The 110,619-nt window shown below is 38.3% G+C and overlaps 2 long non-coding RNA genes across 2 annotated transcripts; both read left to right on the top strand.

Annotated features, from left to right (window-relative positions):
• The first annotated feature begins 12,848 nt into the window (after positions 1-12,848).
• On the top strand, positions 12,849-70,637 carry LOC121344627. Its single transcript, XR_005953854.1, has 4 exons — positions 12,849-13,135; positions 43,020-43,132; positions 48,947-49,051; positions 70,271-70,637. It is a non-coding gene; the product is annotated as an uncharacterized LOC121344627 (long non-coding RNA).
• A 91-nt stretch (positions 70,638-70,728) lies between these two features.
• LOC121344628 lies at positions 70,729-74,674 on the top strand. The gene is made up of 4 exons (XR_005953855.1): positions 70,729-72,914; positions 73,573-73,646; positions 73,729-73,800; positions 73,885-74,674. It is a non-coding gene; the product is annotated as an uncharacterized LOC121344628 (long non-coding RNA).
• Positions 74,675-110,619: the final 35,945 nt, after the last annotated feature.

The following is a 110,619-nucleotide window of genomic DNA, read 5'->3' on the forward strand; positions in this document are numbered from 1 at the left end:
TGAGATACATGATCCGTTTCTGAATTAACTTCCTACTTGCCTGAAATAAGAAGAGTTAAATTAGTGCCTATTTATACATTCATTATTTAGGCAACCAATCGCTTGCATCATATACAGTCAGATATGATTACAGACCATTATGCTAATTTCCTCTTAAGTTTGGATCTTTTTATTTTTAACTATTAACACAGAAAGTTTGAAGCTGAATCAGTTTCAAAAATCAGGGAATTAACTGGTCAATATAATATATTTTGGCAAACCTATGCACTCACAGGAGGTTCCAGTTTATTCACTAGTTGAACAGGTGAGTGACACAAACCAAACATACAAAGAGAACATGTCCTAGTCAGCATCAGAGTATAATTAAGAGTGAAAAATCCCTTTGGAGATACAGAATCTACCACAAGTATTAGGAGATCAAATTCACAACAGAGAGAAGGCCTTTGTGCTTCAATTGTGCCTCTGTTAAGAAATGAGTTTAAAAGTTGCACAGCTTCCTGTTTATGATCTTTCAGAAACTTCCAGGTCTGATTCACTCAAGCTATTTGAAACCTATTTTTCTCAGTTGTGAGACTGACCTTAAGTACAAGTCAAAGCATGGGCTCCTTGTCATGCCTTAAATTTTAGCTGTTATATTTTTCAGATCAGTACTGCTTTAGGGTATAACTTTAAAACTCCATGGCCTGTCAGCTACTGCTCTCCCATTTTACTCAGACAAAACAATTTTTCTCTAGGCCTGAAACTCAAGGACACCTTACTATCTCAGGCCCCAAAAAATGTGAACTCGAGAAAAACGTGAACTGGGGGGAGCAAACTGGGGGAATGTGATTGCACTACCTGAAGCTGTAATTGGACAATTAACCTCTGATATGCAAATAGACCAAACTTTTATCTGTCTGAACAACTTGTGACTGTAATCCATGTTGGGTGTAGTCTCTGTGAGACTCCTGCACTGCCCAAGGTGTACCCTATGAAGGCCTTTCAATAAAAAACTGCCTTTATCCTTTAACTCTGTCTTCCCTCCCTTCTGGGTAGTCTCTCTAGGCATCCCTTGTGATGAGTGCAGCTATGAACACACCAGTAAAAATGGCAGGTGGAATCATCATTACTGCTTCTCCTGCTACAATTCACTCCATAACCTGTCCATCATGAAGCCTTAAATATGCCAAATCCATAATGTGGAAAGAACAAAAGAAAAGGGACTTGAATAGGATGAAACTAGACATGGGTGAGACAAACACAACCAGCAAAAGTTGTCTAACAGCATTTATCATCCCATAAAAGCCAAAATACACATTTTGCTAAAAGAAGTTACAAAAGTACTCTCTTTAGGTTACAAAGAAAGAGATACATTTTCACAACAAAACTAATCTGCAGAACTCGCTACCCCCAAGTGATTAGATAAACCAAGAGTTTCATTTGTTTAGTGACCCAGATATTTGTCTGGATATTGAAATTAGACAGGGTCTTTATGATAAGAGGGAGGTGCTTATCCAGCCCACTGCTTCCTGCTGTAAATCACAAGCTTGCATGGGGGCAGGGCTGTGCATAAATTTCCCCAATGGACAGCTGACTTGCAGAAGTTTCCGATGCTGGCAATTCTAAGAGGAGCGAGAGCCAAACAATTCTTGGCTAAATTTACAGGATTTCAGCTTCCTCACACGCGCCACTGGCTTGAGGTGCGCGCTTCACCGCTGCAGGGGCTGTGGTGCAGAGCAGCCCGGCAGGGACAGAGCCATCCCCCTGCAGCCTGTTGGTGACCTGCACACTGGCACAGCCCCAGCACCCTCGAGGCCTCGGGGGCTCCACTCAGACCAGCAGTTAAAAACCTGTTACAGAAGTAAATTATGAAGTATTGGTGCATCTTGAAAGGAAGTCAGCTCTATTTTGCTGCAGGTGCATTCACAATATTAGCCATATCTTCGGGATTAAGTAACCAACTTTTAGAGAGAAGCTTTTGCTTTTAGAAAAAGTTCTGGCTTTGTTCACTTGTTCTACAGTACTCATCCTAGGTCGTGGCTTTATGTAGACTACTGAATAACTTGATGTCCACAATTTATAATAGGAATTAAAATTTCTAAAGCCCTTTTGAAAAATTAATTAAAAAAAATGTGTCAACATTTTTCTCTAATAACTCTGCTTTAAATCGTTAAGAACACAAAATTGAGAAATGAATGCAATAGAAATAATTTTTCTGTATAAAATTCTGTATAAAAATCTATTTTACGTCTTCTTCCCCAAATATTTTACTTTCTAAGGTATCAATAATATGTTCAAAATTGTGAACTGGACAGTGTAGCGACCCTTTCAGATTCCACTTTCATAATCCAGAGAATTTTTGTGCTAAATCTTTTGTTAGAAGACCCCAAAGTTCTTTGATGCATGCACATTATTTTCTAGTGATTGCCACCACATGAATAGGGTGTTAATCCTCTGCTAACTAACAACTTGCTGAGGTCAAAGGGGGTCAGTACTTTACATTTTTGGATTTGATTAATTTTTTGTTCATTGGAACTTCTTGTTCTCATCAGTTCAGGTATTCTGTAATTTTGTTCCATGCCAGTGATAGCATGCTCTGGCCCTCTTAGGCCAATAAAGAACACACTAAAAGCCAGTCTGGCATGAGATTCAGTTTGCATGCATTTTTCTACTCTACAAGTCCTTTTATTACACACACTGTTGCTTCATGCAGTTTAGGCCATTCATCTAGACAGGTCATGGAGTTCCACTGCTTTTGATAGTCATACTTCATGTTAATAAGCTAAAAGATTATAAAAGGTATTAAACTAATCCTTACTGGTGGAAACAATTGAAGATGATCTTGCGACTTTTATTTATTCAGTATTTATATATATACATATACACATATTTATATAAGTAGTTCTTCATTGCCTTATTATTTTGAAAAGTATCTTCATTAACTCCAGAAAATTTTAACTTCTCTTACTGAAATACAGCCATGCTGCCTGATCTGTGTATGTTCCTAAAAAGGTTCTGCATTTTGAAGAAGAGCAGCAGCAAGACAGTAGATGTTTTGTTTTGCATTTAGTTCCCACAAACTGGAAAAGGTGCATGAGAAAAGGCATTGTAGAAACAGATAAACAAGACTCGATGGGATAGGCAGAAACTATGAAGAAAAAAATGCAAGGGCATCAAACCATTCAATATTCATACAGTAATTAAGACAGGTCTAACCTTGGTAATCCTGAGAGTGAATTCCACAATTTTATGACACATTGTATGAAAAGGCGCTTCCTCTCATAATTAATGAATCTGCTCTATCTTTTTCTAATCTCTCCAAATGAAGCTGAATCATCCCTTTTGAGAGATAAGGAATGCAGACATTCCCAAACTCTCTACTACAAGCTTCAGTACTTATAATTTCTTTAAAAATCTACCATAATCTTTGCACTTTCCTGCACCCAAATAAATGCCCTGCATTTATTTAACAGTTTTCACCACCATATAAACAACGAATATTTTTAAAATATTCTTAAAAGGATGAGTAAATTCTCTTTGCTAGCACTGTTTCTTAGCCTAGTATAAAATTAAATGAAACTGCTTGGAAAGAAAAAAGAAAACCACAACCACAGTATAATTTTTATTATAATTTCATAAAAAGTACTTTTAAAAAGTAAAAAAAAACCATCTAAACTGAAGTGCAGACTTAGCCAGGTCTCTGTAGACCCTGACATTCTCCCCCTTTATATAAACACTATCTCACAGACAGCACTGTACAGATGAGAGACCATTAGCACAGTTTACAAAGGGAAGGGAGTGATCTTATCCTTTTGAACCTTGATTAAGGGAAAAAAATTACTGGATGGGTTGCTTGGTCTCAAACGATTTTGTTATCTGGAGCTCAGTAGAACCTCAGCACAACAGCGGTGATCCACGATCCAGGATGTGCCTATTATTTTTATTTTTTTTTCTGACAAACGAAATCCCTGCAGGGTGCTGAAGTTGTGCAGCTCTTCCTCAGCCGTGTGAGGGCTGAGGGTTTCCCTGAGGTGCCCTCACCGAGTGCATACCTTCAGCTCCTGTTACAACAAGGCACTGCTTATCTCCAGAATCATTTCTGAATGGTTTTGACTGTTGAAATGAAGCAACTTCTGACACTTCATTTATGCATATGTTATGTTAAAGTGAGAATAGCTGAAGAAAGAACACTTGTCTTTCTTTTAATGAGTCTCTTTTCAGAACTTGATTAAAGAATTTTCCCTTTTTATTAAATTATTAAGACCACTTTTTATTTGTTCTGATATTAATTTGTAGTAATAGATTTCCACGCAGATAAAGTAGTAATTCACTTGAAATTCTATTCTTTCCTTAACCTATTAACCAAGTAAGGAATGTGAGTGCAAATATTGGCGTTAAAACAGTTCTAGTTTCAGCATTTGAAGCAGTTTCATTACTTGAGGAATTGGAGTATTTAGATGAAGTTAAATTAGGCCACAAGAAAATATATTTTTTTAAAAAGATGATGACCTAAATGGTGAATTGTGACAGCAGCCAAGTAAATAACTTAACAAGAAAAAGCTTTGCAGAATATTGATTTAATGCATCACTTAAGCAACAGAATATCTCAAACCCGCATTATCCATGCTCTATTTCCCTGTACCTTGGACAGTTTATCTATTCACCTCTCTCAAAGGAACAAGCACATATTTCTACATGGTTTGTTTGCCTATGATGTACAGTTTTTAACACTATGATAAAATTCATCTTTGGAATAATTCTACTTTTGTAAAAGATACTAGTTGGTAGAAATTTTAGAAATTTACTGGAATTAAAGTTACAGAAATTTAACCAAGATACATTAATTATCATATTTACTCTGGGAAAATCCATCACTGCAAAAAAAAAGGTTTTCACGGTTTTAAAAACTGCAAACTGCTTCTCAGATTCATTGGAGAGTTTCTAAAAGAACATAAAAAAAAAACTGATACAAAATTACACTGATTTTAAATTATGGTTTGAGATGTTACATTTAGGACAAAGACTATAAAGGTAGTGCTTTCTCTGAGGAGGGAGAAAAGGCAAGCAAAAATAATGGGGTTTTGGTTTTAGTGTTTTTTTTTTTCCTGTCCTTTGAAGAAATGAGTGAAAGAATCTATTTTTTTTATAACATTCTGTTTTATTACCCAAAGTAAAATCTGGTGTTGCAAGGACTATTTCAGCTAAAATTAGACTTTATCAGTGTTATGCCATTTAATATGCATGAATGACATCTTGATGGATAGAGAGGCATTGGATGTGAATTCTCTGATTTCCTCTCTGAGGCTGCAGAGCTGGAGCTGCTGCCTGACTCCATGTGCCCCAGCTGCCACGGCAGGTTCTGCACGTAGCCCGCCCTGTTCCTGCAGCACACGCTCAAACTGCTCTCCCAGGGTCCTACAAGAATTATGAATATTATGAATGAGGCCCTTCCCTACATGCCTGTCCTCAGGAAACGCTAAAGCCACTTTTTCTCCATTACTTTTGATTTTTCCTCATTAAGAACTCAATTTTATGGGAGATGGGCTGAGTACCTATGCCACTCACCAGCGTAAAAGTTTAAAAACAAAATTATGATTTTCATTGCATTTTTTAATAATATGGACAGTCAGAATACTGTCCCCAGCATATGGTTTCAATCATTTTTTGTTCATATCTTCACTATATCCATCACTGTTACTTAGTCTCAGAGATATCTCACCACAGCAAGAAGATATGGAGGTAAATTCAATATTGGGGAAATGAACCAGAGTTAAACTCCTTTTTAACAACACCTACTTCACCAGACAAAAAGAACTGGTTTTAATTTTTGGGTCTCTTTTCAGACTTGGAGGGGCTGGCCACAAGCTTTCCCTGATTTCCCTGCCTCCCTCCATGCTCTGGAAAGAGGTCCCAAGCTATTTGCATTCTACATTTTGTAATATCTGCAAAGCATATTTAAGGAATTACAGAAGTTACCTCCTGGCCAGTTTTATTTATCTTTTACAGCTAGAGGAGGTTATAAGAGCATTGTTGGAGCTTATTTGACCACCCCCTTTGTAATTTCTCCAGCTGGGAAAAAGACTCATGTGTTCACCTCATGTTGATTTGTCATTTGACATCTGTGTCAGAGCAACACCCTGTAAGAGCAGACACTTTGATGCCACTGCAGCTTCATCTCTGTCAGGACTAGAGCTGGGTGCACTACTTACTGAGAACAATTTATTCAGCAGTTTTCACCCCTTCTTCAGTTTAAGAGTTCCCTATACATGTTCTAATTAGACGAGATAATTGGCTTAATACTCAAGCACTTCATTCTTACTTGTTCCCTTTGTGCAGAGGTGTCCTGAATAAAGTCAGGGTGAAATCCTGGTGCCACTTAAGACATTGAAACCCACTCTTCTACTTGATTTCACTAAGGTCAGGATCTCAGTCAAGGTCCCTCAAGCAAGAAATTTCCAGTTTAGATTGTGATCATACCATAAATGAGGTCCATAATTAAACAATGGGAAGGAACAAACCATACAGATAGAGGGACAGAGTAGCAGGATGTTTAGATATCATCATGATGGCTCTATGAAAAAAAAAAAGGGTAAAAAACATAATAGAGATTATTTTAAGTATGATGACAGGTAGGAGGGCTCAGGGTAGGATTTTATTCCCCTACAAGGATCAGACAAATATGCAAACATACTTTTGCAACTGGAAATATTTGAACAAATGCAGTTTGCATTGACTTGCTCCCTCTGCCCTGCCACTTTCGTCCCCTCTGTCTACACCTTATTCATTAACCAGATCAAAACCTTCCTGGTAAATTTTGCTCTGTAGAGTATAAGAAATTCATTAATCAATATCAAATATGTAATTAAAGATAAAATGTCATTCCTGGAGTAGCAGTTCTGTTCAACTATACAATAATCTTTTTCTGAAAGCATCTGTACCCTGCATGCACCTAGTAAGGATCTGTGCCTGAAGGCAGTATTGAACTATATTCTCTGAAATGCCTTGTGTTTTGCTAGCAATTTCAAACTCCTCTGTTCTTCAACACTCAGTCACTAGACTATGCTGCTTAAATTATTAAATCCTTTTAATTTAAATTTTCATAAGCTACCAGAGGAAAAATGCACTTTCTTAAAGTAACAGGTCTGGCTTCTTGTAAGGAAAACTATGGTATTGCTTTTCTGCAGTATTAACATCCTTTAAACAAACAACAAAATAAATTATTTCATTAAGGAGTAAAACGTGGAAGGCAGATGGTTTAAAGAAACAAATCCTTTTGAAATTGTCCTGGTAAAAGACCACCCAAAACTGGAACAGAAATGGGGAAAATTATCTACTACCTTAATCTGTAGGCTGAGATACCAGACAAGAACTATGAATTAAAAATGGGAAGTCTTATTACATCAAAATTATTGACAAAGAAGAAAAATAATCTCCATGATTTATTATACTGGTCCACAAACACTATATTAGCTTGAAAAATTGGTAATATCTATTTTACTTTAAATATATTTTTACTGAAAAAGATGTTGCAACTGCTATGGGCTTGTGTCCTAGTGATGCTTTCATCTCAACCAGAACACTGCAGTACTGTGCAGCCAGTGCTGTAGGTGTGGGACAGTGCAGGGAATACATTATTTAATTTAGTGAATTCATATAGTTTGAAATACTTAAACATTCATCTATTTTCTCTGTGAAGAGTGAGATGATTTATACCAGGGAATAATAGATTCAATAAAAAATATTCAAAATTAGACCATGTAGGACTTTTTCAATGAAAAGGCTTCTACATTTGAAACATGAACTGCTAAATACTATCATTCTTCAACAAATACTGGATTGCACATAATTTGATAAATTCTAGATTTTGAAACCAATCTTAGTTTACAAGAAAAGTAAAATATGAAATGCCAGTTGCAGACATCTATAAGGAAATGACCTATTGATAAATAATTTATAAAATATACATGTAGATATATTAGTGTGGGTTAATTAGGGATTAAACAAATTGCATCTGAAACCAGAAAAAGCTGCATAACCCTGTAAGAGTAGTCTGAGGGAAAAATTCCTGTTGTGGTCACCAAGTCTGACTGTCCCTATAAAGCCTTCATTTTTTAGGATGAAAACTGAGCCAGCTGAGTATCAGGCAAGTCTTTTAGGGAAAATAAATTGTTTATTCTGAAAGGACTTGAGAGAACAAATGACTAAAGAAAAGGGACAGAAATAAAAGAATTTTTAAAAATTAAGGAAATTAACCAGGAAAGAAAAAAATCATCATTCAAAAGAAATGACCAGACTTTCTGTAATACACAGATGTGATATAGAAACTGTTTACCTAAGTTTCATTTTAAGGTTTATGTTAGCAAAAGCATGGCTGGTTCCAGGTTTATCGATCAAGTCGCTCTGGATAGCTCAGTTCTATGGTGATCTCATTTGCAGCCAAGCTTTAAAAGACTCATGTCTTTAAAAGACTCATGTCAGTCAATTTGATCTGAGGTATACTGCAGTTACCAACTTACTGTTTAAATAACATTTCGTTTTATCTAGAATTTTACTTTTACAAATACAATTCTAAACACATTAATTTAATTTTCACTTGAATAAATTAGTAACAATTTTAGGATCAATTAGTTAATAATCCTGGATTTTTTCCCTGTTGTATTAAGTTCACTTGAATGGTATCTGAATTCCTCACTAACAGTCCTGTAACCAAAATCAGGTTTATAAATATACAACAACTACAAGCTCAAAATATGCATGAATTCCAGTGCATAGATCAAGATATAAAGATCACTTTTTTATAGTGGTTAAATTACAGCCATATTATCTAAGCTACCCACCAAAAAATGTCCATAAGCAGACAGAAGACCTGCAGAGGAAAGAGGAGTAAGTCATTCTGGCTTTCACTAGTGAGGGGATACCAACTTCCTCTCTGACTGTTGAAAAACCTTCCCAGTATCTCCTGTGGTTTCATTCACTTCTTCAATAGAAATAGAGACCAAGGAATAAGACTCAGTTGGAAAAAAACAAAAGCAAAACATACACCCCCAACCCCCCTCAAAGCCTCACAAAATCCATTATGATATTAACAGCTAAACTGATTTTTCTTTGTGGCAATAGTAGATATTGCAGCCTGCCCAACTAGGTCATATACAGCAAAGATTATTTGCTCAGACAACATTTAAACTGTTTTCACCCTTCCTGGTGCAGGAGATGAAAACAAATCTTTACTCACAACCCTCTTGTACCAGACACATGAGAAATAACTCCTCATGTTACCTTTGGGCTGTTCTTAACTAAGGTGTAGAACCATCTCCAGAATATGTGCACACACTGCATGTGCATATTTCTGGGCTCTGGTAATTTCTCTCCATGAAATGGCTTTTGGTTGCCCTTCCTCAAAGATTTTCAATGACTTTTTCTTCTTCTCTGCCTTTTACTGGCTTCCCCAGTATCTCCTGAGATTTTTTTTTTGTCTGATTTCTTCTTTGCTTATGAACTACCAACCTCAAGGGATTTTACTAGCAGTGACTAATATAAGCTTGAAACTTTAGCAAATACCACCTACTGCTGAATTATAAAAAGCAAAGGTGTATAGAACAACAAAAATTCTCTGGCAAAGTTGTAAGCAAATACACAGTCTATGAAGTTCAATTACTTTCCACTTAAAAAAAAAAATTGGAAAGGCTTAAAAATGCTGGACAACATGAAATCTACATCATACACATAAGAGGACTGCATTTGATTGTCTAAAGGAACAGTTAAAATACATATTTTCAGAAGTATCCATGCAACACATCAACATGCAAACTGCATAAGTGCCTTTATTGCTTCTGAAAGAAATTTATCTCAGTTTTTGATTTTAGTCTTTCTAAATACCTTACTAAGAAGCAGCCAAGGGGCAAATCTGCTCCTTCTCCCAAGTAGACACTGAGTTTATATTTTACATGAAAAAAAATCAATAGCTGTTTTTAAAAGTTATTTGCGAATGTACAAGATGTTCAAGGCCATCCTACTTTTCCTCACCCTCACACCAACCATCTGCTCCCTAATGCTTCCAAATATTGAAAATGCTCCTTTAGTAACTATAATTTCTAACTTCAGTCATGTCTTGTCTTTCCTAGTGTTCCTGGCCAGGGAAGCGTAAAAATTCTTCGGAACAGGATCCTTATTAGACAGGAGGATCTGTCTACCAATCTTTGCTAGACAGGGGGGGAAAAGCTGCACAACCACAAAACCCAAACCCAGAAACAGAGACCTGTGGTGTTAAAGGATGGAGTAACAGAGGCCCACAGAGCAGTATGATCTCCAGACTCTGACCATGATCACGAGCCCAGATCATCCAGCATCTTATCTCATGTCTTAAACTTCATCACAATGACAGAATCAGCAAAGCAACACTATTTTCCACACAGTGATAATTTCATGATGCTCTTATCCTTTGACTGTTACAATTATGAATTAATCTTTACCAACAATAGTGGCAAAAGAAGCAGTTTGTTACTCAAGGAGAGTGAATACGATGTAGCTTAAGTCTTTATTTTGTTTTCTTTTCAATGGACATAACAGGGAGAATAAAATGTCCATTTAGATGCACAAATACATACAAAGATACACTTCTCTCTCTAGAGGCAACAATGATGCGAAGTATTAATTTGGTCTCCAAAATACTGTGAGTCACAAACATGACTGTATCATCTAGGTCTTTCATTCATGGCTCAAGAAATGCAGGTAAATAATCACTGCTCCAGAGCCCCTAGATTTTCCTGAAATCCACTCTTGAGTTATTTGAGGAAAAAGCTAAACAATAATAAATGAACCCAGATGTTTATACCCTCTCTGTAAAGAGCTTTTCAGCATTTTAAAATCAGAAACTGACATTCATGAAAAAGATGTATTTAAGACAAGACCATGTATTGCTCTTAAAACCAAAGAGTTTACTGCTCTCTAGAGTAATTTTTCTTTTATTAGTATTTCTTCTCTCTTTAATTGAATTAAACAACAACAACAAAAAAAGCAACCAAAATTATGAAGACCACCAGCACAGTGAAAAAAAGAAAATGTCTCCCAGGGTTTTCAGTTCTCTTCCCTCAGTGTTCTGGAGTCCAGATGTGGAAAGCCTAGTAGAGCTGAAAACATTTTTGGAGGTTGGAAAGAAAGTTTTGATGCTACTGCTGTAACCTTATTTTATCCAAACCAGACAACTATCTTTCTTCATGAAGATTAAAAAAGCCAAACACCAACACCCACCAAACCACACCTTTTATATATCGTTACTAAACAGTATTTATAACTGAGCCTGCTGGAAAAAAACCCACTCTGCATCTTCTTAGCACTTGGAAGCAAAGAAGGTCTTTACAAGGCCTTCATAACTCAGAGTAGAATATTTACTGTCTTCATCTTCTTTAAAATCCTGTTTGTCAGGTGTGTCAGTTTATTTTTAAGAGATGTATTTTTCCTGCTCACATATCAAGTAAACACATATTGATTTGCTGCAGCCATACCAGGTCACAGGATATGGAGGAATGTTCCCATATCTTACACAGCTACACCTGGAATATGGTGTTCAGCTAAGTGATGACAAGGGTGGTCAGTGAGGTGATGATAAAAGTCTATAAATAGCTTAAGAGGGTGAACTCTGAGGAGGGGGAAGCATTGGTTTAAGGTGGACTGAACAAGCCTGACTGGAAGAAACAGAAAGATGCCCTGACAGCCAGGGCCAGACATAAGCTGCTAAATAGGATCTCATGCACAGTACGATTGCCAGCAGAGCGGTCTGGGCTTGGCCTTGCGTGCACCACAGACATATAATGAATTTACTATCCCAGATTAATTATTCTGGGAAATTTCCAAGCATATTTAAGCACTTCAACTGCTAAATTGGGCCCCAAGTTCAACAGTCCACCAAGAGGAGTCACACGATGGGTGTATTTAGTAGAGCTACACTCAACACAGCACTGGAAACATGTAAAAGGAAATAAATCTACCCAGAGAGGAAGATGGACACAAACCCTGTAAATCTGTCATACCTCTGTTTTCTGTAGTTCTAGGAAAACATGCATATGGGATTTGGGAAAGGTCTTTTTAATAAGGGTTAATTGGAGAAGTATGTCACACATGACTGAGTACCGTTTCAAATTACTGCTCATGCTGGCATAACTAAATTAGACAAATGACAGAATACCAAAATAGGGAATAGTCAATCTTCTTCCCTCCTACTTAATCTTTATATCTTCATTAGTCTCAGATATCAGCAATTACAGGTTTTCTGAAATTTGTTGCTTCTTTCAAAATATTATTATGACCATATCATAATATTCCCCAGAGATCCAATAGTTCTGTAAAATCTTTCTTCTGTTGTCAAATTATCAGTCTAGGCTTTCAAACTGCTGGATTCATTTATCTGGCTTATGAGATGTAAAAGTTAAGGATAAATAATATTGATATAGCCTTTTCTGAGCTTAAAAAAAAAATCTGAAAAGGGAAAAATAATCAGTTAGTAAACCAGATTAGTTATTCCCATGAAAATCATTGTACTGTCTGTAACACTGTGTTACTCTAAAAGTCAGGTCCCTAACCCCAGACCTGAAAAAGTCACTTCAATTTCTCTCTGCTGCCCAAGTTAACTGCAAGCATTTCCTGACGCTGAGAATGCAGGCAGAAAAAGGAAAAACGTCGACTTGAGAAAAGCACAGCTTCCAATCCCCACCCACCAGCTTCAGTCAAAGGGATGACTTCAGTCCCTTTCTTAACTAATCCTGTCACTGTAAAATCCTACAGTCATTCTTCCAACATAAAGGGAAAACGGACTCACTAGGAGGACCTAGACTCTTTCAGCTTGAACTGTTAACCAATGGTGGAAATGCAAGAATGCTGAAGTTGTGCCTTCAGAGCCAATAGAGTGGATTTGTGTGTCCCACATGACTGTGTTTCCCCTGTCTTTCACATGGGCAGTATTTAGTTCAATTCAGAACTGCAGATAGTATAGCGTGCAGAGCAGCAATGGGATGTCTGAGCACAAGTAGCTGACTTCCAGGCGACTTCAGGAAGCACATTTGCACATTTCTCCTGAATTATCTGGGATTCTGCACCCTTGACATTCTCCGACCCTCCCTGTCGCTGCAGAAGGAGACAGCGACCTGCACAGCACAACAAAACTGTGAGTACAGGCTCTATTTATTTTTATTTTCACCCAGAAAAGCAAATCTCTTAAAAATGTCAAAAATGCTATGTGCCCTAAATCAGTGACTGCTTTTCTTAGAAGATGAACAAGTATGTAAAGTGTTATTCAAATTCAGAAATATTTCTTGCATGCTTCAATAAAAGAAAGAGTAAAAAAACAAAAAGCAAAAGCGAGTTATCCTCCAGGGCAGTGCCTGCATGCACGCTGCATGACACACTGCTTCCTGACATAGCCAGCGTGCTGCTTTGTTCATAAAGAAAAACAAAGACAAAAAGCCCTACACACGTATGTTGTTCACTTTTATTTGTACTCTGTGTCTAATCAGGCCTGATCTGTCCCCAAGGGGAAAACATAAAGGCAAACTTTAACTCCGCCAGCAAGGGCAGCCCAGACTTTGCAGACATCTGACAGTTATTATAATTAGCTATGAAAGACAGCGAAGACACTTTGGGGCAAATAGCTCTTACATTTGGAACAATGAAGTCGAGCAAGGTTCCCATCCCACCCCTTCCACGGGGGGAGGGGGAGAGGGAAGGCAACGGGGGGAGTGTTAGGAAAGGGTTATGGCTGGACTGAAAACACACAACTAGTGTATAATATCTGGACTCGCTCAGCGTGAGGAGAGGCTTTTTGATAAGCAACTTTACCTCTAGATTGCAGTTTGCATTCACTCAGATTCCTGATGGGGTGGGAAAGGGTGTGGGTCTCTTTACGGTATAACGTCAGAAGGTCGGGGTGGAGGGGGACGATGGGGGCAGAAAGAAGAGAATATCCATAGCAGGAGACATTGAAATTGTTTCCCAGAGCTTTACTGGCCAGATCTCCTCAAGCCCAAGTTGCTTTCTGGGCAAGATTTATGAGAGTTCTCAAACAGAAGCAACAGACAAAGCAGCGCTTTTTTTCTTCTTCCTCGGAAAAGAAATTCAACCCAAACGAATAACCGTATAATAAACAGCACTGATTTGTATTTTTGCTCTTTTTTTTCCCCCCACATGCTTGTAAGATCTTTAAAAAGGTCTTTCCCCCCTGCCTGCACGATCCTTCCCACCCCCCTTCCCTACCAAAAGTTAGATTCTGAAAACTACGATCAGAAGGGAAAAACCAAAGACAATAGAAATCTGACTCGGTCCTGGCTGGGTTGGATCTCTAATAATGCATGAAGTGAAAACAGTTTCTAAGTGAAAGATAAGCAGACTTCTTTTAAAAAAAAAATAAAAAAATTAAGTGCAATAAGGAGAAATTGTTGAAAGACTCCAGACGCTACTAATTATGGCTTAAATAAATCTTCCTGGACAGATGTTTGCTTGCTCCCACTGCAGGGAAAGGAACGTTAAAAGAAGCATTTTTTAAAAAAGGATTTGACGTGAATCTCCTACATATGTTTTTTTGGGTTTTTTTTTTTTTTTTTAAAAAAAGATTTGACATGAATCTCCTACATATGTTTTTTTTGGTTTTTTTTTTTTTTTTTTGGTAAATACACTGTTTTATTCTTTGTCTGCCCTCCTGTTATCTCCCCCTCCCCCAACCGCCGCCCACTGTGAGCTGAGACACCTGAAGGCTAGACACAATGATCAACAGAGCACTGCGCTCGCCTGTCTGGATTCCAGCCAGATTTTTTTTTTTTCCCCTTCCACAATCAAGGAGCCTGCACGCAATGCACGGCAAGCCCCTTGCTCTGCTATGTGCAGATCAGACAGAAGTCTGAACCGTGCTGCAGAAAAGATTAAAGACAAACACAAGCCTTTCCTCCTTATGTCGGCCAGGCTCAGTTTCAACTTTGTTGTGATTTGCAAAAAAAAAAAAACATTAAAAAATAAGAAACTTTGTAAACATATATGCACATTATTGTACAAAACATATGCACACGCACACACACTTTCCAACACAGTGTAACTAGGGACATCCAGCGTTTCCCGTTTTCCTGTGATTTCTACTCTAGGTTTACAGTCAATGCAGTATTTTTTGTTAAGTTCATGCATCACTTACATAATTGCTGTGTAGCTCTCAAATATACGTAAAGATTCTGTATGCGCATATGATATATTACATAAAGGCAAGTAGCTACTGTACAGATACCCGTTCCTGAATGCCCATCAAGCTGAAACCTTACAAAATATTTGTGCTTAGAGAGATTAGCAAGAGCTCCGAGACAGTTTTATGATAGTTTTAAATGAGGCAGTAGCAAAATGCTTTGTGACTAGGTTGTCTTCAAAGCGAGCAAGGGGAGCATGGCAGGGCACTGCGCTGGCCCTGCAAGCCCTGGCCTTCCTGCTGCCACAGCCCGGAGAAACGCCGAGTGGCCCAGTGCCATCGTGCCACAAAGTTGGGCTTGAGAATGCAGTACTCCCCAAAATAGTTGCTCTCCATTTGGTGTGGCTATGGGTGGGGTTAGCAGAGACATACAGGGGAAAGGCAGATTCAAAGCCTGTAGTCTATTTAATTTTTAAACGTATGCTGTGCAGAGCGACCTATTTTCTAAATTCTTTGGAATTTCATTGTCTTGCAGTACAAATTATAGTGTGATAAACACAATGACTAATATTTGCTTTTCAATGTGAACTTTTAATGAAAAAGACCTAAAAGAAAATATATTTTAAAACACATAACCACATGCACAACATGTACAGTGTTGTTAATTTACTCCCTGAAAATGCTTAAACTATATTTTAATCACTCTAACAGGTATCCTAATGGAAATATAAAAAATTTTTTTGCTTTTTTTTTCTCTAATATTGCTTAGAAACACTATGAGAAAAGGAACCCAGCATAAGTATCCCATAAATTCAATTTTAAAAAAACTTCCTTTCCAAATAGCAGCGGAGACATGCAAACAAAAGATTGCATGTAGTGACAGCAATATCCACTGCAAAGTAAAAATTCCTGAATTGAGATGTCAGAAAAATTAAGTGAATGAATCAAGAGCTCTGGTCAAATTTGTATTTGTATTCCTACCTTTTTTTTTTTTTTAATAAATAAGGGATTTAATACTTTTGTAAAGGAACAATTTACACTGCTTATATGAAATATTCAAGAAAACACTACACAATGGTCATACATGAGGAGAATACATTTGTAAATTATATGTATGTACACATATTCAGTAATATTAAGGTGATAATTTCCTTTCTACTTTTCCTGGCATATTATATTTAAAAAAAAAATTGTCACTTACTTCAAAAAATGTGTTTTGAAATAATGCCTGCAGCTAAATTATGAAGTGCTCACTTTCATTTTCTTAAGGTAATGACAAGGCAGTCATATTTTTATCCTTTCCTAAAGGCTGAAATCCTATGCAAATCAATTTCTCTAAACTTCAGAAGTGATTTACACAGTATCTTGTCTTAGCAGGGTATTTCAACTAGCAATTTATGCAATGTTTGTCAGTGTAAAAGTAATGTCTAATAATACAGGAGATAAGCATTAAGCTGGAGAATATGAACACAGAGTCCTTGCCTCCATGTTTAGTTCAACACTCTCCCCTTCTCCCAGTAAGGTCCCTTGGGTTTTGTGAGTCTTGGGCACAAAAGCTCTGCCTAGAGTAGGGAGGAGATACCTGACCAGTGCTGCTTTAAAAATGGCATTATCCTCTCCTGCTGTTGTCCACATACCTGAAATTTGGAGCTGTGTGTTTTAGTTTTTTACAAGAAGAATTTATTTACCTTGTGTGAAAATCACTGAACTCTGTTTTTTTACTAACTTCTTTAAACTTTTTAATAGTTGATGCTGAAATAATGCAGTCATGGAAGCTCATGCATATTTATGACTCCATTCCTTAAAAATTTGATATCTATTACAGCATGTCTCTTAGCCTGTGGCCTACATTTGGTTGTGCAAATTCCACGGTGCTACTCACACAAGCTTCAAGTTCTGATTTCCTTTTTTAAACTCTCCTCTCCCCTCTTCCCCCCATGCTTCCTGTTGCATTAGCTTGTTTGAGCCTTTCCTAGCTGAACCAGAGGTGTGACTTTTGGTCCTAGGAATAAAGTGCTGAGAATTATGTCCAAAACTTCCAAAAGATTTGTATTTCACTTACATCTTTACAGAGCTGAAGTAACTTGAGAACCTACCAGAAACATAGACAGTTTCAATAAGGTAACAGGGTCAAAGGAGCTCATGCATTACAGATAGGAAGAGAACTGCACATTGCATTTTTATAGATAAAAAGCACAGACTGATTTAATGCATACATATTTCTGTTCGATACTTTAGCAAACTGTTGCAAAGCTCAAACTAGAGCAAAGTCAAAACTACTTTCAGCATGGTACAGTTAGACCAGATGGCCACGTGTTCTTTTCTTATTTAGATGAGACTTTTCCTTTCAATAACATCTTTCTTCCTGACCTGCTTAAAAATTCCAGCGAATGAAATCAGCACAGGATTTTCAATTCTAATTGACCATGTGCAGAGGAAAGGCCAGTAGAGAAATCAGTAGGACCATTGTAAGGCACACTGCATCAATCTCTCCTTTGTCCTGAATCTTTTCTAGTATGAGCTAAAATAATTAAGTATATTTAATTTCTATTATTTGTACAGCAGCAAACCTATTAGCATTCAGGCAAAATTCATAGTGAGTTCCTCTTTTAGAAATGCACGTAACAAGGAAGATGTATGTCTGACACCAGACAAGCAAGTACTTGACATCATTTGATGGCCAAATATTAAAACAAAACAAAACAAAAACCCATAAAACTGGAAACAAACCTACCAAAAGAAACTCAAGGAAAGAATGACCAGAAAGACTGAAAGGTGTGGCTGAATTAAAGCATGAACTGCTTTACTTTTGCTAATGAAGGAAGATTTGAAGGATATGGTACTTAAAGAAATTTTTGAAAAGCACATTTTAGAAGAAAGAAATGTATTTTTCCACTGTCCAAAATATTGACTCTTAAAACATCTGTAATCTTCTAATGCTTCAAATTTACCAACGTAGATTTTACCCACACGCATCCCACCCACACTGCGTTGGTTGTGATCGGCCTCAATTGTGTCTGCGTGATCTACATGTGAGGTACAGACTGTAGAAACTGTGTGTATCACACACAAACATTATCTTCAGAAATGCACACCCAGAGGACATCACTGCAGCGTTAACTACTATTTTATTTGCATTTAGTGAGATGTGTGTGAAGCACTATAACAATATTTGCAATTTAAAAAGTAGAGTGTGCAAAGGATGCACAAAGTCCTACCTATGTGTTTACGTAGCCCATGGATAAGGTAAGTGGGTAAAAGAATCCTTCAGAAGAAAAGGGGGTGGGGAAAAAGACTAATTGAGAGCAATATAGAGCAACTTTGGTTGGTTAAACAAAGTAGCAACAGACTTATGGCTGTACGATTTTGTACAAATTCACTCTACTCACAGTTTAGTTTAACATTATGCGTGAATGGTTGGTAGTTTTGTATTGTCACTGTAAGCTTAAATCAATAAGCAACACCTGTAGAACATAAATTCTGAAGAAGAGTAATGAAAATTATTTCATTAGGATAGCCTAAAGAAAAGAACGGTTTCATTAAAATTCATATAATTTTTAAACATAAGGTGAGAAACAATCCAGGAGAAAATTCAGTGGGCAGCATGGCCTTTGCTATTTGTCAAGCATGCAGTACAAATAACATTTGCATGAAGAAACATGCCTGAGAACATAAAACAAAGCACAGACCTTGGGTCTGGCCAGGCAGACATGGTAAAAGGTCTGATTTCAGCTCTCCAGCTAGATATTTCATAGCCTTGGGCAAGTCATTTAACTGCCTGGCTTCTCATCTATGTCACATTATCAGAATTTAAGTTTTGAATGTGTGATTATAATTACGAGGTCAGCAGTGAGATACCACAGAAGAGGATTCAGGAGAGACCTCAGACACTTGAAAACAACAAAAAATACTAGACTGAACAATGGTCTTTTGTTTTTGTTATTGAGATCGTTTTTCGTGTGGTATTGCTACAACAAGAAAGATACAAAAAGACAAGATACAAAGCGTCTTTCTCAAGAGATCAATGTCATTCAGTTCTAGTTGAATTTTCTGAAAGTTCTTCATGGGCTTGAACATTCATTTCTTATTTTTTACTAACTTGCAACAAAATATCAGAATATAGGATAAAGGGAAGATACTGCTCCATCTGTAAAGATGCTCTAGACTCTACACTCATGCAAGGCCCGCCATGAAAACTCTGACTCCAGTAATGGCTTATTTAACAGACTGTCCCAAGGCACCAGTGAGACAGAGCAGGTTAAATGCTGCACTGCATGACCAGAGTTCAATCCTGGGCCCTCGACACGCACTGCCTCTGGTGCTCTGCACCAGGGAGCCAATCCTGAAGGGAGTCGAGTGTGTTCTCACCTATAAAGCCTGAAGGCCACCTAGAGAACCACCTCGAGGTTCAGCATGTGCTCATAGCATCATGCTGAAACAGGTCTTACATTTCTACAGAGCACACTGCCCTGAAAAGTAAATACCTCTGCTGGGTTCTGCTCCTGTTAAACTGTGCTCCCACATTCACCTTTCTATTGATGGTGCTTTGATTCCCACCACTGAACAGACCAAGTTAGAAACCCTTCAGCAGCAATGCTAAAAATCACTGTGCAGGAACAGAAATCAGTGAGCCTGCACTGGCCAAGAGACTTGACAGGAGACCTTTTGAGGCCACCATTTTGTGGCTGAGTAATGACCATGTCACACACATGGAACTGGAAACTTTGCTTTCTCTCCCTGAGGAAATATGAGGGATCTCAGCGCAAAGCAAAAAAAACCTGAAACACTTTCTTATTAATGTTGTTACTAACCAATATTCATATATGGTACAAAAGAAATACTCAGACTTTCAGCTATCTTGCATCAGTGCTGCTCACAAGATGCAAAAATTAATGAAAAAGACAATGTGACAGAGCTGCTGAACATCTCAGCAGGTTTACAGAACGGGTAGGGAAGTGAAAAGCAAGTGAGAGGAAAATACCCTGCATGGAAGTACAGCCTCGTGCAGTGCTCAGAACAAGGAGAGGAAGTGAGCAAAATGTGCACAGTTACATGCAACTGATGGGCTATATTTCACCAGCCTATTTTTACTGTAGAGGCTCCAGACTATGTTAGGAGTCTATCCAGTCTCTTAAGCCATGGGATGTGGATAATGGGATCAGATAAAATGATTAAAATCAGTTTGGTCTCATGCTTTCATTTACTAAGTGTAATAGATGCAGAACTGAAAGACTTAATTGTATAATAAAATTACAAACACCTCTTTGTTTTACCTCTGCATTTTTCCAGTTTAGAGAAATTGATGAGGTTCCTCTCTGTTTGATTGAAAAAAACAACAATGGCAAACAAGATGATTCTTCTCTTGCAGCATCCCAGCTGAAACTAGTTTCATCTATCCAAACAAATAAGCTCAGAAGTAGTTGCAGAAAAAAAATTTTATACCACATCCCATGAGATATTTTACATAGAGTGTCTGGTTAATAAGCTTCAGAAACAAATACTGGTTTTAAGTGTTTACAGAGTTGAATAACTGCCTTTTTTAGAAACAGAAATCTGATAATTTCACAGAATCTCTTATCCATACACTGAGTTTGTACTGCAGTTTTCAAGCATTGTTTTTTCAGCTTATTTGAAATCATTTTTCTAAGAGAAAAATTTGCAAAGAAAAGGATTTTAAAAGTCTAGCAAATGCCAACAGTGAAGCAAAGCAGTTCCCAAGGTTGATTAAAGACTTGGAAAGGGTTAAAAATTCAGATCTTTATGTAAGAATTATAAATGAAAGGAGAGTTAAAAAGGGGGAGAAGCGGGGGAAGAGCTAAGCTGCTGGTGACTTGAGTGTATTTATGGATTACTATGTCCTGAAAAGAAGAAAACCAGAGTTGTAAGATGACACTGCAGGGGTTGTCTGGACTTTTCACCGAGTGTAAAGTCTGTTTAGTCAGTGTCTTAATGCCTAATGCTGACCTTTGCCCTCTTCACTCCTCCCTGCTCCAGGTGCAACATTTTTGCAAGTGCTTTAACATTACTGGAAGTTTTTGCAGGTTTCACACACTGCAAAGTGCACAGAGCACTTTACACATCCATTACACCCACCCAATATCAAGAGTTAGCACATTTTTTTATCCTAAGTACACACAATGATTTGTTTTACACGTTTCCCCTTATTAGTATTACTGCATTAAATTAATAAAAACAAAAGCTTCTTTGTAAGGGTATTTGATTTACATAATTCTATACAACAAGACACAAAATTACATATAAACTCATCTCATGCTCCCCAGCATTGTGAATTATACCAGGAGTGTGCAACATATGCCGGCAATGCTATTGATCTCTCTTAAATTAATTCTCTTTGCTATGGAAATGGAAGACAAAACCAAAACCCATTGCTACAAAATAGTCAAGGCAATACAGCTCATTTTCCTCAGGACAAAAAAATTGATTTCTTGTAGAGTTATTAATTAGCTTTGGAGCGATATAAATTTTAAAGAAAAACAACAGTTTTAGAAACTAATAATAAAAAGAGCTAAACTACATAAGGCCTGTACAATTTCAGTTTTGATTTGCAAAAATAAAGAGTGCTTTAAATCTATAGATTCTGCAGTTTCCAGTAATGAAGATAATATAAACGTACACACATAATTATTTCTCTATGCTTTATATTTAGTAGATGGCTGCTAAGATTTTTGAGGTCAAAAATTTAACTTTCCTGAGGAGAAAGTATAATCTGGGTACCATCATCTCCAAGACTACTAGAGATGTTTTGTTGTTTCTGGAAAGGGTACTGTGGGCATTTCTTGCCACTGTGGGCAAGGAACCCTTTTTCCCCATGCACCCAAGGCTGCCAGACTTCGGGCTCCTTTGGGTCTCACATGGCATTGGAGATGATTTTCACTGTGCAATACCAGGTACTAAAACTCACCCTTCTCCAGTGGCATAAAGCTTACAGCAAATCCAAGATCGTCCAGGCATGGTTCCTGCACTTTGTGATCCACACTAGCTAACTACGCCCCCCAAAAATTAAAAACTATGATTTAGAAATTTAAAACTTTTAAATAGCTGAATGACTTCCACACATTCCTTCCTCACTGAGCCATGCTGACAAATGTTCATTACATTGAGGGAAAAGAAAGGAGGAAAAGGACTGGTTTAAAAGAGGTGAATAGCAGCAGGTAGGCTTTATGGAAAACCCTACTGGTCTAGCCAGAATAACCCAGGATAACACATCTTCTATGCACAGAATTACTTCAAGATGAGACTTACATAAAAAAGAGTTCAGATGAGGGTTTATATTTAGGGAATTGCTATGACAGAGATGTGTTTGCGTTTTGACTAAATATTTATTTTACTGGATTACCTTTCAGATATGCTAAGCAGCTATACTGCTTACAGGACACTGCGCCTCTCTAAAAGAATATTTTGGTGTTTTCCTATGACATCGCTAAATAAAAATTAGCTTAGGTCATCTTCATTACCTAGATAGTTTTACAGGTCTGATTTTGGGGGAGATTTTTCTTTAAACAAAATATGGATCTTAATATAGTAGTTTATTAAAGGAGTAGGCACAGGTCAAGGGGTCAAAATATTCTGGAAGTGTGTCCTGAAACAATGTTCTTATGTTTTTCAAATTAATTTGTAATACTGCAACTACAAGAGAATAATGGAAAAAAAAAAGAAAAAAAAGGTTGTTTATTGAATGACAGACTATTTCTAGAGCTGGGCAGCTTTATCTCAGCACAAAGAGTGCTCGTGTTCACAGTGCAGCTGCTAACAACTCATCAGCACTCCTTGTTTAAGAGTAGGGTGCAATTAAAAGTCAAAACTCTAAAAACCTGAAAAGTTATTGCTGCAGTAAGTCATGCAACTGGATTTGATTTCTAGCCAGACTGTATCCCTTTGCTCCTGACACTGTTTACAAGACATATTTAGTGCAGGTGGTACTCTCCTTAATTTCACTGAAGGTCAAGTGTACTTGTCATAATTGTATTTTTTGCACAGCTGAGAATTCAACTACTTCTGCAGACTGAAAACAGACATTGTTTCTGTAAAGGAAACACAGAGCACTGAAGAGCTGGACTTGAAATAAACAGAATGAAGTAAATTCTCACAGTTTTCACCTACTATCTCGTCAGGATCATCACTTTTGAGTCTGCTGTCTATCAGTGCAAGCAGCCATTTGGGTCCTTCACTCCCAGAACATCAGAATCTTCTGTCTGGAAAAGTGGCTTCATTTATCTTGCTTTAGGGGGCTATTTTCAATTTTTTTTCGGGACTACAAACTAAGATTAAGGTTTTGCAATATTTGGAAATAACTGACATTACAATGATTTACAAGTATAAAAATTAATAGAACTGAAATTAATCAAGATTCTAATTTAAGTAAACAAAAACTACATAAATTCATTTTCTGCTATTTTGGAACATCAAAATCATGGCTTTCATAAGAGACTCAGTCTTTTTCTCTGTAAATTCTAAACTGATTTATTACAATTGTCAGATAGAAAACTAAATCTGCTTAAAAAATAGCATGGCAGAAACAGGATACTATTCTTGTGCATTGATTCATTTACTCTTGTGAATTATCAGTCTCTCCTACGTGCAATACGTGCACCTAAAATACAAAACATTGTCCACTGAATCTTCTTTTTCCTGTGAATACGTTTCCGTCATCCTCTAACTTACAATCATTCCTAGTGCCTTCACTACACATTTTACCTGAAGAAAGGAAATTAAAGCAAAACATCTCGGAATTGTGCTTCATTATAATTTTTTTTCATGTCAGTTGAAAAAAGCCATAACAAAAAACTGCCAAACAACCAGGTGTCTCCTTCTGCAATTCTTATGTAATAGTTCAGTCTTGCATAATACTTTAAAAATCCTCCAGTTTTCCTCAAGCAAATGATTTCCTAATATATCAGAGACAAGGAAGAGAATCATCCTTCTTTCCAGATTCTCTTTATGTCAGGACCAGAGCTCAGGTTTGCTTCAGAGCATCAGTTCACAAAATTCTAAAACTAGAGACTGATTCCTCTTGTGAAATCCATTTGCTGATCTTTTCTACCCCCATCCAATCTGCTTCCCTAAACTACTCTGCCCTGAATCTCTGCACTCCTCTGCAAACAGCAAAATGTAAAGATGTACAAATTGGAACTAGTTACATAAATACACAATGTTACTCTACATACGATGAGAGTTTTAAAAAATTTTACTTGAAAGCATAAATGCAAGTAAAATAGTGCCTTTCAATGGAGCAGTGTGAAGATACAGAAATACTTTTGTTAAATTGATGCAAGAAAGATCAGGACTTCAAACCTACATTTTCATTATTGTGGAAACCTCAAAAAACTGGGTTGCAATCTGATTAATTTTTGTTATTTCCTCAAAACACAAAATAAGTACAGTAAAGCAAGCAGCAGAATTTCATGAAATTTTGCTAAGTCAACTTATGGGACATTGGTATTTCAATCTTTGGGATTCATCTGACATTTTGTTTGTAAATCCAAGCTTCCTCTTTCCTCACCTCATTGGCAAACTTATTTTTTAGTTGTATTGTAATTATCAAGTTTTACTGCTTTATTTTATAGTCAAATCCACAAAACACATGATTTTTTTTGGTTGTTTTTTGGTTTTTTTTCTAAAGAGGAGAAAATATCCCTCTAACCACTATCCTATGCCAGTTTTGTAGTTATATTCAGGGAATAAATGTTACACATCTTCATTTAGGGAATCATTAATCAGGACTATTCTTTCAGTATCCGTATTCTAGCTGAGTTTCTCAGGCTCAGTATTAAATTTGGGGTAACTTAAGGTCTTTTCCAGGAAAAAAAAATTAAAATCTAGTGTCCTGCTAATGAAGGAAGTGAAACCTAAGTTACTTAAAAAGCTGATGAAGTTCCTGTCCTTTCTGAGGAGGAATCAAGATGTTTTTTGCTGAGATACTGGTTTAAATTTATACCACAGAAAAAAATCCTGAACTTTAAGAAATAGTTCAAAGGGAACAGGGACTAGCACTGAATGTGCATCAAGTTCATGAATCGACTTATTAGATGCACAACTGCATTTTTTTCTCTGAGGAGATGGCAACACATTTGTACCTTTGTAATAACCAGCACAGGGAATCACCTCTAGCCTCATCCCAGCAGGCTGCTGTGGGGTAGGCCTCCATCGTGTTCCCAACACGCTCCTGGCGAAAGCAGAATGATGCCTTGCCTGCACAGGTTGTGAGAACATCAAGGCTATTGAAAGGACCAATGGGACTTGGCTGAATTCCCAATCCTTTTTATTGTATTAAGAAAAGGTCTCTCCTCCTGCAGTGCTTCTCTGATGACTAACTCACTATGTAGTGCCTATATCCTGTCCTTTTCGTTCCTTCCTTGGGATTTACACAGAACAGACAGCACTGACTTCCTGCTGGATGCCCTCAGGATTCATTGCGTGTTTTGGATGTTGCAAGGGAAGAGGAGACAGTCAAGAAAATTTGAGACTTTTATGGGAGAGGGGTTTGTGGCCTTTGGCTACAAGATCTTAATGAGCTTCCTGCTCCTTTTTTCCTTAGTTCTCTACAACAGGAGGCGGCAAGCATAACGAAGACTAGAATTGTGCACCCTCCTTGCCAAAGACTTGTCATCCAGTAGCTTTAAATTTAGAAACTTAAATTGGCTGTCATTTCTTTTACTGCACAAATGTAAAATAAGTGATGTTAAGATAGCATTAAAGAGAAACGTGGGGGAGACTGCTTCTCAATTGTTCTGTTTGAAAACTTGTACTTTATTTCATGACAAGCAGCGAGATTCACTGGAAAAGGCATTCTGCACTGCAAGACACTGGGCATACTTCATTATATGAGAATATTTCCAAATGAAGACCTTCTGTATTGTTTTCCATCTCCTTAAAGAAGGCCTCAGACTGTACCACCTGTCTAAACATATTTACAGTCTCTCCACATGGCTGCAAGCTCACTGTAGTGGAATTTTTCTAAGGGTCAAAGGTAGCACAACTGAAGAGGTTTTGTTTTGGTTTGTTTTTTAAGACACAAGGAGATATCCATTAATTTTCTGCAAATCTAGCTACAGATATAACTGGCTCATAATAGAAACATTTGTTAATCTAATCTAGAGACACAAACTCTCTTGAGTGGCTGCTAACCATTCAATAATATTTTTAAAAATTTAGTACTACATTCTGCAGTTTGCTTTTGACTTACCTACTTTGTTTTCTGCTGCCCCCTTGTTCCACTTTTTTTGTTTGTAAGATGTTAGTTGAGTCACAAAAGCAAACCCTGTATCTCCCAGCTTACTTGCCAAGTTATTTTACTTTTATTTTCTCATTTAAGGGGAAAAGCAGGGCTAGGGGCAAATAAACATTATGAGTCAGGTGATGCATCCACATCTGAAGACAGGAGCAAAGATGAGAGATCAAACTTGCCTAAGAAAAGATAAGAAATTACTGAATCACAAATATAACATATTTATCACTTGAATAAATTGCTCAAGATTTGACAGTTGCTATCTTTTCTGAAATGTCTATTTGGAGCATCCCTCCCCCATTCTCCTGGAAAGACATCTGGCTACCACTAAATGGAGTTTAATGTTTGAACATCCCATCTGGTTTCATCATGTTAACACATGATTCCAAGTCATTCAAGAAGTATGAACAATGGATATTGTATTCCATATAGTGCCATGTGGATTTAATCTTTGAAAGATGGTGGCACTGTAGAACTCAATCTTTTAGTTAAAAGTCAAAACACTTCATGTACACAAAAGTAATTTCCCACAGCCTCAAAAGCCTCACATTTTATCCTGCTCTAATAACAAGGAGACAATGTCTCCCTCATATAGTGCCATTCCTATTGTTACCTACCAGAATACCTATCTTGATAAATCAAGAACACTTTTCCTTAACATGACAGTTAAAAGCAGCATTAAAACAGATTTTTCATGAGAATAGTGATTATTTTCATACTCAAATTACTTCCAGATTGACTAAAAACAAAAGCAGAAGTTTGCTGAGGCAAATGGGAGTAGGGCACTTTTGCCTTCCAGAGCTGGTAACTCTACCTTTCACTGACATTAGCAAAATCCAAAAAAGTCTCTCCAAAACAAAGTGCTTTAAGTGTAAGTGCTTTCCTCAACAGCACTACTTTATCTCAGTGATGCAGAAAGAACATCTCATTTCTCTATATACTCTCAAATTAAAAGCCAGGTTTCAGTTAATAACGTTCCTTATTCAAACAGTTCTTTCACGTTATTTCTTCATAAGGATAATTGACTCAGTGTCCTGTAACACTGATCCTAATTTTTTTTGTATTTCTTAAAGGATGCCTAGTAGGAAAGAATGTTCTATAAATGGCTTATTACAAAAACTTATTTCAGACTAAAAGAAAATGATATAAACTTCAAGTGTAAGCAGGAATTTAAATATTTTCTAGCTGTCCTTTAAGCCACCTAATAAAATGATATTGCTTCATTAGAGCACCTAGGAAAGTGACTGGTTTCACCTGCAAGGGTAAGAAGATGAGGAAAATATAGATATTTTGGAGGAAAACACCTTTTTAGTGGAATGAAGCAGTGCTTTATATCTCTGGAACTGGATCACGAAAAGTGACTAGTTTATCCTCAAAACTGTGAGGCCAGAGTCAGAGTTGTGTAACAAGACATTATAGATGTGCTGATGAGAGAAGACAATTCTGTAAAGATTGGTAAGGGCAATTACACCCAACTTTTTCCGAACTCTGTTGTTGTCCATGTTTTATTTAGTATCACCATTTTACCAGCCAGCTCAAAAGTTAGTTAGATTAGATGTGTGGATCTAATCTAAAAGTTGAAGTTAGTTAGATGTGTGGATCACATGATATCAGGATTTTCACAGAAACACGAAACCAAAAGTATTTAAGAGGGTGCTGTTGGTGATTAAATGATCACTTTGCGTTGTCTGGAAAATTTCTTTACCTGTTTTTCCTGCTGTGTTTCAGCTGACAAAACCTGTCTAGAGGATAGGGGCTACTATATTTAATAAACAGAAAGGACAAAGAAAGAACCGATGTGCTCAGATTTATGGAAGTGAATGAAACTGGATAAGCTCCCAGCAAAGCTGGGTTGAAGGCTAGCTCCATCAGTTGGAAATTCTTTTAAAATCTGTGTAGATCATACAGACTGTTAAGACAGTGGATTATATGCATTGAACAGAGTCACTTCTAGCTGATTACATCAGGGAAGCTACTGAATTCTCTAAATTCAGGATGAGAACTATACAATGCAAGACTGGAATAGAGATGGAAAACTTTGGTGATTTTAACTGTGTTCCACTGTTCTATCACCTCTAATAACTAAATCCTTAATACAGTAGTGGCTATGTTCATTGATGGCCACCTCAGTTTTACAGAATTAAGAGAATTGTTTGCTTCATTTGGCAGTACTTCTATCAATTCTTTTCAAGTAATTCTGGTTGAGTATTCATTCAGCACAGATTTATGCAAGCTATAGCAGACAGCCTGCGTCATAATGTCTTCAGAGTCTGTTTGTCTAATTCAAGTACTCTGTCTAGAAAGGCATTGCTTTTGAGTACTCACAACCTATTCATTCAGTTCCTTAGGTTGGCAGGCACAAAACACACAATACTTTTCAGTTTGTAATCCATCTGCAACACCTGAATTACTACAAGCACCTGTCATACACTGAAGAGAAAAAGGGATGCTGACAAAAGGAATTTAAGGAAACCGAAGTCCTAAACTGAGTCTTTCTGAAAGCATTTTAAAAATTTATTTTATTTCTGTGCCCATAAGCTGTGAATGTCTTAAAACATGCAAGATCCATGTTTGTAAACAACTAAAATTCTGTCTTCTAGAATTTAGGTAGTCACTTAAAACTTGTTGGTTCTATGTAAGTATTTTGTAGTAGTGGAAAGTTTGACTTCTCAGACAGGATCCAGAATTACAGTTGGTTCTGCTCAAGATCAATTTCACTTAAGATGTAGCTAGAGAAATTTGAAGACATAGCAAGACTTTCCCAGGGAGATAAAATTGATTTTAATGCTTTACTTCAAGATAGACTGTGCTGGCCTAGCTAGACCATATGAAATTGGTGCCAAGTGATACTCAATTAGATTAGCAATATATCCATTTAAAAGGGCAGTGATACAGCACCTGATAGAGCTCTTGTTGTTACATCAATTCTCTAATTTACAAAAATATGTGGAATATTAATGCTAATTTTTAGTTCTTGTATGGCATGAGGAGCATTTATTTCCTAGAACATTGTATTCCATCCTCTTGTTCCTACCTGTGATGTTTAACTTCAAAAACTAAAACAGAATGCCTTCACAATCCCATCCTTCATTAGGGGAGAATAGCATCTTAGCAGTTTGACATAAGTTTCAGTATTAAGAGAAAACTCGACTGGGTTTATTGAATCTATCCATTCTTTTTGGATATCACATAGATTCCACATTAAATTAAATTCACAGGTGGTCCTAAAGTGAAATCTCACAGTGACAGTCTGAGTTCTAATTTGGACTTTGGTTATTTGTAACTCATGTTTAGCCTCACAGAAGATCTAAGTGCACTGCGGTCCAAATAACTAAATTCAAACTTAAGTTTCCTCTCCTTTCAGTAATCTAACTCAGAAATTTGTGCACTGCAGACATTTGATATCTCTCTCTCCCTCTTGCTAACTCAATCTTGTTTTCCACATATAAATGGCAAGCTGCCAATTAGGGAAGTACACATGCTGCAATGCAAAGGAAAATAAGTAGATATGTCTGTATGTATTAACTACAAGTCAGAGTATTGTCTAGTGCAGCTGGAGTGAGAAACACTCCAAAAAAGCTAATTACAACTCCAGTCTTTATTATTATAAGCAAAAGCTTTTGTGAGATAGGGTTACAGTCCTCACTGCAGTTTATTTCTTGTTTTTAAGTCTGTGTTATTCTTTTTCCACTGATTCAAACTCTTGAAAATAAAATAGTCTCAAAGCTATTAAAACAACAAAAATCTTAAACCAAGGCAATTTATCAAACTATGGCAAAGAATAAAATTCTCTTGATTCATTCCATCACCTCTATAGCCTTATAGTTGCTTTTATCCATATGTAGAACACAATTCCAACATAAACGCCAGAATGACACTTACACAAAACCTATTAGTGTAGATTGAAACATTTTTATAAACTTTCTTAAGGGAAAATCAAGCTACTGGTGAAGCCAGCAGGACACCCAAGTTCTGGGCTCCTGTTCCAGATTCAGTATGATGTAATATGAGAAACTCTTCTTTGTTTATTCCCTGATTCCCAAGCTGTGAGAAGCTGTGTTAGGATTATTCCCTTTATTCATCCTACTATAAACAAAAGCAGACCATCTTTTGGACACTGCCATACAGTAACAGAGAAATGTAGGTAGTTCTGTATGGTATATGATACACAGAGTTACAGATCACCCTCAAACACAAGCAGCAGTAATTTAGATCAGGATGCTGAAGTTAACAATCTAAAATCCCCCATATTATCTCTTTCCTCTCTGTACATACTGTACAAGTTCTGCAAGTATATTGAACATCTACAAGCCTGATTTAAAAAAAAAAACCTAATTATATTTTATTCATTCTCCTCTCTATTTAAGAAAAAGAGACTTAGCATAACTAAATTTTGTGGGCTCTGTAATCTCCATGTGACTGTGCTGCATTTTCTCCTCATGAAATGCCTGGCATCTTCTTGTGCCACACTACTCAGCATAAGCTGCTTTTCTGTAATTCATAGGCTACTTCTGTACAGGGCTGTTGCCATTTTTCATTTCCAAAAGCAACTATATGAAGTGATAGAACTCTCAGAAATGGAAAAAACGTGTCCTACTTTTAACTTAACAGAAAATGGCATTTCATCTTATAGCCCTGCCAGTGCACTTGCTCGCAATGTGATGTGTCATGTAGGTTGAAGTGAATTTCTTTGCCTCAAGGATCAAGTGCCACTTCTCACCAAAAACATAAGAAGATTTCACTTCATGTTTGACTCCTTATTCACAAGTACTGCAGTCTTTGAATATCAGCTTTTCTGTCAAGCTGGAGGATGGTGATTCATAAAGTTAAACTTCATGTGGAGTGGTACCATTTTAAAAGAAAACTCCTTCAGAAAACATTTCCAGGGATTAAAAGGGAATTTATAGTCAAAAAAACAGACACACTGACTCCAAAATAGCTGTTTTGCATTTAGCAGTAAATCGACTATTTCAGACAGATCTCTTCATTCTTCCTAAATTTCACTGAAATTCAAAGTAGAACAGGACTAGTTTTGAACTCAAAGTTTTGTGGGCTGGAAAAAGTGAGTTTTCTGCTTACCTGTGGTCATGAAATATTTATCAGTTTCCCAGTTAAAAAAAATAGCAATGAATGCTATACAGTGATTCATTTCTTAATGTGAAGGACTTCGTATAAATGAGCAATCTAGCATTCAGTGGTCACATGTATTCAACATACTGAGCAATGCTACTTTATCTCACCCTCATACAAGCACAACAACGTGGCCTCCCACTGAGTTATTTAGTGCTTAATGTAGTGGGCCAGAAGCACCTCAAAGTTGTTTGGCATAATTAACAGCTAAAGATACAACTAAATACAACTAAATTTTTGTGAGGAAATCTGCAAGCAATCTTATGTGCAATTGTACCAACCTAAATAATTTCTAATGAAAAGTTTTTAGTCCATTTTGGACAAGTGCATCTACTTATATCAACTTTTCCAATTAAATATTGAGTAAAACCATCTAATAAAACATAACAATGCCCTAAGATCAATTCCCCAGATAAAGTATATTCATCACAATCCCAGATCCAAAACTACTTTTCAGGTGTTTTAATAGAGAATTGCAATAGCTACGAGTAATGCAAATTTATTCAGGGAAGGGGAAAGATGGCTTTTGGACTTTGAGTAGCGCAGCTTGAGGGGGAAGAGGAAAATAAATGAGATTCAGCTCTGTTTTAAAAATAATTCTGCTACCAGAAGATCCCACCACCACGAAATAGGTGATACCTATAACAAGCCAGAGAAGATAAAGACCTTTTCAGCCTCTGCTCATGACCGCAGCTAAGCAAATGTGCAGCTGACACATTTGTACCCAAGACCCTTCTGCTGGGCCTTCAAAACCTTCACCATGGTATTGTAGATGAGAATGTTAAAGAGATGCTTCTCTTTCTGAGAAACAACTTCGGCCTTTATCAAAGTTACTGCAGGCTTCCATTTTCCAAGCCATACTAGTGTGGTATTTAGTCCTAATTGCAGAGGACTTCTCATGGAGAAAACTCCATGTTTCACAGGAATTCAGCAGAAGAGCCTTTTACTACAGCCTTCATCTTCCATTTTAAAGCTATGAAGAGGGCAAGGTATACACTTAAAAAAAAAGAAAATTAAAAAGGAGGGGGAATGTTTCAGAGGGTCTTCAAAGATTTGTCTCAGTTGTGGAATTAATAAAAAATACAAGTTCAAAACCTTTAAGTATTTTGAGCTATCATTAAATTTAGGGCAAATCCCTTAAGAGAAATTTCTCACTGTGAGTCATGTGCTGGACTTGCTTTTTTTGGTTTCTAACAAGGAAGTTGTCTCCCAAGTTCAAATGCTGGTTTGTTTATTGCAGTATCATTAAAAAAAATACTATCCATCAAAAGATGTAGTTCTTCCTTTACAAAAACACAATACCATTCAATTAGAAAGGTTTATATGATTAAAAGAGAGACACACAAATATTTAACTAATATGTATCTTCCTTTATCAAGTGGAAGTCAAGTACAGAGCAGCATGCTTGGGATTAGAAGGTGGAGGATGGCTACAATTTCTTCTTTCAATGGAGTCTAATTAAGGTTAGAGACCTCCAGATTAAAAAAAAACCCAACAACCCCCACAAAAGCCTCTCCAAAAAACAAACACCAGTAAAACCTTAATGCACGCTGCTTTACATACTTCAGATCATCCTGGTACTTTAGGCTATTGATTTTTTCCTTACATGAATTCTTACAAAAGGTTCTCCACACAATTTAAGGCAGAAGTTCGGTGTAACACTTCATTTTTAGAGAAACGAATATGCAATTCTGCATCATTTAGTGATTAAAAGGAAAACTGGTTTTAACAGTCAATCAAAAAGAGTAACAAAAGGAGCACAAAGGACATCTCAGTTCACCAAGTGAACTGCTTGTCTTTGCAGAGAGAAATTTTGTCTAGAAGTATTCAAAATGCAGCGTCAAAGCACTCTTCTGCAATGTTAGAACTCAGTGTCATGAGGCAAAATGTTTTTGCTGGATAGAGAGCAATTTAAAAGCTTTCCCCCTAGTTGAAAAGATGTAAAATGTACTGTTGAAACCTCTTCAGTGAACCACCACCACTGGCCAGGCGGTAGTATCTGCACAGCAGCAGCACTGCCCAGGCCACGCACTGCTCTGCTGCCTTTACCAGTGCAGCTTGTGGTGGAGGAGCAAATGAAAGGCCAAACTCTTCCAGCCAGCCAGAACCACCCCCAGAGCGTCCCAACCATGGCCTTACAGCAGGTGAGAAGCAGATCGAAACTTTGAAACTGAAACAAGATGGAGAAGAAACTTTGACAAGTAAAACGTGCTCTAACTTGAAGGCAAGAAGCATTTAAATGTTAATGTCTATAGATGCTAATTTAATTAGTAAAATGAGGTATTGTATACCATACTACTTAAAAAATAAAATACTGCATACACCAAAATATTATTTGGCATATTATACACTTATGAAACAAGTTTACCATCTCTGTCCCACTTCCTCTAATGACTTCAGGGAGGAAGTCCTGTACAGAGCCTGGCAATAAAAGGGTACAAGTTGTTTAACAGAATTCCCTTCCTGTACCATAAATGAAGGCTTCTACTACACCTGGGTCAATAATACAGTCTAGTAAAAAATGAGAACTTTAAAAAAGTAAAAAAGAAAAAGCACTGGATACTTACAGAAGAGAATAGTACTTATTCTTCATGAGAATAGAAAATTACCTCCTTTCAGGGGAAAAGCAGTGGAAGAGGAAAGTAAGCAGTGGAAGAGGAAAGTATCACTCTCTTTTTTTCTACATCCCTACATGCTTTACTATAAAAAAGCCAAAAATACATTTATTTAACTGATCACATTATATTTAGGTCACCTGGGAGAAATAATGCTTCTGGAAAGGTGCCAGTTCAAGGTAGCTACAAAATCCTTTATGTAGCTACCTTGAACTGGCACCTTCTGGAAAGGTGCCAGTTCAAGGTAGCTACAAAATCCTTTATGAGAACATTTAAGTAAACAAAAATCCTGTTTCATCCTCTCATATTCCTATCTCCTAGTTTTTCAAAAAATACAGCTAGCTGTGTTTACAGGAGTAAGAACATGAGGCACATTGATTTAGTGAGTCTGAACTTAAACTAGGACATCAAGAAATAATAGCTGCAGGTATTCCCTTACTTCTCTGCTGCCAAGAAAAGGTGCAATTCTACTATTCCTTCCTCTGATTACAGTGGTGCATTCGAGTTTCTAATGGTTAAAGAGGGCATTACAGGAATTATCTTTTCCCAGTTACTGTTCTGTGTAAAGCAAAAGTTTTAACTTCCAGAATCTGCACATGAAGTTTTGGAATTTCTCTCCATTTCTGACTCCCAATACTGACTGTCACAATAGTGAGAGCACAGTGAAGACTCTCAGGGCATTGCCCCTCCTTCTGAACCCCTTGTAGGATGCATGACAGAAAGGCTTGGGAGAGCCAGGAGGCTTCTCACTATATAGCATCACTGAAATAAATGCAGCAGCAAGTGCCTGCCCCTTTCAAAGACCTTTTCTAATGTTAGCAGGTATCTTCTGGTCCCTTTTTTACAAAGAAGAAACTGCAAGTCTAAACTTCTTTTTTAATTGAATCTCTAAAGTGAACACCTCTGAAAACTGAATGCCTGAACTCACATATCCTGTTGGCTATCCATGGATTTTATTACCTGATGGCAATTGAGAACAGTTTTTCTGTTTCACTTCTGTTCTCTGCTCCCTGACAGCCTGGAGAGCTTTTGCACACAGTAGGCCAAACTTTCCGAGAGGCAGCCAATAGCAGCCATGCTAAAAGCATGGCTTTTAGCATGGAGCAAATTCTTTAGGTCTTAAAGTAGAAGCAAGCAGATGGGTTAACACTTCACAGTAATTTACAGTATTTTCATCCATACAATCATTATTTAATTTAAAAGGAGGATGAATAGGAATATCTTCTTTAAATTGTATGCCAAAGTAAAACTATTGCTCAAAAGAAATAAGCAGAGCTTCCCAACTTCTGTGAATTAAAGGGATTTTCAAAGACTTCCTACAGTAAATGTGAAGCACCATAAAAATACATTCTTAACATATTTTAAAAATGGTATGGAATGTAATTAAAAGCTTTTATATTTGAAGTTTAATGAAAATTCGTTTTCCTGTACTTTCTTCTAGTTAGGTTTCTTAGAAGGAGCCTTCTGTTGAATCAGAAATAAATCTTTACCTGTAAAGTAGAAAATATGGAGAAGGGATCAACCAGGTCCAATCATAAGCACACACAGAAAGGAAAGTACGCTAAAAGTAATTAAAAATCCTAGAGGACAAAAAAATTATTGTATTAAAAGGTGAGATAAAATCAGGGTACCTGCAGTTACTTTGAACCTTGTGACATAACAGAGTAGGGTTTAGATAATGCCCTATTAAAAAGAGTCTTCATTCTTTTGGGAAAAGGCACAAGCTGATCCTTACAATACCACATAAAGTGAACAGGCAATCTAGAATAACCTGGAAACTTCTAGTTATCAAGAGTTCCACTTGGAAACTGTGTACTATAAGACTAAAGATAGCAAAATGTTGCCACTAATACCTAATCCTGTTAGAACTGTAGCTTTTCATATCAGCACCTTTTAGATTAAACTGAGGTTATATCAGGAATCTTACTCTACATTAGTCTAGTATTTGCTATAGTCATTAATCTCTCTGAAATATGCATTTAAACAACCTACATGTACCAGTGCACACAGTACTGGTAATATATAATCTGACAATTCAAAGAATTCAAGCTGTTCACTGATGGATCACCTTTCTTTCTAAAAGAAGCACCCTAAACATGGAAATTTCCACCTTTTCTAATGCAATACCACACCAAAAACTGAACACAAAGATCACGCTCAATATAAGAATATTTTTTGGGACATGACATTGAAGATACTCAAGTTTGGTATTAAAGAGACTTGCATACTTTTTCCTTTTTAATTAGGAAAATTTCTAACCCTATATGCTGCACATAATAGATCTAGAAATATGATTGTTAAAGGTCCAAAATAAATGAAAAAGTAATGCAATTTTATTCACAGCTTTGCTGTGTAGGGTAACGTCTTCTGTGGCAAAGAAAATGCCATTTTCACAATAAACTTCATTGGGAGCTCATGAGTTATTACATCTCTGAACTAGGGAAAAAAAACTTGATAAAATACCTTATAGGTACCCTGAAAGTGCACCTTCAACAGTTGTCTCTGACTTTTCCCCGTTACAACAGGCATTTGCAGTGACATTTGAGCTATTTATTTTCAGTAAGAAGCCAAGCACTTGTGTCAAGTAGCACCACATTCCACAGGTTGTCTCATTTAAAAGCTGTAAGTCTAGCTAGATATTGGCATGCATGATTCAAGTGGACAGAACTCAGTACTTAGCAGAGGAGGAAAAGGCATTTAGAAGATAACAGAAGTCCAATTATGAACTGTGGAAATATAGAAACTCATTGAGGAAAATGGGAGAAGCATATGCTTAAGGTTAGATGCATGTGCTCAAATATCTCAATCAGTCAACAAAAAAAGAATAACTGCTAGGAAACATTTTAACCTGACAAGGTATTGTAAACAGCGTGGTCCTCTTTTGGGATATAGTTTTGCTTTCATAGTAGAAGCTACAGTCAGTGGAAAAAGTTATGGAATACAATGTTGGGGTGTCTGAATTTACTGAATTCCTTCCAAATTGCCTTATGGTGGACTATTTAGTATTCATCACCATGCTTCTGTGGAGCAACGGCTGTTAATCTTCTAAAATATACAGAAAAGGAAAAAAAATCAGCTCTTATTTTGTCCTATCTTGTCATTTTTAGCTGAAAGCCCAACAGCTCACCTACAGGGGGAAATTAAATAGCTAAAGCAGGAATTTACTGTCCAGTGTATCTAAGAATCAGTGAAACAAATTCACTTTTCTTCTCTTTTCAAGGTCAGCACCAAGATGACAAACAGTCTGTATTACACAGTTGTATCATATAGTCAGCATGCCAGACGATGAACCCATAATTCAACAAGCCCAGACTTAAGGTCCAGCACAAACACAGAGTTAAATGTGCTTCCCAGTACTTCTGAATATTGCATTCAGTCACTGCTGCTCCCTAGGAAAACAACCAATCCCCCAGCCACACAGACAGAAACCTCCTCCTTTTCCTGCAACTCCAACCTCCCCCTCCAGGGTAACCCAAAAAACCAAAGAAATCAGAAGTATGGCAGGCAAGGGCAAGGCTGAATTTTTGTCTGTGCAATGTGGAGTTACTGAAATGTGCTTAACAGCTCAGTGAGATAAGTAGCACTGCTCTGGTTTTACACTGGTGCAGAAGAGATGAGGGTCTAACTCCCCTTTTGTTGTTTAACTGATTTTAACCAGAGGAATTGGGAGGGGGAGAGAAGGGTTTCCAACTACTTTCTTTGAAGGGAAAATGCAGTCTTCAAAAAAGAAGAAAATGGAAAGCTTTTCCTCAGTTTCCTTTCATTTCTTATCTTCCTAAAATATATATATACAGTTTGTTCCAGGAAATGTCTGAAATGCCTTCTGGTAGCTTTTACATAAACATGAAAATCTCCTTTTGAGTTCAAAGAATTTCAAATAATGACAGGGGAAGAGTTCTTGGACTGTAACACAGATGTAAACAAAGGTCACTAATCACTATCAATAATTACAATGCATTATCATTGCTTTTTGACTTTTAGTCTGCTATCACATAACTGAATTAGACATGAGCAAAGCTCTTCTGTGCTTCCACAGTGATCTTTTCCTGTACACTAAAATCAACAGACCTCAGCTACATTTCTCAGCCAGGAGCTAATGTTTCTGGGTACATGTTACTGTTGCTGTTTCATTTGTCAGTAAAGTCTTATTTACTTGCTTCCTGGTATTAATTATGGGAAACAGGATCTCTTCAAACTGTAGGAGAGGCTCTTTTAACTCCTGTCTAGACTTTTCAAGACAAAATATTGATGAGCCCTTTAATGTTTGTGCAGTGACACAATCTGAGCAAAAAAACCCCCATCGTTACCTCAAACAGCTTAAGGCTCCTTATCACACGTTCACAAAAAAAAAAAAATCCTTTAAATCACTCGGGCTCACATCCTTATTGTTAGTCACTGAAGTAAGGTTTCCTTTCATAGTTGGATACTTTCTTCATCTGTCACACTGATTAATTAACAGCTCACAGTATGAGCCCTGAGCTTAAATAGCCTACTGAAACGAGGAGAGATCAACTTTAATATTCCATAAAAAGCTGAAGAGGAAAAATGCTTTCCTTAGTATGAAGGGATCTGTCTTCTAATAATAAAAAAATTAACTAATTTCTGTTCAGTTACATTACATGAGGAGATGAAAGCACACAGCTTGTGAAGGGAGATTGCAGGAAAGGATTAGAACAAAAGTTGGAGAAGACTTAAGCATTTTAAATTAAACTGTTGGTTGGAAACAATCAAGTCTTGACCACCAGTGAAATTATTTTCACCATCATTAAGAAAAGCCAGTTTATCAACTCATAATGAGCAAATCTATAAAAACACAGTATCGTTGCCTGTAAAGATCTATGGGGAAAAGGCATGCAATTACATGAAATGGAGAGTTGCTAAAACCTTAAAGATAAAGCTGGTTTTAGCCAAAGCATTTGTTGTTCTCTCACATGCACCTCTTTCCCAAACTGTTACAGTCTGGCAATTATTTCAGGAGTTTGACTTTCAACAACTGCAAGTTCTCCCCCTTTTTTAAGCCCCTCCAGTACTGCTGAGTGGGCAAAAATTACAGATGCAAGAAAAGCTGACAAATGAGTGCCCCTCCTCTCCAGTGCCTCGACGGAGTCAGAGCCCCTGCCAAAACATGCCTGAAAGCTAGTGAGGAGACAAAGACACAAAGATTCCATTTTTCCAGGGAAATAGATTTCATGTAGAAACTACTACGGAGAAGAATAGCACATGGGCACACACGTCATCTCAAAAGCAGAGCAGAAATGAATGTTTCAAGAAAAAGTGAAATTATATGTGCTTATTGGGTAAGCTCAACAAATGCTATTTGACTCATGGCTCTTTTTAAACTGCTAAGTACTATAGGGGTTAGGAGAGGGAAAGCTCTCGTAAAGTCAGAAAAAACATTTTCAGTCATGGAGAACCTTCAGTTTAACATGATCCAAACTAAGAGTGCACGGCTGTTGCTCTAAATCATCTCCCAATAAAGCTGTAGCACACAACCAAAAGAAAGTAAATCCAGCTTTTCAGCTCAAATCTGTTCAACTATGTTTACTACTAAGAGATGCTTCACCCAGGGTGTTATTAATAAAGCTGCAATGAGTTTAAAAGCCTGGCACCTAGGCACATCCAAGTTTTCAAGTTTTTCATAACAAGTTTACTACTTTCATGACTGGCACTCCTCACTGAGCTGGAACAGGTCTGCCTCTGAGCAGGGAGAGCAGCAGTGAGGTGAATGCAGGCAAGCAGAGCAGGAGAAAAAGCAACAGTAGGATTTCTTCTTGAACTAGTCAAAGTTGAGGAAAGTCCAATTTACGGTGGGGAAGATTTGGGACAACTCAAGGTGCTCAATAATTTAAAAATAAAAAGGATATTCACAACAGCATATAAGATTAGAAGCTATTGTTTTAAGTCTGATTTCAGTCCTTTAGGATTCAGTGGTACTGTTAAAAATAACATGACCTCCCACCAGACGGGCAGTTTAGGAAGTAGAGGTGTAAAATGGAGTTTTTGGTCATCAGAAAGGTTTTCAAAATGCTCCCAGCTCTGATAATTAGTGCTCATCAACACATAACATTCTTACAAACTCCCCACTTGTAATATACTTTGTCTTATGGGAGGCTGCTTCTACAGAGGCACTCAAATTCAGTCAAAGTCTTCCACTCCTGCAGCAGAACACTAATGCAGTATAAACAGAACACAGAAAATGTTATATAATAAACATTCTAAGAACGTGATTAATGCCCTGAATAGACAGGTTTGTGATTGAAGATAAACAAGTACTGAGAGCACTCTAAAAAGACCCTGAAGGGCCCACTGCCTTGTAGGAAGAACCGTGGGCAGAAAGCTCAGCTCTCTTCTGGGTTCACCCTCATGTTTCCCCTTCCTTCTGCCCATGAGGGTGTGGCACATTTCTGCCTCCGAACCCAGGTACAGCCTCTCTTCCCTTCTGTCTGCTTGTGAAGACTGCCCTGCCAAACGACTTAAGAAAGAAAGGGCTGGTAATCCTTTGACTAACTAATAAATCCCCTTCAAAATATCAACACTAATTGTTACACAAGGATTGGGGGTACTCCAGAGCTACTTATTAAAAAAAAAAAAAAAAACAAACCAAAACCCAACCCTATTCTCCACATTACACCTGAGGTAAAGTACCAGGAACATAAGAAAACTTGAACACTGCACATTTAGTTACAAATCCACATTTATTTTTCATGAAATTTCTTCCCATTCCTTTGGCTGTTCCAGCTGTCCTCTCACTTGCTAAGTCTGGGCATGTTCTAACACTTCATAGCCAGTCAGCATCTAAATTATTTTGAGGCTTTTAATCCATTTTACCACCCAACCATCATTCAGACCCTGCTAAATGCATAGCTGTGTCCATTTGGTCTCCATTCTCACCCAGATCAAACCACCATTTTCTTTTGTTAATACAAAGAGATCCTAGATGTTCTCTTACTGCAGAGATGAAAAAAAAGTCTGCATCTCCCAGTCTTATACACCTACTGCCATATTCCCCTCACTTCAAATTCTCATAAACTGAATCTCAAACTCTTCCTCTACTCCACCCACCCTCAAAGTAGAACTGTTGTACTTGTACACATACATCAAGAATAATATGATTGCCTGATTTCTAGGAATATTCCAAGATAAAAGGAGATTTAATTCTGAGGTCAAATTCTAGACATACTAACAGAAGAGCTATATGGGGAGAAAAAAAAAAGGGGGGGCTGCAGTTAATGACTTAGGTAAGAGAAACAGCAGAGAATCAAATAAGATTGATGAACAGTTAGAAACATCCTTTCTCTTATACATTTATGAGCTGGTAAACTCATTCTTCAGAGTATCATTATGAAGTAATCTTCCCAGAGAAAACTTAGCTTATATCAGATTATAGAAAGAGTGCAGCAATGAAAAATATTATCACTTGATTTCACACACGTTCTGTCACCTATTTCTATCTATATACTTCTAAAGATTACTTGAAAAATAAATGCTAACGCTATTTCAACCTATAGAAGCTGTTGAAAGTCAACATGAAATCTTGCATCTGTGTCTAACGTCTGTCTTTGCAACGGAGCTCCTTTTAATGGCCACACGTCCAGGCAGAGTGTGGCACGGGGCTTGAAAAGGAAGGAGACTTATGTTTTCCTTGGCACTGGTACAGCATAGGTCCTTAGCATGAAATTTATTAGCATTAATGGGCATTGTGTAATTAAAGCACTGTTCTTTAATGCCCTGAGGGGTGATGGGGCTTTTTTTATGTCCTATAAAATAGACAAATAAAAAATGTGAGACTTTTAAAGCTATTCAAAGAATTCAAATGTGCATGTTCCTCCATTAATCATAATAGAGAAGGCGTAGCTGAACAAGATGGATCTGAAATTCTCAAAATGTCTTCCATGAAACCACAAGATGGTTAATACTAGACACCAGTTTTTTTGAGAACATGCTGTGTAATTACAGTATTTTGCAAGGCCAAAAGTTCTTCAGAAAGTAACCATTAGACCACTAAAAAGTATAGAATTGAAAAAAAAAAATTTAGATCTAATATACCGTACTTACCTGATACTAAACTTGTTTAAAGGAGTCCAATTTAATAAAATGCCTTTGAGAAGCAACTCAAATATTTGTTACTTGAGCCCTGGCATTTTCTTCCCTGAGTGCCAAGAATTTAGAAGACTTTGAGAATCCCATCACCTAATCCACTGCACTTCAGTGACAGGGAGAAGCATTTATGTAGTTCCTCACATGCTTTTGAATATTGCAGGTTGAGATTGGAATAATATTCAGAGCTACTTAAAAAGTGCAGGAGTGGTGCAGGTTTCATTAGGACTGATGCATGTCAGCAGTAAAGATCAGACTATTGCCTAGACCTGCATTTCAATAGTTAAGTAGGATTAATTTTCTCTAAGAGAAAATTAATTCAGACTTACACTATGGAAAAAAAAACCAACATACACAGGGTCTAGTATTTGATTTTTCAGAAAGTGATCTTGCCAACACTTATCTGTAGTATTGCAAAATAATCCTGGAGTTCATTTTCTGGCAATTTTTTATTGTTTCATATGTCTGAATGATCCTACATGAACAGCAAGTCCAAACAGCATGGAAAAAATACCACTGATGTACCTATTTATGATGTTTAAATTATTGAAAATATAAGGCCTATTGATAGTATTGTGTCACATTTAATATTCTGAATAAACTAATTTCACTTAGAGCTGGCTTGAAGCAAAACTTATTTTATCTGAAAATCTGAAGAAAAGTATAGATTGTACAAAACCACTAAGACCTTTAAAGTGACACTAGCGATTTTTCCTTAGGGAATGTCGGGATCAATTATTGGCTGATCTATTGGACATATCCTGAAGTATCAAACAAAATTCTTTATTTCTTTATCTTCTAGACAAATCACCACAGAGCTACAGATCAGCAATGAAGAGAGCTGAGGGCAATTTGACCAACATCATCTGTGTCAGTTCCCCAGAAGTCGATGAAACACGTAATCAGGTCTCCAAGGTACATCCCAGACATTAGTTGCTGTGCCATTCAATTAGTAAATTATTAAAACAAGATGTTTTCTTCGATTACATTAAGATAGTGGCAGCAGGGAGGGCTGTTACCTTCTATCGAAGAGTCTGCCTTCCCAAATTACGTTGTTTATTAACACATCATTAACAATGTGCCGCCTCAGCCAAATGATCAGTGGTCTCAGGTACAAAGTAAAGATCATTACAGAACTCCACCACCTGCCTCATTTGAGCAAATCAAGTAAGTACACATGAATCACTGACTGCACAAAAATATTCAATTGCTAGTTTTCATCCTGAGCTTTGTGCCTTTTTTGCCAAGCCCATAAGCCTTCTTCTGAGGAATCAACAAAACCTTGTAGAGATAGAGTTAAACAGAGAAGTTCTTGAAACGAAGCCATTTTTCTTTTCAAAAGCACAGGACCCCAGGTAAATGATGCCTTTTAATACAGCACATGAAAATTTCAATTATGGAAATCATTATTCTAGGCATTATGTGCCATTTTATATTCCCAGCAGGATGTTTTTCATCTCATCAAGAGTTTCCAAGGCTGTTTAGTGCTCCTGTATATGCAAAACACATTTAAGGGCCCCCAAGAAGATTTGTTAATTAAAAAGCCTAGTCAAGTGGTCAGACAGATTGGAACTTGAGGATTATAGGTAAGAGGGATGAAATGAAGGCTTGGAAATTATAATTTCTCTTTCTGTGGTAGCAGCCAAAGTAGCTGTTATAAACTGGGCAAATTAAAGATGTGGCTGACTAAGCTAGCAGTCTGGAAACAAGACATTGCAAAAACATAACAGCAAGTCATCTGCACCCCACTTTTAAAAAGCCAAAAGTGCTGACCATTTCTTTTTTACTCTCTTCCTGTTATTCTGATCTGTCGCAAATATCCTCCAGCTGGTACCCTTCCAGCCCTTGTTCACCAGTTCTAGTTTCCCACCCCTCAACATCTTAGGGAGTTAGTAGTAATTCCCAGGACTGTGGACAAGTGCTCTCTTCCAGCCCTTGCTCACCAGTTCTAGTTTCCCACCCCCATCTTAGGGAGTTAGTAGTAATTCCCAGGACTGTGGACAAGTGCTCTATAGTGGGAGTAGTCAGCAAACAGAAAAGGACATGTTTTAGAGAAGAGCAGGTGAAATAACAGAGTTGAAGTTCTATTCTTTTTAATTTTTGTTCATATGAGAGCTGTTAATGTAAAAACAGTCTTCTCATACTCAACAATATTTATCATTCCTTGAGAGCTGTTTCATCTGCCCAGTACAGACAGCATCTAGCTACAGAAAGGTCTCCATTTAGAAAAGACAGATTGCCATCACACTTTCCAGATAATTTATTAAGTGTCTTGTAATTGACTATTTTCAGGGAGAAAAAAACCCTAACAATCCAAACAGACATTTTCTAGTCTGTTTTCACAAATAGTCTTAAAAGACCTAAAAATAGTTTTTGCCATGAGCCAATGAGGCTATACATATTTTTTTCCATATCAGAAAGTGATGAAATATGTATAAATATGTTTCTTCAAGACCCCAAAAACCATCCCAGAACAACCCTTTGTCTTTTCTCAACAGCAGATACAGACATCCTTTTAGAAGCAGAATAAACATTAGTTGCTTTGTTTAGACAGCTTTTAGGTCAGTGTTGCCAAGCTAGAATCTGTCTCAATTTATATTAACATAAACCTGTGACCTATTTTTGATCTCATTTTATACATCATGAATGAATACCTCCCAATCTATTTCCTCTATGTTTATTTGCATTCAAGACAAACTCATCATTTCAGATTTGTGGTAGATGAATTCTTAAGTGTTGCCATTTCAATACTACACTAACGATGCTGTTAATAATATTGCTGCATTGAAACATTGCATCTGATTTGAGGCACACTCAAGCCCTTTGCAAACAATTAGTCATTAAATGCATTTGAAAACTGTGTATGAGATTCATACCATAAATCTTTAAAAGACACAAAATTGATACAGGCAAGCTGAGTACTCCATTTTTTATCAGAAATTAGTTTTAGGTGGCATGGGGCCTTTGTCTGATGCTTTTACCTGAAACAAATCAATTGCCATTTTGCATTTTCATACAAGTCTAAGAGCATGAGAGAACAGAAGAAGAATTCTAAAGGTTAAACCCTGTATTCAGTACAGTCTCTCCCCCGCCCCTCTGTTATAGCAGGTACTTGAGGAGGTTCTTTACATCTCCTCCCACACAGTTTCTCTGCTTCATAAGCAGAAAGCAGCTGCTGGTTCTTTCAAGTCTAGCGGTTAGTTGACATTTACCAATAGTTTATGGGTTTCATTCTACCTTAGCAAGGAAAAGAGCTAGAATATCAGTTTTAAAGAATGAATACTAAATCTTTATATTTCTAGTTCCCTCCCCCAAACTGGAGGGGCTTGCAGCCAAGATTTTTGGTGGATCTTAAGGAAGGGACTAAAACAATGCTCTGAACAAGCAAAGAGAATAGGACCAATGGGTCCTGGCTTTACTGTTAAAGTCCTTTCCCCTGGAAAATACCTCAGAGCAACTCTTGACCAGTATTGCTGATTTAATTATTTCCCTTTCTACCCCGCTTTCTAAAAAACAGCTGTGTACAATGTTGGTTACATATACGACTTGACAAACCTGGCAGCATTATTTAGAAACTGCATAAAAAGAAAGAAAAATCTTGCATTTATACCTATGATATGATGCTTTGATGGTAGAGATGAGAGGAATGAGAAAGCTCTATGATACATCACAGAAAATGCTATTTTCTGGAGCAGGGAGAAACAAAACAGCTGAAACATACAAAGAAAGATGGCATGTCTTGCAAACACTGCCTAGCACACTCATGTGAAAGGTCACCCCATACAGTTTCACTCCCCCATCCAGGCACAAGCACACAGGCTGTGACACAGTCCTGACGTCTGACTTCCCTCCCAGAAAAATGCACTGATATCGCTCTGTTTAAGGTTTGTCTTCCTGAAATTTATCTTGAAAATAATGAAAATTATGATTTGTTAAATACACAAAATTATTCTATCAAAATACAGATGAAAAATAGTACTGTCCTGGCCACTATTTCAACAGTGGAATGCTCTTGCTAAATTAATTTTCAGATTTCCAGGTTTTTTAACTCATAATAAACAAAATGGCCCTCTTTTAGAATGAGTTTATATGCAAGGCAATCAGAAGACAGGTTATCTGATAAGCAACATTCCCCCAAATCAGAAGGTAAAAAATGCCATACGTGTAGTTGTTAAGAGCCTGCTAAAACCCTCTGTAAACCTAAACTCAGAAGTCAGCTGGTAATACTGTGTTTATTTCATGGACTTTTTCAGAGCAGAAATCCAGAGTACAAAAACCTTTTATCTAATGATATTTACTAACAAAGAATTTTAAAGAGGTAACATTAACAGGATTGCTGTAGATGCAAAAAAGGAACTTAGAACATGCAATTACTGGATGGCTCCAAACTTTACCTAATGTGTTTAAAGCCACAAAAGTAAACCATCCCAGACAGCTCAGCACACAGACAGTGCAAGAAAATGCTATACTGTTTTTTCCAGGTGTAGGTCAGGACATTTAAAGACATCTATGATTGAACTGGATTTCTTCTTCCTAAATCAAGGCTTCCATGATTGAACGTCATAAAGGCAGTTATAAAAGTCATACTGGCTCACAACATCTGCAGGAACTCAGTACTGCAGCAGTTTGCTGCACACATGTTAAACAGGCAGCACTAAAAACTATAAAAACAGGTCAAAGCAAAGTGAAAAAGTACCTGAAATGAAGAGTTTCACATCGATAACAGGAAGAAAACATGGAGACAACCTTTTCTGCAGGTCAACAAGCTAAAAGCAGTAAGAGAAAAAACAGTATGCAGGAATCCACACACAATAGGTCTTGAGCATTACTTCCTTTTATCATGTATTGCACCTACAGGGCACTAGATTTTTCTAAACAGCAGCCAAAGCATACTTTCAAGTCCATCCAACAAACATCTGAATGAATGACATAGCAGACTGAAATGTTTCAAACAGATCAAACATACTCCAATGGCTACCTCTTGTTCCCTTGAATTAAAAGTGAAGAGCAGCTTATCTGGAAAACAGAATCTAATTTTAAAATATCTTTTCTAAAGAATAAAGGAGAAAAGCACCAATTTTTAGGCAAGGGGGAAATCAGCTGGAGATGGACTGCAGTGTCTGTTTCTTTTTGCAAAATAGTGATTCAGAAGCACATTCAAAACCCCATTTAAGTGGTAAACATTAAAACACGAACTAATAAAAATGAGGATCAAGGGACCATGATCCAAGGACCACCTTTCTTTCCGCACTGATAGAAGCTTTAGGGAAAATCAGATATACCTGTATTCAAGTACATTAAAAAAAAAAAAAAAGATCTGGAGTATCTTAGCACACATGCTTTTAGACAGATATTTGACTGATTTAAATTAGCATTTGTACTTCAAAAGAGATGATGTAATAGACCAGCTAAGATTTTTTTCATGTTTTTGTATGAATGGAAAAGAGATCTAGACACATCAGACTGTGACATAGACACATCAGACACATCTTCCACAGAGAGTCACTGTGGCTTTATGAAGAGGATTTTTTTCCCTCAAACTTGCTTACTTCTGCTTGGTTTTGAATTTTTTAAAGAAGCCCATACATTTTCAACATTAGCTCTAGTTTTTCACTACGGATAAAGTAAAATAAGTACACCAACAAGCACACAGACAGCAAGGTGTTTCTTTGCACTCGGTAGAATAAACACAAGAATTTTCCATGGCTCCAGAGCTCTTCAGCCACAGCATCCTCCTTACACACACAGGCAGTAGCTTCAATTTCATTACTAAGAGCATACTATATCATTATATTTTTTTTCAGTACTAGACAACATGAACAATGGATCTATGCATTACTGTTAAACTTGATCAGAAAATAATATTCCTTTCTCAGAGAGATAAAAAGACTTCTGAAATTTTATGATTAGACTAAACGGATGTCTAACTTATTTTAATTTTCTTTTGGGAAAAGGAGCTTGTCATTAAAGAAAGAGGAGGAGAAAATGTAGGCAGCACGATCACTTTCCAGACTGATAATCTGATCATCAAGACTTTCACAGAAAATAGCAGAAACCCAGGTTTCCAGGCCCTTCTCCAATGACAACAGAGCTCTGACATTCTGGAGGCACACCAAAACACCAGGGCATCAACCTTTCTAGGGCAGCAAGGGGGCTTTTTTTTCCTTCCCTCATACAAAAGGCCTTCCCAGAAAAACTTCCATTAAAATATGTATTTCTTCAAAACCTCCTGCATTTTCCACACAGAGGAAAATAGTATTAAGTTTTCAACCAGATGTAGTTACAGTTTTGCATAGAACTGCAATTGCAGGACAAAACTAACAGAATGAGAAAAAAAAAAAAACTTACATAAAGTTCTAGTAATACCTTTAATCATATTACAAGCTTAATGCATTACGTTAATTTGTTTAATTAACACAGTTGGACTTTTAGATCAAACAGAAAAGAAAAAAAAATATTTCAATCCAACAAAAGCATGCTATAAAAACACTGCTGTTCAAAACAGGTCAAGTATTTCCTTGTGCTTGGAGACTAACAAATGGGGTTTTCCATAAGGTAGTCATTAGGTGTTTTGTCTTTATTTTTGTTAGTTTTTTTTAATGGTAAGCTATAATTTCTACCCCTCTAATACTATCTAATCTGTGTTCCTGGGAATAGCAATTTTCTTAAGACACTTCTTTTGCTATTAGTTGTGATAGGGTTGCTTTCTCTCATGTTTGCATTTTGCAGACCACGAGACTCAGAAGATCACTGTGGGCCAACCCATTCTGTTGACATGACACAAAGTACAGCCCAGTTTGGTATTCCTTTGGCCCTGAAGGACTCTCAGATCAGGTAGTAGAAGCTAACTTATTTCTTTGCTGTTGAACGACCACCCCTTTTTTCCCCAGTCTTCCCCGCTTAAGCAAAATTAACATTTTAATTTTCTGGAGAACCTTTAAATTGCTTCTATCCAAGTGCCACAATAAGATGTAGCAATTCTACTCAGTCTGGGGGAAGAAGGGGGCTGGTTATGCAGACCCCCACACCTTCCCTTTCTCACAGAGCCAAGGAAAGTCCATTAGAACTGACAGGGCATACAGAGCACAGGAGAGAGGGCTAATTGAGTTTAAAAGCTGTGTAGCTGCAGTCTCATTTAGGAAATGCCTCCAGGCTTGCTCAAGAGTTTAGTAATAAACCTAGACCACAAAGCAAACTGAATGTTCAACTCTACATGCCCAGAAGGGAGAGAAGATCCTTTTCTCCACACTCCTAAGCTCATGTTGTTAGCCCCTCCAATCTTTTTCCCACAAAGTAGGGTTCCAGGAATCATCACCATTTTTCTTATCCTGAAGGCAGAACTGCATACTGTTAATAGTTTCTATTATCTTCATTACAAATTTCTATTACAATAAAACATCAGTATCATCACATGAAATCAAGAACCTATCTTGCTAAATTTTGCTAAAAAGTAATTTTCAGCCTAAGCAAATTTGGAAAATAGAAATGGCCACAGAGGGTTACAGAACAGAAAAAAACCCCACATTTGATCTTTTCTGTCACAAGTGGCAACTATAGAAGATTTCTGCCCTGACCAACTGATCACTAAAGCATTTAAATAATCTGTAGAGATTATTTAAAATGGGATAACCCACAACCAGAATATCCACAGTATTTAATGGAGCTATTAAGTGTGGAAGGAACCTGGGATCAGCCCCCAACCCAGTCACAAATATATTCAAGAAATCTGAACAGATGCACATTTGACCATAGTAGGACATATTCTGAAATAATACCAAAAACATGGGAACAACCACAACTAAAGTTGTTCTCACATGCTTTGTTTTTACTGACTCCAAGGTCTATTAAACTTTCAGTGTCCTATAAAAACAGCTCCATGAAGCAGCAGGAGAAACACTCAAAGCTGAGCATACAGAAATTCTTACATAGATACAAATTGCAGTCATGACTAGAGCAAGAAATTGCATGATTAAAGTGGAGGGTCTGGAGCCCAAGTCCACCCAGGAGCAACTGAGGGAACTGGGGCTATCAAGCTGGAGGCTCAGGGGAGAATTTATCACTCTCTATAACTACCTCACAGGAGGCTGCAGCAAAGCATGTCTGAGTGTTAAGTGTCCTTTTTTCCCAAGTAACGAGTGACAGGATAAGAGAAAATGGCCTCAAGTTGTACCAGGGACCATTTGGATTTGATATTAGGAAAAAATTCTCCACCAAAAAGCCTGTCAAGCATTGGAAAAGGGTTCCCAGAGAAGTGATGAAGTCACCATCCCTGGAGGTACTTAAAAGACATGCACACATGGTGGGTGCTTTGGGACAAGATTTAAGTAGTAGACCTGGTAGTGTTAGGTTTGCTCTTGGACACAATGATCTCACGTGCCTTTTCCAATGTGAATTATTAAATGAGTGACAGGTTCAAATCACTGGCTTTGTTACCATGTATGCTGCTTTAGATAATGGCCAATTCCTTCCTTACATGATACTTCAAATGTCATAAATATATTCTCAAATCCAAGTGGTTCTTGCAATCACCTGGGCCATATGAATGCATTTAAAGACTGAAATTCATAATATAATTTCCTTCCTAATGTATACACACATTCCTACAGCCACAGTGAAATTATTTCTACAGATACAGCATTATCACAGAGCCAAATTGTATCCTTGCTGTCCAACAATTACAGCACCGCTCCACAGAGCAAAACAGGAACATCTGGAATTCAGCTCTTGTGAGGGCAGCTGGGACTGCACTGCTACATCAGGAAATGAACTGTGCTCAGGTTATAAAATATACTTGAGGCTGATCAGAAAAAACTAACAATCATTCTGGTATTGAATAAATTACTTGTGTACAAGGTATCAGGAAAAATTTTTCAAAGTGCTTAGTGTGTTATTCTGACACGGAGAAATTGTGCAGATTCACTCTGTATTTAAATCCCATTGAGTGTGAATAGTTCCCTTTCATTTCAGAAATTATTTCCTAAGTAGGAAAACAGTGTGATAACTAAGACTGATTTTACCAAACCTGCCACTAAGGAGAGTTATTTCACTAATTCATATTCTGATCTAACTAAAAGCAAGATTGGGTAAATGCTATCTCGTACTTCTCTCAAGTTCTGCTTCGGTTTCATGCTACTCCTCAGAGTTTGTGGCAACAAGTGCAAGACAAATTATTAACTTCACTTCAGACAAAACTGAAAAGTACTGATTGCAGTAGCCAGGAATAGTGGCCCACAAGAAATCTTTATCTAATAATAGTATTGAGTGCAGTGGTTTGAAATTGCTTGGTTTTTGGTTAAGGAAAAACCAAGTGGCCCTGGCCAGCGCTGAACCCACTACACTGAGTAAGAAATAAACAAAGACAATTGCTTTCAGTTGGCCAATTGTACCATTTAGTATTTTATTGACTGTTCTAATCAAGATTCCTTCCAAGACCAAAACATTCCTAAGATTCCTTCTTTGCACATGCTGGCATCAATATTTTGGAAGAACCTGAGTTCTGTGAATGCACAGGTTTAGTTGAAAGCCATTTTGATGACCACAGACTTGAAAGACCCTGTTTCTATACACTTGAGACACACTAGATAAAGAAAATGCCCAATAAATTACTTCTGCTAAGATGCAAAGTTTCTAAGTTAATACAAAATTAATAAGAATAAATTAATTATTCTTCTTCAATTCTATTTACCTTCAGTATTAAGTAGATCCATGTCTACTCCATACACTTTGAATATTAGGTATGATTTGTTTTTAAGTGAGAAAAGAAAGGCATACCTAACTACCCACATTTACCACACTTCAAATTTGAGACTTATGCTATAAAGAGAAACAACTTTGTTGAAACTCCATACCTATGCCTTTAGCAACTTTTAATATTTTGTTATAGTTCATGGAATATTAAGTTGGCTTTAAGTTTTGTTAACACTGCATGAATATTTTGACAAGAGTTCATCCACTTAGCCAAAATTGGAAACAGCTAAGTTTTTACATGGTATAGTACCAGACCTACATACACAGTGAACCAGTTTAAAGGGGGAAAAAAAAAAAGCCTAGGTGAGATTTTCAAAGGCATTCGATCAGGATAAAGAAATAATGCAACTATTGTAACAGTCTCCTGCTAGAAGTGGTGGAGCACATTAAACAAGTTTTACTTACACAGCATTTCTTCTCCTCCTTTGAAATATGCTCTGAAAAAAGCTTCACAATTAACATATTGTATACATTTTGCAAGGTTTTCAAAGATCAGGAACTGTTTCTGGAAAGACTCACTCCAATTTGGCAAATAATTAGAGCAAACATTACACTAAGGTGCATTAAATGTTTGACATCTGTGAGGGTACAGAAACATGTACTTACACACAGTTAAGTTCAACAATTAAAACTAAGTCAGATACAATTTGAAATGGGGGCAAGAAATAAAAAGGAAGAAAGAGAGCAAGGGAAAGGAAAAGTGTAAGTGGTAGAAAACATTACAACAGCCAAGGGGAAACAAATGAGATATTATAGCCAGGGTTCAGTCACAGGACTATGTGTAACTCTGTTACAGCTGAACACCAAGAGCTTCTGGTGAAACTAGTGCTGTGTGTGACTTTAGGAAAAGTATAAAGAAGCATATTCAAAAGACAACGAGCACAAAGAAAACACAGTCATTACTATTGACAATAGCGAATTCTGTACTGAATGTGTGAACAGGACATGAGTGAAGCAAAATAGAATCAGCCCCCCTTTGCCTGGGATTTTTGTAGGGACACAAGCCAAGCAATCTAAACAGAAAATGTCTGTGCTAGGAGAAGAAGACATAAAACACCACAGAAACAAACTGCTTTCCTCATGGAAGAATGGTAACTTTGGACAACATTTGGCATTACAAGTTCAAAGGGTTATTTCATCTGCATTATAAGTACAGACCCAGAGATTTTACAGTATTCCAGTCTCCACACTATTGTTTTCTGTGCCATTAATGGCATTGAAATTATAGACCTGCTGTAGCCATGTAGTCAAAACACCACATCACCCGATGAGACGCTGTATTATAATGTCAGTGTGTCTGCATTTTAGCTGTGCTTTCATATACTCTACTTCTCTTCAATCACCCTTTTTCTCTGCCAAAGAACAGATACAAGAGACAAGTCTATCTTTAGCTCCACAAAAATTTCTTACTCAGGCAGCTGCAACACTTCATTCATCACATATCCAAGTCTCCTGTTTACAGCAATGAAATTTTTAGACGTACAAATAGTACAGAGGCAGATTTAAAAAAAAACATGGAGAACTTAAAATGAAAATACAGGCTATGGCTAGGGAGTCAGAAATAATATACTTCAAAGCAAACTAATTTCTAAACTACATCAGGTGGGATTTCTCATTTCTCTTGAGTCATTTTGAGTATTAGGTATCTTTTGTATTTACTTTTAGTGAAGTATTTCATATTTACTGAAATACTCTTTCCCAGAAGCATAATACAGTATGTATTGACCTTTTCATACAGTTATTCACAATGACAAATATTGATTAAATAACAACTTATTCTTTGACAGACCCTTAAAAGAAAATATATTGACATTTCTAAACAATTGCATGACTAAATATGAAACATTTCTTTTTCTAAATTATATTAATAAAAAGGTAAATTGGTCATAGCAAGTTACTGAAGAGCTAAGTACCAAATTCAGAATCATAGCCAGCATTTAAAATTTTTTCAATCTCAAAAGCCTCAAGCAAGCTATTTCAAGGTCACAAAACTCCTGAGGGTGTGTGGGGGACATCTGCTTCTATAAACTGGTCTGCTGGACAACTTCACTTAAGATTAAGTATTTATATATGGAACAATCTCCAAGATTCCATGATTTCCTACTTTCTGCATGTGCAATTCATCATTTCAAGCACTCAGACTCTCAAAGTATTCACATAAAGTAAAAAATGCACAATATTAAGTTAGTCAGCTAGTTTTATTCTGTATCAGCTTATTTTTAATAACATATGCAAAACAGCATTGATTTTTGCTTATTAAAGGCATAGTCTTAATTCAGAAAAGCTAAATATCAGGAATTCATGAAAACTTCCATGCATGTTCTAAACTTGCTAAGAACATTTAGGGCAACTGAATGTATTTAACAGTTCAACTAAACTTTTACAATTGTTTCTGCTGAGCAGGGGAAGACAAACTGGCCTACAATTTTCTTTCAAATCTTGAAATTATTTTACTTTTTTCTAAATGAGAAAACTTTTAACATCTTAGTGATGTGGCTTCTTTACTTCTTTGTTTCCTCCCCTCCCAGTGTGATGTGATTTATCTCCTCCTACACTCCATTTCCAATATCATCCCAAGTTACAATGATTTGGCATTGGACAGAGGACCATGGAAGCATGACAAAACTCCACCCAGCTTTTCACTCATCCTGTCTCACAGTCAAACCACAGCAAAAGGCAGCCCCACTACAGGTATTGGTGAAAGTCATGCATACATAGGAAGGTCCTAATTTGGGGGATGTTTGAGGTTTTTTCAAGTGTCAGTAGTTAAAAGGATATATTCACTATTCCTGACCTTTAGAACAGAAAGCTCAGTATCATTCAGATACAGAGACACTCTGGACACAAGTGAGGTTGGAAGGGACCTCAGTCCCCCATCTAGTCCAGTGTGCTACTCAAACCTGAGGAAAACCTGGCCTTGCCCTGGGCTAGGTGACTTGTCCAAATCTGAAGCATCAGCAAGATGGAAGATACCAGCTTCCCCTCACATGCCAGTAATAACACAAGGCAAAATTTTATATATTTATGTGATAAAAAATGTACATAGGACCTTATATTAGCCAATGACTAAATTGGAAGAAATACACATTTTAGCTGTAACATTTAACTAGTCTTTGCAACATGTGAAAAGAAACAGCTGTGGTATGTCAGATACTACCCATGGTAGCTGCTGCTAAATGCACTCAGTTCAGACTGGACCACTAGATAATGGTGTATTAGGTGACTTGGTATGATCACTGAACCTTGATATGGATGATCCTTTGCAGATACTTTCAGTTTTTGAATTGTTTTAATCTGACCACATTTATCAATGCCCCACTAATATTTAATTTTTTATCAAATAATGCCATTCACTACAACTGCCTCTAAGGCTCTTCAGGAGTTGGTGGAGTCAACCTGGACTAGATTCATTCCAAGTACTGATGGTTTGTTCTGACAATTCAAACAGAAAATCTTCCTTGCACAGAAGTAATCATCCGTTCCTAAACTCAGCACAGAAATTTCCATTTAGCTTCACTAAGAGGAAAGTAAAGCAACATCAGGCCCTTTTCAAAACCCTACTTTGAAGACACTGTTTAGCCCAGAGCTAGCCCTGGAACAACTCACTCTATATAAGTTTTGAATGTGACAAAAGAAACTATTAAAAGATACTCAGTTTTAATTCTCAGAAACAGGAGATCTTCTGTATAGTTTGCCTCCTTTAGCTCATTCAGTAAACTTGATCTCTGCCCTTTAAATAAGGGTTAAAATACTAGATATTCTCTTCAGACATCTTTTCAAAAGACGTGGTATTGCCTGGCAAACATTTCATTCCTACTCAAAATCATCTGGCTGTAATCTGTGTTTCAGGTATAGAATGAAAGCGCTTGCTTGGGAAAAAGTAGAGTACCTTTTACTCTACCCCATGCTCCAAATTGGGATATCAGGTCCATTTTTAAACTTACTGATTTGTCCTATTGATAAGGCAACAGGAAATTCACTGAGAGAACAGGAAGTGCTTGAACGCATTTGAACAGAAACCAAGCGAGAATGATCAGTACCCTCTGCATTCCCTCTCCCAAATCACAAGTCCCATGTTAGACTAGATATTTCCAAGCTTTTCAGGGATATTAACGATTGAATGCATTCCATTTTACACCATGTTATATGTTCTCATATCTTTTTTCTTTTAAATTGAAGGAAAACACCATTTTATTATACAATTTAGGATGAATCACAAAGAAATGGGTGTACTACTTTTCTAATACATGCATTCTTCAATACTTGTATAGAAAAACACAAAATTAAATGTTTAGGTCAGTATATTTTCTAGCAGATATTATTGGTCGAGTGTAGATACAAATAAACCTTTGCAAAAATCAATACAAAAATATTTTGGTTTTCCTCTCAACTACGTAGAAAGTTTTTGCTCTGTGAAGTCCAGCAAACAAACAAAAAAATATTTGACACTGTAAAAATCCTTTTCCACTCTTGACCACCAGAGAAATCTATTATATTGTGTCTCAAAGACCCTCTTTTATTCAGGCTTGTTTACACTCAGTCATGTTCTTGGTGACCAAATTTTGGATTTCCTGATAAAATATTTAACGAGTTACAAATTTTTCAGCCATTTCCTTGGTTTCTCCAGATAAACTCTTTCAACTACATCTTCTAATTCCAACTTGCATACAACGACAGCCCAGCTGTCTGGAATACTTAATTTGTACAGACAAAAATCCAGCTGGGCATCTTTAATCATTTCCTTGCACAGTCAAGTAGCAACCACCTATGTTCAGGGACATGTGATGGGACTGAAGGGGACACAAGGAGGTAAAAACTTCCTCCTGTCCACACTTTTCACTGCTCACCATCACTCAAATGCATAGGGTTGTAGAGAAACTTGCTGCAGGCCTACCATATCTATGATTTTTAGATACTGTTATAGATTTAATGATATGAAAATCAAATAAATTTGAGTAAAATTTAAGCTACCACAGTAGAAAGAGTTTGCATATCAGTTCAATAATTAATTATTTTTTAAATCAGATTATTAGATATGCTCTTGAGTGAACATGAATTCACATAATCTGGGAACTGTTTTCCTGAGTTCATCCAGACACCTCTTTTTAAGCTGCAGGTTTGGACAAACATTTTCTATCACATACCTGGCAGGTGAAACATTATGAGTTTTCGTTATTAAGTGCCTATGTTGAAAAAATATGGAGAGAATACTTGAAGAGCAAAGAAACCAAAACCAACTCCAAAAGAAAAAAGACTTTCCAAACCCCCAGAAATATCTGTGCTTGCTTTCTGCTCCTGAAAAACTACCTAATATAGGAAAAGCTTTCTGATCATAATTTTCCCAAACATAAGAAAAGCAGGAAACTATGTAAATACAGGATGATGAACATGCCAAACCTAAACAGAATCACAAGTGAACATCCATGAAAATTTTAACAAGGAATTATATAAATAGTGCACTGAATTATCTTCAGTTTATAATTACCAACTAGTCATAAGCCACAGACACATAACCCCTTGCAATGCAATTGCCCAGCTGCCACAGTTCACAACAGAGAGAGCTCCCAAGGCTATTATTTCCCTTTTTCCAGTGCATTTCTGCAACATATTTTTGAGTTTTATCTTTAGAGTCCAGCTGGAAGCACGCTTCTGTTGGCAGCTAGTTTTCCCCTATAAACTCCCTCCCTCACGAAGGGAAAATGCAGAACGGCAGTGCAGTGGTAGGAGAAGCAGGAAAGTAAAGGGAAAAACTACAATCAGAAGCAGCAGAAGCAGTAGTTCTACCAGATCTGTGTATTAGACAGCATCTTTTTAGTCAAAATAACTCTTCAAATGCACCTCATCATAAGCTATTACACACCACACCTCTCACAAGAATAGGCATGTTTGCCATGTTTCTGTGCTCTCATTTTACATAAGCAACCTTTGTTCTCCTTCTCTCAAAGTAACAAATGAAAAATCAAAAGAAAGTCAGCAAGATTCATACTAAAGCACATTTATACAAGTAGTTTTTCCAAGTATGCCCAAAAGGCATCTAGAGAAGAGTAACTGGATTAATTTCAATTACCTGATCTTCTGAACAATAAACAAAAATCAGCATAAAGTTTCAGTAATAAAGCAGTCAAACATGAGTAAGGAAGCTCAAAACTCAGTTCACTTCTTTCAAAGTCAATTTAAAAGGAACATACCTTAGGAAATCCCCACCTGAAAAGGAAAGTACTCCTTTATTAGGCCAACTCAAGTTAGCATACACAGAGTAGAAGAAAACTGCACTTTTTAAGGTTCAGCTTTGCAGATAGGAAAGGCTAAAACTCTCTTACATTGAAGGTAAATTATAGCATCCAAAATAAAGGTTATCAAAGGAGGAAAAACTGCCTTAGAGGTTATAGGTTGCTCCCACTAGTAATTCTCCATGTTAATAATCTTTAAACAAGAAATTTCTCTCAGAGTTGTTTTCCAACACTTTATCTCCAAAAAAAAAACTTGTAAGATACAAGCCTTCTGTTTTTGTCTGTCTTGTTGACAGATTAATAAACCCTACAGTTTGCTACATATAAATATTATTTTCTTTTATATTCTCAGGTTTACCTTTCAGTGTGTGATTTAGCAAAAAGTTAATTTGCATTATAAAAATTCTTTTCAGACCTTCAAATTCATATGCTAACATTTTCAGCTATCAAAGTCATATGCATAAATACTGGGCTCATGCCTTTATATTTCCAGAATTAGCAGTTGAAACCAAGCATTTTGATAATGGAAACAGACTTTGGGGCTCTGGTTTACCTGCTAAACCTCTTCCTGGAAAACTGTGGTGCTGGAGAAAACACATCCTGCGTGCAGATTTCTTGGCTGTGCAGTGTCACACATCACCCAGGAGCTGTCACTTCAGCAGAAGGAGCAATATCAACTTAGACCTATGAAGAAAGCACAACACCCAGCAAAGAACACATTAACTTCCTAGTTAAGGACAAGAGGAGTCAACTCATAATCACTGCAGCCATTTCCTAATTAGAAGGCAAAGGGGAAGAAGAATCCTGGAAATAGGTTAGAGCAACCAAAGGTCTGAACTCACAGATCAGCTAAACGCTGCAGTTCTCTTCCAAGCATCGATACCCAAAATATCCATAGAGATTTATATCTAGGCAATACATGGAGCTGCCTAAAGACCTGCACACTCTCAGAAGCCAGCAGGTCTAAGATAGTCCTCCTAAACTATTTGGGGGAATAATGAGAGCCACAGGTCTAGAACTGCAGCGTTTAAACCTTTGCTGGTCTTGTAACAATATGGCCAGAAACTCTCTCCTGGAATTTGGCCCTGAAAACAATTCTCTGCCAACTGACGAAGAGAATTGTACTTGTACTGCCTCTCTCTGAAAAAAACTACCTACCCACCCAGGGCACAGACCTGGGATTTCAAACCCAAACCCACCCCCAGCTACAACAAGATACTGTGATTGAGGGATGCTCCCAAATATTTCTTCAAGAAGCAAAGAGCAATTTAAACATTTATTTGGCAATAGAGAATACACCTGGTAATCGAGACACCATTTCCCCTCATGTTTAGGATTTGCTCTGATGCCTGCTCAGAGGAGCAGAAAGCAGAGGGAAAGGGAATTGCACACACTGTCAGCCTGCTGTGCAAGACACGCTGAAGTGAGGCCAGTGGGGCACTTCTGCAGAGGGGGGCTCAGCTCCAGCCTGGCCCAAGCAACAGAGAAAACGTAGAAAATGTCTGGCAGATATGTTGTAGCCAGTGGCTTTGGGCTCCTCCATGGTGAAACAAGCACTAAATGGGCTGTTTTAAGTATTCAGACTTTTTATTTTGGTACTGCGTGCTAATTAAGCACCTTAACCCAGCTGTGGAACACATTTAACAGAAATACAGGAGCTTGATCAGTCTTACAGTAGGCTAATTTTGTTATGATTGTTTTAAATGCCTACTAAAAACTATCTGCATATCCTAAGTGTGATTGAAAAATTAATTCTATTTCTTCTTATACAAACAAATGGCTCTTAGCATTTTCAGAATGGTCCCTGGATTCTATAAAAACTGGAAATGCCATGAAGATACATTCACAATTCTGAACAAATTTCTTTGCACATTTACCATCAGCATTAGTTTTTCTGAGTTTAGTTTTAGTATTACACCATTTTGATTTTCAGCATGGCGACTGTGCACAAGCATCATCTGGGTGGTGAATGCTGGGGGGAGCTGAACTGCTCTATAGGAGCTCAGCTGGGCGGTGTTCTGTGCATGTGCAAGGCAGTGTGATATCTGCCTTGCTTAGACTTGACTGCAAGCAAGACAGTTCTTTAAAACAGAGGAATTTCTAAATTCACAGAGCCAAAGGGCTGGCAAGTGAAGAACTAAATGACAAATACCACATCAGCTGAACATAAAAGCATTCCATTTACCAGAAGATACCCACACTTTAAGACCAGAGACCAGTTTAACTCGTTAACCATGCAGGATAGCAAAACATTTGTTACATAACAGCAACTTCACATGGCATTTTTACATCCTGCCATCTTTTCACAGAAGAACAGAAGATTAGACTTCTACAGACTCTGAGAGACAGGGAGTGGAGCCAGCAGCAATATTTAGCAGAGTGACTGATTTCTGGCACCATCTAGCTTCTCTGCAACAGGAATCTGGCAGCCTGGTAGGTGCTTTTCAAAGACACTGATTGAATAACTGATACTAGTGCTATACAAATGCTCAAGACAGCACAAGAAAGAATAAGAAACAAAGTAGTTTTGGGGCTTAAGACCTACTAATTTTTTTTTTTCTCCAAATAAAGATGGTGAGGTAAAAATCCTGGGCAGAATACCAAAGCCAAGAGAATGCAGACTCTGTTTATCATTCAGCTTCTGACTGTGCAACTCTGCCAAATATCTATAACGTATATGAAAGTACTAGACAAAAAGAAGCTATAATACAAGCAAGACTATTAATTGTTCATTTTCATGAAATATGGTATAATCTGAAAAGAACAGATTTGTTTTGACCAGTGGGCCTATTCCTAATTCCACTCAGGAACTGCAAAATTCCAATGATTATTTGTAACTATAAGACAGTGGATTTATATTCATTCACTGCACTTAAGGGGTTTTGAACACTGAAAACTTCAATCCCCCACCACCAGCTCTGTACAGAGAACTGCTGACCATTTGAGAAAAGCAGACATGTTTTTTGCTGAACGTCAAAATTTGTTAAATGATGAGATATACAGCCTTTGGATGCTTGTGCTCTGTAAAATTTTCCAGAAAAACATTTACTTGTCAGCATGAGGACATGTTTACAGACTCACACATTGGTAAACTACAAAGGAAGACAAATAAGGTTGGTTTAAATCCTCAGCAGAGGAGAAAATGGCAGAGAAAAGGGGGGCAAAAGAAAAAAAATCTGTCTAATCTATACCAGACCAGCAAGCAGAGTCTTTGCAATTCAGAACTTCTCTCCAATTCCCAAGTGTAACTTGCTTTCCATTTGCCTGAAATCACCTGCAATGTGCTTTAGGAGCTAATCCCTACACGTTTGGTTTACTCGGCATAGGCCCAATAAGAGCAAGGATTCTCAAACGCATTACAAGCCCAACTCACCCTCTCACATCATCTTTTCAACTGTGTGTGACCACAGCTACTGAAAATAGAAAATTAGCTACATTTACACACAAGTAATACATAAGAGTCTCCTAAATGGAAAAAAATGGAACATAGTTACATGCTTTTTCCTATAATCCACTTAAAGTAATATTTCTCTCAGGGTCATAACGTATTTAGTTAAGGCAGTTTCTCAGTAAAGAGGTCTAGGGCTATTCTGCTGTCGATTCATTCATGATCACCTCTGGTTATGTGTTATCATTGAATAACTGAATGCCAGAGAGGCACACACATAGTGTGTGTTTCAATGTATTTCAAAGGTTTTTTATTTAAAGAAGTCTTATGTACTCTTCTCCCTAGGTATGCTGGTTTTATAGACTCCACATTTTCCAATCCTTTTGGTTATACAAGACTAAGAAGGACCATATATTTGTCATGACAAAGGGACATGTGATGACTGAAGATTAATAAGGCAGTATTTGGTGTGGCATGAATAAGAGTATCTAAGTGGAAAGGAATTTCAAGATTTAGATCTAAGAACTCAAATACACCCAATCAGAACCACAGGCAGAATTCTAAACCAAAATTTGAAACTACCCTCAAAGTCAGCACCCGTTATTTGAAGACACTTTATACTCACTGAACAGTTACAGATCACAATGAAAGAGCAAGCAAAGCAAAATGAGATAATGAGAGCAAAGCAGAGAACATGCTCATAGAGGGGAAAGGGAAATTGAGACATCTGTCATTAACATCTGACTTAGATGTCTCGTAATGGGTTTATATTGAGTTCTATGTTATTCAACTGTGATTACTACAAAGAATGAGTTTTTACATCTCAGAATATTCTGGGTTGGAAGGGACCCACAAGCATCATCAAGTTCCATTTGAGTGAACAACCCACAGGGGACGGAACCCACAGCTTTGGTGTTAGCACCACACTCTCACCATGTCTAGAACTGAAGTATCTTGGGCTATTGCACTCTGTTCACCCGAGAGACCAACTGCAAGGAATTTAACAGATTTCTGTGATAGTCCTACACTCAGATTTCAGTCTTCAGTGATGTACACTGGGAAAAGCACTGGGATTTTCAGAAGCAATTCCCCTGAGTGTCAAGGAAGGATAATTTTTTAAATCCCTTGGTCCTTTTGAAATTCTCTGCATGCAGTTTCAGGGTAATGCATTGTTTTAAAAAGTCTATTAGGGAATTCCCTAGAAAGCAAAAAGTTAGATTTCTTGATATGCACATATGCAAACCTCTGGCTCCTGCATTCTCATATACCAAAATGTTGCAAATTTAGCCAAAAAAACCCAAATAAACTATCCCAAAACAAACAAAAACAAAACAAAACAAACACCAAAAAACCCCCAAAACAAAACAAAAAACCAAACCCATAGCCACTTGAATGTACTACATTTATATAAATATTTTCAGAAGACACATTATGCAGGTCATCCAATATAATCATAAAGAGCCGAATGAGATTTTAATCCTGAAATTAAAATACCCAAAATAGCTGCTTAAAGATGGAAAAGAAGGTGAAGAACAGAGGAGACAGTTAAAGTGCTAAAAGCATTATAGGAACCATTATATTTTATATTCAGGTGGAGTTTGTCATGAGCAGCCCACTCCCTTTTGGCGCTGAATAATTCCCAGCATTTTCATATCACATCTCAGATACACATATCAAAGACAACTTTCTAATCTTGCAAGTATGCTTAGAGAAAAGGAAGGAGAGCAAAAAATACCAATAAACTGCGCCTTTCTCCCTTGTCCTCACCTTACTGGCCAACACTTCTTGTTTTTATCAAATATCTGTAGAATTCTCCTCCTAGAGAGAGGAGAAGACTGAAAGAAGGAAACTGATTTTTATGTGCATCCTATTGTGCTTTTATCTTATAAATTAAGATCAATTTTATATATATATTTCTCCAATAACAGGCAAAATTTCAGTTGTAGACAAAAAAGTGTCTAGGATCTGCTACTTTTATTGGCTTGTTAAATCAATATTACATTAGAGAAGAATCTAGATCTCAGAAATCATTTGTCTTCAAATTCCTCCCAGTTTTTACTGCAGAAGTATGGTGAATCACTAAGTATTTGAGCTGTTTGTTCTCCTTCCTCACCTCATTGTGTTTGACATTAGATTAGTAGTGCTGTGAACACCACATGACAATAATACTGAGCTCAAGACAGGGACCCTCATGTGCCAAGAAAAAAAAATCTACATTTCACAACAAGAAAATTAAGTTTCAGAAACATGAGGCTGGTTGTATCTTTCTTTGCTCATATTCTATTCTTCCTTCCATCCTATTAACTAATTTATTTCTTCCTCAGTCTTGTACTCCATCTCCAAGCCTTCAGTGACAGCTTTTGGAACCTTAAACCAGTCTCAAGCAATAGGTTGAGGTCAGCTGTCAGATCCATGGGATCAGAAAGATCAGAACACATTTATCCAAAGTCCAAGTGGAGTGCATTATTCAGACAGCTATGCTGCCTGCTAGTTATTGGCTGGAATTGAAAACAAAAGTTATATTAAAAGACAGCAGGATCATTATTTCTCCTTTCTGCCCCACCTCCTCAAGTGCCTAAGGTCATTTTCCACAACAAAAATGAAAGCCCTTCTTGAAAGTGTTTTTGTGCTAAACAGCAGTGGTTAATTTCTTGCAACTAATTAGTTATTCAAGTGAAAGTATAATGATCCTCCAACATGATTGAAAGTGCTTCAACTGAGTTTCCCGCTAACAGCATACTTCTAGAAAAGATGCAGTAAATCAGCAGGGTTATGGAAATCTTTAAACAAAAGCAAGTCTATGACAGGAACCCATTAAAGATACAGCCATGTAATATTTATGCACCTAGCTGACTTGTGCTTTTAACCCAGCACTTTCAGCTATAGCTTTTTAGCACCTGGGTCGTATTCAGTAAGAGTGAATTTCACCCTACCTGCTAACAGCCAGCGCAATGTCTCTGCTTTAGGTGTTCGGAGTATAGGGCTTAAGGGATGGAACTTCCCTCCAAATGGAATTTCATCCAGATATTTCTAAATAAAAATACAGATAGAACACCATTGAACAGCACAGAAAATGTAATCTGTGAGTCTCAAGCTCCCTGATTACCTTTAGCAGGAAAGAGGCAAGTACTGACACAAGAATGGTTTATAAATCCAGGGAGGTATTGATGCAGAAACAAAACTCCTCAGAATAGCCAGTATCACCTATGATGGTTCAGATTATGATTTGTGATTAGGAGTGGTTACCACAGTGGTGAAAGGGGATCTCTTGAGACTTTTTCTGTAAAAGTCTGACTGTGTAAAATCCACTTACTCCTAAACCTACTAATTCATTTCAGAGTTTGTATTTAAATGTGTTGGGTACTGCAGAAAAGCAAGACCCTGTGGTTGAAAAACGCGTTTTGATAATGTTTGAAGCTTCTGGGTGGTACAGATATGCCAATCTGTTTAAATCTCCAAAACAAAGAGATATTTCCCTTTCTTTTTTCTCATTAAACTGCCTGCATATGTGCTTGCATGTATTTTTAAGCTACACATAAGTGCACATGAAGCAAAGAGAGTTGTTGAATTTATTAACTTATTTGGCTGTACATGCTTTCTCTCATCCCATTCACTCATTTATTTCATTGCCAATCTCCCAGTGAGTCTTCTCACAGTCTTAAAAGACAGAATTTGGATTCACAAAGCAGTTTGAGCTGAGGACTCAAATACAATTTCCTGGCCTACCTTTCCTTGCTGCAGAAAAGGGAAACCTTGCTGGTGTGAGGTTGAAAAAGGGAGAGTTCAGGGAAAGATGTAGGAATTGCAATTTACTTGGGACTCTGGGGGTGGGAATTGAAAGACAGAGAAAAGGAAACCAGACATCAGTCCCCCTTCCTGCTAAAATCAACTTTGTTTTCACGATAGGTTTTTGGGCCAATGACCACTTTCAACTCACACCTTCTGTTGGAAAAATAAATTAGGAGTCCAGCTTTATTCTGTCAATAGAAAGTTTAAAGTGGTCACTGGAGCAAAAAGCTTTTCAAAGGGTAGCTGAGCTCAACAAGAACAAGGAGGAGGATGTTGAGAAAGCCACAAAAACACAGGCAGATTACAAACCATTAAAGGCTATGCCATTTTTCAATAATAAAGATAAGGCCTTTAGAACAGTTCTGGTAATTTGTATCTATTTATTTCTTTAGAAGAATATGTATTACTTAAAAAAGACTCTCCCAGAGCTGTAAAAGATATTTTATGTTTGTGTGTGTCGGCCTTGATAAACAAAAGCCACCAGAAAACAGTAAACTAACTAGTCATTTGCTCCCTGAATACATGGGATTATGCTTCGCATTTGTGCTGTAAATCATTGGATCCTGTACAAGTAATTGTACTGCAATGGGTTTTGCTATGCTAAATATTTAAACTGTGTGCCCAGTCCTTCAAAGTCTGAGCTTATTCTGTGTTCAGAGCTTTTTAGATTTGAGTCAATAGCATATTTGTTTTGAATGGCTGCTCCTAGATAACAGTAACAAAAATCCAAAACTTGTTTACATCATTTAACATGCCTAAGAGCTTAGCCTGAGACATTAAAAAAGCCACACAACAAGCAAGCAGAAAAATGCAATCCTTTAGCATAGTCTCTACTGGTGAAAAGAAGTTACACCATCAAAAAGCAAAAAGAATGCTTTGCCAACTCTGACCAAGAATTGCTTTGTTTTTAAAGTGGAGCAATGACTGACACAAGAAGACTTCAAGGAATTTCCTCTTTCCCTGAAGATAGTCATGAGCCTTTCTACTGCCCCAGACTTCGTGTTGTAGTGATTGTAAGGATAGGGGTCTCTTGTGGGTCCTAAGCAGAAGCCCTTGTTTATGAGAGTGTGCAAAATGTGGAAAAGAGTCAAAACAAAGCAAATCAGGCAATTCCGTCAATCCTGGGAAAACTGTTCCCATCTGAGTAGTACCTTCAGCTCTAACAGGCCCTAACATCAGCTGTGCAACAAATAACCCTGCCCTACTTTCTTAACTTGAATTACTATGCTAAGAACAAGACTTCACCAACATGTACACACCAACACTCATGGAGTGCTCTACACATTCTCAAGTTGCATTTGTGGTCTAAATTCTGTAAAGTAAGGTGATATTTATGGGAATAAAGATGAAGCATAATTTCTCATCTGTTTCAAATTACGCATTAGGAATACCAAGGATGTTAGTAAGAAATAGATTAGCATGCAGAAATTTCACAAAGGGAAAAAAAAAGCAGAAATGCCAAAATACAATTACAGCAAAGGAAATAATGCAACCAGGCAATGATTTACCATCCGCACATTTTTAGAATCACAGTTCTAATTGTTAGAATCCAGCGCAGTGTAGTAGACACAGTATTTGAAAAAACAAGCCTTTCATATATCTGTGCTACCTCGAGAGCTCTTGATACCTAATCTGGAAGCAGACAAATCCCAAAAAGGTGCCTCTTTTCCAGTGAAGACGTGACTTCCCCTCCGAGGGCCTGGGGCACTGTGCCTCACATGCTAATAGCTTGAGTTGTGTGCAATAGCCCTATACTGTTTATATAGCACTTCACATGTTCAAAGCACTATGAGATATCGGCCATCACTACACTTTTATGAGGCTGTAAGTATTACCCACTAAACATCAGGGTTCAAATGACTTGCTCTTGATCAAAAGAAACTTCGTGCAGCAGGACCATAATTATTTGAATTTGGTAATTCTCGCAGACCATTCCTATGGCAACACAGAATGAAGAGGGGGATGGGATATCAAAGCCAATTGCTATCACACTCTGTGCTGGCAGTGAGATGGACATGGAGGATCTCTTAAGCTAACCTACACTCACAGCACCTTTTATAGAAAATTCTAGAAAATTATTTTTAAAATAAGGAGCAAAAATGAAACAAAATGTTTTGAAAGCCCACAAGCATGTTTTTCTAAATGTATCTATTTCACATATTCACTGTGAAGAATATAGAAGACAACATGCAAATGGTACTGAAGTACTCCAGAAATCCCAAAAGGGGGTTCCTGAAGCAGTTTAGGAGTTTATATATCAAGAAGATTAGTAGGCAACTTAAAAGCAAATAGGTCCATTTTCTGTGGAAAAAGAACTACAGTCTTGTGTCTTGTGGCTGACTACAGTAGGACTTAACTTCTAAACATATAGAATGTTTTTGCTCTTCATTTTTATACCTATGTTCTTCCTATGAAAATTCAACTATGCTGACATTTATATAGTTTGTCTCAAAGTATCAAGTCTCTGTTCCTGAAAAAGAACACAAACACAAAGGAGACGTTGAAAAACAACCAATGTACCCACAGTATATATGACGACCAAATAAAGGCTTGACATAAATGCTAAACAGGATAGATGCTGAAGATTCTTCTCTTTACAACTGAAATCAATTTATCCAAAAATCCTAACACTGAGATTGAAGACAGAATAAGAAAACTCTTATGCTCTGCCTTTCCATCCTGTCCCCATCCTATCCTACAATACTGTCTTTCCCACCTCTTACACAGCCCTGGTTTCCACACACACCATATGTTTTCAGAGCACAGCTTCACAGTTATTTGCCTTAGAACCTTGCCTGCAGAATCACGTGGGAAATAGATCATACTGCTAAGACAACAATGTAGACCACTACACACAGTCCAGATTCATCAAATAAGAAAAAGGTGCCCGTTTAAAGCTATCACAGGAAGGGGGAGGGAAAGAAACGCTCTTCAAAGGCAGCAATGAGTGCAGAGAGAATTACTAACAGAACCTTTTGTGTTTTAGCCAGGTTGATCATGTTGCTGTGAATATTTACCCTCTCTCTTACAACTTTAACTTGGCATTTTTCAGGTACAGGCTATACAGAATTAACTCTGTGCCAGACGATGCTTGCAATTTCTACTCTTTTGATTAATATTGCCTGAAATGTTCAATTACTGAAATATTTGCTAAAATATTAAAGTTTGACATCAATAGGTGAGCATTACTTCATGGCTATTAATGTAAGAACCAGTTACTATACTCCATCTACTGATCTAAAGAACAGATGCTTGCATCTGATTTATGGACACTGAAATATGTGCATATCTTCCATAAATAGTAATGTGTTCCAGTAACAAAGAGTAGAGAATTGTGATCCATAAGCCTGGGAAGTTGTAGGCAGTATTAGAATTTATTTATCAATTTCTTGGCTTTAAAGAAAAAGCAAATCTCATAGAGCCAGGGCCTGGATCCTGTATGCTGGAAAAGTGCTTACAATGTCAAACAGGACTAACAACATGAAGTAATAAATTGCAGTTGGGCTCAAACAGGCAGATATAAAAGTCCTTTTAGAACATGAGTGTAACTATGATTTGTTAAATAAGAGTAACAATTTATATTGATTAAGATGCAGTAAATCTAAACAGTAAGCAAAAAGCCAATATTACTGTGTGTACTTTCACATTAAATATGGGCTTGGAAGTTTCTTCAGTATCAAGATGTAACAAAATACTAATCAGGTATAATTCTAATGGGTAAAGCATGGTTTTGAGCTCTGCAATTAAATTATTTCTGGAAGCGCAATCAAATATCTGATTGAGCTAATATCACTACTGCTCCTCACATTTGTTCTGTTCCTAAATTAGCTTGACTAATCAGTATCCCACCTCATAGTCTGTGTTGTAAACATGTAATATTAGCTGATAGGTTTCATTTCAAGAGCACAGTCAATTTTTGGACAGCAAACTAACCCAAAAACTTAGTCAAAGCCTACAAACACTCCAAGCAGCATGTTTGGAGATGCCACAGTTTCTGGGCCATCAGAACTCTGATAAGACTGAGTGAACTTCAGATCACTCTGTGATGGCTGTGCACGTTAAAACAAGTTTTGATTTAGTTTAAAAACCAGTTTTGTGGACAATATTTCACCTCAAACCGTTTTCTGTTTTTCCACCCTCTTATTCTATGAGCAAAAACCAGGAATGTACAAAAAAGCAGCCTTGTAGAATACAGAATTTAAACACAGCAATCACAATTTTTTGCTCCTGTCTCAGGTTGGCATGCACTAGTGCTTCAAGATGTTATGCAGCTGCTACTCTTCCACAGAGATGGCTGTACTCCAGAAAATGGTGAAATACTCCCTCAAACTTTTTTTTTATTTCCCCCAGCAGAGGTTAACAGGGATGTTTCCATAGGTCTAAGGCAACATGAAAACATGGTGATTGTGTGGTTGGATTTCTTCGAAAACATTAGCTTTAGATTTACTGCATCAGTAATTAGGAGCTGATGCTACACTCCAACACACTGCAGAAACAACTGCAGTTACTGTCTGTAGAACACTGAGTCTTAGATTACGGTGATTGTTATTTGATTCTGTCCTTGCAGTTTTTTAGATCACAGAAGAAACAAATACTTTTCATTTTGTCCTTTTGATAGCTGCACAGATTTTTTACTTTCAGCATATAACTCAAAGTCATCTAAGAAGAAATTGAATTTCTAATAACTACAGTCAACTGGATTTAACTCCTTTCAGTGGAAGCACAGCAGTGTCAATACTTACTGAGATTTAGTATTACTGCTGATTTATTGAAAGTAAAATGTCAATACAACGTGAAAATTTGTCATTTTACAAAGGTTTAATAAAAAAGATGAACACAACACAAAAAATTGAAAATAGAAGAACCAATAACTGATCATTCTAATTCACTTTTTTCCAGATGAGCATCCAGGTGTCAGCTGGTGTAAACCCAGATGCCACTGACGTCAATGGAGCTGTCAGTTTACTCCAGCTGAAAATCTGATCCCAAGTGTGCTACTGCCATTTTTAGACGCTGCCAATGGAATTAACTTTTCAAGACAATTAAAAAAAACCACATCCACACAACATTGCATTTCTTCCTGTCCCCGAGTGTTTAACTGGAAGTCTGTTGACAGACTGTGGGAGAGGGCAAGTGGGAGGTGGAAGTAGCGAACAACTGCATCCATGAGATAACTTTGCAGTATCAGTATGAACACTGTTCCGTTGTCTTCCTTTATACAAACAAATATTTGGCTTCAAAAAGTTTTAACTCCACCTACCACTAACAAACAACTCCATGTCAGCAAAAGAAAAATGATGCTGTAAACCACGTGAAGTACCTACCTCATAAATTTGCTAACATAGTATTTTCAGCAGTACACATTCTGGATAGATTGTTTTAATGCAATATTAGAAAAAAGTACCTAAAGCTACAAGTGCCCCAAGGCTGAGTTCTGTGTATTCACCTAAGTATTTGTTCCTAAGCAATCTCCCTGCTGTACCAGCAGAAAGATTGGTAACAGTTCTAAGGCAGCTGTTTGAAGTGGCCTGCAAGCCGGAATTTGATCTGGCTGACATCTTTCATATCTCATCGAGCATATGTGTGGGCAAGAGAGGAGGAAGAAAGGAAAAGGTGGGGCAATAAGCAGGGCAGAGTACTACTTGACAGCGCCACCATTTCTAAGCAGGAAGAGGGAGCTTTTGCCTCTGTTTCACATAAGGCCGTTGTTAACATGAGTGCATTGTACAACAGCTTCCCAGTATTAACCACTACAATGAAGCTGGAATGTTGGTCTTTTGATTCAACACAGCAAGGTCAAAATGGAAAAGGTAATTAATTAGAACTGAAGATGCAGTTGACATAGCATTGAAATAATTGCCTATTTGTGCAAGCACAACAACCATATCTTCAATTTAGGTCAGGCCATCAAGAGGAGGAAAAGGACTGAAGACTGAAGATGAGATGCTCTACTTCACACAGTTGCCCTCTGGAAGGACTTGCAAAGGCAGTCACTTAAATTAAGTACAGGTCATCAGACAAGATATCTAATCTATTCCTAAGACAGGCAGCTCCAGCAGTCCAAATCCCTATGGCCTTTGCAGCAACACGATGAACTACTTCCTCATGTACCTCTGTCAATTCACGTTAGGTTGCAGTTTTTTTAAAGCGATATTTCATGTACATCATGACCCTATTGCTCAAAGCAAGGAAAGTGCTTTGGTTTATTTATGACCTACTAACCTTAAATTAAAAAAAAAATACATCCAATCTGAATGCTCACATAAGCCTGCAGATCTGAAATAAAATTTAAAATAAAGCTGGCATTTGTAACAGCTAGCTAAGCCCAATAAGGGATTTAAAAAAAAAAAAATAAACCAGATGAAAGAAGATGAAAGCATATTTACCCTGCATAACCTGCACACATCAGGAATCAGGGCTGGAACCCAGAAATACCTTTCCTGCTTAGAAGTTTCAGCCCATTTCCCAGGCTAGGTGACCAAGGAAATACTGATGCTTTCCATGATGGGGGGGTGGGGAGGCATTAGTAACAACCTGTGAAAGTAATTCCTTCGAAGATGTAATCCACCCAGCCACCAACTCTCCTCTCCTTCCCTCTGCACCCCATCCCCATTGCCAGATACCAGCCAGGCAAGGCCCCACACTGAAATATGAAGTGACAGATGGAAGCAGGGAATAAGGGCATAGGAATGAGTACTGAAAGAAATGGCGTACAGAAAACAAGCTTATAATAGGGCAGATCTTAAACATGAGCAACCTAAACCATAAAGTTAATTCATTTGACTAGAACAATGTTGAACAGATGCACATAAGACTGAGTTGGAGAGCCTTATTCTCTCATCATTCACGCCAGTGTGCAGAGGTCTTCTCCTAACATCCATGGAATTAAACCTTGGAAATTGCAGTACAAATAAATGGAGAAATAAAAATAATCACAGCTAAAGTATTGGCAGCAAATATCCTGTGCTGCTGTATTGGGAAAGAAAGGTGGGCTGCCACATTTAATTAAAATGTATTTGATTTAGCTATATTCATAATCAAAGTGACCTTCATAAACAAAACACATCTAATCCACCTTAATAGTTGATTCTGTTCCTGTCTACTTTCCAGTAGGCTATATTAATGACTTTTATTTTCATTGTAACAGATGGAAAATACATTTGAGTTAAATTATGCAACAAATACCTCTACAGAGAGCAACTAGTTGAAAGAAACAGTTAGGACCAAGTCCTTGTCATAGTGTTTGTTTACAAAATAGGCTCAGGCAGCACACTGATGGTCTTTAGTGTGGGTTCCCTTAACACAAGTACAGACAAACCCTCAAACATTTTTAATGCCTTATAAATAACAATGGATGGAAGAGAGAGAGTAGAAGGCACCTCTAATCAAAGGATAAGGTAAACAAAAAACAGCAATTCACATAAGTCAATGAATCAGTCACATAATGTCAGCACACTGAAGAGTGGACCTAGCAGAAAAAAATTCTGACAAGCTGAGCTTCAAGAACATCTGCATCAGAACTCTGCTCACAAATGAAAATAAGGTAAAATTTCTGTATTGTAATGTTTTGGCTTCTTATCCAGCATCTAAAACTCTTCTGCAACACAAAACCTACAACCTTAATTTTTAAGTATTATTTATTTTTATTAATAATTGGGACAAGTGAGTTGGAAAGCTCAGAAGATGAAGAAAAAGTGCTGTGTTACTGTGGAAATTTTTAAGAATAAGGACTTTGCTGTGTGGTGATCAGCTGGATGTGCACAACATGCTGACACAAAAGAAATTAAAATAAATATAGGTCAAGCCTTGATATACAGTCACCTTTTTTCCTCCTGAAAACTATCACAACAGGTTCTGCATGTGTGAAAATTTGTAAGGAAAAAAAGGCCTTCTCTCTCTGAGAATTCTTTTGAAAAATTAAGCCTTCTTTAAAGAAAATTTATTTTTCATCAATCTTAAACAAATTTTAATCCAATTGAACCATGTCAATAGAAGAAATTTTGCTCAGTTGAGCAATCTCTAATTGGCAACACTAATTTGTAAAACTCTTAGCCAGCTCTGTTCATTTATGGGATCTCATGTTTTGTTTTACTGTGAAGTTCAGTCTTGTGAAATACCAGACAACATTAATCCACTCGTGCCTGGATCTCTAACCTTTATTTTTAAAGCCTGAGTAACAGAAACATATTTTCTTTTCATAGAAAGAAGCCTGGGAAACTGCCAGCTCCTTGCAGAAAGACGGAAACATGATCAGCAGAGAAGGGTGTTTGTTTCGGTAAGAGAAAAATGATTGAAGTTGCATCATCTGTAAAATTAAAATCACTGCGCGAATTTTGATTTTCCCCACCTACTTTCAGACATTTGAGGATGCAGTCAAGTCAATGGAGTTCTGTTGTAGTGGTTGCTTCAGTGAACATTCAACGCTGTCGGTGAGTTTGGAATTAAAGTGAAAACCATCGACCGTTGATTGTACCCTCCAGCTAACCATCCTCCTCCTTACTTCATGCTTTCAGGCCTTAACACCGAAGATAGCAACCTAACCATCATATGATGTTTCTCCCTCACCCTGCCAAGCTTTACAAAAAGGTCACAATCAACATTCATTGCTGTCGGTGGGTTTAACTATGTGGACAAGCTCACTGAACAATGAATGCAACTGTGGCCCCACATTGTACAGTTGCTGTTGAGAGGAGCAGCAGCTCTGAAGGAAATAGTGAGAAGCAAACACTTCTTAGAAGCTACAGTTGTCTGGTCAGAAAAATTGTTTGGGGTATTCACTTTTTGCTTGCTTGGTTTTGAGTCTATTTAATTTAGCAGACTAGGAAAAAAAAAAACCCACCACCTTTTTCTGGAGTATTGTCCTCACAGGGTTCAGTACCATTGAAAATGTGAAAATTCTTATTTACTGTGTGTGCAGAAAAAATAACAGGACAAGAAGCTCTGTATATTCACTCCTAAGGATTCTGGCATAAGAGGAAAGAAGATTTAATTGCCATTTAAGTAGGCATTGTTGAAGAATTCAAAAGTTTATTCTATACTTGTAATGACAAATATAACTGGGAACAAATGGGATTTAAGAGTTATGGATAAAAATCTTATATAAAAAATTAATTTTACATTAAACTGATTTTAAGAACACAAATACTATTGCATTTGCTATTTTTAGGGATCTGAAAGATGGTAAAGAAATGTATATCCAGAAATAATAATGGAAAAGCTGTTAAATTTTAAAGTTACTGTAAACTGAGTACCTATGTCACACTCTGAGTTTTGCAGTAAGAAAATAAATGGTAAATAAGCTCACAATTGTGTCCGTATTTCTTTGTAACCCTTTATTAACCTGGTCAGCCACAAAAAAGGACCAGTCGGCATTTCTCGCTTCACACAATCATCCAAGGTAAGTGCAGCCTTTAGACTCAGTGCTACTCAAATACTCTGCAGCAGGAATTGCTTACAAAATCAGGAAAACTCACAGCATATCATCATATCACTCATATCATTCTTCTCATTATGGGAATGTTTATAAACAGTACTTTAGTCTGATTATTTACAAAGTTTCCTCAGCATATTAGTCACACAAGTAATGTCGTGTACTGAGCTTGCTTGGTTTATCCCTGTTTCACTGTGTAGGAACTGAACAGCAGAAAAGTGTCAAGGCTATCATGGGACAACACACCTATAGTCATTTCTTGAACTGGGACAATACATCTACAGTCATTTCTTGAACTGTTATCAACTTAATTAAATGGTAGGAATGCATTTCAATCATGAAAGAGATCAGTCCTCTGTCACGTGTGAAACTAATATTTACAGACTCCTCCAGTTCCTCAAAAAACATAACCACACTAGCAAAATAAGTTCTGAAATTATTTGGGCATTATTTAAAATTAGTGTTTGGGAAGATTATATTTTTTTCGTTCCAATATTCACTGGAGAAGAACCCACATGCTGTGTTGCTCATTGGATACTATCATGGTCAGAGACAGAAGAGCACAGTATTAAAAGGAAGAGTTGCTATGGATAAATGATTTCTCAGCAACGCTGTTCAGAGATAAGCCTGTATCTTTATGTTTACCCATTTCCACAAAAATGGGAATTTGAATTACTACAGACTTACATACTGGAGGGAGATAAAGATCACATTAAAAGCAAGGCTCAGAGGTATATGTTCTGTCTAGAAGGAGAAAATTTCAAATTAAATTGTAACTAGTATATTTTTGCTACAAAACAAAGTTCTTTACTGAAACTTAAAAACCAGCTCTTCATTTTGCAAAACACTTATTAATGCTAGTTATAGATGTGTTATGTGCCTTTAAAAGAGAAAATACTTATCGAAACAGAAGAATCTGGAATTTCTCAACACTGGGAAGAACTAATGTCCTGGAACATGAGTGGTTTCTGTATATATGTTTTCTCTGCTAACTGATAATGCCTGAATGGTTAGCATTGAGGAGGGACAGACTCCACTGCAAGAAAAAGATAATGTTACACCCTTTTTTAAGGCAGTACTTGTCCTCAAAAATGCACATCTCTCCTGATTTCTATTATCATTTTGTTCCATACACTCACTAATGGAATAACAGCTATTCCTACCTACCAAGTCAGGGTGCAGAAACCTCAGCCAGCATTGACCTAGGCACAGATAGTCTAGCCTCATTACAAATATAAAATATTTCCACCTCAACTGCAAGTTTTTACTGATTTCTGAAGAGAAGAATTTGTAGGACTTGTCTTTTTAATGGTGCCTAGCATGGGAATTTATCAGTGACTTTAGTTACACCATGTTTTCATACAGAAATAGAAAAATGTCTCCTTAATGCACAGATATGTAGTACTTCATACAACTTGAAATCAACCTCTACAGACGAGTTATTTCATAATATTTTTTTGGAAAACAATACCATTATTCCATACCCCACAAGAAATGTTGGCCTGTGCATGTGTTTCCTTATGCTGTAAAGCCACAGAACAATCCCAATTTGGCAATGATAACTGTGATATACTGTGGAAAGGTTTCATGGTAATTTTCATGGGTTTTGTTAATAACATACATATGTACTCAGTATAATGCCCACAGGCCATAGAAACATTCTAGAAAATTGCTCCTCATTGTCATTGTAAATAATTCACTCACAGCAATATTTTTAGGTCAAGCATATCAAAGTTGCAGTAAATGCAATGGACCTTGACATAATAGGAGCACTGCTTTTACAGCAGTGGAGGAAGAGGAGAGGGAATGCACTTCCCATCCATGAGAGATCAGTTGCTGCTCCCCAGTGTGCCCATCACCGTGCTTGAGGACAGCAGAAGTGGTACTAAGGGTTTGTTATGAGGTTTGGAGTTGTTGGGGTTTTTATGGTTGGTTTTTGGGGTTTTTTTGTTGGTTTTAATTACCTCTAAGTTCTTTTTTTCTCCCTGGCTTCTGGCACAAGATGATTTAAAACATCCAACCCAACAGCTTCTGTATCAATTCTATAACTTCTGCTTAGCAAGTACAGAAACACACTTGGTTCTACCTCTAAAATTACAAGTCAAAGAATTTCTGATAGAAATAGTCTGTGATATTCAGGACCACGGCAGGACGAATATGATAGACTTGCTTTTTGGCACAGCTGACACCACCACATTAACATCTCTTGCTTTACAGATGGTGAAGTGACACAGTAAGTTAAAGAGTTAAATATAGAAGTCATTTATAGTTGAAATAGAAGCAGTATCTAGACAATTTTAGACTCCAACCATGTATTTCTGGGAAAGAAAAAAAAAAAAAAAAAAGAATGCTCCTGCAATTCTGACTTTTACTTCATGTAAATACCTGGTTTTCTTGCCAACAACATTTTTTTTCCTTTATTAACATATATCTTTGTTTCTTGCCAGAGTTACAATGGTAACCAATTATTTTTCCAAGCACTGGTATGGTCACACCCATTATGGAATAATTTTTACATCATGCCTTCTCTTTTATTTAGGTTTGTATAATTTTGTTTGAACTTTACGTTTTTTGTTCTTCCCGTACATCCTTCTTAACTGCAGAAAGTGCCAGAAACTCAGACCACATTGCAAAGAGCCCAGCCAGGGCTAGCTAAAATAACCTGATGTCTCTTTTACAAGAAATCACTGATCCTTTTCAGCCAAAAAAGCATCTGTAATGGCACCACACAGTTAACACATTTAAATTTATCTGACATTACTCCATAGATACAGCAACTACAAGTTCTTTCCTAATTTAAAATTGATTATTTCATCCCCTTGAAATGCAACACACGCAATTTTTTGAACTTGAGAGTTTTTTTTCAAAATACAGCTCCTCCTTCCCCACCCCCCACCCCCCCCAGTTCACTAATGTTTTGAATATTAGTGCCAGAAATTACATGGTAACACACAGAAGTGGGGATGAACTTTGAACACAAGCAGCAGCCTGTCATGATTTAATTTTTAAAAATTAAACTTTGCATTGTACTGCATTTCCCCCACATTATTTAGAAGTACAACCTGAAAAAGAGGCAGCAGGAGCATAATGATTAACTTTTCCTGCTGTCTGCACCTAAAGGGTATTCACAAGCTCAGTATTTCCATGGCTGTGGTAGGGCCTTCACTTCATAACAACCAGCAATCACACACTGAACACAAATATGTCTGACAAACACACATAACAGAAGGCTTATGATTGAGTTTAGCAATTATTGATCTGAGGAGGAAACAGGGTAAGTCTTCAAATTGCACAGCTTTCAAATACAATTCTTATGAAAACTGACAGAAATTCCCAGCTTCTACATCTTCTTATGAGCCTGCCTTTGCACTGCCACTAGAAATGAAAACACCCTTCCCCTCCTAGGTTTGGATACGAACTAACACCAGAAATTTAGGGAAAGCTTCAGGTACAGAAACTGATCCACACAAGGCATGAGTTAGAACAGAAACTGTCTATATTTCACAGCAAATCAGAAATAAGCCCCCCAGATCTGCACGCAGGATATAGGTCCATAGTATGTATTTTCTTATCTTTCCTATTTTATTTCATGAGATACAGCTGCTTCCAAGAGAGCCCTAAAATTTTTGATGTTTTAATAAATCTTCTTTAATCTAACAAGTTCACAAAGAGATTGTAATGAGACCTGATATAAATTTCTGGGTTGTGTTTTGTTTGGTGGGTTTTTTTGTGAGTATTTTTTAATCATCATTATTTTCTCCACTAGGAATGCCACACAACATCTTTATGATGAAAAAAATGTCAAAAGTGGACCCGATACCACAAATCTATGATACCAGTGCTTAGAAGGTACAAATACCAGGTCAGGTAAAGAGGAGAAGAACTGGAAAGCAACGTGTGCCTGGCTATCAAGATAGTGGATGTTTTACCTTGCACTCAAGAGAAATGACAATACACAAACTGCAAATCTCAGCTATGGTGTCACCTCAGGGTACCAGCAACTTGTCCCACTAATCATACTGTTCAGCTAATTGATTGCATGGATCTATTATTTAGTGATTAAACAGTTAAAGTATTTTACCACAGGCATTTTGAAACACTGAAACGAAAAGAAATACAAAAATATTTGTTTTAGCTAGTGAGAGTTGAGTCCAGGTGGTTGCCCTCAAAAGTCAACATCACCATCTGATGTGTAAAACATTCCTAATTATCATAGAGTACACCCCATGCTAATTACTGTGCTTGCCTCAAAATAATGAGCCATGGTAAGCCTCGAGTTCATGACAATAGATTTACATTTAAATGCCATCCAGTTCACTCAGTATCAATATGCTGCTGGTTACCAGACCAAAAGAATGATGAAATTAGGCTCTCCCACAGACAGGGACAGTGACCACGCTTCAGGGAGGCCACAGACTGCTAGAAGGATAACAAAACTAAAGGAACTTTGAGAGATATTCAGGATATAACTGTAGGAGACAGCAGGAAAAAAAAAAAAAAAAAAAAAGACATTACTTAATAGACAGCAGCCAGCTGTGGCTTACAGTAAATCTTAAAAGAAATCTTTGTAGACTCTCCAGGAATATCTCTGTACACCCCCAAAACAATTGCAGGAGATTGTTCCAGAAGTTCACATGGATCATGGTCTGCTACCTAATGAATTCAGGTTCTCTGCTGGTTTTGTAGTCAAAATACGTTTGTCAGTTTCAGTGAAATTATGCCAATTTGTACAAGCTGAGGATTTGGTAAGCCAACACACAAGAGAACTGTAAAAGAAGTATGGTCCCACACATCCTACACTAAGGGAAAAAATACAGAGGTAGATGTCACTCTTGGGGGAGGAGGAAGAGGAGAAACAAATAACATGTACTTGAAAAAACACATGTTTCCACCTACAGAGAGAGAATTTCTGCCCACAGACAAACTGTAGGTGCCCCACACAAACAGCACTTGGACACTTCACTACTCCATTGTGCAGATTACTGCTTTGCAGGTACAAATAAGGAGCTTCAGAACACAACAGGCAGGAGAGTATTTTTGGGCAGAAACATCTCACCCACATTATGATAATCTGGCCTTTGCCACCACATGACAGTCTCCTTAGCTTCATAAAGCTTGAGCTATGTGGGTGGGAAAGAGCTCACAGCTTATTTTTGGCTGACGATGGCTCCCACAGCACAAGTGTGTATCTTTGAAGCAATGGCAGCCTGTTTCCTCTCTCTCCCTTCACATTGTGCACTTCCATCAGTTCCCATTATTTTGACACAGAGCTAGCAAAGCAAGCCACTCATTGGTTACATTTGAGGAATAAAAAAAAATCCAAGCAAAACATTGTCACATCTTTTAAAATACCTCCTGTCACAATACCCAGGGCTTCTTTATTTTGGGTGCTTATTGGCATCCCTCTCTGGCCTAGAGCTACATAGGGACTTCAGATGTGTGTCAGCCTTCACAAGACATGATTTATGTTCTGCACAATTCAGGCAATGCAGGTACATGTACAGATGCTGGTAAGTGCTGACTGGAAGTGCCTCCTGGAACCAGCTGACACGTATCAAGAGTGAGATAACCAAACCACAGGTCTGCTCAAAGTGGATACCACAAACTGACTGTTAAGAGTGAATTCTAAAAACAAAACCAACCAAACAAAAAAAACCTCCCCTTCTTTCATCTCTCCATTGCTACACCACCCGTCCCATCAATGCCTTTTGTGGATGCAGACAAGCACTTAAGGCACTTCATCCTTGCAGGAGAAAAGTAAACCAAACCAAAACCAAACAAAACATTACGTTTCCTTCCTCCTTACAGAGATTCCTATCTATATGGGAACAGGATTTCTGCTTTAAACGTTGTATTGAGATTCTAAGGCATTACTGTGTCTATTGCTAGCTAGTCAGGAGCATTGCTGAGGAGAAATCCAAGTCTGAGACAAGCATGCCTGTGCACAAGGGTTTGTTGATTTAACATAGGAGTGTGCCTTTCCCATCTTAGTATCTAGCACTAGAGGCTCCTCTCTACTTAGGTGAGTACCAGAGTTATATTTTCCCAAAACAGAAGTCTTTCTATCTCATTAATTTTCTGTGAGGAACCGTCAGGATACTCATGGCAGAATTATTTGCCAGGAGGATATACTACCCTTCAATGAACTGAAACTAAAAATTAATTTAATCAAAGTGCCTACAAATAATAGACCATGTTTTAAGGACTATTTGTAGTTCTCAAAACAGATTATTTTGCCTTCTTTCTACCAAAAATAAAGTGTTATATATAGCAAGTGTTTATATATAAATATATATACATAAAGTCTACAAAGAAATTTTGACTTGGATCCCAAATCAGGAAGATCACATTAGCAGCTTCCTGCATTGAGCTCACAGGTGGCATCACCATCCTCCTCTAAGAAGAGGACTCACAGCTGAACAGGCAGATCCTCCACTCCTGCTGAGAAAAGAACTTGGTATCTCTGCATGGCACCCAGACACTGGTGGGCTCCTGAGCTGACTACAGCTGATGTACCTTCATCATCATCTCAGCTGCAAGAGCCACTGTTAAAGTGAGCACAGAGCCTGCACAGAACACTGCAATATGAGCTCAGGCTCTGTGTTCACTTTAAGACTTTTGGCTGCTACATTTTATCAGCTCCTTTGGAAATAAGGCTGCTCAGTAACTGCTTTCCAAGCTTGCACATATGTACAATTCCCATCAGCTACAAGTGTAAATTTGCAAGCAATGGGAACAACACACACGCAGTCTGATGGAATCTGAGAGAAGGTAAAGCTGTCACCAGATGGCATTTTTAAGTTTTGTAGAACCAGATATTCAGAAGCAGCATCTGAATTTTGAATGCTTCATTGTTTTGGGTTTTTTGATTTTCATAAAAACTCCCAAAACACAGCATTTGCTCCTAGAAATAATCTTGTGATATTCTGTGGCCAAACCTCCAACAGCTCATTTTTCATGACTACATACCTAGACTATAAAGAGCCCTAAATTAGTACTTGGGTACAGACTGCTCAAAAATTCAGTCTAAAATGTCAGTAAATAAACTTCTTATGAATATAATTTTGAGTCAGCCCTAACAGTAGAAAAAATAAGTAGGTTGCCTGTTCCTTTCCTACAGGGAAACATTGCCAAAAATATATAACTGTCACTTTTCATCTTTGGAAAAATGTTAGCTACTGAAAAAAAAGATTCACAATGAGCAATTATGTCTTCAGCTTTCATGTCATTTTACATCATTCCACTATCAGCCATGCTCAAAAGCTTAGAGGCAACATTCTAGGTCAGTGACTTTTGCAGGCAGTGTATTCACTGTTTGGTAATTAAATTAGATACACTTTAAATAACCAGATTCTGAAACAGACAGCCACTTATAAACACGTGACCAAATGTATCACTGCCACTGATGACACTGGATGTGGAAAATTATGCATTTAGCAATCATTAACTATCACTGAGGATTATAAATTTAAGGATTATGATATTAAGAATAACTGGATCAGCAAATCACTGCAGAGAAAAATCTTTAAGATGTAGCTAAAAGCCATACTGAAGGACTGACCTACTTTTCATCACCAGTTTTATTTATACGTGTATAGAATTTTTTCTTATGGTTAACAAAACATCTCCCACCAAGAAAGCTCTCAACTACTAATAAAGCTAAATGGAGAATGAAATATTGCAGTAGATGCTCAGCTTTTAATAAGGTTTTAGCCTGCATCTCAGGCAATAGCCACAAGTGCTGTTTCAGATAAAACTTTAAACAGCAAAATACGGACACTAATTTTCACTTTATGTGGAATTTTTCTGGATAAATTATTAACTCTTGACATAAAATTGGAATGTTAAAAAACTATTTCATATCAAGCATGGCTCAGAGGCATGTATTTGTAAAAAATACATAGCTTTGCCACTCTTTCAAACCTTGCATTTGGAAATTAACATTTAGTAAGTCAGAAAAAGATCTGGCAGGGGCTACATGTTCTTTGTAAGAGCAGATCCTATAATTCTTCAAGGAACAAACAGACCTTTAAAAAAAAAAACCTGAAAAAACAACAACACACCAAACTAAAACAACCAAACCCACAAGCACAGTAATTTAGAGAGGTACTGTAAGAAGATAAGCAGCAATGTTAACGGACCAAGGCATGCAAATGATAAGAACACAAGTTGAAGCCAGTCTGGTAATTCACGTGTTTTCACTTATTTCTCCACAATAGCAGAGGCTATTGCTATTCCATGATTTGAACAGACATTCTGCATCCACAAGGTGCAATTCACTTTTTGTTACCTCAGTTCTCTTGCTCCTAATAAGCATTCATATGAAAGTATTCATTTGTGACAACTGTGCAAAAAGGTCTAATTAAAAAAAAAAAAAGGGGAGGGGGGGGATTTTATCTGGAGACTTGACCATTGGCTTTTTATTTCAAGACAGACACAAGACATAATCCACAGCCACAGATTTTTAAAATATCCTGCCCACTTATGCCTGCAGACCACTACATTGAAAGCAGCCCCACAAGCTAAAGATGTCACAATTCAATTGTAGCATTGCTATAATTACTTTCAAAGTGCTGAACTGGAAAATTATTCTTTTCTGTTTGCAGGTCTTGTGTTGGCTGAAACACATGGAAAAATTGGCTTCAAGGAGGAAAATGCAACCCAGCACATGTATATTTCTGACTAGTATAAAACATGAGGCCGAACAAGGGGTTTCTGTGTCCCTTCCTGTGCCACAGGTAGAGGTTTGCAGGGGTGTCACACAGCTGCCAGCAGGTGTTGCACTGGGCAGCCATGTAAAGCCCCTATTCACTGAACTCTGTCACTGCAGTTATGTGCTCTTTATGGCAAGGAAAACAGAGAAAACAAAGAGCCTGTTATGCTTTAACTTCAAAGCCTCCTAAACCAAGCTTCAGCTCTATACCTCAGGCAGTGCAGCCCAGAAGAGAGGCAGCATAGTCTCAGGTAAAGATATTTTTCTGCTCTAATAACCTAATCTCTGTAGTACTTCTAAGAGATTTGGAGGGTTTTTTTTAATCTTAAATATAAGCATAGTAATAGCAGAAGGTCATCTGACATTTGTCATTTGACTGACAACTAAATTTTACTCTGAAGCTTTCCAAGTTCACAGGAAGGTTTTGTCTGAAAGGTCATAGAGGAAACTTAAGTTTACCCACAAGTGCTGCAAGAATCTTGCTGTACAAGAACTTAGGAGATAGTGATCTTCCCAGCTTACAGTTATCATTCTCCAGTTGCACCAATTTCCTCTCCATCAGGGGTAGAGCTTTTATGAAATCCCTAAAGCCTGTGTGCAATATTTATTCTGTTAGTCTAATTAAAGGTATTACTATGTACATAGTTACTGAAGCTGTCCCCAGTGGTGCTTCACATCATAAATAACAGATGTGAAATGTTCTCCTACTGGGACAAGCACTAGTATCAATTCTTATGCTATCTCCTTAACCATTACATCACCTCACTATTTCCTAGGATTTTTCTTAAAATAAGAGAAAAAAGTACCATGAAAATAATATTAGTTTGAGACAATTAAATTTACTAGATCTTCACGGGCCCATATTTGCTCCTTACAAATCCTCAATACATTCTCCTCACATCCCAGGAGATTTTTAAAAGTTGGACCATTTACTCCAATATTAATCCAAGGAATTTAACTTCAGCCAACAGACAATGGTGTGACTCCCCTTATCCTGTTTCCACTTCTTAAAGATGCAAAAGATTGTTCCTCTTTCCAGGCATCATCAGTCCTCCACCTAAGCTTTTCAAACTTTCCTTTGAACATGGTTCAGGCATTTTTTCAGGAAAAACTTTGCAAAAGAAATTAGAAAGTCACACATATGATTGGCACTGTCAGCACCAGGACACTTGGCAGTAGAAAAGAAAAACTCCTTGAGCAGAAATATATCAGAACTGAACATTTGTAGACAACAATACATGTCCCACTTTCTTGCTGCAGACCAGTAGTGGAATGGAACAAGTGACATGTCCCATGGTCAAGCCTGCAGGCATCCTTGCTGGTCCCTGGGCAGCTGTGCTTTGGGACAGCAAGGATGTGCTCAAGTGACTCAGGCACTGTGGATGATGGTATGGATTAGGTCGGGTAGAAATGGGAGGAGGATTAAGGAATTGTAGCACCGATAGATGAGAAAAGAGCACTTCATAGAGAGATTCTAGTGAGAAAAAGTTTAGAATGGTTGTGTGAAACAAAAGCTTGAAAAAAAAAATGAAAGACTATAGAAGCATCAGATGGTGTCTCAGCATAGATTAAAAAATATAATTCAACAAAAGGAAGTGAGACATTTTGCAGGAATGGGGAAAACAGGCCAATAAATGTCTCAGAAAAAGGATCATGAGAGACACCAATAACCGGCTTGCAGCTGTTGGACCTCTTTTTCTGCTCACTTCCATATTTGAAAACAGCCCTTTGCAATCATAATCCCCATGGTTTAGACAAAGATGGCATAATGACAGCCAGCTGGGCTTACCTCTGCAGCAACAGCCCAAAAACCCAGGTACCCATCCTTTCCAGACCCTCATTTTTTAAGCCAGCAATCTGGGCCCATTGTCTTGCTGTGACTCTGGACTGGAGTCCACTTCAAGGTAGGACCAAAGACTGGCAGTATCTGGCATGTCACTGACCTTATTCCCTTACACACAACCAAAGGCACCTGTCCTGATCCCCCTGCTCACTGGGTATTAGTGATATAGCACAGAATCTTTGCTAGTTTACTCTCAAAATAAGCTCTCCTACTCCTAGCACTGCAATAGGAACTGAGAGTTAGAAGGATCAAAAAAGTCAATACACTTTGCTTGTACAACTACCAGGTTTTCTTCCCCTCCTTGTGGGTATTTTTCATATTTGAAGGAGTTGGCTATTTTGAAGGAAAATAATGTCTGAGAAACGCATTGTGAATTCTGGCAAATCAGTATTAGTTCTTTTGTAGCCCGACCAGGATAAAAGGCCTTAAACATTTCATTGCCCTATTTATTTATTGAAATGTTTTGTCTCTGGGTGGAGTTTTTGAGGATGAACATCCCATTCCTGCCAACATGCTCAGACAGCCATGATCCCTCACACCTCCTGATCCCACGTCACACCAGGCAGTTGCCTGCACTGCCATATCAAAACAAATAGTCAACTTTTTGTTCTCCACTTTGGTTAATCAAGATTTCTCATTTCTTCTGTTTTAAGAAATGTTCACAAGTTATACTTATGCTGCAGGAACTCTACACTGTGTGATGTTTTTATAAGAACCAGTGGATGGGCCTCATCCAGGAGGCTTTAGACAACAAGTCACAGCAGTACCTGGCTAAATTCTTTCATCCTCTTGAACTACTTTGAAGTTGCTTTGTCCTAAGACAGCCATATTCAGACTGTTTTTGCTTTCTGCCTCAAAACATAGCAAAAACATAGAAAAAAATGAACAAAAAAGGCATTTGTGATTTTCTTAAAAGCAGCAAAAACTGTTTTCCGGGAGTTAATTTTTTTCATCTCAGTTCTCTTTTCTTTGAGCCAACTTCTTTTTTTCCCAGACTGTTAGAGTTCATAAAAAAAATCTTCTGCCTTCTAGCAAACTTATGTTCTACTTTCATCTAGAAAGGCATAAATGTGTTGAGCCAAAACCACAGTATTCACCACTATTGGAAACAATCTGTGTAGGTTTTTTACATCCCTGTTTGCAGCGTCCTGTACAAAACTCAGTCCATAACCACAGCACTAACCTTTCCAACTGTCCACACACGTCGTGCTCTGGGTAAACACTCATATATGGCAGCAGTCTGTGGAGGGGTTTTTTATGACTGGGATCAAAATAGCTCCCTCAGCTTGTATGTGTGAATATTGCCTTTATCATATAACCAAGACTCCAAAATTAGAATTACAGTGGGTATTTCTGCTGATCTGAAAGATTTAGCAGCTCTTTTCTCATAAAAAATTCTATTTGAAATAAAAAATTAATGCTCCCAAATCTAGTACTACAGTACACAATGTAGGAAAGAGACAGTAATTTGGTATCTCAATAAATTTTTTAAAAGAATATTGAGCCAAAAAATTCAATACCCACAAATGAGACATTGAAGAAAAATTTTAAAAGGCTGTGTGACAAGTTCATTTTTTTGTATTGTTTTATACGGACAGACCTGACATTCAGTGCAACTCTGGTTTAGAAATCATTCTTCCTCTATCTTGAAGAACCTATAACAGCACTTCAAGATGCAATAAAGTCCAAACATTTTGTGTAACTGGACTTCTCTGTCCTGTTCCCCCTCAAAACAAAAATAATTCTTAAATACCTCAACTTCAGACCATGTATTTGAGTTCACCCAAAAAAAACTGGTAGGAAAGCTAAGCCCCACCTTCTTCCATCTGGTTTGGTTTGTCCTGAAACCATTTCCCCTCTCCTCCTTTCAAATGCATTAATTCAGTCACTGATCTGTAAAGGTCTAGCTTTATTTAACATCTGTGCTCTGATGCATGTATATAACTGGAGGATTGTAAAACTTTTTGCTAAGCAGTGTTTATATTGCAAAGACCATCTTTAAATTTGTTAGGACTTTATTAGCTGTTGTCAGAGTCACGCACCAAACTGATAGGCTGGGGACAGAATCCATACTCATCTTCTGTGCACACCTCTGAAGCGAAAGTTTGACAGGGACAAACAAAATTCAGACAGACCTGAGTCACTTTCTTGCTTCCTCTACACACCTTGCACTCCAGTAAGCTCAACTGCTGCTTTCCCCATTTAGAAAAACTAAATATTATATTCTACAAGCTGTTTCATTGGATTCAAGGACTACCATTGAGGAAAGGGAAATAGGTGTCTGTTTGATTAATAAACATTACATACAAACACAGGAACATGAGCAAAAAGAGACAGTGTCCACACTGAAAGCATTTCCTGCACTGTTTCAACTTTCCTTCAGACTGAGGCATTACTAGAATCCATGGGTTTTTGTTCTACACACAAAAATAGTATTTAATCATAATAGAGTCCATGTAAATTGTGCAGGAAAGATGAAGATATCACTATAAATGATGGCACTCAATCACACTCCTCCTCTCACTAATTACAGCTGTCACTCCTGAAAATTTCCAGGCATTTTTAGAAGTGAGTCTCTCCATTCCTGTGGGAATCTGCATAAAATCTGAGTAGCCTGATCAAAAAAAACATAGCATCTTTTAACTATGATGTATATTCTCAATGTTAAGGGGAGGCTGCATGGCACTATGTGATATAGAGAAGCATTTTTATTCATTTGCACCTTGCTCAAAATTAATTTTTTTTCCTGTATTTGCTAATTTTAAAAATTGGTCCTTATGACAGTGAGCTAAGCTTTTATCTTTCAGAAGAAGCAATATGGAAATATGCCTCACAAAGATATCTTCAGGAAACCAAGGTTCAGCTGTGTCAGATACAGAATGAAATAAAATGTTGTAGCAAATTAAAAAATATTTTTGAGTGTAATTTCAACTGTCTGTGTTGCCGCTTCTCTTTCCCCAGCTAGCTGATGACAAGGGGGGGCGGCAGGTTCCCCCTGGAGCTCCGTTGAATCCCAGTTGTGAGTTGTTTCAGTGCAGTACAAAACACAGGCAGCGCACACGGGTCCCAGGGAAACTTTATTTGATGGTAAACTTCCCCTTTTCCTCTCCTGGGACCCGATCATGGGGCAAACAATGACTTATATCTCAGGGGAAAGTCAGGGGAAGGCACAACTTCGAACAAATCAGGAGAGTTGGGTGTAAAAAACCTAGGCGGGAATAACAGTAGTGAAGCAATAAACTTCCAAGGGAGGAAAAACGGTTTCAATAAATGGGTAAAGTTTGGAGAAATAGAAACTAGCTGATGAAATAACTGGGAAAAGGTGGAGACAAAAGGAAAACAGCATCAAGAAAAACCACTAAATCACAAATCAAACCATAAACCTACTAATAAAACAAAAAGCACGATACAACATGTGTGAAACAGAAAACTTGCTATTGGTTTGTTCAGTTACTGTCCGAGCTTTGATTTCCAGTGTTTTAGGAGTGAAAACTGAATACATGACTTAGTCACCTTTGAACAGTCCAAGTAGTAATAAATCAAGGAAAACTAGATAAATTAAATCTTTTATTTTAGCTCCAAGGATCCAAAGAATCCAGTATTTGTTTTTTTCCAGGTAACTGCTCAGGTACTAGAAACCTGGTGACAAGAGATGCTTGCTCTCCACTGCAAAGAAAAAAAGACACCTTATTCAGTCACATTCCAAAGCTGTTACCTCTTACTCCAAATTTGGAAACTGAAATGCGATCAGTAAGACTTTTCATCATTGCTTCTGGAAAATGGTTTTTCCTTATGTGTAATATCCAATTTAATATTCTATCTGAATACATCTGATATGAAATTGCCAAATGATAGCGCATATGAGCACAGAACAACTAAATCTGCATAGCAGAAGACAGAAGAGAGCATGGACCAGCATCAGAAACCCAGACTGCCACGTACATCTTGGTTAATGTAACCTGCAGTTTACTTTTCAGGGCTGTGAAGTTGGGGTGGGGAGAGAGGGTAAGAAGTTGGTGTGCATTTAGGGGTTTGAGGGTTTTAAGATTCAGGAATGAACAAACATGAGACTGGATACAGATTCTTTGGCAAATGAAAGTGCACAATTTTTCACAAGAAAATAAGAAATCTTAATTTCTTAGCACATCCTTACACATAAGATGTGCATAACCTGGCAGAAGTCAGACATGAACCCAGGTGGCAATGAAGAGTTTGTCATGCACAATATGTCATTAAATTAGCTGTGAGGTTCTCCAAGTTGACACAGGATAACATCTTTAAAACACTGATTTTATTCATGGCTGACACTCTTAGAGTGGCCCCAGGAGTGAGCGAGAGTGCCTGCACTGGTTTTACCTGAGGCAGCTGCATCATTTGACATCCTGCCTGAGCTCACCAAGTCAGCACCCAAAGACCCTGGGCATCCAGGGAAATTAAGGATGTAAGTTTGCAGTTTAGGCCACCTTAATGAATTTGCAAAGGAAAAGAAAAAAGCATCACTCTGTGATCACAGCAAGCAGCGCCATTATTATGAAAGAGGGCCTGAAAGAACCTGATGCAGGATGTTGCAAACAGGCACCCCTTAGCTCTATCACAGCTCCCGCATGAAACGGGAAAGGCTCGGGCACAGCCTCTGTTTCAGCCCAACAGAGGTGCCTCAGCACCTTGGGGGCTGCTGACCTTCCAGTCAGCTCTCCAGCCACAAGAGGTGAGGGAGAGAAAGCTGCCAGCTCACACTCCGGACTGGAGAGTCTCCAAAGCTTTTTAAGCAGAAGCCACACAATTGTGTGACACAGATGATGGTATTGTAAACATCAAATAAGTCATAGACCTATCGAAAAAGAGCAAATAGCAAATTCTGAATGCTAATTCTGGAAACAGAGTACCTGTAGTATACACTATTCTTAAGCCTAAATTTTGACATGATATTGGAGGAGAAAGATAGTCTGTTTGGGACTATCTCTATAGAGGGGGCTGAAAAATACACATGGTAAGCAAAGCTAAAAAGAAAAAAAATTAAACTTGGGGTCTTTTTAAGTATCAGCTACAGCAATTTTAATGCTATGCAAGGTTTAAGGAAAAAGAAGTTCAATTTCCAAGTTGAATTAGTCATACTAGGTTCAATAGGGTATGGAAATTAAAGTCTGAAGTCTCAAATCATACTTAATGATACATAAGGCTTCCTCTTTAAAAATAAATTACTGCTCTTTGATAAGTCTAAGAACTTCCCAAGCAAGAAAATGACCCTGTTAAAACACAGATATAATACTGATAACCCAGCTTTCAAGTATTATCTAAATACATGGTGGGTTGCACTGGTCAAGTGGAAAGCCAGCTCTTTATGAAAATGTCCACCAAGATTCAAATGAGCATTATTTAAAGTAAAAAAAAATAATAATTAGGTTAAGTCAAAGGACTTCTGAATATTAGCAACCTGAATATTAGATATTAGGTTATGCAACATACTGATAAACCTTTATTTAAGGGCTCACTGGTTCCTCATCAGGCATTCTGAGTTAGGTGCTAATCAAGTAAGTCCTCACTAACAAAACAAGAAGCGTTACAACTTTAAAAAAAGGTCTTTAAGAAGAGAGAATTCTCACTTGGTATCTTTAGGCAGCTATTAAAAACAAGGTCCCATTTCTAAATCTGTGTTCTCAGCTCTCAGAAACAGCCACTGGTACTTTGTATCCTATACTAGAAAACTTCAGCCCTTAAAGCAATCTTTCACACACTGCTTCCTTACTTATCTATAAATATAATGAGCAATCAGCCCCCACAGTGGTGCCTTGCTGTCTGTCTAGAACTACTCCTCTATTGTAAAATTTTCAGACAGTGCTTTTGCCCGTTAATAAACAGAGCAGCAAAGCTTGCCTCTGAGAGTTTAATCTCACAATATCTAAACTGCACACATACCCATATATCTTTATGAGCAGATATTTGGAACAGAAACAAGCTTTAGCAGAGATCTGCATTTCAAGCTACAAATCAGGAGTGCACTTTTTGATGACCTCTCTTTATATACATAGAACAAAGTACACTATTAATAAACAAACATATGCCCTAAATTCCCAGAGTCAGCTTTATAGCAAAGCTGTCCTTATGAACACAATGTTAGGTCTCCCTCAAAAACCACATTTGCTTAATAAAGAAAACTGTGTGGCAGAGTATCTCTGCACCCATACTACCAGAATATACATCTATAAATTGAGACTATAAATGCACATTCACAAGCCTGGTGACACAATGCTTCATTTCAGTTTAGCCATCTACCCCGTAGGGACGTAGCTGTGGATCTCTTGTTTCTCTTGAGTTTTTCCATCCGTGTTCTAAATCCAACACACCTGCTTTAAATCATGCTGTATTTAGTCTACTAGGGGTTAAGAAAGCTCTTAGGAAGAGCCTTTCAAGCTTTAACTGCTGGAGCTCTCATAGGTGGCATTTCAACAGTTACAATACCAGACACGGACACAGTCCTGAGTCAGAAGCTGGGACCAGCTACAGGAAGATGCTAATGGGCAGCCAAAATATCTGTATTCAGCAGGGCAGACATGCATTGCAGCTTTCCACTCCTTGCAGATGCATTTAGGAGAGGCACCACCTGTTTGCCCAGATGCTTACATGCTCCTTTCACAGAAAAATCATCAACCAGCCAATCAACCCTGATTGCGTTATGAGAATTTTACAATTAGTGGATACTGCACATAGAAAAAAACACCCAAACTTATTGTATTTCATCTAGCCACAGTAATCCCATCCAGTTGTAAAAATTACAGTCGCATCCATGCTTAAAGGAAATAATCCCAATGAAGCACAGAAGAAGCTAAAATTAAGTTGTTGAAATTTTTCAGGGAAGTTATGCTCCCTGCAAGTTATTTTACAGCTTGACCTCCTTTTTTTCCTAAGGGGTTTCTGAGCCCCAAGACAGGCACTGCTCTGCTGGCTTTACAGGGACTACAATCACACTATTGCAGCCACACAGCCCAAACTCTGTGACATTGTTCAGGTGACATAGCTGCCCATTTTCTTAGTTCCTGGTATTAAAAGCAAAATAAGTGTGATCTAATGGAGTAACAGCCTTGCCTTACATTACTGACGTAAGCAGAAATACCCAAAGAAAACACGCCACAGATCAGCTAAACAAACCTTAGGCTTAATACACATAGTTCAATTAAAGTACCACTTGGGCCAAAGCCTGAGAATATTTTGTAGTTTAGGAATCTGTGCAAATATTTCCAACTTATATAATGAAAAAGGCAACTTAAAAACAGATACAACAAGAGCTAATTAATATATGTATACTTGGAGCTCATACACATTTTCTAGCCCATAGCAGAGAATCTGAAATGAACTAAATATATTGTTTTCCTTTATAGCAAACAACAATATGTGATGTTTAATTGGTATTTGGCTTGGGTTATTTTTGTATGTGTTGATAGATTGGTTCAACTTCCTGGCTAAAGCTTTTTGACCCTCATTTACTAGAAGGGGCTTGCATGCTGACACAAACTGAATGCATATCATTTCCTCTGCACTTATTTTCTATGTTTATAATCAGTTTCTAGTTGGAGGGAAACTAACAACAATTATGGAGGAAACAGAGCCTTTTCTTTCCCAAAAACATGATTTCACAATACACAGAAATACTCTATTTGCCTATTTGGGTGTTTTTATCCATGTCCCCTACATTTTCAGAACCCTTTTATGTCATTTTTCAGGAGCTGGATTCTGCTACGAGGGAAAAGAATTTATTTGGTTCTGCATTTGGGTCTTTTAAAGTCTTTTTAAAGCCATAATTGCCAAAGTGAGCTCAACACTAAATAAGAGTTAATTACCAAGAACATATATTTTCTTTCAGTTTTACATTAAAGACCCACAGATTTAACACACAGAGGTTGCTTGTCTTGCATGTTATACAGAGCAAGGCCTTTTCTGAATGTTTATTTCATATGCTGGTTTTTATTTGTTCCCATAGCATACACACAGAGCATAAATTATTGCAGTTTTCTCAGACTCAGAGTTCCCTCCCTATACCAGTAATTACCCTATTTTGCTTCACTAATTCATTCTGTAACCAAATTCCTCTATCAAGAGAAAGTGATCTTCCTGGGAAAATAGTAAGACATGGGTAAATACCACCTATTCAAGCTTTTGATTATTTCAAGACTAAGTTCTTAAACTTAACATTATTTTGACATTATTCTCAGTGTATAAAAATTCCATAGACAGACTTTAAGTTCACAAATTGGAATAAACTTGCTTCCCCCTCCCAACCACCCTCAATCCAAGGAACTGCCACTAACTAGTTTCAGGTGCAACTCTGATGTAAAGTAATTGCCCATTTATAGTCTCTTTCTTTGTCCATGCTGCAGAGGGAAGGGATAAAAATTTTTTGATTTCAAGTAGAACTGGTAAGGAAAAAAAACCCCCAAAAACCAAAACCAAAAAGTCTTACTAGTACCAAGAAAAATTGCATGCATAATTGGATTGTCAAGAGTACACACGTTCCAGAGGGAAAGACACGCCACTGAAGATTTCTCCTGATTGAAAAGCTTTAAACACTTTCACCTACTTTTCTGAGCCCAGTTTGGCATAAAAATATCTTACCTGAGCTCAGGATCTGTGACAGCACCAGAAAAACAAATCCTTGTGAGACAACCAGGGATACCAAGAGCACATACAGGAGGTGAGGGCACATTCAGACTTCCCTCATGAACACTTGTTAGGAATCACTTCAGCCTGCAATTTCCTTTGGAAAACGTTTCCTAGTTTCCCTGTCCACATTCTTTAAAAGCCCAAGTCTCCTCTCCGTGTCAGACACGGGCATTCCACAGGCACAGCTGAGTGAAAAGCCTGGGGCAAGGCAGCAGAGAATGGGCTTACCCAGGGAGGTTCTCCCAAACACACACAGCAGCAGCCTTACCCAGGTGTCAAGCCAGAGCCTTTAAAACCTCAAACTCCAACTCTCCCCAAGAAGAAAAGAAATCTTCCCCTCTCCTGCTCCCACCACCCACACAGATACGCTGGCAACAGGGCAGGGCTTTGAGGGAAACAGGAACAGCCTACCTGAGTGTAGCAGCTCTTCACGGGACACTGCCTGGACACTCTCCACAAAGAGTTTGCTGCTGGCTGGAGACCGGTCTGGAACAGCTCCTGCCAGAGCCGGAGGGTGGCCTGAGCGCCGGTGCAGTCCCTCAGGTTCCCAGTGCCACCCCTCAGATCCCAGGTGCAGCCCCCTGGCCCTCAGGCGCATCCCCTCAGGACCCCGTGCCACCCCTCAGTTCCCAGGTGCATCCCATCAGCACTCAGGGGCAAGCCCTCAGGCCCCAGGTGCATCCCATCAGGTCCCACCCCTCAGGTCCCAGGTGCATCCCCTCAATTCCCAGGTGCAGCCCCTCAGGCCCCAGGTGCATCCCATCAGGTCCCACCCCTCAGGTCCCAGGTGCATCCCCTCAGGTCCCAGATTCATCCCCTCAGGTCCCAAGAGCCTCCCCTCAGTTCCCCGTGCCACCACCCCTCAATTCCCAGGTTCATCCCCTCAATTCCCATTGCCACCCCTCAATTCCCAGGTGCAGCCCCTCAGGTTCCTCCCCTCATGGCAGGCAGCCTCTCCCGGGCCGTGCCACGTTGCACGCCCTGCTGCGGCTCCCTCGGGCTCTTTGCACGGGGCTCAGGGGTCACTCCAAGAGCCACAGCAGGTGTTCCCAGCGGGTGCTGGGGAGGCTCTCCCAGGCACCACCCTCAGTGCCAGGCCCGTGGCAGGCTGTGGATGAGGATGAGGATCTGTGCTCAGACACGCCTCCACAGACTGGAGCCATCAGGCAATCAAGGGCCTTGATTGACCACAAAGATATTTTTCTTTGTATCTTAAATACAGTTACAAAACGTAATGTCTCCTATACTGCAAACTGTTTAGCTGCCACATCCCTACTTGTGCTCCACCTGGTCTTGTCAGGAGCAGCTGTTCTCATAGTGGCCAGCTAATGGGAGCTAACAAGTAAGCTTTTTGATGATGGGAGTTCACCTCTGATATTAAACAGTAAAAATAAATTACATTGTGCAGTAATCTATGGACATAGTGCATTGTTAAAAGTTTTCAGAGTACTTTCTGATTAGTGAAAATAATTTTATAATTTTGCCTCCTGAAAAACTGCCTGTGAGGGTGGGTTTTTAGGTGGTGTGATCAATCATTGAAGTTACATCAATTCTTAATTATGTCTGTAAAGAATCTGCATTGTCTAGCAGCTCTGTCCTACTGTGGCTTTAAAAAATATCAATCCCAAATTTCTTGAGTACTGTAAAAATGTTTCTGCATCTAATACTCAGCATCTGTCTAGAAAACATATCAATCATATGATCACAAACAGCTGTTACATTAGACTTTTAATCAGCCATGATTTTCAGCAGAGACAAAGAATGTTGGATGCAGTGATGGAAAGTTATTGCAGAGAATGCCCTACTTGAGAACTAAAAATCCAGTCTCAGGGACTCAGAGCATTGTAAAAACTCTTCCTGTACACAGACAGTAGAGTTATCTGATAGAAATTGGAATAAAATACTATGACACAATGCATGTACAAGCTAAAGTGTAAAAGGTGCTCCAGGCAGGTATTTTGTTATTAAATGCAAAAGGTATGTACCACCAGCTTGCACAGATTGCAAAGAATAAAGTTGTTGCTCAGCAGTCTGTTTTCAAGTTTCATAAATCTCATTAATGAGGGGTTCTGAAGCCCTATTGGAGATACAACATATCTCTTTGCTTAGAAATCATTGATGTCCAAAATTGGTCAAATTCTCCTCTCAGTAATGTTAGCATAAATCTGCATTAGCTCTGCTGGATTCAGAAGGTATTACAGAGTAGCTCCTGACTCATTTTCAATAGACGATTCCAATTTGAAATAGTAATATGGCTAACTCTGTGTTATCCATCTGACTCAGAACCACAAGACTGAAGAAAATAAAGGCTACTTCTAGAATTGCTTTGGGGTTTTTGTTTGGGTGTTTTGGTTTTTTTTCATCCCAAACTCCTGGCACTCAACTACTATAAATAGCTTCATAAAGTACTAGAAAGAATATATAATGCAATCCCTTTAAAATACTTTTAAGTTCAGAGCCGTAAGGCATTCTAAACACATCCACACTGGGAACTTCAGGCATGGTGTTTCCTCCACAGCCATCATGCATAAGCTTTCCTAGTCTTTGACTTGATCCTGCCTCACCTCCTGACTGCTGCCTGACTTAGATGTTGCCTGCTGATCCCTTTTTTTGCCCCAAAACAGGGGCTGGGTGTCCTGGCATCCCTCTCCTGGACTGCCTGTGCTTGCAGCAGAGGAGAATGTAGCAAAGGCTGGTGCAGCTGCTTGGGAGCTGTTGTCTCTGAGTGAGGGAGAAATCCTGGAGCTAAGGTCCATGGGCACTTAGCAGACAATGTCAATCAGCAAGTGATGCAAAATTCCTGGTAATAGTCAAGAGCTTCTACTTCTGTCAAAGACCTGTACTTTTGCCTTCCTTCTTCATAGGCAGGTGAGGGTTTTCCTTCATTTTGGGTAGTGTGGGCTGCTTGAGGGAGCTCACAGCAGACATTTCTCTGCCTGCCTTTTGCCTCCTTCTCCAGCTGCTTATTCTTGCTGTGCCCAAAGCAGTTCAGGGTCAAAACACCCTGAATAGCAAAGGCATTTTTTTGTTGCAAAAGCTGTGAGATGGGCAGTGTAGACCCAGCATAAAATTGTATCCTGCAGCAAAAAAGTTTATTCTGTCACACCATGATTTGTGGATCCATCTAAAAGAATAGCCATGGGATCATGAGGTTCTGCAAGCCCGACATTGGAACCAGAAACAGTCACCCATGATAAATGTTATCCACAAAGTACACGAGAGGAAAGAGTGGGACCCAGAAATCCTCTCCTGTCTCTGTACCTGAGACAACATTAGCAAATTCTTTTTAAGTTGTCAGAGACCTGTGTGCAGTGGGTTGACTCTGCCTGAGCACCAGGTGCCCACTAGTGCCACTCAGTCACTCTTCTCCTCAGCAAGGCAGGGCAGAGAAAATGTAATTAAAGTCTCCTGGGTCGAGATAGGACAGAGATCACTCAGCAGTGAGCACTGTGACAGGCAGAACAGACTTGACCTGGGGAAATTAAATTCTTAGTAATTAAACTGGAATAGGATAAGGAGAAATCTTAAAACAGCTTTCCCCCAGCCTTTCCTTATTCCCTTCACTCCTGATTTCTCTACCTCCTCCCTGCCAACAGCACATGGTGATGGGGAACAGAGGCCACTTTCAGTTCATCACGTGTTGTCTTGGCTACTCCATGCTCCTCAGGGGGAGGACTCCTCACACTCCTCCCCTGCACCAGCATGGGTCCCTTCCATGGGGTGCAGTCCCTTGGGAACAAGCTGCTCCAGCATGGGCTCCAGGGGGTTCAAAAGTCCTGTCAGCAAACCTGCTCCAGTGTGGGCTCCTCTCCCCATGGGGCCACTGGCACTGCCAGGAGCCTGCTCCAGTGTGGGCTTTCTATGGGAACAGCCTCTTTTGGGCATCCACCTGCTCTGGTCTGGGCTCCAGGTGGATCTCTGCTCCCCGTGGAGCTCCCTGGGCTGCAGGGGCCCAGCTGCCTCACCATGGGCTGCACCAGGGGAATCTCTGCTCAAGTGCCTGAGGCACCTCCTGCCCCTCCTTCCTCACTGACCTCGGTGTCTGCAGGGCTGCTTCGGGCACATCCTGCCCCTCCTTCCTCATTGACCTGGTGTCTGCAGGGCTGCTTCTCTCACATATCCTCACTCCTTTTTCCTCTCTCCATGTGCAACGGCACAGTGTTTCCCTCCCATTTCCAAATATCCCAGAGGCACTACCACTGTTGCTGATGGGCCAGCAGCAAATCCATCTTGGAGGTGGCTGGCATTGGCTCCAGAGAAGCTTCCGGAACCTTCTCAGGTAATATACCTCCAAAACTCTGTCCCACGTTCCCCTTATCAACCAATGCAACACAGTGGATTGTAATTTAGTTTCTGATGGATGTGAAACTGAAAAACTAAATCTAGATGTGATTTAGTTTCTCTTCTCCAGAAAAAAAACCACAGGCATAGGTGCTATAGAGTCCTTCATATTGCAAACAATCATGTGAAAGACAGATTGAAAACTCATGGGAAACAATGTTCCCGTATCCTTCAGAGATTTTTCCTAAATAAGGTGCATTTCCAAACAGTTCCCAGGCACAATGTTAATTAACATTATAAATCAGACACATAAAATCAATTAAATCCTAAAGTAATAAAACCTGTAGAATTACATAAGTGTGGAGTACAGAACGATTGTTAAAAATAAGCAATAACAAAAAAGTCCACCAGCATTTGTTCAAGGCTGATTACCATGGAGCTGACATTACCTGATCTCATTGGCTGGCAGAGTTCTGCTACCAGCACCAGTGATTGACAGAGTGCTTTCTAGAAAAAACACTTTGTGCATTTCAGATGTGATCTGGGGACTTCCATTTTCGAAGTCTGAGTTGCACCGTTTCCACCTGCCTTGATGCCCTGCTTTGTGAAGGGGTCAGCTCTTTATAATTACCAGGAAAACACTTTAAGGTACCTGAAAATTTCACTACTCAGTATCATGAATCAGTCTCACATCTTTGGATGCCATAAGTACAGCTAAGAGTGGGATTGCTTGTTGAAAAGAAAGTAGCCAAACTAAGTGTCACTTTGAGCTTTTCATGATAATTACTGCCAATAATAAGCCGATTGGTAAAATAAACATCCTTGAACCCTGTCTCAATGTTTAGCATCAAATGTTTTACCTTTTCTCTTCCACCCTTACTAAAAGTTCAGGAAGGTGAAAGGTCTGAATGTTTTATAGCAAGATACCTAAAAGTTATTAAAATACATAAATAGCTATTTTCCTTCATGTCATTGCTTAAATATTCCACCACTGCAGATCATTGACTACTAACTATAAGAAGAGATTAGTGAAGATGAAGACCAAAATTCTTGAAAGTCATGCTTAATTCCCATTTCTGCTCCTCAAAGCAGCCCTACTGAAATAGAAAAGTAGTTTTCTCAGGTATCAGTCACATTCAGGAAATAAAATCCTATCAAGTCTTTGGTTCCTTTGCAGTACAAAAACAGGTCCATAAATTAAAAGAAATGTAGCACTCAGAAAGTAAAAGGGGTAAGAGAACATGTGTATTTTTTTCCCAGGGCAATTATAATTGTTCTAAAACATATCAAAAGGAAAGCAAATAAAGGAAGATAGGATTTGCCATAACAAACCAGATCCAAGATCCAGTGTCAAAGACAAATGCTTGACACAGAAACAAAAAGTTCTGCAGTAGGAAAGTGTGAGGTGCTCTTTCCACTCTCGTCATTCCTGATTCTTTTCCTTAAATCAAATCAGTTGATTTGGACCCCATCGTGCCATTTATGTGTTCCCTGCTAATGGCCACTACTCTGCATGTATATCCTGAATGTTCTTCACTCCCACCTGCACTTCCCACTTCCAGTTAAGCCTCCATATTCAGCAAGAAATTAGAAGTGCTTTTATAGCTGTTAGTACTCACTAATAGTCATCTTGGAAATTTGTTACACCTGGGTTGCCAACACTGTGAAACACATGTCTCTGACAGCCTCTTAATTTAGGCGTGTTCTCCAGAGAAGCATGTTCCAACAGATCTTTTCCTCTCCACGGTTACTGCCTGCCCACATTAATGATATGAATCAGCACTCCTGTTAACATGTCCCCCCATTAGTGCTGCTTCTCATAAAAATGTTTGGGTTGTTCTTTTTCTGGGTTCTTCTTTTTTTTTTTTTTTTTTTTCCTCTTTAGGTAACACTGAATTTTTACAGAACATTTTTGCACAGAAAACTGCAGACAGTATCTGCTCTTTTCTGAGCTACCTAAATCTTAGCTTGTCTTTCTCTAGGGATTCGTAGTTGAGATCTTCAGTCTTGGATTTTTATTCCATTAACTGAATTGAAACAGACATGTAAATTTAATGGATAGCTCTGAAAGTCCTGATTCCTATTCTGTATCCACTCTGCCAAACTGCAGCAGCATCTGGCCCTGAGCACTTTGTAATGCAGCAGCAGCAGCTGTGTGCCGTATATAGCTGTACAGAAATCTCACCTGTGAACACAGACTTTGTTGTAGGATCAAGCAGTAACTGTACAGTGTGAAGGGATTAGCCTGCCAGAGCAGTGCCTCTCTCCTGATCCCATCAGTTATAGGTATTTATGTGTATATAAAATACTTTCTCATAGTCACATTTTTGTCCTGCTTCTTCTTTGATTGTCACGAAAACAAGCCACGTAACAGTGTGGGGTTTTTTTCTAAAACGCTTGCATGTTCCCCAGTTACTGAAGATAACTTCACAGTCTTTCAATGTTGTTGTTGTTTCTTTTTTTTTTTATCTTAACACTTACCCCTAGTTCAAAGTATTATATTCCTCACTTTCCAAATAGCCTTTGTGTCTTATTTCCCAGTGACTTGCCCAGAATCACAGTGAAGACAAGGGCAGGGGAAGGAGCTGAGTCCTCCATCAGTGTTCCCTGGAGAGCAGATAACTCTCCAGGTCAGTCCTTGCTCATAACTGGGGTTACTGTGCCTGGCAATAACAGCTCATATACACAAGAACCCCATTAGATGAAAGGCTCACATTACCTGGAGAGGTCTTAACATCAGATTAGGTTCCCAAATTCCTTTCTCCTGGAAGCTAATGAATGTGACTCTAGATCCTTAACTATTACTTAGCTGTGTAGACTTCAGGAATAAAATATAGGCATACTGTTCACCAAACATTCATTTAAAGGGTTCTACTAAGTAAAATTGAATTATTATAGATTAGTGAGTGTACGGATTAATCTTGGAGATCTCTGATACTTTAATGCATATCTATATGTTCCTACTTCAATTCTTAATAGATGTACTTGCATATGAGATGTTTGGAAAAGGAACTGCTTTACTACAACTTAACCTTTTTTGTTGGATTCATACAGAATGGTTTTTCAAGCGAGATACTGAGACCCTTCCCTCTCCTGAATCTGAACCAAAAAGGAAAGGCATAGGAGCAAACCTGTTTTAGATACAGCCTTCTGCATATGTCATTGAGACAACTGATCTAATAAACAGTGTGATCTGGCACCATCTAAGTCAGTACAATTTTCTCAGCACTGACAGCACTTCCGTATTTCTCCAAATAAACTGGCTCAGGTACCAGGCTCTATAGCTGCTCTATCTGTGCAGTCTGCTCAGGCAAAATCTGTCCTGCCTTTCAGCCAGACTAATTAATTCTGATGAGGCTGCTGGGATAGCATTGCTATGCTGCATCTGATTCCTGAGCTCCAAGTGCACCAGCTCGGCTGTGCTGTGCTCCACTGCAGGACTGTCAGATACTGCATCTCACATTTCACATACAATGTTCTCAGACTCTTAATGGCATTCAAGATTTTGGCATTTTTGCTCGAGCTAGATGGGAAATAAAAAGAAACCGCAAATCAGTGGGTGACTCATGGCTTCCCCTTTCCTCTGAAAGAGTTAACATCAGGTACATCCAGGAGGCCATGAAGGGTTTGGCACCAACACTGTGTTCTCCTCATCCGTGGCAACAAAGATTAAATAAATATTTATTTATGCAAAAAATTTGCTTTAGTAGTACATTCTTGGTATTTTTTAAATTTGGGGGTAAATGTTAGTGAAGTTTAGTGCTCATAAAAATGAGAGATTAATCCTGGCCAGAACAAGGCTTGGTGCAAGTGGACCCTGTGTAAACTCCCACATGTCTCTGTCAACGTGCCTCAGTCAGGGGCAGCAGTGAATCATGGCTACTGTCCCAGTGCTCAACCTCTCCCCAGGGGAGAAAGCCAAATCTGCTGAAAAGCTCACTGGTTCGCTTGATTGCAAATAGGTTTCAAGCCCACCAGAACAGCACATTTAATTACACTTGCCTGGTTTTGACACTGTAACAGGTACTTGTGTGTCCTCCAACTATGCTCATGTAATTGGCTCTGTCCAAAAATAAACCATGAGGCACCAGAAGTTGTATCTGTGATAGTGGGGTTTGGGATTTTTTAAATTACGTGTGAATTTTTAGTCTACTGGTCTCAATCCTGATGTAACAGAAGCCACTTCTAAGAGCAAATTTAGGTTGCTTCTTGCTTTGATCTTTTACAGGCACAAAAAATAATCCCAAGGAACAAGTAATGCTGAGGAAGAGAGCACTGAAAAAGAGACAAGTGTATGACTCTAAAAACCAGTATAAGCAGGTCAATAGGAATTTCCCACTGGCTGTTCAAATTGCATGCCTGTTTGCCAGGTGACCAGGGCTAACCACATTGAGTTTCCCCCACTGTGTACTGCTGGCAAGCAATCTTATCACTGAACGAAATTAGCAGGAAAGCATATTCTTAGACTGCCATTGGCCAAGGACCAATTTAACAGTGGGCTCCAGGTAAAACTTGAAACAGATTATTATTTTTACCTTTTTTTTTCCCTTAAAGAAGCAGAACATTAATGTTAACAGAGTCCACTACAAGTGTGCCCAGATCTGTTCTCCACTTACAGGGCAACAGAATCCAAGAACTGAATTGTTTCAAGACAAGTAGTGTGCCAAATGCACATTTTTATGTGGATGACCTGTTTTCCCCTTAGTTTTGGGGAGAAGAAAGAGCTTATTAAAGAAGAGAAACTTTCTGCATAGAGGCAGTATTTGTGAGTATCAGTTTCTCTGGTACTGAGGAGAAAAATATGTTGAATATATTCTATTCATACTTGCTTCTCTCATTCAGATCCCAACTTACTGCACAGCAAAGTCGTTGGAAATGATCCCACTAATTTCAGTTGATATAGGACAGAGTCCTGGCTCAGAAGAATGCTGTGATCATATTGACATCACTGGACACTTCTAAGCAATATTGCAAAAGCAGTTTGTCCATGGAACTGCTTTCCCCATGCCCACAATGTGCTTTATGGAGCAAAAACCCACACTGGGAAAACACAGAGAAGGCTATAACTCAGGGAATTGCTTACGCATTATCCTGTTGGGTCAAAAATTTTGTTTTCAAGAGAATGTGAAATGCATTGGGTTTAAAAAGCTCTCACTTATATAACAGTTGCCAAAGGGCAGCCTATTCATTAGGCAAGATATAAAAGTAAAAAGGCTGCTCCAACGCCTTGGGGCAGCACAGTTTCTTGAGCTGTGCTTCATAACAGCTGCCCTCCAAAGTCTGGTTAACGTCATCTAAAATGCTCTTTAACAGAGGACTAGGATGACACACTTACTGTCACAGCATCCCCTCTCTGGACAGAAAGAAACATCTTCTGTTTCCAGAGCTCTCCTTTGCAGTGCTGAACTCTGACATACTGGGTTTGTCCTTTGCCTCAAAGTATTCACAGCAGGAAAATTTGCTCTTTTCTTCTTTAATATAACCTTCTGCTCTCCTTAGTCCTTGATAAACAATGGATGCTCAGATATTTATTGTAGCATGTACTGCTGGCCCTGCACAGTTCAGTCCTCTATGAAGAGGCTGCTTTGATCTTTTGAGGATCAGGGGCAGCCTTACAGAGAATTTATGCTGCAGTTTTACAGGACAGCAAGTAGGGAGCCAGTTTGAGGGAGCAAAGGGAGAAAATGCGTTCCTTCCTATCAGATGATTTTATTAATTTGCCATAAAAATAATTAGTGCAAGCTGCATTTTTCCCTTTGCTGCTATAAAATGATATAATTGGCTAAAAAAAGAGAACTCTTCCTCGCTAAATCTGGTGTGTCTTTTTCCAATCTAGAAGTCCAGCAGAATAGCTGGACACCTGCATTTATTTTTTGCATACAGCCTGCTACCCTGCCACAGAGACATATTGTGTTCTCACTCCTGAGCTGGGTTATCCAGGGAACCTTCTAACTGGCCTTTACATGTGATCTCAGCTTGTGAACCACTTCAGAAGAGCCATCAGCACACAGTTGTAGCTGTTCAGAGCAGTTACCATCACATGGTCACTCGGTTGTGTTTGTGATGTCTCTCAGCCAAGAGTGTCAGGTTGCAGGGGAAAGTACTGGCTGGGATGTCTACTGTAGATCAAGGTCTTGCCAAGGAAACCTGAATAAACCTTATAAAAATATTCTCTCCTTCCTATTTATCTTAGATTTCTGAAGTTTTAACTGCTTAATTTATCAAACTTGATTAATTTAAGTATTTACCTTGGATGCTGTTATACTTGATGGTTTTGAGCAAAGAAATAACTGATTCATAATGACAGTTGGATGCAAAAACTTGCAGCACCAGGAATTAAACTAAACAAACATCTGATTTATTTATATTTTTAGCTACTAGCAAAAGCTTAAATAGAGTGCTAGATGCAATTTTTTTTTTTTATATGCAATGCAGAAAAGAACTAAAGCAAAACAAAAAATCCACAAACATACAGAAGACGATACCCACCTGCTCCATCAAACACTCTGGAGGAGAAAAGGGAGACGAGCTTGAACTGGCTGCTAATGGCATTCATCTGATGCCTCCAGAGCATTTCTGTGAGTGTGGGGCCACCTCAGTTCAAGCTGCCTTTCTCCCTCTCCCACAGTGCCTCCTGCCAGGAGCATCCTGCCATGCAGCTGGCACCACTGCTGGTCTCAGGACGGCTCTGCTTCTGTTTGAGGAAGCTGCTCACTAGGAGGAGGAGCCCACAGGAAGGCTGTGGAGTGTATGCACCAAAAATGACATTTACAAGTACAAACAACCTTGTAAAAGGGTCCTGACGTCCTCAAAACCAATCTACATTCATGGTGCTCAGCTGCTGAGAAGCAGTTTGATTTTCAGAGCTATTGCCATGACAGCAGAACAGACTTTTCCCGTATGAACAGGGCTGAGACCACAATTTCACACATGTTGTCAATTCATAGCTGTGCCTCTCAACTCTGTATTAAACTAGAAAATAGCGACTTAGGCTTCAAGGCCTTCAAAACTCAAAACAGATTAAGACCAAAATTTACTGTAGCCCAGACTTAACCACCTGCTTGCAGTGTAGCCTGTCATGAGTTGTGATGCTGTCCGGGCACATACATCTGTTGGGACAAGGAATCTTTTTCTCCCTGTCTGGGTATAATGAGGAAAAAAGGAGAAAGTAACTTGTATCCCAACTCTCCCATTTGTTAAAACCAAAAAAGGGGGAAACAGTTGTCTTGGAAAACAGCATTTATAAAGCACATTATACAGCTTTGTGCTTCAACAAAAGACCAGAAAATGAGATGAGGTGCTTTTTAATGCATTTCTGTGCAGCAGTGCCCTGTTCATGACTTTAGAATTTTGAACTAGGAATTCAAAATTAGCAAGCCTGAAGCTGTAGCTCTCACAAAACCCCATCAGAAAGCTGTTCCTGCATGATGGAAATGTAGAGAACAAGATATCTACTCTGTGATTATTTCTTTCCTATCTTCTATGAGACAAACTTTCAGAATAAAACCTCAGCTGGCTAGATGATAGAGAGGCAGAAGATGCAGAGGTACCTCTGAGTAGAAATGGGCCTTGAATGAAAATATCCATGACCATCACATCTGTAAGCCAATAAATTCAGCTGACTTGCTTCTTTCTCACCTCTACCTGCACAGGTAATCCCAAACTAATATTTTTTCTCAACAAAAATTGGAGTTTAATATATTAAATATTAAGTTGGTACCTGTGGCATTGATTTTACAGGAATCAGTAGTTTTTCTGTCATCTACACATACAAGACCTAAAATATCAGCACTCTTCAGAAGCAGTAAAACAGGGCCCATGGAATCATGCACCGTGCCACAACAGAGGCTGGTCACTGTCACAGGCCTCCTCTGCTCACCCTGCTCGAGCACAGTGAGACTGTGTCCATGTGGGTCTGTCCCTCTCCAGCTTTGCCCTTGAGCTGGGCTCTGCTTCCCTGGCAGGGCAGACAGCTCTTGCTGCTCCCTGGCACCCAGGGTGGGGGGAAAGGGACAAGGAGCATGGGGACAGGGCTGGGCTGGGAGATGGAAACAGAAGGCTGTTGTGGAAAACAGAGTTCAAGTCAGTGAAATGCAGGAGCTTCCAAATCAGAAGAAAACCTAAAAATCTGATAAAATTATTCAGATGGGAAGAGATCACAATTCAGTAACTGAGCAAAAGCTACAGAAGGAAGAGTCAGAATCTTCAACAAATTGGACTGTGAAGATGAGAACAAAGCTGTCTGTCAGGGGGCTATGAGCCTTGTCTGCCCTGCCACACCACAGAAAGTCTTTCCACTGTGAGTGGAGCACAGCAAGGTGTTATTTGATAGTGGAAACACCTTGCTCTCTTTGAAACAAGACATAACTCTTTGTGGAATAATTTACTAATGCCATTTAAGAAATTGAATTCCTGTTCTGTGAGAATTTTATTTATGCTAAATCAATATATGAAGTCAGAATTTCATTTTATTGCTGAACAGAAATTATATTAAGAAAGCAGCTTAGAAAAAGGAAACACTTAATGATACTGAACTGTTTTAGTCTTGAAGTGGTTTCAGTGACATAAGGATATATTAAAAAATATATTTAAGTGTTTCAGAAAATAGCAGGAGTAAAAGGAACTATAGTGCTAAACGTAGAACAAGATATTGTTATTCTCAAAATTACATTAACATTACAACAATAGGATTAAAATTATTCATTTGTTCTCAAAATGACATATTAACATTACAACAATAGGATTAAAATTATTCATTTTTCTTCAATAAAAAATATTCAAAATTGCTATTTCTTACCAAATGTCTGCATTTGGCAAGAACACAGTCTTCCAGAGGTAACTTTCTGTTGTCATTTTTTTACCATTTTTCTCTGCAGTTGAAGAACACGCACACTGACAAATACATATTTGGTAGCCTCTGATGCCAGTGCTGATTTAGGCTGTGACAACAGGAGTGGTCTGTAGCCATGCAGTCTCCTGCACCTCACCTGTAATTTACTTTTTGCAAATTCATCTCTGAAAACCACTATTATAAAGACCACCAGCTGCACTGCCCCACAAACAAGTTAGTACAGGATCACCATATCATCCCTGCTTCCCCAATTTTCCTTCCTTTAAGCCAAGCAGCTGCCAAATCAGCAGCTCATGGATTTCTGGCTGGGGATGGAATCTCACACTTGAGGCAATGAGCGATGCATGCACGCACACGCACACACTCTGCGTTTGAACTGGAGCTTGGTCCTGGGGAGACACGAGCTCTGCAGTGCTGCACAAACAAATGCCATCTTCATTACCTCAAATGGCTCCATGTTACTGAAATGGAGCAAGCTGGATGCACTGCAGGAGGCTCAGGAGTGAGCAAAAGGCGTTTGAAGAGTTTCAGCACAGCCTGCTGGGAAGCTCTGAAAATACACAAGGGTCTCCCCAAGGACTGTGGAGCACTGACATGTGCAAGCTCTGACTCCCAGCTGACTGCCAGGCGAGGTCAAGCTATCGCCAGAGTTCATCTCAAAAGCAAAAATTTAAATCTGAGTGCTGAAACTGATCCAAAATAAACTTCCTTTTATTTTTGGCTATCGCGAGAGTTCATCTCCAAAAGCAAAAATTTGAATCTGAGTGCTGAAACTGATCCAAAATAAACTTCCTTTTATTTTTCCCTTTGTGTGCCAGACAGTCACACTTATGGCTATGTTAGTACTGCCTGCCGTGGCACTACACAGATGTGGGATTAAAGAGACACCCAGCTGTAAACAGATCTATGCCTATTCCTCCGAAAAAGATTTATTACCTTAATTTTAGAAAGTTTAGTAACATTATGCATTGCTGATGCTGGCAATCCAGAGTTTGAGGACATAACTATTTAAAGCTAAAAGTATTTAAAGCTATATTTTACTATAACTTGTAGTAAGCATCCTTCCTAAATAATTTTTTATTACTATAAAAAAGATCTTTGAGCATCAACTTGCACAGTACTTTTGTAATCATGTTCCTTCCTTTTGCACTGAAAAGACAGATTGACTTAGGCTTTTGTATAAAATATTCTCTGTTGCTGTACCTTCCAAATAATTGGATTATATTTATCCGAAGACTTGAGGTTTTTCTGAAGCAGAGCTAATGTACATAGAAATGTTCTGTATTCTGTAATTGAAACTCCCTTTTCTTCTGTTGTAGTTCTCCCCAGTCCAAAACCAGCATGTTGGTGCTTGGCAAACAGTTGCTTTACTTATGGAAAAATAGCTGTGGTCAGCTGTGTAGAGCCCTCAGGGAATTTCTGATTTTCTTTTAGAGGCAATCTGTAAAATGTACCATGTCAAAAAATCCCTGGGCCTTTACAAAAGCAAGATTCCTTGTCAAAGAGATAAGCATTGGTGCTGGAGAGTCTTTCTGAGGAATGTTAAATAAAAGATACAACTTCTTGCTTAATGAAACACCTGTCTGGAGCCACCACCCACTTTACTTTCTTTGCTATCTCACACAAACAAACAGCTCACAATGGCAGGAGTTTTCTTCCCTTTGTATCTCCTAACTTCAGAGCACTTTCTGTGGCTCAGACACTACCCAGCACAGTTGGTGCCTCCCACAGCAGATTACTCCACCCAGCTCTCCTGGCTTGCAGCAAAGCCCAGAAGGCGCTGCCCGCCTCGCTCCCCCAGCAGCCCTCCTGCACACGGGGTGTCCTCAGGTAACAGGGAGCACAGGGCTGGGACAGCTGGGGACTCTCCAGCCTGTCGCGACCCTCGGCTCCTGTGTGTGGCCACCAGCTCTGCCCAGCCCATCCGCCGGGGGCAAGGGGCAGAATGTCCTCCCTTTCCCAGCGGGAGTGAGCTCAGTGCCACTGGAGCATGTGCTGCGGCAGCACCAGCCGGCTCGGACATGGAGAGAGCGGGTCGTGGACACTGTGCACGAGTGTGGAGGAAAGGAGCAGGCACAAACATTCCCTCGGGAGCACAAATCCAGCACTGGGAGCTGGGCTGTGGGAGAGCAGCAGGGCTTCTGCCATCTCCCGGGACCCCGAGTGCCAGGGCTCTGTGCTGGCTCTGTTTTGTGTTGCATCATAATGTACAGACTATGAAAAGGTTTTACATAACTGCCTTGTTCATTACAGAGCACGAGAAACAGCAAAAAACTAAACAAAAGCACATACAGTCCACTCCTGATTGCAATTACCTGACAACAGAATCTTGTGTAGATTCTGAGGTCCTTCCTCTCCCCCATCTTCCCACACTGGATTCCACTAACACAGCACTGTAATTTTTACATACCTACCTTGATGTCAGCGTCTACCCAGAAAATCGTGGGAGAAATTTAGTCCCTCTGGTCACATAAGCACTTGATTACCTTTATTTGTTGCTCAAAGTTGTCTCTCAGCTTATCTGTTGCTTAGTTGTTTTTATCCTGGACTTCAGATCCTAAACCATTCTCCAAGAGTGGTTTGCTCAGCTTGAGGCAGTGGTTAGCATGTTTTCTATGGTACAGTAAGCTGTACTTGATGAGATAAACATTTTTCATCTTACTTTGAGATTGTTTCTGAGCTTTCAGGCTATGCAAAGCCAGTGTGCTACACTATTGTTCTTGCCCTGACAGAGCCAAAGCAGCTCCTAGCAAAGCTTTCTAGCTTGGGCTTCGTGTCTCACCTGAAAAATGTTTCACCATGTTCCTGGGGAACTTGAGATTAATCCTACAAGTGAATAAACCAAGTGACATTGCAGCATCCAGCATAAGGACCACCTTCTACAAGCTCTGTGTCACCACCTCATGGATGTTCAGGAAACAAAGGACAATAGAGAAGGCAAAAAAGCATCCCTGGCACACACATGGAGAGTTCCTGCAAGCAATCAGAACTTCTAAACTGTGTTAAGACAGGCTCCTTCATTAAACTGGGATTTAATGAGATTTAATTCTACAATATGTTCTTTAATTTGAAAATAATTAAAAGCCAAGAGCTCGGTTTACCTCCTTGTGACTGTAAGGAACTTGACTGCAAAAGTGGATCACACTAGGCACATGAGGGCAGTTTCAGTGTGAAGCTCCATTTCTCTAATAATGAAGACATGCATGAAGGAAAATTCAACAGAGTTAAGGACTTCTCTTGCAAAGTACATGCACAAATCAAGAATTGGCATTCTTCTCTTTTAGAAAACACCAGCAAAAGAACATTGAAATCATTCTAGAAAACAGTTAAATCAAAATCATGCAAGGTTTTTACAGCCTGCAGGAGCCTAAAAACCATAGGGACCTTTTTTTAAGGACTTGAAGTATATGACTGTCCTCAGATTTAAAACAAGAAAATTTGGCATAATTTTTGATTTGGGAAACCCTTTCAGTTA

The sequence above is a fragment of the Onychostruthus taczanowskii genome, unplaced genomic scaffold (genome assembly GCF_017590055.1).
Source record: "Onychostruthus taczanowskii isolate IOZ18803 unplaced genomic scaffold, ASM1759005v1 scaffold65, whole genome shotgun sequence".
NCBI classification, from domain to species: Eukaryota; Metazoa; Chordata; class Aves; order Passeriformes; family Passeridae; genus Onychostruthus; species Onychostruthus taczanowskii.